General features: G+C 33.2%; 14 protein-coding genes and 1 long non-coding RNA gene across 33 annotated transcripts in view; 10 read left to right on the forward strand and 5 right to left on the reverse strand.

Annotated features, from left to right (window-relative positions):
* Positions 1 to 7854: 7854 nt before the first annotated feature.
* Positions 7855 to 14930, forward strand: LOC110670314 (phosphoenolpyruvate carboxylase, housekeeping isozyme). 4 transcript variants are annotated; one of them, XM_021832318.2, is made up of 11 exons: positions 7855 to 8025; positions 8374 to 8565; positions 9175 to 9566; positions 9766 to 9850; positions 10000 to 10222; positions 10348 to 10451; positions 10576 to 10663; positions 11074 to 11228; positions 11621 to 12619; positions 12717 to 13103; positions 14375 to 14930. In XM_021832318.2, the coding sequence occupies exons 2-11, from the start codon at positions 8398 to 8400 to the stop codon at positions 14669 to 14671; spliced, it is 2898 nt and encodes a 965-aa protein (XP_021688010.2). In that variant the 5' UTR covers positions 7855 to 8025; positions 8374 to 8397; the 3' UTR covers positions 14672 to 14930. The 4 variants fall into 4 exon arrangements, with proteins under 4 accessions (XP_021688010.2, XP_057991905.1, XP_057991906.1 ...); XM_058135922.1 differs by having other exon boundaries at positions 7910 to 7927; XM_058135923.1 differs by lacking the exon at positions 7855 to 8025 and adding an exon at positions 8078 to 8094.
* Positions 14931 to 17329: 2399 nt separating this feature from the next.
* LOC110670382 (dol-P-Man:Man(6)GlcNAc(2)-PP-Dol alpha-1,2-mannosyltransferase) lies at positions 17330 to 22283 on the forward strand. Its single transcript, XM_058137241.1, has 10 exons — positions 17330 to 17737; positions 18141 to 18228; positions 18396 to 18555; positions 18845 to 19062; positions 19645 to 19940; positions 20355 to 20469; positions 20544 to 20682; positions 21202 to 21398; positions 21490 to 21579; positions 21659 to 22283. Exons 1-10 carry the CDS (start codon positions 17463 to 17465, stop codon positions 21788 to 21790), a joined length of 1710 nt encoding a protein of 569 aa, XP_057993224.1. The 5' UTR covers positions 17330 to 17462; the 3' UTR covers positions 21791 to 22283.
* Positions 22284 to 24220: 1937 nt separating this feature from the next.
* LOC131168701 (14-3-3-like protein D) lies at positions 24221 to 36534 on the forward strand. 2 transcript variants are annotated; one of them, XM_058137243.1, is made up of 7 exons: positions 24221 to 24505; positions 24671 to 24977; positions 25079 to 25166; positions 26138 to 26247; positions 26360 to 26508; positions 36055 to 36101; positions 36213 to 36534. In XM_058137243.1, exons 1-7 carry the CDS (start codon positions 24430 to 24432, stop codon positions 36213 to 36215), a joined length of 780 nt encoding a protein of 259 aa, XP_057993226.1. In that variant the 5' UTR covers positions 24221 to 24429; the 3' UTR covers positions 36216 to 36534. The 2 variants fall into 2 exon arrangements, with proteins under 2 accessions (XP_057993226.1, XP_057993225.1); XM_058137242.1 differs by having other exon boundaries at positions 24222 to 24505; positions 36052 to 36101.
* On the forward strand, positions 26515 to 36045 carry LOC131174142 (uncharacterized). Its single transcript, XR_009144384.1, has 3 exons — positions 26515 to 33397; positions 33527 to 33642; positions 35203 to 36045. It is a non-coding gene; the product is annotated as an uncharacterized LOC131174142 (long non-coding RNA).
* Positions 36535 to 38771: 2237 nt separating the features above from the next.
* LOC110670318 (AAA-ATPase At3g50940) lies at positions 38772 to 40034 on the reverse strand. The gene has a single exon (XM_021832322.2). The coding sequence runs from the start codon at positions 40032 to 40034 to the stop codon at positions 38772 to 38774; it is 1263 nt and encodes a 420-aa protein (XP_021688014.2).
* A 276-nt stretch (positions 40035 to 40310) lies between these two features.
* On the forward strand, positions 40311 to 42525 carry LOC131174143 (AAA-ATPase At3g50940-like). The gene is made up of 2 exons (XM_058137244.1): positions 40311 to 41887; positions 41988 to 42525. Exons 1-2 carry the CDS (start codon positions 40961 to 40963, stop codon positions 42348 to 42350), a joined length of 1290 nt encoding a protein of 429 aa, XP_057993227.1. The 5' UTR covers positions 40311 to 40960; the 3' UTR covers positions 42351 to 42525.
* An 892-nt stretch (positions 42526 to 43417) lies between these two features.
* LOC131174144 (AAA-ATPase At3g50940-like) lies at positions 43418 to 45936 on the forward strand. The gene is made up of 2 exons (XM_058137245.1): positions 43418 to 44452; positions 44645 to 45936. The coding sequence occupies exons 1-2, from the start codon at positions 43532 to 43534 to the stop codon at positions 45035 to 45037; spliced, it is 1314 nt and encodes a 437-aa protein (XP_057993228.1). The 5' UTR covers positions 43418 to 43531; the 3' UTR covers positions 45038 to 45936.
* A 122-nt stretch (positions 45937 to 46058) lies between these two features.
* LOC110670360 (olee1-like protein) lies at positions 46059 to 47112 on the forward strand. The gene is made up of 2 exons (XM_021832385.2): positions 46059 to 46531; positions 46624 to 47112. Exons 1-2 carry the CDS (start codon positions 46369 to 46371, stop codon positions 46959 to 46961), a joined length of 501 nt encoding a protein of 166 aa, XP_021688077.2. The 5' UTR covers positions 46059 to 46368; the 3' UTR covers positions 46962 to 47112.
* Positions 47113 to 48944: 1832 nt separating this feature from the next.
* LOC110670359 (ubiquitin-conjugating enzyme E2 36) lies at positions 48945 to 54524 on the forward strand. Its single transcript, XM_021832384.2, has 8 exons — positions 48945 to 49120; positions 49540 to 49567; positions 49784 to 49870; positions 50282 to 50340; positions 53495 to 53536; positions 53619 to 53692; positions 54044 to 54141; positions 54287 to 54524. The coding sequence occupies exons 1-8, from the start codon at positions 49085 to 49087 to the stop codon at positions 54322 to 54324; spliced, it is 462 nt and encodes a 153-aa protein (XP_021688076.1). The 5' UTR covers positions 48945 to 49084; the 3' UTR covers positions 54325 to 54524.
* Positions 54525 to 59029: 4505 nt separating this feature from the next.
* LOC110670358 (TPR repeat-containing thioredoxin TTL1) lies at positions 59030 to 63941 on the reverse strand. The gene is made up of 7 exons (XM_021832382.2): positions 62543 to 63941; positions 61171 to 61366; positions 60885 to 61069; positions 60465 to 60798; positions 60159 to 60363; positions 59941 to 60047; positions 59030 to 59847 (listed from the first exon to the last, which is right to left on the reverse strand). Exons 1-7 carry the CDS (start codon positions 63421 to 63423, stop codon positions 59695 to 59697), a joined length of 2061 nt encoding a protein of 686 aa, XP_021688074.2. The 5' UTR covers positions 63424 to 63941; the 3' UTR covers positions 59030 to 59694.
* Positions 63942 to 74301: 10360 nt separating this feature from the next.
* On the reverse strand, positions 74302 to 79818 carry LOC110670316 (probable beta-1,3-galactosyltransferase 14). Its single transcript, XM_021832321.2, has 7 exons — positions 79131 to 79818; positions 78860 to 79012; positions 78687 to 78769; positions 78473 to 78572; positions 76180 to 76293; positions 75278 to 75420; positions 74302 to 74663 (listed from the first exon to the last, which is right to left on the reverse strand). The coding sequence occupies exons 1-7, from the start codon at positions 79490 to 79492 to the stop codon at positions 74578 to 74580; spliced, it is 1041 nt and encodes a 346-aa protein (XP_021688013.2). The 5' UTR covers positions 79493 to 79818; the 3' UTR covers positions 74302 to 74577.
* A 495-nt stretch (positions 79819 to 80313) lies between these two features.
* LOC110670315 (increased DNA methylation 1) lies at positions 80314 to 98863 on the reverse strand. The gene is made up of 9 exons (XM_058136727.1): positions 98431 to 98863; positions 94036 to 96966; positions 90956 to 91079; positions 90114 to 90196; positions 88642 to 88883; positions 87899 to 87985; positions 81764 to 81863; positions 80915 to 81116; positions 80314 to 80821 (listed from the first exon to the last, which is right to left on the reverse strand). The coding sequence occupies exons 2-9, from the start codon at positions 96790 to 96792 to the stop codon at positions 80331 to 80333; spliced, it is 4086 nt and encodes a 1361-aa protein (XP_057992710.1). The 5' UTR covers positions 96793 to 96966; positions 98431 to 98863; the 3' UTR covers positions 80314 to 80330.
* Positions 98864 to 116140: 17277 nt separating this feature from the next.
* On the forward strand, positions 116141 to 124431 carry LOC110643652 (protein DJ-1 homolog B). The gene is made up of 8 exons (XM_021796110.2): positions 116141 to 116368; positions 116464 to 116664; positions 120838 to 120987; positions 121113 to 121295; positions 122209 to 122289; positions 123123 to 123323; positions 123400 to 123540; positions 124067 to 124431. Exons 1-8 carry the CDS (start codon positions 116222 to 116224, stop codon positions 124271 to 124273), a joined length of 1311 nt encoding a protein of 436 aa, XP_021651802.2. The 5' UTR covers positions 116141 to 116221; the 3' UTR covers positions 124274 to 124431.
* Positions 124432 to 125413: 982 nt separating this feature from the next.
* On the forward strand, positions 125414 to 139673 carry LOC110670303 (GPI inositol-deacylase). 3 transcript variants are annotated; one of them, XM_058136991.1, is made up of 19 exons: positions 125414 to 125610; positions 125842 to 126205; positions 127676 to 127919; positions 128611 to 128801; positions 128885 to 129056; positions 129675 to 129812; positions 129888 to 130077; positions 131189 to 131334; positions 131805 to 131981; positions 132206 to 132316; positions 133060 to 133179; positions 133715 to 133871; positions 135604 to 135767; positions 135882 to 135968; positions 136981 to 137309; positions 137704 to 137785; positions 138084 to 138223; positions 138360 to 138579; positions 139188 to 139673. In XM_058136991.1, exons 2-19 carry the CDS (start codon positions 125910 to 125912, stop codon positions 139512 to 139514), a joined length of 3291 nt encoding a protein of 1096 aa, XP_057992974.1. In that variant the 5' UTR covers positions 125414 to 125610; positions 125842 to 125909; the 3' UTR covers positions 139515 to 139673. The 3 variants fall into 3 exon arrangements, with proteins under 3 accessions (XP_057992974.1, XP_057992973.1, XP_021687996.2); XM_058136990.1 differs by having other exon boundaries at positions 125415 to 125610; positions 138336 to 138579; XM_021832304.2 differs by lacking the exon at positions 125414 to 125610 and having other exon boundaries at positions 126063 to 126205; positions 127671 to 127919; positions 138336 to 138579.
* A 797-nt stretch (positions 139674 to 140470) lies between these two features.
* The window catches only part of LOC110670317 (uncharacterized), a 3266-nt gene continuing 2408 nt past the window's right edge, over positions 140471 to 141328 (reverse strand). For 9 of the 13 annotated variants that reach the window (XR_009144352.1, XR_009144355.1, XR_009144350.1 and 6 more), the window contains 2 exons: positions 140907 to 141281; positions 140471 to 140767 (listed from right to left, as the gene is read on the reverse strand). Coding sequence is in view for 7 of the 13 variants with exons in the window: in XM_058136992.1 (XP_057992975.1) it covers positions 140953 to 141281 (329 nt within the window). In the remaining 6 variants the exon portion in view is untranslated. Of the gene's footprint in view, positions 140768 to 140906 lie in introns of all 13 variants that reach the window. The other 4 variants (XM_058136998.1, XR_009144353.1, XR_009144349.1 and 1 more) reach the window with 4 other exon arrangements.

Raw genomic sequence — 141328 nt, forward strand, 5'->3', positions numbered from 1 at the left:
TTTTCTCTAATACTCCAATTACGGACTTTATCTAGTCTAGTATGGCCACTCATCTACCTTAACATTCTCATCTCCGCAACTCTTATTTTAGACACATATGACTCCTTCATTGCCCAACACTCACTACCATATAATATGGTCGTTCGTATGGCTGTGCGGTAAAATTTTCCTTTCAACTTATTGAGAATCTTGTGATCACATAAAACTCTTGTGGCATGTCTCCACTTCAATCATCCGCCTTTAATCCTATGGCTAATATCCTCTTCACATCCCCCATCTACTTGAAAGATTGAGCCAAGATATTTAAAGTGATTACCTTGGGGCAATACCACTCCATCCAAATTAACTCCTTTTCTATCACAAGTTCAAGTTTCACTGAACTTGCAATATATGTATTCTGTCTTCGTTCTACTTAACTTAAAGCCCTTTGACTCTAGAGTACGTCTCCAAAGCTCTAGCTTTCGATTGACTCCTTCTCGCGTCTTATCTATCAGAACCATATCATCCGTAAACATCATGCACCAAGGGATACTCTTTTGTATATGTTTCGTCAATTCATCTAGAACTAATGTAAAAAATGTAAGGGCTTACAGCTAAACATTGGTATAATCCAATTGAGATAGAAAAATCTCTTGTATCCTTTCCCACTGTGCGCACAATAGTAGTTGCTACTTCATACATATCTTTCAACACTTGTATGTACCTAATAGATACTCTCTTTTGTTTTAACACTCTCCATAAGACATCTCTTGGAATACTATAATAAACTTTCTACAAATCAATAAAAATCATATGTAGATCTTTTTTCACATCTTTACATTTCTCAATCAAACTTCTAATGAGAAAGATCGTTTTCATAGTTGAACGACCAGGCATGAATTCAAATTGATTAGGAGAGATAGAAGTGTCATGACGTAATTGATGTTTCACAACTCTCTCCTACAACTTCATAGTATGACTCTTGCGTTTAATTTCTCTATAATTTGAGTAACTCTGTATGTATCCCTTATTTTTAAAAATAGGTACTAAAATACTCTTCCTCCATTTATCAGGCATTTTCTCTGAGTTTAGAATCTTATTAAACAATTTAGTTAACCATGTCACTCCCAAATCTCCCAACACTTTCACACTTCAATTGGTATTCCATCAGGTCCACAAGTTTTACCAACTTTTATTCTCTTAAGTCTTCCTTTGCTTCTGAAGATTTAATCATTCTAGTATAATTCACATTCTTGTCTATTGCTTTATAGTCTATATTCACGCTATTACTATTTTGACTATTATTAAAGAGATCATCAAAATAATTTCTTTATGTTTCTTTAATGTTTTCATCTTTCACCAATATTTTTCCTCCTTTATTCTTAATGATTTAACTTGATTGAGACCTTGACATTTCTTTTCTCCCTTCCTCGCTAATCTATAAATATCTTTCTCCCCTTCTTTAGTTTCAAGTTTCTCAAATAACTTTTTAAATGCCTGCGTTTTTGCTTGACTAACTGTCTTTCTTGTCTCTTTCTTTGCTATCTTGTACTATTCACACTCCTCATTATTATCACACTTAGGTAATTTCTTATACCATTCTCTCTCTTCACTACCTTTTGTACTTCCTCATTCCACAACTATCTCTCTTTTGAGGGCGGTCCATGTTCTCTAGACTCTCCAAGTACTTTTGTAGCTGCTTCTTTAATTTTTGATGCCATCTGTATCCACATGCTATTGGCCTCCACATCCAGCTTCCATACTTCGGACTCGAGAAGCTCTTGAACTTCACTTGCTTTACTCCTTTGAACTTCCACTACTTTGTTCGAGCTACAATATTTCTTCTAGCATTACTTGAATTATTCCTAAACTTGACATTTAAGACCACTAATCGATGTTAACTTGTTAAAATCTATCCCGGAACGACCTTGCAATCCTTGCATAGAGCTCTATTTGTCTTCTTGGTTAAGAGAAAGTCAATTTGACTTCTATGTTTCCCACTTTTGAAAGTTACTAATATGACTCCCTTTTTATAAAGTAGGTATTTGCTAGTATTAGGTCGTACGCCATAGCAAAATTTAAGATGCTTTTCCCCTCCTTATTTTGGCTTCTAAAACCAAAACCTTCATAAACATTCTCATAACCTTGCCTATCACTTTCTACATGTCCATTCAAATCTCCACCGATAAAAACACTCTTTTCATTTGGTATGCTTTGCATTAGATCATCGATATCTTCCCAAAATCTTTGTTTACTCTCACTACCTAGTTCTATTTGTGGAGTATAAGCACTAACTACATTTATTGTTTCTACTTCTAGTACTAGCTTTATTACTATAATTCTATCTCATACTCTTTTCACAGCTATTACGGTATTTTTCATTGTCCTGTCTATGATTATGCCCACTCCGTTCTTGTTCCTATCATTTCCGGTAAACTACAATTTATATCCTAAATTATCCACTTTCTTGCTTTTCTCTCCTATCCATTTAGTCTCCTGAATGCAAGCAATATTCACCATTTTCCTTTTCAAGGTATCCACAAGCTCCATTAATTTTCCTATAAGTGATTCAACATTTTAAGTATCAACTCTGATTCTCCTGTTATCCTGTTCCTTCCTAATTGATCTCCTTCTATGATACCTTCTATTGTTCTCTATGTCTATCTTGTGTTCTGTTCTATTATTTATTCTACTATCTGTCCTATGGGCTAACTTCTTTATCCACATCCGTTCATGATGTGTGAACCCTTACTCGTTTCACACCACACTCGGGCGCTGGCATGGCGCATCATTTTTTATGAACGTTTTACACCTTTGCATATTTCTCACTACACCCGAGCTTCGATGTAATGTGTTGTAAGTAGAGGACGCTCCAACGTTTATATCATAAGAATTCATATTATGAGGTGTGACGAAATTTTACGCTGTTTGTTACCTACCGTAACCTTCCTCCTTTATACGGGCTTGGAACCGGCTAAGCACAAACTACTTAGACAGAGTTTATGAATGAACAACTCATTTGAAGTAAATTTAACACTCTCTTTATATCAATGTCTTCTGTTCCTTGAATTTTGCAAATACAATTATTATCTTGCTGCATTGTTTTCTTGAATACCATACCTTTTTTTTGGGGGAGGGGGGGAGCTGATAAATTAATTCTCTCTTTTTTATGGATGAAAATAGGATAAGATCATAAAGATTTTCTTTTTCAATCATTATTATTGTCTTTGTTTTTCCACGGTGGCCTACAGAATGGGATAGTCTTACCTCCAATAATGATGTCAAAAATAGTCATAAAATTATATTTGATTGGTTTTTCTTTGTGCTGAGTTGTAATGTTTCAACTATAGTCTTAGCAACAATCTTTGCATAAAATGTGTGAAATTTTGGTTAGGCTAACACCTAGCCTATGTTTGGGAACTTTGTTAAAGAGGAAAGGAAATAAAAGCGATGGAAAAGTTATCTTTCTCTTTTTGTTTGGATATCAGGAAGGAAAACAAGAGAGGAAAGTAGTTTGAAAGCTTTGTTAAAGAGGAAAGAAAATAAAAGAGGAAAAATAAAAGCGATAGAAAAGTTATCTTCCTTTTTTTGTTTGGATATCTGGGAGGAAAACAAGAGAGGAAAGTAGCCTATGATTGAGAATTTTGTTAAAGAGAAAAAAAAAATAATAATAAAAGAGAGAAAACAAGAGAGGGAAGTAGCTTTTTAAATGGTAAATATATATTTTACCCTTTTATTTGAAATTAAAATAAATAATTATAAGTATAAAATAATATTTTATTTATTTTTTACTCACCCTCTTTTTAAAATAGAGAGAAAATGAATATTATTTTTCACCTTTTTTATTTTTTCTCAAATTTTCATCATTCCAAACAAGATGGAAAAAATATTTGTATTTTCTTTTATAATTTTTTCTCTTCCCTTGTTTTCCTTTAATCCGAACTAGTTGAATTCCTTCTGGTGATTTTAATTATATTGTAATCTAGTAAAATATATTGAGAATGATATATATATATATATATATATTACCTTTTTTTTTAAGTGAAGGCGAGTTAGTATACAATAATTTGCCCATGACAATGACTTAGAGCCTAACATTATTTAAAAACAAAAGAAAAATCAAGCCATCAATTTCTGTACTATAAACAAGACATCGCAAGGTATTGGCTCTCATAATTCATAATTCAGAAGCCATCTTTCACACCATTAGGTCCAATCATCGTATCCACAATTTTATTACGAGATCAACAAGCATTGCGGTAAATCTCTGAGATTTGTCGTACAATATATTTTAGAAATTAAAAAAAATAAAGTTTTTCTATAATCTAATTGAAGTGAAATTAAAGTTTTAAATTGAAGAGAAATTAATCTGATTTCAGAACTCAAGAATTAGAGTAAATTTAAAAAAAAAAATTTGTTAATTATCCTTTTTATTATAATTGCAAGGGCTCTTTTATTTGTTGGCATGAGATATACGTTGCACCAATCCAGGAAAGCTCAGCTTTAAACCCCAAATATGATATTATTATTATTATTATTAATTTTTATTAAAATTTCTCATTGTGTAAGTATTCAAATAGCATTCAACAAGATTTAACATTAATTGTATTCGTCTTGACCCAATAGAAAATTCGGAATTTTCTAAAAAAAACTTTCTACAACGCCCACGGCCAAGCCGACATCAACACGACGCCCCACGTGATTTTTGCCCCCATATAAGCTGATCTGCAAGTCATCACTTTATTTCAAAATTACTTTATTAAAATCAAACAAAAACACTTTCCAGCAGAAGCATTTTGACCAATGAAAATGGCAAATCAAACATTGGACTGGTAAGTGAAATTAAAATTGAGTGAAAAAAAAAATGGTTATAATTAAACAAGCCTGTCAATAATTCATATAGCTTATCACTCACAGTCAAAAGGATACAATAAAATAATTTATATAGGCACTTATTTGATAACTTCAACAAATTTTCTTTTAATATCACGCTCAAATTATTATACGAAGTCAACCCAATGAAATGCTCAGCATTATTGTTATAGCACGAGACTTGTAGAGAATAGTTGGTATCTTCTATCTATTTTCTTTTTTTTATTAATTATAATTTATCCCATACATTTTTCTTTATTTAATAATAATAATAATAATAATGAAAATTAGTATTTAGTTGCATATCTTGAAAACCCAAATGGAATATGCTAGATCATGACAAAGACAAATGAAAAGCCATGCTAGTAGTTCAACAAGTTCAATTACCTACCTTGACAATTGCAAGTCATAGACTCAAAAGTGGTAGGTTGTCCCTCATAATAAGTCATCAAATTTAACACAATGTTTGGAAATGTTGACTCCTAAATCCTTAATAACATGCATGATTCATGTGGAATTTGGTGTTTTTTCAAATCTCCAATCTTAATTTATCCATGATTTTCAAACTAGGATATTCTCTCTTCTTTTGGTATATATATATATATTCCTTAAAAATAATAAATAAATGAGTCAAATTTATTAACCTTTTTTTAATAAATTTTATGAATATTAATTGAACATATGATTAATTTAATTCATTATTGTCTCGTTTTTCATAACTTCAAATTAAATTTTTTTTTTTTATTTATTTTGCGTATGCCCAATGGTAAAAACTTAGAAAGGTGATAAGGAGGCCTCGGCAATAAGCTCTTCTACTTATATTGCGATGACTCCAATGCATAGATAACTTATGGAGATAAAAAGGTTGAGAATGTTATAATAATATTTTTTCAATTCATTATTTTTTTAAAATAATTTAACCCAACTTCACATTAAAAATTAACTTAAAAAGAAAAGATATTATCTAAATCTCATACATAGTATAATAATTTAATATTAAAATATAATAGACTCTAATTTTATATATAAGAAATAATAGTCTAATATTATTTTAAAAGTTAATTTAGTGAAAAAAAAAATTAAAATATTATATTTAGCATAAATATTTTATCCGTTAGTTTAAAAATTTTTGAAGGTTGAGACATGCAGAGGCAGGGCAAGCCTCATGACATGACTCCATTATTTTATTTTTATTTTATTTTATTTTATTTTATTTTTAAAAATAATGAGTCAACTAAATTATATATTCAAAGACGATTTCATCACTGTGTCAAACTTAGATCGATTAAATTTAATTCAATTAAAAATTAAAAATTATATTTTTTATTAAAATTAATAGCTATAATTTTAATCGCAACAATTAATTTATAAATTTATTAAAATGATAAAATAATTTGTCCTAACTAAGAAAGCATTTTCCTTGAGCATATTCTGTTACGATTGACCGTCTAAAGAAACGGAATAAACGAGGAGGGAAGCGACTGAACCAAAACGGTAAAACAGGAGAATGGTCAAAGCTTCTCAGTCTCTCTCCACCAGACAGATAGGTACTAACAAAGAAGAGAGAGTGCGTCTGGATGTCGTTTTATACATGCCGTTGTCACTACAAATTTCGCTTAATTGCGAGATCGACGGAAAAGTCTTCATGTTCAAAGGGCTTTGACTCAGCGTGACCATTCCTTGTGTATTTATTTTTTTTTTATAAAAAATAAATTATTTATTCTCTAATTTATTATAAAAAATTATAATAATTAAGTAATAAAATATTATGTTATTAGTAAATACTGAGATTAAAATTATTAATTTTAGAATAATAAGGTTCAAAATATATAAGTTATTTTTTTAATTGTGGTAATAAAATATTGTCCTCTTAAATTTATTTTGTAATTACTCTAAAATAAAATTTTTTTTATCTTCATCACGTTATGCAAATACCCAATTGATAAAAAAATTATATTCATGTATTTTTAATATAATTTAAATTAAAATAATAACTGACAAGAATTATTCTTTATAAAATATAAATTTTTATATTTTACTCATTTAAAAATTTAAGGGTAAAAAATAAATAATATGCGGTATAAATAAATTAATAAGAAAATGTTTTATTTTGATATCTAATTTTAATTTAGTTGTTTTTTTTATTTCTTTTTAAAAATTATAAATTAATTTTAAAATCCAACAAAGTAGTGCTTATCTCAACATATTGATTTGATTTCTTCAAGAAAACTTAAAATGTAATTTAATATATGTTATTTTGAAGGTAATAATTTTAGTTTTTATAATATTATAAATAAAAATATGTAAAAGTAATAAAATTAAAAATTACTATTTAATTTTTATATTATAGCAAAATTAATGATTAAATTTTTATATTTTAAAAAACACATTAATTAATTTCTAAATTTTAATTCTATCATATATTTTTGTTTATATATGTATTTTTCTTAAATATAAGAGACTGAACTGTTTGTTTTTAAAAAATGAAAACTAAATCATTAAATTTAAGATAATTAAGAGATTAAATAATCATTAACTCTAAAATTAAATTGTATTATGTAAAAATTCCAAGGATTTTTTATTAATCCTAAAAGAAAATTAAGAACTCACTATAAAAAAAAAGAGAAAAAAGTAAAATTAGAGAAATTTTTATATTTGACATAATAAAATGCTAAAAAGGGTTTGATTTAAATTATAAATTGATAATAAATTACTGTTTAATTTAATATATAAGTTAAAAAAATTATTAAAATAAATAAAAAATAAGTATTCATTTCTTAAAATTTATTTATTTATTTCAAAAAAAAATTATATTATTCTAATAACTTTCAAAAATATTAATATTATCATAATCTTAATAATTATAATAGGCAGTTACCTATCTTTTCAATTATTTTAATAAATTAAATTATTTTTCAATATATTTTAATAAATTAAATTATTTTTCAATATATTTTAATTAAATTTTACCAAACAGTTGCTAAGCTAAACCAAACACATACATTGTGAAGCTTGTAAAGTGGAGAGATTGTCTTCCTTCTGTATTAAATTCAGCTTCTCCTCGTCTATTTATTGTGTAAGCTCTTCTCTTTCCTATCCCAACCTCATCCTCCCTCTCTCTCTGTTCTTCTCTCCACTTCGCTGCACTATCAAATCTCACTTGTCCAGATTCAGGTATTCCGTTATCCGTATATCTGCCCCTTTATCTCCATCTGGGTGTCTTCTTAGATCATCACTTTCTATGTCAGCAGATACACTCAGTTTCGTCGGTTTTTATGTTCATTCATTTTTCACTGGTTTTATGGGACTACATTTTATGCTCTCTACACGTGTCTTTTTTTGCATGGAAACCTCGTTTTACAGGCCTAATTTTAGTTGGGTCATGATCAGATTTTGTTACTATTTGAACCAATCCGTGATTTTTGCGGTCTCTTTTTTTGTGGGTTTCTTTTATTTTTCTTTATTTTTTTGGTTTATTTTGTTTCGATTTTAATCCTCTTTTCGTGTGCGTGATTCACACAGAGAGAAGCTAAAAGGTGCTGAGCAATGCAACCTCGGAATCTTGAGAAGCTGGCATCGATTGATGCACACCTTAGGCTTTTGGTTCCTGCAAAAGTGAGTGAAGATGACAAATTGGTGGAGTATGATGCTCTGCTTTTGGATCGGTTCCTTGATATTCTTCAAGATTTGCATGGAGAGGATCTCAAGGAAACGGTAAAATTCCTGAGTTTGAGCCCTTCTTTATATCTGATTTCGATCACTAATCACTGAGAATAAATCTGAGCTTATATATGTTTGTTGCCTTGAACTAAAAGTTTAATTAACAGTTGATTAGGAATGAAAAGTTCTAAATGGATTTTCTTTTTGGTATGAATTGAAGATTCGATCCAATATGATTTGAATTTTTGTTGTTTAGGGGACTTAATATTAATGGATTTGTTGGTTGAAGTGATACCCAGATCACAATTTTGTTACTTGGAGACATCATTCACTGGGAGGATCACTAAAAACCATCGCAATCTAAAATATTTTACGCTATACCACTTTGTGTAGTCACTGACTAGTGAGGGTGTTCTTTTGAATTAATTTTAAATTTGAGATATCTTGTCATTTTGGTAGGTTTGGATTGAAGATCTGCTTTTTTATGTTCTTCTTCCTGTTTTGAATGATTTAGCTTTCACATTGGAGAGATCGAGGGATGTACTGGTCATGATCCTACATCGTCTCCCTGACATAGAAATACTTGTGCATAAGTTTTGCTGGTTTTCCTGTATGAGAAATGATAATGATTTCTGCATATTTGTCAATATATAATTTGTTTAGGTTCAAGAATGCTATGAGCTTTCTGCCGAGTATGAAGGGAAGCATGATTGCCGGAAACTTGAGGAGCTTGGAAAGGTCTTGACCAGTTTGGATCCTGGGGATTCAATTGTTATTGCCAAGTCTTTCTCACACATGCTTAACTTGGCTAACTTAGCCGAAGAGGTTCAAATTGCATATAGGCGACGGAACAAGTTAAAAAAGGGAGATTTTGCTGATGAGAACTCTGCAATCACTGAATCAGACATTGAAGAAACTCTCAAGAGGCTTGTTGTTGAGCTGAAGAAGTCTCCTGAAGAAGTTTTTGATGCACTGAAGAATCAGACTGTAGATCTTGTCTTGACTGCTCATCCTACTCAATCAGTCCGTAGATCTTTGCTTCAAAAGCACGCAAGGTTTGTAATGGAATTCCGATGGTTTTGTTTTGATATTTTTGTGGTCCTGTTCTCCTCCATTTTGATTATTTCTTTGTAGCCACCATATTTAAGATTGCATTTACTCTTCATCATTAAAATATTCTTGCTTATCATAAAAAAGTTTACACTAGCATCTGGGTATTCATAGTGTCTTGTTTTGCTTGTTCTCACTGTTCAGGATACGTAATTGTTTGGCACAATTATATGCCAAAGACATTACTCCAGATGATAAGCAGGAGCTTGATGAGGCTTTACAGCGTGAGGTAAATGTCACCTACAAATTTCTTTCTTTATTGCATCAAAGTTTGTTTAGATTTATCTAAAGAAAATATGAATGTGCACATTTTAAAACTTGCTTCAACCAATAGAATGTTGGGTTATTTTCTCATTTTCCATCTCTTCTTTTCTTCAGATTCAAGCTGCATTTCGGACAGATGAGATTCGAAGGACCCCTCCAACTCCCCAAGACGAGATGAGGGCAGGAATGAGTTATTTCCATGAGACAATCTGGAAGGGTGTCCCAAGGTTCTTGCGTCGTGTTGACACGGCTTTGAAGAACATAGGGATTGATGAAAGAGTTCCCTACAATGCTCCTCTTATTCAATTTTCTTCTTGGATGGGTGGTGATCGTGATGGTGTGATCTCTCTCTGATGATGAAAGAGTTTTTCCATTTTTTTTTTTATGCATCAACATATGACTTTTAAGTGGTTAAAAATTCTTTCCCCACTGTGCTTCTCATTTTCTTGATCTGAGATGCAGGTAATCCAAGGGTTACTCCTGAGGTCACGAGGGATGTTTGCTTATTGGCTAGAATGATGGCAGCTAATCTATACTATTCCCAGATTGAGGATCTTATGTTTGAGGTACTTGATTTCTGTTTAAGCTTTGGGATATTAATTATTTATGAAGTTTCCTTTTGTTCATTTCACCTTTTTGCATTTTTGTCATTATTGTTGGGCTAATTTTCTACTCTGTTTTTTATGGTAGTTGTCCATGTGGCGATGCAGTGATGAACTTCGCGTTCGTGCAGATGAACTCCACAGATCCTCAAAGAGAGATGCAAAACATTACATAGGTAAATTGGAAAGAACCAGTTCTTATTTTGATATTTTTCTCTTCTTTACTTCTTCTTCTTCTTCTTCTTTTTCCCCCTAGAGGGATGTAATTTGTTTTTCAAAATGTTTTTGATGTGTATTTCACTTTTAAATAAGATAGGTCATAAATGTACTTTTTCTTCATGGATATACTTTTTTTTCTCCTAATTTTGGAAAAATAAATGGAAATCACATTTAACTTGCCTCAAAGATTTTAATCTACCTAAATATGCCTAAGCTACACAATGTAACCATCTATATATTAGGGTGTGGTTTCCTTGATATTTTTACATGTATTACTCTTAAGTTCCCGACTCCTGAGGAAGTCACTTTACCATGTAGTTGTTATAATTTATCGATGTGATTGCCATTTTCTTTATTCGTGGTGCAGAGTTTTGGAAACAAATCCCCCCAAGTGAACCCTATCGTGTGATTCTTGGTGACTTGAGGGATAAGCTGTATCAGACACGTGAGCGATCTCGTCAATTACTATCCCATGGGATTTCGGATATCCCAGAGGAGGGAACTTTCACTAATGTTGAGCAGGTATATAGTAGTTCTTATTTTGAAATTTATTTTTGCAGTGGTATATGATAATATTTTTGGGCTACCATTAGCGTGGTCAATGAATGGATTTTTCCTGAATTCAACATGGATCTTTTGACAATTCAATGTCAGGGCTATCAATAGCTCATGTGAAGGCCATGAGGCCAACCTCAGTTTTTTTTTTTTTTGGGGTTAAATTTCTGTTTTCTTGCTGAGTTTTCAGTTTAAATTATTTAACTTCTTGCATGGGTAGCATGACCATTAAGAGGTGCCTATTGATTTTGTTGTGAGAACATGCTAGAGTGCATCACTGAGACATAACAAGAACCATTGAATTGCCTGTTGTTATGTCACTAAGATATGGAACTGATTGGGTTTTCTATTTCGTGCAGTTCTTGGAACCTCTTGAACTGTGTTATAGATCACTCTGCTTTTGTGGTGACCGGCCAATTGCTGATGGAAGCCTCCTTGATTTCTTGAGGCAAGTTTCCACCTTCGGACTTTCACTGGTGAGGCTTGACATTAGGCAAGAATCAGACCGTCACACTGATGTCATAGATGCCATCACCAAGCACTTGGAAATTGGTTCCTATCGGGAGTGGTCTGAAGAACGCCGACAAGAGTGGCTTTTATCTGAACTCAGTGGAAAGCGCCCACTGTTTGGGCCTGATCTTCCAAAAACTGAGGAAATTGCTGATGTGTTGGACACTTTACATGTAATAGCAGAACTCCCTGCAGATAGCTTTGGTGCATACATCATTTCTATGGCAACTGCACCATCAGATGTGCTTGCCGTTGAGCTCCTGCAACGTGAATGCCATGTGAAGCAGCCATTGAGAGTGGTTCCTCTGTTTGAGAAGCTCGCAGATCTGGAGGCTGCTCCTGCTGCATTGGCTCGGCTCTTTTCAGTAGATTGGTACAGAAACCGCGTTAATGGAAAGCAAGAAGTCATGATTGGTTACTCAGATTCTGGTAAAGATGCTGGAAGACTCTCTGCGGCCTGGCAGTTATATAAGGCTCAAGAGGAGCTTATAAAGGTGGCTAAACAATTTGGTGTGAAGCTTACAATGTTCCATGGTCGTGGCGGGACTGTTGGAAGAGGAGGTGGTCCCACTCATCTTGCTATATTGTCTCAGCCACCAGAAACAATTCATGGATCACTCCGTGTTACTGTTCAAGGTGAAGTTATTGAGCAATCATTTGGAGAGGAGCACTTGTGCTTTAGAACACTGCAACGTTTCACAGCTGCCACTCTAGAGCATGGTATGCATCCCCCAGTCTTCCCAAAACCTGAATGGCGTGAGCTGATGGACGAAATGGCTGTTGTTGCGACAGAGGAATACCGCTCTATTGTCTTCAAAGAACCTCGATTTGTTGAATATTTCCGCCTTGTAAGTAAAGCATTCATCCTGTTGTTCTAGTGATGCTATTTTGAGTTGACAAGTAAGTAGTGAATAATGCTCTTCTTTGTTTATGATTTGATTGTAGGCCACACCAGAGTTGGAGTATGGTAGGATGAACATTGGAAGCCGTCCATCAAAGCGAAAGCCAAGTGGGGGTATTGAATCTCTCCGTGCAATTCCATGGATCTTTGCGTGGACGCAAACTAGATTCCATCTTCCAGTATGGCTAGGCTTTGGAGCAGCATTTAAACATGTCATTCAAAAGGACATTAAGAATCTCCATATGCTGCAAGAGATGTATAATGAATGGCCTTTCTTTAGGGTCACCATTGATTTGGTTGAAATGGTGTTTGCCAAGGGGGACCCTGGGATAGCTGCCTTGAATGACAAACTCCTTGTTTCTGAGGAGCTGTGGGCATTTGGTGAGAAGTTAAGGACCAACTATGAGGAAACCAAGCGCCTTCTACTTCAGGTAAGTTCACTAGGATGCAATAATCATTAATTATTTTTTGTCCAAATCCTGGTTGATTCCAATATATAAGTCCTTTCCTTTCAGAAATTAGAAAAAGAAAATGCCAAAATGAAGGCTTTCTCTCTTTTCTAGGTTTTGCTACTATCACTGATGCGATGCTTGATTTATTGATAGTTTTCATATAGTCAGGTCCATAATAGATTGTGAAACTTTTTTCTTCGATGGTTAGTTTCTACTGAACTTCATCATTTTATGAGCTAGGGATGGCTGGGTGGGCACCAAGCTTAAGCTTGAAAAGTTAAGGGTTTGAGCCCAGGCCTCTGAATATTAAGCCTGAGCTCAGCCTAAAATATATAATACGTATAAAAGTATATCATTTATACTTAAATTCTATATCTTTATGTTTAAAATATTATGTGATATAGAAAAAATGTTAGACATATGGTCTATTTTGTAATATAATGTAAGGTACATAACATGTTATTTAATAGATGGGTATGAATAGTGTTAGCTTTAGCAGATGGTTCTTTTTTTTGAAAAAAAAAATTCTGATGTACCAAAAAATATGTTATTTATATTTTTCTATATAAAAATTATTTCAAATAATTCTTTCCATATAAAAGTTCAGAAAAGAAATCTGGAAAGCCTGAGCCCAAAGATTTTTAAGTAGGACAAGGCTCGATATTAGACCATTGATGTTGAACTCAAGGCCTTGAAATTTTGTCAAGCTCGGTCAACCCCTGCCCACTCCTACATGCAACATTCACTAGAACAAGCGTACACCGCATTGGTTTTGTTCTGATTGATTCTCCAAGTCCAACTCTGTCATGATGAATAATGAGATCCATAATTCCATATGAATATATTTGGAAAGTTGAACTCAACTAACCTTAATCCCAATCTAGTTGGAGATAACTGCATGATTAATTTTCTTTGTTCTACTATATTTAGGTTGTCTTTAGGAAGGCCTAGCACTGCTGAACCCTTCTCCACTAATTCACCCCCACATTGTCCTAGGTCTATCCCTTATTTTCCTTCTTATGTTATGATTTGATATGCTCGATCTACAGTCTCTTTGCATTTGTTGGTCTGCAATTTACATGCAAAAACCTTTTTCTTAACTTTTTCACATCTTATCTCCATTGTGTGCATTTCCATTTTCATATTATGAATTCAAGAAGGAGGTGAAAATCATCTCTTTCTGTTTTTTCCTCCATTTTTGTTTATTTCTCCAATTTTTGTTTATTTACATATTTGTTTTTGTATTTCAGATTGCTGGACACAAGGATCTTCTTGAAGGAGACCCATACTTGAAACAAAGACTACGGTTGCGAGATTCATACATCACAACCCTCAATGTTTGCCAGGCATATACGCTGAAACGGATCAGAGATCCAAATTACAATGTGACTGTGCGGCCACACATCTCCAAGGAAATTATGGAATCAAGCAAACCAGCTGATGAACTTGTGAAACTAAACCCTACAAGTGAGTATGCACCTGGTTTGGAGGACACCCTCATTTTGACCATGAAAGGTATTGCTGCCGGAATGCAGAACACCGGTTAGAACCTATGTTGATCAGCATTTTCTTTTTCTTTTCATGGCCTTCTATATGTAGGTTTTGCCCAAAACACCGTAATTATATGTTATTGTTCGTGGATGCTGTTTAAATTATCCACCTTGAGGTTAAAATTTTGGGCAAACTTTTTCAAGTTGTATGATGTCTTTACTGTACTTGAATATTTCTTAGGGCTGCCAGTGTTTGCTGGGGCCCCACGTAAGAAGGGAACTTGAATGGAACTTTGCTTAGAATGCTTTAATTTAACACTAGTAGTCCTTGAGCCTTTTTAATGCATTTTGCAGTCCGTAGGTGAATAGATCTAAAAGAATATAGAACACTTGACATGAAGTGTAGCTCAAGGTTTGCAACTTTGTGCGCCAGAGGAACAATGTTAATGAGCTACTGATACTTTTCTGTGCCAATTTATTTTCCTGGTAATATAAGCAGGACTATAGTAATGCACTTAGTGCTGTTTTATGATGCATCATGCATAGTTCTCCTAATAAGAATTGAACTTTTTTCGTGTGAGCATCTGATGTGTGTATTGGAGCAAGTTGCCTGCGGAGAAAGTGCAGGCCGCAATGTTCCCAAGCAGTTAGAATCCGTTAGGAAGGTTTGTAGTCAAGTGTATATCGAGTAATGGTTTAGCTTGATTTGGGAATTGCAAACATAAGAACCACAGCATCTGAACGAAATGGTGCGGTAACAACTGTCTCAGTTCATACACTCCAATCCTACCTTTTCTTTATTCTGTTTCAAGTTGGTTAGTTACTTCGAGAGCCAACTGGGTGAATTGTTATTTGGAATTTTTTCGAGTATAAGTTGCAGAATTCACATATGCATTGGATACGTTCATTGTTACATAAGTAAACTTTCAATTACTCTTTTCTTGACAATATGGACATCTCTCTTTCAATTCTTGATTATTCTTTCTTCTTTTTCTCTTCCCCTATTCCAATGGTTTTTTTTTTAATTAAATTTATGGAAAAGAGTAAATTTCATTAAGCTAAAGAGCCTGAAGCTGCAATACTGATACTGAACACAGAGCTAATATCCGTTTCATTATTGCTTACTACCCCAACAGTATAACATTGAAAAAGGGAGGGTGACCCAGTCCATACAACATCTCACACTTGTAGTTGTAGGTTTTGGGAAGGATTGATGTGCACAAACGTACTTAAGATTTGCATAAAGGCTATTTCTGTTCTCCCAGTATAATATAGAGATCAATCAAAACTCACAAAGCACTAAATATTTCAAACATTTGTGGTGAATATTCATAATTTGCACTAATTTCATAAATTTAGATAAATAATTCAGAATCATATAAGATAGGAGATACTCAAACATTCATAATATTCAAACTTGGGCAATTTATTCTCTTTCTAATAATTTCCAATTCCTAATGGCCTCCCCCAGTTAGCCCATTCCAAGCATCAATAATATCATAGTCCTCCATTTCCAAACTGAAAGCAGTATCAGTTTCTCTAACTCTGGAACCATCAAAACTGAATCGTAGAGTCCCATAGAGATACCCCATACGCTCACAATAATCAAGCATTAGGTACTCGAGTGGTGTGGTCTGCCCAATCATGTAGCAAATGTCTGCTTTATTTTGCATCTGCACCCTTAGAAGTACGAAGCTCTCTTCTTCGTTTTGATAGTATAGTGTTATTAGAGTACGCTTTGTGGCTGTAAACTCCATTTGAGAATCGCAGCACCTAGGTTAGGAATCAATAAGTGGTTGCTTGCAGTGATTTTATTTGAGTGTTTAGGCGACTTGTGAACTATCCTAATCAATACATTTATTTTCTTTCAAAAGCCAATAGCCATTTTCACCCATCACGAAATCAAATTTCTGATCCTTAATAATAATAATAATAATAATAATAATAATAAATTTGTGTCTCTTCGTTCGTCTCAACTTCAATAAAATATGTTGTTAACTCGATTTTATCCAGTAAAATATTAATATTATTAAAAATTTATCCTACTTCAAATAGGGAAGTAGCTTATAATTTAAAATAAATAAAAAAATAAATATATTTTTATTAAGCAGAGGGTATGAAATTTTAATAAATAAATTAAAACTTATTAAAAATTCCATAATTTATTATTTCAACCTTTTTACATTAATAGGATAATATATCTAAAGAGATAAATATCATGTACATTCAAAATTTATGAGTTTTTTAAAAATTATTAAATTTTAATTTTTTATTAAATTTTAATATAATTTCATAAAAATTATTAAGATAAAAATATTTAATTTTATATTATAATGACTTCTATAAAATTAAATTAAATTTTAATAAATTTTATAAAAAATAAAATTTAATAATTTTTATAAAAATATTAATAAAATTAACTGGGATAATTATCCACGCATAAAATGTCAACTTTAATGTTATCAAACTTTCTAGTGAAAATACTATTTCATTCTAGAAATAACACTCATATTGGGGTTGAGTACTTAGCTTTAATTAGCCATTAATTTTCCTCCAAAGCATGATTAATAATTGAAAGAACAATAATATTTCTGTTGGATTTGATTTGTTTTGGGCACATTCTTGGTAACTTTTTTTTAAGTGTTTGTAAAATAATAAAAAGTAAGAGCTAAAATGGAAATATAAATTTTTTATTATATAAACAAAACAAAGTGCTCAAAATTTCTTCGTCACCAAGAAGGGAATCGCCCACTCTTTTCGATGCCGGCCGTCCAAGCCACTCTTCACTCTCTCAATCATTTTTGCAAACACTGAAAAAGCAGTTTTTTTCACGCCCAATAAATCCTCTATGGCTCTATCGACGCGGCAGCGCCGTCCTCTACTGTCCGATGTCACCTCATCGTCGTCGGAACCGTACACGAAGGTTAATAAACCTCGGAGATCGAATGTCGGGGATGAGGAGGATAAGGGATTAGGATGGTTCCTGCCTTTGCTTTCTTTGGGAATTTTAAGATACATGAGTGCCACTTCAAATATCATACATGACTGCGATGAAGTCTTCAACTATTGGGAGCCTCTCCATTATCTTCTCTACAAGTCTGGCTTCCAAACCTGGGAATACAGGTATTGTTATGTATTCGATAGCAATTAGCAATTGGGTTCTCGTTTGTTTCTCTCTTTTTGCACTTGGGGTAGTTCAGAGCTGGTCTTGTGTTTGATGATTCTGTTGACGCTCTGCTTGGAGGAGTTTAAGGAAGTTTTTTAAAGGTATAAGGTAACTGAATGTAAGGTGTCTGATTCCAGTACATCAATCTGCAAGTTTTAAAATCTTTAAAATTTTTAAACAAATCACTCATTAATCCATCAACTTTAAAACCCTTATCTTCCCTCCAAAAACTTCCTCCCAAACAGACTTGAAGGACTTGTTGGGTTTTGGTTCTTCTACTGTTTGATGCTGCTTAGACGTTGAATTTGCTTGATGCTTGAAAGATTTGATGCGTTGAATTTTATTTTTGTCTATCTGCAGCTCTCAGTTTGCACTTCGGTCTTATTTGTATATTAATTTCCATGAACTAGTGGGTCTACCTGCTTCCTGGTTGTATGGAGAGGAAAAAGTAAGATATCATAACCTGCCTCTGCCTTCTAGAAATCTCCTTTTGGTTTTTTTTTTTTAATTAAATTTTAAGTTTGTGCTTCCTCTTTTTTTTTTTTTTTTTTTTTTTCCCCATCTAAAAATTTGGTCGTTCAAATAAACTTAAATCATATTTTTGCTTACTCACAGGTGAGAGTATTCTATGCAGTAAGACTGTTCCTTGGTCTTATTTCTGTTGTTGCGGATGCAACTTTGGTAGTTGTCCTTTCAAGGAAGTATGGCAAACGTCTTGCTTCCTATGCGCTTGCGATGCTATGCTTAACCAGTGGTTGTTTCTTTGCTAGTACAAGTGAGTGCACCTTTTTAGTTGCATTTGTCGTATTTTCCGGAATGTGATTTTAGTTTTTTTCTCATGGTGCTCTTGCTAGCAATGCATTGTATTCAATTAGTAGCCAAGTATTGATGGTTAAGAAAATTCTTATTTCAGTTATTAGCCAATTAGCAGTAGATAATGATTTTTAATTGTTATATTCTACTCACGAGGCTGTTTGTCTTTTTCTTGCTCTTCTTCAATTTTTTTTTTAATTTTTATTTAATGGGCTTTTATGATATCTGTTCCCTTGGCGTTTGATTGCCAGGTTTTCTGCCAAGTTCATTCTCAATGTATGCCATGAGTCTCTCTTCAGGGTTATTTCTTCTTGGGAAGCCTGCTATGGCTGTTGTTGTTGCAGCTGTTGGGGTAATCCTTAGTTGGCCTTTCTCGCTCTTGGCTTTCTTGCCAATCACATTCTACTCTTTGGCTAGAAGATTCAAGCAAACATTTTTAGCCGGTGCATTCACTTCTATTGTTCTTCTGGTAAGTCTGTCATTGTTTTGATTGCCACATATCACTTTGTGGCTCAGTAAGTGGTATGCTTTTGTTTAGCAATTGGCATTTGAAGAGTTATAATGGTCTCTTATTAAGTCACTGGGACAAGTTAAAATTAGTCCTTAAAATTTGTGGTCATATCTAATAGCAACCCTTAAAGTTTAAATGCATATTTTGAGCATGTGCAAGTTTGGATTAAATTCTTACTGCTGTAATCTACAGTTAAAATTTTTCTGAGTTAAAGGTAATTTTATTTTGTTCTGTAATTTTCATTAGGATAATCTCACAATGGAGAATACATCAATTTTTTTTTTTTCATTTTTGTTGAGAAACTATTTAAAATTGTTTTTGAAAGGTTAAAAATAAAGTAATTTCAGCCATTCAATAGGTTTCCGTATTATTTTCATTAAGACCCAATTGAAATTTATAACTTTTTGTTTCTATAAGTATGTGTTTTGCATATTTTGTGTCTAATTGAACAGAAGCCCAATTGTCGGGACTAAATGGACTTTTCCCCAATTCATTTATGTTCATGTTTTTGTTACAATTTAAAGATCTGAATTCCTTCAGGTACTCTCAGTCCTTGTTGACTATCACTACTACAGAAGGTGGACATCATCCGTTTTGAATCTTTTAGTATATAATGTCTTGGGAGGTGGTGAGAGCCACTTGTATGGGATTGAAGGGCCATTATTTTATCTGAGGAATGGATTCAACAATTTTAACTTCTGTTTCATTCTCGCTTTGCTCTTCATTGGGTTTTTGCCAATTGCTAGGAGAAAGTATGGCCTGGACATGCTAATTGTTGTCTCACCTCTTTATATATGGCTAGGATTTATGTCCTTGCAACCCCACAAAGAAGAAAGGTATAGTTTATGCTTTTGTCTTGAAAGTTTTTATAGAATTATGTTTCTTTCTGAATGAAGGAATGATACGGATTTGGATGCTTTATGCTAATCTTACTGTGACATTCTGGGATGGTTATATGAATTGTTGTTAATTTTCTGTAATTAATAATGCTAGTTTAATTTGGAATTTAACAGTAATTTATTGAATAAAACCTATCAAATACAAGGATTTTGTGCCTGAGTTGAGGAGTTTCATCTTGCATAATTACATTGAAAATTCTGGTAAACTTAAGGTTCTCATTCACTTTGGTCTGTGGTCTTAGTGTCACCAAGTACATTGCATTTGTTGCCAGAAAATCTAGTGTGGTGAATGAATGCTGGCAGGAGTGGGCTATATATATATGCTGACTAAATATACGCTCATGGTTGCAGGTTCCTTTATCCAATATATCCTCTTGTTTGTGTTGCAGCATCTTCTGTCATTGAGAGCTTTCCTGATCTTTTCCGAGACAGATACAATCCTTATGACAATTCTCTGATAGTTATGGTAGGCTTCTTTTCCATTACCTATATATTCCTCCAGCTATTCTATAAGCATTAAACTTGTACTTTTGTATGCAGATAGCAAAATTTCTTAGACCTGTGGTTTTAGGCCTCATATTATGTGCATCCCATGCTCGTACATTCTCGCTTATTAATGGTTATGGTGCTCCTATTGAGGTTTACAAAATTTTGGAGCACCATGATGATACTGGAACAGGTATGAATCAAGTTCTTGCATGAGTTTCTTGCTTATATCTTCAAATTGTAGACCATTAGATTTTCTTACGGAACTAGCTGTCGCAACAATTGGTGCAGCTAGATTCATTTACTGATTTATTGTAGTTCAACATTTAAAGTGTAGAAGATTTCTTTTATTTGTTTTTCTAGTCTCAGATTGTGGATAACTGTACAGTTGTATTTGCATAGCATCAGTAACCAATGATCCCCTGCTGTACTAATAGTAGATAGTGTCATTCGATGGCATCCATACTGTATTGGATCATGGTTATAATCATCAAGTGCTATTCTTTCATTTTCAGTTGCATCCCCCTCCACACCACCACACCCCCCCCCCCCCCCCCTCTCTTCTCCCGTACACAACCTAAAATTTTTGTAGGTCAGTTTATTGTCAATTGCTTATTCATTTTTTATGTTCTTAATTTATGCAAGGTGGTAACTTATCTGGTTTATGTTCTTTCAAAGAAACACATCCTAAATTGGTTCCTATATGTTGCAGGTTCTGTGCTTTGTGTTGGAAGTGAATGGCATCGCTTTCCTTCATCATTTTTTGTTCCTGGTTATATCAGTGAAATCCGGTGGATTGATGATGGGTTTCGAGGTCTTCTTCCTTTCCCATTTAATTCTACTTTGGGTGGGACTGCAGCAGCTCCTCCATATTTTAACAATAAGAACAAGGCAGCAGATGAGCAATATGTAATTAAACTGTCCGCTAGTTATGGTATTTTAGGATTATCTCATATTTTTCTGTCACGGAGTGAATAATACACCTTAATTCAACATACAGCTCCGTGATCTTGAAACCTGTACTTTCTTGGTTGAGCTGCAGCTTGATAGACCTTACCCTTCACATGGAAGTGACTTGTCAACTTGGGAGGTATACATTTATATCCATCTCCGCTCTCTCTGTATTTTTATTTCCTTTTGTGACTTTGCTAAGACAATATGTGCTTCAGCCTATTGCAGCATATCCTTATCTAGACAGAGAGCTCTCACCTCCCATGTACAGATCATTTTTCATCCCATATCTGTGGCAAGAGAAGAATGTTTTTGGCTTGTACAAGCTGTTCAAAAGAATACCAAAATGACATGCATGCGGTTTGCTGAACAACTGCATTTCTTGTAGTTCAAAATTTTGATGCCTAAAAGCTATTAATAGCTGAAATTTGATCTCAAAACCTGAAGGAGGAAATCCCAACAGAAATCGTAGTTGTTGAATGCTTTTTTTTTTTTAAATAATTCTGGAGCAAATTTAAGTTGATTAGTGTTGTGGGTTATGGCTCTTAGGTAATGGTCCATAGATTTTGATGCACCAATATTCCGTGTGGTGCCTCTGCAAAGGCCTGCAGAAGAATGAGTCGGCCCTTGTAGTGCCCCTGCAAAGGCCAGCAGAAGGGGTTCCTTGAAATTGATTGCATTTCTATATCGTCTTGAACGGCTCCAACAATACATTTAGTTGAGTTTGAAATTGAGGCTGAGATAATTTTAATGTATATTTAGTCAAATAATGTAAAAAATGAAATAAAAATTTTATTGATAAGTTAAATTTATTAAATTAGAATATCGTTCAATTTGCTTCAATTTAACTATTTTTTGCTTTTGAGTCAAATTAATCCCTTATTGTTTTATTAAAGCTCAAATTGAACTAAAATTTATGTACGTGAAATTCACAACCTTTAGAGGTGTGTGAGTTTCTTTTTTCATTTTAATTTGTATTTTTAATTTATAATGAATTTGAATTTAAATTTTAAATAATTATATGAAATACAAAAAGTGTTTTTTTTTATATTTATAATTCTAATTAATTATAATTACAATTATTTTCATTTTTCTAATTTTATAATTATATGAAAATATAAAAATAATAATTTTATATTTTTAATTTTAGTTAATTAACACTGATTATAATTTTTTGAATTTTAATTAGTTATTTAAAAATATAAATATAATATTTTTTAAATTTTAATTATTTATAAATATAACAAATTTGGTTTTCATTTTCAATTTTAATTTTATAAATTTAATTTATTATATGAGTATATAAAAATAGCATTTTTTATTTTTAATTGTAATTAATTATTTTTAAAATAATATTTTATTACTAAAGTAAAAAAAAAAATATTAAATATTTGTTTATATGGTGTGTGTACCACACTTTCATATGGCTAGACTATTTTAAACTTTAATGAAAACTTTAAAGGCTCAAAAGTAAAAAATGAGTTAATTGAACCCAGCCAATTAAGTATGGAGTAAAGTGAACCGTTATTCCTTACAGAATTTGGCTATGGTGGGGTTTTGTTTTGGTTCTTTCTTTTCCTATTTAAAGTGGTCAGTGGTTGAATTGTGGGTGGGGATGGCAATGAGTCTGATTTTTGTGAGTATTTAATTTGATTTAATTCTAATAAGACGAATTTGTATATTATATAATTGAATTTATGACGAATTTAAATTTTACATGTTGACTATTTGTTATACGAATTTGTTTATATAAATATTTAATTAAATATAAAATATATATTTTTATAATAATATTTATAATTTTTTATACATTTTATTTTATATAAAATAAAATTTAAATATTTTTTTAAAATTATTAAAATTTTAAAATATAAATTATTAATCAACATAATTTTTTTTATGTAAAATATTAATTAAAATATGTAATATTAAACGGATTTAAATTTTTTTGGGTAATAATAATTAGGTTTAGGACAAATTCAAATAATTGATAATAAATTTTAATCGGATTTGAGACAGATTCAAATTATTATAATATTAATCGAATTTAAATTCAAGTAAAGTGATTTTCGTGGGCATCCTACCTATTGTCATCCTTAGTTGTGGGGTGCCCTTTCTGTCTTCTAATGGTTCTCTATAGTGAAATTTCAGCAAAAGGTTCCATTTTCTTCCTCATTGTATTTTTGAGTCTTCGGCTAGGAATCCCTATGCTGTTTAGTTCAATTTTGTACTTATAGATTTGGTTCTATTGTTTGGTTTGGGCTTCGATTGAAACCCCTTATAATTTCTCAAATTTTAATAAAATTTTAAATTTTATGTTATATATATAATTTTTAAATTAATACATTTATTTATTAATAATTAAAATTTATTTTACTTTTAAAGAAAATAAGATCATAAATATTTAATATTTATTCTTAATTAAATTTAATTATAAGATTTCAAATTTAAATCTTAATTAACTTATTTATAGATTATTTTATTTTAAATAAAGTAAATGACTTCCGGTAAAAAATTAATTTTCATAAAATTTTTATTTTTATTTCATAAATTTATTTTATTTTATAAAAAATATATTAAGTTAACAAAAAAGATAATGATATATACTTTTAACTAATATATATATATATAATATTAGTTTATGCTCTTTAATTTATATATTAAAAATATATTAATTTTATTTATTGAAATACGTAATGATATGTTTTTATAATTTAACTATTATGAGATTTTTAAATAAAATTCAAGTGAAAAATGGTGAATGTGGCCAAATATAAACTACCTTCATTCAACGGCACAGTCAACAGAGCAGACAGTGAGCTTGAAATCCGAATGAGTACCCGACACACTGAATCAGAAACGACGTGGCACTCATTGACCGGAGCGTGACACCGTCTCACGTTCACATTATCACGCAGACCTTCCAACTTCCTTCTTTTTCTCGTCACCTAGAACAATACTTGCTCTTGCAGACCCAGAACAGATCACCATGGATTCTTCTTCTAAAGATCGCCAGTATTTCGTCTACGTCGCCAAGCTAGCCGAGCAAGCCGAGCGCTACGATGGTCTCTCTCTAGATCTGTGGCTTGTGTGCTCAATTTTGCAATTTTTTTTGCTGAATTTATGGATGCAAATCGATTTAATTTCTCTGGATTTAACTTTCGAATGATTTTAGTATTAATTTCTTTGGATTTAGCTGTTGAGTGATTTTGGGCTGTGTTGTAATGTAGAAATGGTGGAGGCGATGAAGAAAGTCGCGAAGCTTGATGTTGAATTGACTGTCGAGGAGAGGAACTTACTGTCTGTTGGTTACAAGAATGTGGTTGGCGCACGGCGGGCGTCCTGGAGGATCTTGTCGTCCATCGAGCTGAAGGAGGAATCGAAAGGGAATGAGGGAAATGTGAAGAGGATTAAGGAGTACAGGCACAAGGTGGAGTCGGAGTTGTCCACCATTTGCAGTGATATTATAACTCTCATCGATGAGCATCTCATACCGTCTTCTATTGCTGGGGAATCTAATGTGTTTTACTACAAGATGTGAGGGGTGGTTTTTTTTTTTTTTTGAATTTGTTTATGTTGATGCTGTGATTTTAATAGTGAATTAGGAATTTTATTGGTGGGTTTTGGATTTGGCGTAGGAAAGGTGATTATTATCGGTATCGAGCAGAGTTCAAGACTGGTAATGAGAAGAAAGAGGCAGCTGATCAGTCACTTAAGGCATACCAGGTATGTACTAATCCTTTTCTTTTCCAGGTTTTGTTACTGGGTCTGATTAAATTTTAGGACTTGCACGGTTTGCTAGCTGTTTTGAGCTTCTTTTTTCTTCTAGTTAATGCATTGATGTGCTTGAGTTAAACTTCTTGATTGTTTAGTAGCTAAGCAGTTTATATTAATGAAAGCAATGGGTTCCACTCATTTTTCCGGACTGATTCAGTGACTGTAAATTGTTCTATATGAACTTTGAATTGCTGGGAAAAGTGAAAATTTCTAGTTTGATTGCTTTTGTATTTTTTTTGGAAAACTCATTTTACTTACGTTCATTATTGGGTTGACGGAGGGGGCAAGAGTAAATAAAAGACTTCTGTATTACAACCATTTTGTCCTCGTCTAAGTAAATAAATCATTTACTTACATTCTTTATCGGGTTGGTGGAGGGGGCAATGGAGAAATGAACTTTTGTCTTTGTAGGTTTACTCTGACTATGAAGTCTAGAAAGGTGTAGTAGAAATTAACTGTTTTCATTGAGTATTATGATTGTTAACCTCTTCAGTTGGAAGTACGTTTAATTATATTGTGGATCATCAATGGTGTATGTCTCTCCTTTGGCAAGACGTGCTCAATCTAAATATTTGTTAATTAGTTTCTTGTTTGACTTGGGATTCTTAACTACACTCCAATCTGATATAGCCATGGAAAGAAAAACTAAATCAATAGAAAAAGGAGAGAATGTCAAAGTTTTAACTCCTTTTCGGAGATGTAGTTTTATGGATTTTGTAGTTTGGTTCTGGAAGGTGAAGGGACATTGTGACTTTTGTGTGGTGTATCTTTCTGTTTCATACTTTCTTTGTTTCTTCGTAAGTGCATTCTTGTTAGTGAATAAGGTTCATTATAAAATTTGTACTTCATATTTATTTTGGTTTTTGCAGAATAAGGTTCATTATACAATTTGTACTTCATATTTATTTTGGTTTTTGCAGACTGCTTCAACCACTGCAGGGAGTGATTTACCTCCCACCCATCCCATTCGATTGGGTTTAGCTCTTAACTTCTCTGTCTTCTATTATGAGGTTCTGAACTCACCTGAAAGGTATGCTGAATATAACATGCTTATATTATATGAGTGAAATGCTTGTGCTCACAGATTCTTTTATTTGATAAGCAACATACGTGGATTTTTATTTGATGTTTTTGTCTGTCAGGGCCTGCCACCTGGCAAAGCAAGCTTTTGATGAAGCTATATCAGAGTTGGATACCCTAAGTGAAGAATCTTACAAGGATAGCACTTTGATCATGCAGCTATTGAGGGACAACCTCACTTTGTGGACGTCTGACATTCCAGAGGATGGAGGTATTTTATGGACTTGATGCTTTAAATATTCCTGGGGCTATAGCTTTAACTTTATTTGTCCAGCAATCTTTTGGATCCTTCCTCAATTAATTGAAGTCAATATTCTAGCAAAGTTTCATTCACCTTTTTGCTTTATAATAATTTACCAGTGAAAAGGAAATTGCAGGTATTTGCTATTATTTTAGTTCTGCATTTTTATGAGGATTTGTTTTCATGATTTCCTTTTTTTGCCTTGGGGGAGCAAGCTGAATTGAGTGTTGACAGTAAAGAGTTCTGAATGTTTTAAGTCTTGTTAATGATAAATTGAGTGTACAATATATACTGGCTATAAGATAATGATAAGTATGAAATGTACAAGCTAAGGACTGGTACAAGAGATGGATAAAGATCAATATGAAATTGGTTAACAGATTGGGATAAACATTCTCTCTCTATTTCGCCCCTGCAATTTGAGTGTTGAACTGGTCGAATTGTTAATCTTGCCTGAATATCAGCATGTCTGGAGCTCGGTAAAGCTTTTTGAGGATATCTGCAAGTTGGTCACGGGATGAAACAAATTTAACTTGAAGCTCTTTCTTAGTGACTTTATCCCGAACAAAGTGGAACTCCACTTCTACATTTTTCGTTCTGGCATGGAAGATTGGGTTTGCAGATAGATAGGTAGCACCAATATTGTTACACCACAGCACAGGAGTAGATATAAAAGGCATGGCAATTTCTCGAAGAAGAGATTCTAACCAATTTAATTCAGTTGTAGCAGCCCCAATTGCCTTGTATTCAGCTTCCATGGAGGATTTAGCCACAGTTCTTTGATTTTTGGAGTTCCATGAAATATGGTTTTGGAGCCAAGGAAGATGGAATGCCCAGATGTAGATTTACGGTCAGTACTGTCACTTGCCCAATATGCATCTCTATAAGTGATTTAACTTATGGACATGATTCGGCTTTTCTGGATCCTGGAATCCGGGTGGTGGTTCCATAAAAACATTGTCTTCTAAGTCACCATGAAGAAAAGCGTTCGAGACATCTAATTGACAAATGTCCCAATCTTTGGAGATTGCAATTGAAAAAATGAGCCTAATTGTTGCTGGTTTAACAACAGGGGAAAAGGTTTCTGTGAAATCCAGCCCTGGCCGCTCTTGATAACCCTTTGCCATAAGATGTGCTTTATAGCGCTCAACTAACCCATTGGATCGCTGTTTAATTCAAAAAACTCACTTACATCCAACCACATTCTAAGCAGTAGAACGAGGTACTAATGTCCACATCCCTATCTGAATCAAAGCATTGACTTCGTCCATCATGGCCGCACGCCATGTCGAATCTCATACTGCTTGTGAATGGCAAGTAGGAACACTGAGTTGATATGATGAAATGGTTGCCAAAAATTTCTTGGGCTTTAAGTTGCCCGTCTGAGATTTGGTCACCATTTTGTGAAGGCATTCAGGTTGAGGTTCGATGCAGGTGTAGGTGGTTCATGCGAAGTAGGGAAATTTGGGTCTAAGTCTGTGGAGTTGGTGACTACTAGATGAATACCTTTATTGGTTGGTGGAATTGATTTTGCAATGGGAGATCTGGTGAGAGCAAGCATTATTGAGTGTGTTTGGTGTGATTGGTAGTAGGGCAATATGGTGAGGAAAAAGAGACGTGGTTAGAATTGAAGCATGTGAGTGGAATACTTCGTGGGCTTGGAGTGGATGATGGATGTGGGCCTAACAAACCTTGCCATGTGTGATTTGGAGCATTATTGGGACAATGGTCTAGTATCAATGGGTGTGTGGGTGAAGTAGTGACAGGACCTTGCAAAATCAAACTTGGATTCCGTAGTGCCAAATTATCATTCTGGAGAAGTGGAAAATCCTGTTCAAAGAAAAGAACATGACGTGAAATGTAAATTTTGCCAGTTAAAAATTCCAAGCATTGATAACCTTTATTAGATTTGTTGTAACCCAAAAATACACATTTACTAGAGTGTGGGAATAGTTTATGTTTGGAGTATGGTTTTAACCAAGGATAGTAAAGGGATTCAAAAAACATAAAGTTCAGTGTAATCAGGCGGTGTTTTGAAAAGAATTTTATATGTGTTTTAGGACTAATTTTGATTGAAGGGATTCTATTGATTGTGTTAAACACTTGTTTGAAATGCATAAGTCTAATATTGTAGTGGAACATTTGCATGGTGTAACATGGTCCTACCTGTCTCAAAGATATGACTGTGTTTGCATTTTGCACAACTATTTTGTTTAGGTGTGTGCGGACATGAGATTCTTTGAGTGATGCCATTATCTCGTAAATAATTGGTTAAGGCTTGAAATTGCCCATCACGATCTGCTTGGAATTGTTTAATTGGCAAACCAAAATGTTTTTTGACAAGAGTGTAGAATTGGATAAAAACAGTGAGTACATCAGATTTATGTTTCAAAAAATAAGTCTAATTATACTTACTGTAGTGATAAAAAAAAAAAAGGCACATAATATTGAAAACCATTAACAGATTCGACAGGAGCAGGGCCCCAAACGTTAGAACAAATTAACTCAAAAGGTTGATTAACACTGGAATAAGAAACAGAAAATTTATGCATCTTGCTGATATTGCATGCATGACACGGACTGGAAGACTTGAATTTATTACAAGAAAGTTTATTATGACTAACTAAACAAGAATTAGCATGGCCCAGATGGGCATGCAATGTGGCCAAAGGTGCAACAAGAGCTTCTAGACGAAGAGAAGTAGAAATCTGAAGAGGTATCCTTCACAAGAAAACAATCAGGGTAAAACTCAACAGATGCATTATTATTTGTAGTAAACGAATGAATAGAAAGAAGATTTTGATGGAAAGAAAGAGAGCAAAGAATATTGTTCAATTGAAATGTCAAATTGTGAGCATGAGTAGTAGATGAACCAACATGAGAAATAGGAAGTGTTTTACCATTGCCTATCACAATTTCATTAGTTCCATGATAAGGAGCAAAGGATGTAAGATTTCTATTGTCAGCCGTCATTTGGAAATTAGTGTTGGAATCCAAATTCCAATTCTGGGCAGGTGTAGTATTGGTGGAAGCAAAGCTGAAAACTGGCCTTGTAGAGTTAGACCGGCGTGGTGTTGGGCATTGCTTGGCAAGATAGCCATTGCCATTGCAGTTGTGGCAAATGATATGACTGGGAACACGGGCGTTGATAGAAGTGTAGGACTGATTGTGGCAACCTCAACCTCTGTTGGAATGTCCTCCTTTAGTTGACTAATTGGAGGGACGTGCGGCATAATGTGCAGTTGGAGTAACAGATGATTCCATAGATAAATTTTTCATTTTTAGTTGGGCTTCCCCACTCAAGAGCAAAGCATAAAGGTCATTATAAGAGATGGGCATATGTTAAAGATTAGATCTGAATTAATCTCTGAAATAGAGATTAAAGCAGAATTTTAGAAGATTGGGTGAGAAGAGAATAGAGATTGGATGAGAATAGAGTAGAAAAATATTGAAGAAGAGAGAAAATATTTCTGTTATTGATTCTTGAATGCATGAATACAGGAAAAGACTTCCCTTTTATACAAGAGAAGTGTAACTGCTTGTATCTGCAAAACTTTTTTTGGAGTCACTATCACTGTATCATCCTGGAAAAGAGGTAGATCTTGAACAATCATAGTATTGTCGCCAACCTTTTTCTTTGATAACGAAACATGGAACACAGGATGTACAGTGGAATTAGGGAGTAGTTTCAGTTTGTAAGCCACAATACCAACTTTAGCTTCCACCTGAAAAGGCCCATAATACCTTGCTGCCAGCTTGAAGTTTTTCCTTAAGGCTATAGAACTCTGCTTGTAGGGTTGTAATTTAAGATACACCCAATCCCCCACTTCAAAAATTCTTTCAGACCTCTTTTTATTAGCATATTGCTTCATTCTATTCTGCGCTGCTAGCAAGTTATCTCTAATAAGCTGAGACATATGCTGTCTATCTTGCACAAAATCAGTCACTGCACCTACTGAAGCATTCTCAAGAGGCAGAAAAGTCAATGGAGCTGGCTTGTAACCATATAAAGCTTCAAATGGAGACAGTTTCAAGGCACTATGATAGCTAGTGTTATACCACCATTCAGCTAAAGGAAGCCATTTAACCCATGAATGAGGTGCTTGATAACAAAGACACCTCAAATACCCTTCCATACTCTGATTTAATCTCTCAGATTGGCCATCTGACTGAGGGTGATAGGCTGTACTATAAGCAAGCTTAGTCCCCATCATTTTAAACAAATCTTTCCAGAATAAACTTGTAAAAATCTTGTCTCTATCAGTGATAATAGAAACAGGAAGGCCATGGAGCTTAAAAATAGTATCTAAAAACAATTTAGCAACAGTTGAAGCTGTGAAAGGATGTTGTAATGGAATGAAGTGCCCATACTTTGTAAATCTACAAATCATCACCAGAATAGTATCCTTGCCTTGAGATTTTGGTAGTTGCTCCACAAAATCCATTGTAACATGCTGCCATGCCTGAGTTGGAATAGGTAAAGGTTGTAAAGGCCCTGGAGAGGCACATGTTTCTGTTTTACACTGAGCACAAGTATCACAGCTTTTAATCCAGTCCACCATTGATTTCAACATACCAGGCCAGTAAAAATGTCTGCTCAACCTCACAAAAGTAGCATTAATTCCAGAATGACCACCTAGGTGAGAATTATGGTAAATAACTAACAAATGCTCTCTCAAATTACCATTGCTGCCCACATACAACCTATCCTTATGGAATAACAATCCATTTTTATAGGAATAACCAGAGTGGCCTTGCTCATCTATTGACAAATGAGAGATGAATTCAGCAGCTTTGACATCCCCTTCATAGCTATGAATCAATTGTGCCATCCAAGTAGGCTGCAATGAAGAGTGTAAAGCATAAAGTTGACCATCCACAGTAGGTTTCCTTGATAAGGCATCAGCAGCTTTGTTTTCAACCCCCTTTCTATATGTAATTTTATATTGCAGCCCCAATAATTTTAAAACACCCTTCAATTGCAAATTAGTGTGCAACCTTTGCTCCAATAAATGTTTGATACTCTCATGGTCAGTCTTAATAAAGAATGGCCCTTGCTCTAGGTAATGTCTCCATTTAGAGACAGCAAAGGTAATGGCTAGCAACTCTCTCTCATAGACTGACAGTGATTTAGTTCTTGGGCCAAAAGCCTTAGAGATAAAGGCTATAGGATGTCCATTCTGCTGTAAAACTGCCCCCATACCTGTCCCACTAGCATCAGTTTCAACAATGAAAGGTTTATTGAAATCTGGAAGTGCTAGAACTGGAGCTTGAGACATGGCTATTCTGAGATGATCAAATGCTCTTTGAGCTGTCTCACCCCACTGAAAAGCATCTTTCTTAAGGATGTCAGTGAGTGGTTTACTAATAATACCATAGTGTTGAACAAATTTTCTGTAATACCCAGTTAATCCCAAAAAACTCCTCAACTCTTTGATTGAAGTTGGTATTGGCCAAGACAAAACAGCTTTAATCTTGGTAGGGTCTGTTGCTACCCCTTCCCCTGATATAATATGGCCTAAATAATCAATTTCAGCCTTGCCAAATGAACATTTACTTAGTTTTGCAAACAATTGTTGCTGTTGCAAAACTTGAAAGACTAATTTCAAATGGTGTAAATGTTGTTCCCAAGATGAGCTATAGATCAAAATATCATAAAAAAACACTAATATAAACTTCCTCAAATAAGGCTGGAAGATGTGGTTCATGAGTGCTTGAAATGTTGCAGGGGCATTTGTTAGCCCAAAGGGCATGACAGTAAATTCATAATGCCCATGATGTGTTCTAAAAGCTATTTTGTGAATATCAGAAGGAGTCATCCTAATCTGATGGTATCCAGCTTTTAAATCAATCTTAGAAAAAATTGAAGCACCATGAAGCTCATCTAGAAGATCATCTATAATAGGAATTGGGAACTTGTCTTTAATAGTAAGATCATTCAACTTCCTGTAGTCAATGCAAAATCTCCAAGAGCCATCTCTCTTCTTGACAAGTAGTACTGGAGAAGAATATGGACTGGTGTTAGGTTGAATGACCTCATTTTGTAACATTTCATCCACAAGTTTCTCTATTTCTGTCTTCTGAAAATGTGGGTACCCATAAGGCGTGATATTGACAGGTAATGCTGAAGGTACCAAGGGAATTGAATGGTTGTGACTTCTGAAAGGTGGCAGGCCTTTTGGATCCTCAAAAATCGCATGATACTCATCCAATAATGACTGCAATTCAACTGAATAAGGACTTGAGGGTGCTGCAGTACCTTGAAATGCAACAGAATTACTTGAGAATGCTACAGTATTTGGAATTACTAAAGAATGTGACTCAGAAACTTGTATGCAAAACAAGGGAGTTTGAAAATCCTTCCCCTGCTTGTGTAAAAGCTGTTGACAACTCATACAATTCAGTAACTTACAGTGAGAACCCAAATCACCAATTCCCTGTAAAGTTACTGACTTCCCATCCTTCTTAAAACTGATTTTTGAATTCTGAAAATCAAACAGAATGGGATTACATGTTTTCATTCAGTTAACTCCCAAAATCATATCAAAACTTCCCATTTCCAACAACCTCAAGTCAAAATTGAAAGAGTATTGCTGAATCTTCCAGCTAAATGCAGGGCACACACTATTGCTTGCAATTTTTCTGCCATCTGCTACTGTAACAGATATTGCAGGGACTTTCACCAATGGAATCTTCAATTCACTTGCTACTTTGGCATCCAAAAAACTGTGAGTACTACCACTGTCTACAAGAATCAGTAGCTCCCTATTTTGATGCATTCCAATGACCCTTATAGTTTCAGCTTCTTGAATTCCCTCAATAGCATGGACTGACAGAGTTACTGCCCCTGCACTATCAGGTATATCCCCTTCCATTACATCATGCCATTCCTCCTCTCCTTCCTCTAGTCCTTGCAATTGAAAAACTTCTCCTTCTTTTTCAGACATTTGCAAGGACATTAATGTTTTTTGCTTGCATTGATGGCCAGGGAAATATTTTTCTCCACATTTAAAGCAAGGTTTGGGCTGTCTGATGGAGTTAGAAGCATTGGAGCTGGTAAAATTGGGTTTAATAGCTGGTTGGTTGACAGAAGATTGACTAGTGGTAGGTAAAGTTTTCTGTGCAGACTGATTTTGATTGGTGAAATTAGGCTGTTTCAGATGGAAATTTTGGTCTGCATTAGGTGGTTTAGGGGCATAAGGATATTGTTGAGAATTTTGAACAGTTCTGTGAGTAGTAGGTAATGAAGATAGAGAGTTATTAGGTCTATAATTGCTTTGGTAAGGTCTGGAATAGGCATTAGGTTTTCTGGTATTATTCAAAAGCTGCTCTTGCAATCTTGCAGTTTCAATAGCTTGCGAAAGAGTTGTTGGTTTGAACATTTTGACCATAGGTCGAATATCATCCCTCAATCCACTTACAAAGCTGGACAGAAAATAGGTTTCTCCTAAATGAGGCATTTCCCTTTCCAATCTAATTCTAATGTCTTCAAATTTGTCCTGATACTCCTCAAGAGTACCTTCTTGTCTCATTCTCATAAATTCTTCAATTATATCCCCCAATCCTTCATCTCCAAATCTACCACACAACTCCTTTTAAAAATCTTCCCAAGAATGTCCTCCATCCCCTGGTACCACGAATCAGCCCTATCCACCAAAAATAAACTTGCTATTCCCACCTTTTGATCCTTAGGAATATCATACACTTCAAAGTATTTAATACATTTCCTAAGCCAAACCCTAGGTTCTTTACCATCAAAAGTAATCAACTTAACTTTGGGCAAAAATCTGGACATACCTTCAACTTCAGTTGTAGATCCAGCACTATTAGCCCCTCTCTGACCTGTAGTAATGTTCTCCCTTGGCACAGGAAGTATTCCCCTTCCTCCAAGAGTAGCCATAGAAGTACCAGCCTCCTCATTGCCTCCATGCTGGTTTCCTTTGGCCTTCTCAGCCAAATTTGCACCAAACAAGGATCGGAACTCCTCCAGGATAATTTTCCTGGTATCAATTGCAGATTGCTTGATTTCCTCCCTCAATTCTATTGCAGATTGCTTGATTTCCCCACGCAATTCCTCCTTATTTTTCTTAAAATCCTCCTGTAAAACCCTAACTTGTTCCTCCAACTCTGAAACCCTAGATTCTTGAGTAACTGTTCCAGATCTAGTCATCTTGCGACACTTCAGATCTGAAATTGGCTGGTTCCCTCACGCTACAAGCTCTGATACCAAATTGTTAAAGATCAGATCTGAATTAATCTCTGAAATAGAGATTAAAGCAGAATTTTAGAAGATTGGGTGAGAAGAGAATAGAGATTGGATGAGAAGAGAGTAGAAAAATATTGAAGAAGAGAGAAAATATTTCTGTTATTGATTCTTGAATGAATGAATACAGGAAAAGACTTCCCTTTTATACAAGAGAAGTGTAACTGCTTGTACAACAAAGTAGTGTAACTGCCTCTAACAAACAGCAGAAAAGTCAATTACTAAAGTATCTTTTCCCTCCAAAAATCTCAGCTACCCAACTCTCACTACTTATTACTATTCTTCTTCCTCTTCCTATAATATGTAACAGCATATTGTGTGCTTCAATGGCATGAACAAATGGTCTGCAAGTGGAATCCAATCCTTCTAAAATTCATTAACCAAATTTTCCTCTGTAATAGGACATTGAACAACTGCTTGATGATCAAAGATTGACTTGGCTCTTTTCATATGGTCCTCCACAGAAGTTGTGCCCTTCTTAAGGTGTTTTAACTGCTTACAGAGCTGCATTACTTGTGTTCTTTAACCTGTAGAAAAAATGGCCTTAAGCTTTTGCCTGGCATCCTGCTGTGGAAGAGGTGATAACTCGGGTCTGGAGATTTTCAGAGATGGAACAGAACATCCAGCTTAGGACCAATTGGTCTTGACGGTACCAAGCTTCATATGCTGGATTGGGAGTGTTGTCAGCTAGGAGAGCTGGTGGTGGTGTGGTAGTCAAAGCAATATGAGAAGCGAGATTATATCCATTGTGAATGGGAAGAAGCTGAGATTTCCACAGGAGATAGTTTGAGGAATTCAATTTGATTGGTAAAATGCTGATTGACGTAGGGAATAGAAAAAGAGATTGGGGAAGTGGATGAGCTGGAGATCAATGCTTGAGAGGAGTCGATTTTCGAAAAACAACTGGCTGTGGAGCTGATTTGGCTTTGATATCATAAAGAGTTCTGAATGTTTCAAGTCTTGTTAATGATAAATTGAATGTACAATATATACTGGTCACAAGATAATGATAAGTATGAAATTTACAAGCTAAGGATTGGCGCAACAGATAGATAAAGATCAATATGAAATTGGTTAATAGATTGGGATAAACATTATCTCTCTGTTAGACAGCCCATTGGGTGTTATGCTAATGTAGTGTTTAAATGGATTTGGCGAATTCTTTAATGCTTGTTTTCTTCCCATCAAGTGCTTGTGCAATTTCATTTCCTAGAATACGTTATATTTTTCATTTTTACTTCATTTGGCAGAAGACCAGAGAATGGAAAGCTCTGGCAAAGTTGGAGGCGAAGATGCGGAGGTGGGTCATTCATCTTTTTTATATGTTCAATTATTTTTAGATGCAAGCCATAAAACGAATATTTTTTTTAGACACTCACTTTTTGGAACGTGGATTTTTTAATTTTTGCAGTGAAGCTGATGGAACCTTGTAATTCTTCAATGTGTGGAAGTGAGAAGGATGATTTCCCCTCAGCTTTGTATTATTGTTGTTTGAGAGAGGTTTCGAGATTCTTTTCTGGTGTACCTTATTGTTTTCTGCTGGTGTTAATTTGTTTCAATCGTGTATACATTAGCAGGAAGATTTGGGTTATCATAGAGGTGGTCTATGATTTGTTTTCTCTTCATAATTTCATTTACGTTACTTGGAAATGAAAAAGAAAAAGGTGCTCATCTTTTCAAAGAACAATAAGTGAGATGTTCAAAAGAAGAAAAATAAAATTATGATTTGTTTCTGTTGTCTGTTGAATTCAACTCCAAATGGAATTAGGAAATTAGGAAGATTGAAAAAAATATATATGAAGAGAGTATCTTTGTGCTTGGATTGATTGCGTTGTTCCATGTAAAATCCTGGTGATAGATGACGAGAATGGCTGTACCTTGTCAACGATGGACGCAAGGAAAAGAAAAAGACACCAAGCAAGAAAGGCTTTGTGGATTCTTACTATTAAGCCTTATTTGGGCATGAGAAACTTTACTCCCTGTTCCGAAAGTGGGTTTTAGGAATGGTTAAGTTTTTACGGGTATTGATTCGATTATTGATTCGACTGAATACGAATTTGAATAATATATAATCAAATTTGAATTGGGTTTTGATTTAAAATTTAATATTTATAATGGTTTCAGATTGAATAGTTTGAATTTCAAACATTGTGTATTCGTTATCGAATTTATTTATATAAATATTTAATTAAATATAAAATATATATTTTTATAATAATATTTATAAATTTTTTTATATTTTATTTTATATAAAATAAAATTAAAATATTTTATAAAATTATTAAAGATTTACTATATAAATTATTAAAAAAATATTTTTATGTAAATTTTTAATTAAAATATATAAAATTAAATGAATTTATATTTTTTAAATAAAAATAATTGAATTTAAAATAAATTTAAATAATTAAAAATAAATTTTAATATGCGTTAAAATTTAGAAAATAGCAGGAATCTGCACGTTACCATCCCTAGCGGGTTTCCCTTCTGAATAGGATTTTGCATAAAATAATATTTGTGTGCGCTTTTTTGTGGTAAATTTAGTGCTATTAAAGAGGGTCTGTTCCACGCCTAGTGTTTGTTTTTCTTGCCTAGGGTTTAGCTCTTTGTTGTCTTGAAACCAAGAAGTTTGCTTCGGGAACAACGAGTTGAAGAACTTGTTAGCGGGCGTGGTACCTTTTAAGGACATTCTTAGTCTGTAACAATTTGTTTTAAAGGAAGTTTTTGGAGGTGAGGTTGAGTTTTTGAAGTATTATTTAGTTGGGGAGAAAGGTAATTTTCTTATATAAGATAAGGTTTTCCATTAGCTTATCATCCAAGTATATTAATGGCTTCACTCCATCAAACACACTGTTAATGGCCAAATGAATCAAAGAGCTCTACCTCGTTGCCCAATTGTTCTCTCCTTAGTTCAGATCCTACTCGTTACCATGATTTTGGTTTTGTGCTTTCAATGTTTTTGGAGTTCTTCTTAGCTACCTTGTCATCCTATGGATGCGTATATGGAGGCGATCTTTCTTCTCATGACAGTAGGTTTCCAGAATTAGGGTTTTGATTAGGCCTCCATCCTCTTGCTTGTTTTAGGTTGAGTTTGCCTATTGGGGTCCTTTTTCTTAGGGCTTTGGTTTTTAACTAGGGTGAGTTGTTTGGGGTTTGCGTGCTTCAGACTTTTTCTTGCGCAATGAATATGTATCTTTTGTAAAAAAAAAATCTTCATAACAATAACAATGAAGTCAGTCCTTTTATTATGGGTTACTTGAGGCATACTTTCTTTCTTTTTTCCGCCTAACAGCTTATATGAGAGAAAATTTTTTAAGGTAATTGATGAATCTTTAAAGTCCAATACTTGTTTGAGAGAGATTTTTTAAAAGAAGTAAGGTTTTAAGAGGGAACGTTCATTTTTTTTAATCCATCAAATTAGTGGGGTGAGAGATTGTGCTATCTTATCTTTCATTGATATCTTACCTTTCTATGTAAAGCCCTTACTCCATACAAACACACCGAAAAGTTCTAGAAAAATATTATTAATAGGAATTTCCTAATCCTTCCTGGTGGAACTTAGTGTTTGCTTTCGTGTTTATGACTGTAGAATAATTTGTTTGATTTAATTATTGAACTTCCCTTGCGTTTACAATTTATTACCCAATTTATAGATATTTTAATGAATTAATTCATATGAAATCCAACAAAATCTGCTGGAATGTATTCCTAAACTTGAGTTATAATGACAAATAATATAATATAATACTGCAGAGGTTAATTTTCAAGTACGCATACAAAAGTGTGAAGGAGACTTTAGCAGACATTTTAATGGAAGCTGTTGCTTCTTTTGTTGATCTGGGCTTTCCATTTGCATCCTTTGAAGGTGACTCACTTGCAGGAGGTTAATCGGCTCCATGAAAGGAATGAATAATGAAGATGTGCCTGTATATTGATGAAGCAACGTTGTATTTTACTATCACTCACCCCATTAAATTTTCATGCAATTTTCTGCAGCTAAGTTCTCCAGTTGCTTCTCCTGAAGGAACTTGGTAAGGCGAACTAAGAAATCAGTATTGTCAGAACTCCTTGTTAGCTCTTCTACAACTTCTGCAGGTGTGACTTTGACCTTCTCCAATAGCTGTTCAATCTCTTTGGGAGGCTTGCAAAAGATAACACTATAATACATGTAGACTAATTCATTAAATGTAGAAATGGTACAATATGACATTGGAATCTGCATATCAATGCGACCAGGAATTAATAATTCTGGGGCGATCCTTTCTCTGTGATTGGTTGTGAAAATGATGATCAATTCATTGCCTCGAGGCAACCAAAGTCCATCAATAAGCCTTAGCACCTTCAAGAGTTGAGCTTGTTTTTGAGCTTCAATTCTAGGTTCAGCTTCTGTCTCTTGGTATCCTGGCTTGATCGGAGAATCAATATCCTTGATGACAAGTACGGAACGGGTGATATAGTGAAGCAATAAGTCCCTTATATCGTCACCTTTCTGGAAATACGATAGATCTACCTGGTATATGTTGTAGTTTAAGTGATTAGCTATGGCAGCAATCAAGCTGGACTTGCCTGTCCCTGGAGGACCATGTATCAGGTATGTGCGTTTCCAAGCTTTCCCAATTCTTTTGTAGTATTCTTTTGAATTCATGAATGTGTTCAAATCATCCAATACTGCTTGCTTAAGCTCTGCATCCATTGCAATGGTGGAAAAGGTCATTGGATGATGAAACTCTGTTGATGAAGTCCATGTCAAACCTTGAAGCATGTTGATCTTTCTTATCTCATTTTCTTCTTTAATGGCTTCTGCTTGCTGCAGAATGTATGGCAGGTATGAATTCAGCACCTTCTCTTTGTGCTTCTGGTTAAAAGTTAGCTGGTAGCATCGTAATTCTTTAAAAATCAATTTCCACTTTACTTCTATATCGTCAAAAACATCACAAGTTTCTTCATCTTTGTCCATGGTGATTGCTAGTTTTTTCTCACCCTCTTGCTTGCTTGCTTTTAGATGTCCAACCGAAGCTATCAATTTCGTACCCAGATAAGTATCAACAGCCATAAACAATTCTTGAAAGTAGAATTCTTCAATAACAAAAGTGATTTGAGAAGAGAAATGATGAGAAAGACCATGGAGATTAGAGCACACGTAACTGTGGATTTGAGAACGAATGGATGGAATTAGCATTGCTGAAGCAGCAAAAGAGGCTACCACGGAGAGAACTGTTTTTGTATTGGTCATTTTCTGGGAGGAATTCTGCAATTGGCAAGGGCTTTTGAAGAGGGATTTTGCGTAACAGTGAAAGTGATGCCTACACACAAGAAGAAAAAGGATGGGCAAAGTTTTCTACTCTCTCCTAATGCCTTGACTAGGCTTTATAATGCATAAAGCCAAGAAAATTCTGTAAATTTCTGTTATATCAAACTTGAGATTGATCCTAGCTTGTACTTCAGGTTTATGTTCAAAAACAGAACCAGATTAGCCAGTGGAAACAATTAATCCGGAAACCAACCTAATTACTGACATATAGTGTCTGTTTAACATTAATATTTAAACTGTTGTTGAGAAAAATATTATCTAAAAATTTTATGATGAAACAGATAAATCTGTGAACTTGAATAGTATTGAAGTTTTAAGTGGACTAGTCAAAGTCTTTATTTATTTATTTATTTATTTTGTGGGAACTTGTCAAAGTCTTTGATAGACTAGTCATTGCAGTCTATGTAGGAAAAATCTCAATTTAGTGGACCTTGAAAATTTTCCTTAATTCCACCATTCTTTTATATGACTTGGTCAAACATTGGAAATGGTGGTTTACCTACCGATTTTATTAGAGACGTGAAGGAGAAAAAAGTTCATTTTGCACATTAATTTGGTGTTAGACTTCAACTAAGGACAGCTCAAAATGGTTTCTTTTTAATGCTTAGGCAATAAATTTATTAAAAAGAAAAGTCTAGCAAAGACCATTTTTTATGGAAATATTCATATTCTGAAATCAGAATTATCTTTAATCCTCTTGGGCTAATGTGGAAAATTTATGTTATGTTGGCACATAATTAAGTTGTAGATGAATTTGTCAAAACAATAAAATTCTGCTAGCCTCTCTTCTACTTGTCTTTCTCTCAGATTCATAAGTTTGGCCATAGCAAAGCCCCAATCCTGGAAAAATGTTCTCCAGTCTAAACACCCAAATTACAGCAAAAGGTTTCAACAGAGTAGCTTCTGTTGCTGCTTCTGCAATGCTTATTGTTCCAAGCATTTATAGAATTCAAAAATACTTTTTTTCCAGCCTTTCTGAAGAACAAACTATAGTTATAGAGGATGATCAAGAGTGGGGTTCACTAAACGAAGAATTTCGGGCTGTTGATATCTATTTGGGCACCATAGTGTCCTATTCCTTTGAGAGATTAAGAGTGATGAAGGACAGGGATATGAGGAAACTAGTATGTAGCTTGGATATAAATCAAGAGATAGTTGATGTTTTTCAAAATGCGCGAGTCAAGTGGAGGTTGAAATTTAGACATGTGGAAGCAACTGATCATAGGAGAGAACACTTTATAAGATTCTATGAGTTAAGTTTTCAGAAGAAACATCAGGAAACTGTGTTGAATTCTTACATGCCATACATTTCAGAGCGATCAAAGGCTATTAGAGAAGAATGCAAGGCAATAACGCTCTATCAGGTAGGCTCAGAATATACCGTCGATTTCGATCACCCAATAACGTTTGAGACCCTTGCAATGGATTCAGAGATCAAAGCAACGGTGTTAAATGATTTGAACACCTTCAGGAATGTTGGCAAGGCGAAGGAATGTTACAGAAGTAATGGAAAAGCATGGAAACGTGGTTACTTGTTATATGGTCCTCCTGGCACAGGCAAGTCAAGCTTGATAGCAGCTATGGCTAATCACTTGAAGTATGACATCTATGACTTTGATTTATCAGGAGTAGAAAATAATCCTGGTGAATATTTGTGGTCAATGGTTCGTAACAGTTCAAGCAAATCTATGCTTGTGTTCGAAGATATTGACAGTAGTATCAAGCTACAAAACCCAGAATCAGAGGATCAACCAGGACGAAGTGGTCATTATATGGTTAGTATCATTTTACTTGGATGTCCATGGATCGAACACTGACGTATTTTTCTGAACCTACTTTTCTGACCCCTAATTTCTACTCTTATTGCTTTATCAGGAAACACTCTTGACACTTCTCAATGAGGCTTGGTCATGCTGTGGTGATGGACAAATCATTGTCCTGACAACCACTCAAAAGGAAATGCTTGAACCTCAGCTACTGAAGCCTGGTCTAATTGACTTGCCGATTCATATGTCATATTGTACCATTTCTGCATTTAACCAATTGGCGTTCAATCATTTTGGAATTCGACATCACAGACTCTTTGAAGATATTGAAGGGCTTATACAGAAGGTTGAAATCACCCTGGCAGAAGTTGCAGTAGAACTCATGAAGAGTAGGGATGCTGAAGTTTCCCTCCATGGCCTAGTCAGATTGCTTCACAAGAAGCTAGCTGAAAAGGAAAATTTGCAAAAGTGAGTGACAAGCAAGATCAATAAAGAGGACGTTACAAAATAAATTATATATATTTTCTTTAGTAATTTTCTATTTCCCTGAATACGTAACAAAATTTATCAGTTTTTTAATTGAGGAGGCCCATTGAATGGTAGCACAATACGAGGACTTAATAAAGATAGCCCTTCCCATTTCATAACTCTGAACTGTAGTGCTCAAAACTCCCATCATATTAACATATAAAAGGACTCAAATCCAAAATTTTTCACTCCAGGCCCTTTAAAAGGTATGAAAAGATATCAATTAAACTAGATTTAATTAACTAATAAAATATATCAATTAAAAAAAAAATAGATTACCAAGTTGTCATCGTTAGACCAAATAATAAAATTTGTGTTTTTAGTGAACTAATGTGGGTTTTCCAGTCCAAAGGGAGAAATATGCAAGAATTTAAAGAATGAGCATGGCAATTGGCAAAACACTAGCCAAACCAACCCGCAAAGATCATCATACATCAATTGTGGAAGTTCTCCAGGAGGATCATCACAACATGATGAAATGTTATTATTATAGTTTATAGTTTGTTCGCCAATTTAGAAACTTGGCTTCACCATAACTGAATTCGGGCAAAGGGAGTTTTTTTTTTTTTTTTAATCAAATTCACTGGAGATCTACCTTAAAAAGGCTTGGAGTTAAAATATATTATTACTTGAGGTCTATTTGTTTTGATATTGTATCGGGTTGGGTGTAATCACTGATGAGTTGGTATGCTCATTGAATAAGTCCAAACTTAGGGCAAGAACCTAGAAAAAATCTCTCTCCCTGTTTCTCTTTTTTGTTAAAGAACCTTTTCATCTTTCCATAATTTGGCAGCCAAGTAAATATTCCTTTGAACTCTTCTGTGAAGAAAAGTCCTATGTGACAAAACATCAAAACCCCAAAAAGAAAAACACACCCTCCATGCAACTACTTTTCCAAGTCAAATTAGAAGACCAGTCATGGTGGAATTAGTCTTTGCATAATTTTCTAAGTTGGCGCTGGCATTGACATCAGAAGCAAAAAAAAAAAGGTTGCCAAACCTTTAATGCTTTTTCTTCCTAGAAATTCCATTTGCAATTTAAGCGACAGATATGCAAAATCCTTCTCCAAGAACTGTATTATCCTCATAATCTGATATCAGAACCTCCTTTCTCAAGTTCTTGAAAATGTTGTCCCTCCAAAATGGACAAAATACAAAAAATTTTCTCATCACAATATCCACCCTCGCTGCTTCCACAGTTCTTGTTCACAGCATTTCCAAAATTTTCATGCCTTACAGAATCCGAAGATTCATCTTCCCCAATCTCCATAGCCTTTCCTGTCATCCCTTCTCCTCTCAATTAAACACTATAGTTATAGAAGAATATAAAGAGCATCACCTTAACCAAATGTTTCAGGCTGTTAATGCCTATTTGACCTTCATAGTGAACACATCAAATGGCAGAGAGAACCAAGCTGAGCAAGCCATTGGTAAAGATCAGGAAATACCTGATGTTTTTCAAAATGTACAGGTAAGTTGGAAATTGGTTTTTACAAAGATTGGATCCTTCGACAATAGGATTCAATATGCAACTGCTGAATCCGAAATAAGATCCTTTGAGCTAACTTTTCATGAGAAGCACAGAGAGACAATGCTGAATTCATACTTACATTACATTTTGGAGCATAGAGAAGCGAGAAAGATTCAAAAGTTTCAGCTGTCTTGTTATCGTCCCTTGAACTGGCAGCCTGATGACACATTTGATCACTCAATGACATTCAAGACCCTTGTATTGGATTCAGAGCTTAAGAAAGCAGTGTGGGACGATTTCAACACCTTCGTGAATGCCAAGGAGTTCTATGGAAGGATTGGGAAAGCATGGAAACGGAATTACTTGTTAAATGGTCCTCCTGGCTCTGGCAAATCAAGCTTGATTGCAGCCATGGCTAATCACTTAAACTATGACATCTACGAGCTAGATCTGGCAGTTTTTCCATCCGATTTTAATTATAACTTTTTCGTGGATAGAATCCCTAATCGATCTGTACTTGTGATAAAGAATGTTGATTGCAGAATTGAGCAACCAGAGAACCCTGATCAAAATGAGGTGAGTCCAAATTTACTGTAACGCATAGACAAAAACCAACATTGCATTTGGTTGCCAGAATCGCTCAGGAAAGTAGCCTGGATGTAATTAAAAACCCAGTGTTTGGCTTGGAAATTGATGTTACGTTCCCGAGTCGCTTTCCTATGCAATTTTTTACTCAAATATAATGAATTTGGATCTACTGTTTAACAGGAAATGCTACTCCATTGCACGGATGGACTTTGGTCATGCTGTGGCAATGAACGTATCATAATTTTCACTGCGACTCACAAAGAAACGGTTAGTCCAGCTCTATTAAGGCCTGGTCGCATCGACATGAACATCCACATGCCGTATTGTAGCATCTCTACATTCAAGCAATTAGCCTTCCATTATCTTGAAATTCAACATCACGAGCTTTTTCGAGAGATTGAAGGGCTCCTAGAGGAAGCTGAAGTGACCCGGGAAGAAATCTTAGGAGAGCTGAAGAAGAATAGTGATGTGGGAGTTTCTTTCCAAGGTCTTGTTGAATTCCTTCATAGAAAGAAATTGAAGATGGATGAGGCTGAAACTAGCACGAGAGTAGATGCCAAAGAATGGAATTAGCTGGGAGAGAGAAGAAAACCATTAATACGGTGACTTAATTATATGTTGAATTTCATCAATAGGCCATTGTTTGTGGGTGGCCTAAAATGGCTTTTGTGTAGGCCATTATTAGGCATTAGATTTGTTGGTTGATCAATGGGTTTTCACACTAAGACAGCGCAAATTAGGTTGCCCTTTGCCAAATCCAAACATTTTTATGAGCCTATAATGATTTCTCTGCTATTAAGCTCCAGAGGAGAGTAATAAATTTTTAATTATTTATTAAAAAAAAAACTTGGACGCATATTACAGTTAACATACATTATAATGCAAGGAATTAAGTTTTTTTTAAAACTTATGTATTTGCAATTTATTTTAATATGTTATTTATATATTTTAGTTTTGCAATAATTATGTAATAATATTATTTTAATATATGTATTTTCTTTTTGTAACTGGTCCAACCGTTACTCCAATCGGAGTCCTCTCCACTCATGGACATGATTCAAGCTTAATTTCCAAAATCACAAATAATTTTCTTTCCTTCTTCAGCACAGATGAATTCTACAGTTTCCAGGCATCCACCAGGTCCATGGCCCATCTAAGAGAGAGAGACTTGTAAACATGTTGATTAGCATGTCTTTTACCATCTCTTCTTGTCATGAGAGATTGAACAATAGAGCTCTTGTACCTTATCCCTACCACTGTGCCCACGAAATCTTGTCCAAGATTCGACTGATGAGTATGAATCTCCCCAAGTCTCACACTCTCCCAAAGTCTGCAAGGAACTGTATCGAGGTTGACAATGATGATGGGATGAAGGATTTGACAGGGATTCAAATTGAAGGGTGGAGATGGTAGGGAGAGCCATGCTACAGCAAAGGAATTCTGGATTGAATTTTTCAAGGTTGATTTTGTTATTATTGTTTAATTATTGTCATTATTATTAATTGTATTTATATATTTATATAATATATTCATTTTTTAATTTTTAGTGGAATGACACATAAATACTAATGTTAGATTTTTTTTTAATCACATCAACGCTTTGATGAACATTATTAATTAATTTTACCATTTAATTGCTAAACAGCATACACATAATTAGGAAACCAGAAACAACTACTTGCCAAATGAATGAAGTAAATAATAGAATTGAACGGGTATATCTCTTCCTATTTTTAACCTTACAATGAAAATTTCGAATACCTGCCACACAAAATAAATAAATAAATAAAAACAGATTTACTTAATCCTTGTCTCTATAAATGGAACGTTCTTGCCTGCATATATAATTCATCCACCATTACGATTAACTTGATCAAACAGTTGTAATAAGTAACTCCAATAAAATGGAAAGGATCTGCACATTCACTGCCATCATTGCCTCGGCTCTTTGCTTCTCCTCCTTCCTCAATTTCGCCTTGGCTTCCACCGGCTTATATGTTGAAGGCAGAGTCTACTGTGACACTTGCCGGGTCGAGTTCGAGACCAAGATAAGCGAGTTGATTTCAGGTAAACCAAATACAACGATGGTATTCTAAAATTTTTCTGATCTGCAATCGCCACTAACAGTACTTATTTTTTCGAATGTTTGACACATGCAGGTGCTACGGTGAAGCTGGAGTGCAAGAACCGTGAAAACAGCACATTGACATATGCGGTGGAGGGTGTGACTGATGTGAAAGGTGTTTACAGGCTACCCGTGGAGGGTGATCATGAGGAAGATATCTGTGAGGTGAGGTTGATCAAGAGCGGAATGGCAGACTGCACTGAGCCATTCAAGAGTGCAGATCGTGCCAGAATCCTCCTCACCAAGAACGTTGGGGTCGTGCAGCCGAACCGCTATGCTAATCCTCTTGGGTTCATGAAGAAGGAAGCTTACCCTGAATGTCGAAATGTTCTCAAGGATATGGGCTTCGTTCCTCTTGATGTTGAAGTTTAAACGATGAATTGAGTTATTGGGCATATATAACAACCTGCCATACTATCTACCATTTTAGATCTCTCTAATTTTTGTTTTTTTAATTGCGTAATTTAATTACTTTCAGTGTTCAATATTAGTGCAGGAAATTACTGGATTTTAATTTAATATATATGGCATTATTTTGTTGTCTTTCTCCTTTACATTAATGTTCTGTAAAATGATATGCTGATTTTTGTCTAAATCATGCTTAGACCTCTTCTCATCATTATTTTTTTAGTCATTTAATTATATGAAAATTAATTTGTTAGTTGATAATTGCTAACATGCATGTTTGGACTCGATCTATTATAAATTTAAAATACAAGTACGTAAAATTGATGTATTTATTAAATGCATAATAAATTGAATCTACGGAAAACAATCCATACTTTAAAAATTTGATCTCCATGTAAAAATTATATACTGAATGAAAAAGACTTCAACGAATATAAAAATATAGATAAATATTACATTACAAAGCAATCTTATTAATTAACTATTTACATTAAAATTTACATAATTCATCAACTTCTCTACACACTTATTAATTATTATATACACAGTTCTCTCCCTCACAAAAAAGTAAGTATTCCTTATAATATAAAAAGTAAATCTCACATAATTATAAAAAGGTAATATATAAATCAAACGCACCTAATAATTTTTTCTAATTTAGAGATTACTTTGAAACAAAGTTTGCATGGACCAAACTCACTCTGGCGTCCAACCCACGCAAACACCAAAAATTATTCAATACAATTAAGTTGATTTTTTTTTTAATGCAATTATTGATATAATAAATCTCACATAAGTCCTCTTTTATATATAGGCATGTGATAATAATAACACGATTCCTTCTTAATAAATGCGTCAGAATTTGAAACACCTAAAAATAGCATATAACACCACGCTATATATAAAAATAAATTTAACTTTTTTTTTATAATATATATATATATATATATATAAAGATCAACACACACCCTTTAAAACATGCTCAATTATATACTTTGTACACACATTTATAAATAATGAAAGATTCGAAGGACCCATATAAATCTCATTATGAAAATGTATTTAATTATGGCATCACCTCCTCAACTCAACCTCCCTTTAAATTCACGCATTTAATTATTAATTTCTTTATTTAAAATTTGAAATTGAAATTTTATCTATTAATTTTAAGTACATTGTTTGAGTTTTATTTAAAATGAAATTAAATCCATATTGCAATTTTAACAAATTTAAGCAAACCAGATATATGCCTCTTCCGAGAAATTAACAATATTATATTCTACTAAAATGTATAATATATTGTTTAATACTACAAAATAAAAATAATATTATTTCTAAGAAGTATATATATAATTTTAAAAAATAAAAATAATGAATTGTTTTTTAATACAATAATTTAATGCAATATATGCTTAGCTAGATGATAAATTAATTATGAGCATATATATGGCTTGAAAAGAAAAATCTCATGCATGGCAGTTAGAAGATGTGATTCCCAATTAGTTGAATAAGTGAATATTCAACTAATAAGAATCTTGCATTTCCCAAGTGGTTAAAACATGAAATAAATTATATAGAAATATAAGATTATCATGTTGCATGACGAGGTCATCATAATTTTTATTGAGATTTTAACTTATAAATTCATTTACAATATCATTTATAAATTCACAAATATGTATAAATTATATACAAGTTTCATATTTTAAATTTAATAAATCGTATTAATTTAGTTTTCATTTATAAATTTTATTAAATTTTTAGAATTTCATAATTAATTTCAAGAAATTAATAATATAAATTTACAAATAAATTTATACTAAACTATTTCTAAATTTAATTAAAACATTAAAAATAATAGGAATAGCCATTAAATGAGAAAAGATGGAACTTAAAAAAAAAAAAAAAGAAATTATCAAAATTCTTTGGGCTATAAAGGCCAATGGCCAGTTGTCCACCCGAAAGCACCAGCAAGCAAGCCCGTAAAATAGTTGTTGTAGAGGTTAGTGAGAGAAAGAAATCTCTCTCGTTCTCTCTCTCTCTCTAAAGCCCTTGAAGTAGCGTTCTCTTCAATCGACCACCAGCAAATGGCGAACAGTAATCTTCCCCGAAGAATCATTAAGGTTTGTCTATCGATCTCTCTTTCCTCTTCATGATCTCACTCTCAATATCTCTGGTCGGTCAGTTTCTGTTTGATTCCCGAGAAAGCAGAAGAATGAGGAGTCGAAACCTCCATCTCTTAATTCTCTTATCGTTTTTTACCTTTCATTTGTTTATGGAGTGATGAAGAAACTTGGAGAGACTGAACCGCGTGTTCAAATTATTATGGTTAATTGTCTGAACATGTGAATCTGAGTTATAAATGAAGTTATGCTGTTTCTCAATTTTGCTTGCTTGCTGTGTTTCTCTGGGTTTAAACATGGATTTTAGGTTTTTGTTGATTTTTCAGGACTTGATTAATCTGAATTTTATGTTTGTGTTTGATTTAACTGTCTGATTTGTTTGATAATTTTTCAACACGTTTTTTATTGTGATCTAACAGGAAACTCAACGTCTCCTCAGTGAACCAGGTTAGCCGTTGACTCTGTTTCTTTGCTATCTTTTGGTAATATTTTGTGTTAATTTGGGTTTTTGAACCAATAATTTGGATGAAAAATGGGTGAGTTATAGGCTTAGTTCGAGTGGGATTTTAGGTTATAATGCAATTGTTCCTTGTGTGCATGAGTGTTGAATTTTCAGTGAATTTAGGGGTTTCAGTTTGTTAATTTTGCTATTCATGGATGCAGCACCGGGAATAAGTGCTTCACCATCAGAGGATAATATGCGATATTTTAATGTTATGATTCTTGGCCCCACACAGTCTCCATATGAAGGTATCATTTGTGCTAATATTTGGGAGCAATGGAATTTTTTTGGATGCTTATTTTCTGTTTTGAATTAGACTTGCAAAAGCAAATCCTATTCAATACATAAATATGTTTTTGAAGCTTTGAAACATTTGTTGTTCGGTAAAAAGAAAATGATCTCTTAGAAAATGAGTTTCTGTTATCTTTCTTAGCTTCAATTACTTATTCAATTCCTGCAAAGTAGAGAAAAATAGCTAGGGGAACCAGGTATCTAGCTGATTGGTCCCTCCAATGCTATAATTATCGTGCATATGGCTGTAACTTATCTTTCTTTGTACATTTTTTTTTTCGGAATCTAGTAATGAGTGTAAAAAATTCTAATTTTCTTTTTTTTATCATTTTTTATGTAATGTGTAATATGGTTGAAATTTTGTTTAGGTGGGGTTTTCAAACTGGAATTATTTTTGCCCGAAGAATATCCAATGGCTGCACCAAAGGTATTGTAATTATGGGTACTCCTTCCATTGCTTCTAGGAAATGAATCACTTATTTCATATTGGCTGTTGAATCACAAATGGTTGAGGTGTTTTACCAGAGTAAAATACATCCTTTCGTATCTTTGAAGTTCATTTGTGTTGGTCCTTTTGTCCAAACATTGAATTTATTTGTAATTTGATATGTAATAATAATATTGTTACTCCTGTGCTTCATATAGTTTGATGCCTTTAGTTTCCCTCCTCCTTGGATCCAATTTTTTGTAAAATTCTAAATAGTTGGTTGTGAATATAGTAATGTTAAGGATAATTCAGGATACTCAGACGTGCTTTGACAAGATCAATTAGACATTTAGGGTTGGGTTTTGGCAATTAGCATTGGGAAGCATCATTTTTAGGCTTAACAAAGATTGCAGGTGAAGGATGTACTGGTTCATCATGTCTTTTCTTCCTTATCTATTTAATAATAAAAAATTGATCGTTAAATGCAAGGGTGGTAACGGTTAGATTATGTTTAGGGATGATTGGTTTCCTATAATGAGTGAGTGCTTAAACTATACTAACTCATTTTGTGGGCATAAAACCTTTGCCAAACCCAACCCATAGAAGAATTCTCAACCCTAAGCTGGCTTATCTATTTTATTTGTTATGAATATCTAATTATTATTGCATTAATAAATTAAAATAATTAATCTATTTCTCCATTAGCAGCAAGTGAAAAGAGATTAACAAGCATGCCTTCAAAACCATTGTCAAAAATAAGATTCAACCAACTCCAGATGGAAACTGTCAAATTGATCCACTTATTCTTGTTTGAATATGTTGCTACCATTGACAACATTAAGTTCTTGTCATGACTAACTAGCCATTCAAGTTTGTTTGGTTCCATTCCTTTCCTTCTGCTTTTATATCCTGTTTGATTCTATAGTAAACCATTGGACCTAAATATGTAAATTTGAACGTTTCCTGTTTTTAAATGTATTCAAAATCATTAGCCTGAATGTGACCCACGTATCTCAACATATTGAAAGCTTGAATGAGAAGTAGGAATGGGCTAGGCCGGGAAGGTTTGGCTATTCCCATCCATGACCCTTAGTTATTAAGGGCAGGTGGCACAAGCATCCGCATTTAAAGTATTATACTTTTTATAATTTCATAAATTATTAAATACTGTGTGCATTTGTTAAATTTTCTACGCTATTAGTTACTATTTGAGAAAGAAATATGAGTATTAATTTTTTGTCTTCAATGTTCAAACATGTATATGTTTCTCATTAATAATGATAGTTTGTCATATTTGTAATTGTAGCAGGTACGAAATCATAATTATGATGTAGATTTTCTTTTAAGATTGGATTTTTTTTTTCTTTTTTGGGTTTTGTTTTTGGTGGTGGGGGGGGGGGGGGGGTGGTGGTGGGGGTGTAGGGATTGAGTGGCCTAAATTCTTCCCTGTCGCCCTACCTTTAATGAGGTGGGATTTCTATTAGTTCAAAGCGAGGCGGATGATATCCTATGGGACGATATGAAGTTTCCATATCTAACTATAACCCCTAAATTTTACATATATATATATATATATATATATAAGATATTATACTTTTTATAATTTCATAAATTATTAAATATTGTGTGCATTTGTTAAATTTTCTACGCTATTAGTTACTATTTGAGAAAGAAATATGAGTATTAATTTTTTGTCTTCAATGTTCAAACATGTATATGTTTCTCATTAATAATGATAGTTTGTCATATTTGTAATTGTAGCAGGTACGAAATCATAATTATGATGTAGATTTTCTTTTAAGATTGGATTTTTTTTTTCTTTTTTGGGTTTTGTTTTTGGTGGGGGGTGTGGTGGTGGGGGTGTAGGGATTGAGTGGCCTAAATTCTTCCCTGTCGCCCTACCTTTAATGAGGTGGGATTTCTATTAGTTCAAAGCGAGGCGGATGATATCCTATGGGACGATATGAAGTTTCCATATCTAACTATAACCCCTAAATTTTATATATATATATATAAGATTTGAGAGTTGAAGGGGTGTGGTTAACTTGGGATTGGGTGGCGTAAATTCTTACCTATTGTTGCCTTACCTTTAATGAGGTGGGAATTTTCTATTAGTTCAAGGCGAGGCGGATGATATCCTGACACAAACTTATGAACTCATTTATTTTACATATTAATTTCATTATACATATTATATCTTGAACTTACAATAAACCGAGTAAAAATAAAAATTTCCTATTCTAAGTAAATGTTAGGTATCTTAAAGAAGTTTGTCCGCTTGTCAGCTTTGATTAATGGAAAATTATATAATACATCAATTATTCCATGTAAGTTAACTTACATGAAATGTCAAATCAATGGTGAATATACATATATGTATTGTGGGTTCTAAAAAATTGTAACCGTAATTTTTTTTTAAATTTTAATAACTAAATTTGTATATTTATCAATCTCTTATTATTCTATTATTCCATGTAATATAATGTGCAATACATAGTATAGCCGCTTCGATATGAAGTTTCCATATCTAACTATAACCCTTAAAATTGAATTGGACTGGTTAGCATATTGATTCTCGTTTTGCTTCCTTTGGTTGGTAGGATTGAGACAAGTTGTGCCTTTAAAATTTGGGATTACTGCCTGTTCGCAGGGACATTTTATTTTTTTCAATGTTGTGGAAATACAATAATGCAAGAGTTGGTTATAATAACCATACTTACATGGAGAAATTTTTGCAATATTGTGGAAATAGCTTAACTGTAGTTATCCATGAATTGATTGGGATAATTGAAAGCATTATAATGTTCAGGCAAAATTATGTTTTTAATAACATTTTTCATTAATCATTCATATTATCTGTCCAATGTCTTCTGCAATATCCAATGTGACTGACTTGGTTATTGGTGTACTTCTTGAATTCACCTTGATTTAAAATAATCAAAGTTTCCCGATCTTCATATACCTGCACATCCTAAAAATGGTGTATTTTTTTAATTGGGTGTATTTCATTATATGCTGCATTCCTTCACAAATCACAAGTGAGCTCCATGTTTGGTTACTTCTAAAGGTCTTTTCATATTTCAGTTCTTCCAGTGCTATTGTTTTTTGTAATTTTCAAACCTTTTTTCTACCTCATTATTTTTCTCTCTTACAGGTTCGATTTCTTACCAAAATTTACCATCCTAATATTGACAAGGTGGGCTTTGCTTCTTCTGTTTTTCTCTCTATGTTTTAGTTCCGTTGTTTCATGTCTCAGAGGAAGTAAATTTTTGATGTAGCTTGGAAGGATATGCCTTGATATTCTGAAAGACAAATGGAGCCCTGCTCTTCAGATACGAACTGTACTTTTGAGGTACTATGAGATGTGATTTTTTGTTGATTTGCTACTTGTTGGAATATTTTCAATCATGAACGGTGAACCTTGTGATGTCCAGCATTCATGGCTTGACTGATGGATCTGGCGTCCTAGGAGTATTTACACAGGTTGTGTAAATATTTAACATGTGAAAAATATCTCTGTTGCTGCCCCTTTTTATCTTTCAAAATAAAAATGATTCTCTGGTGGTGGAGATTTGATTAAAATTTTTTGAAGAATCAATTAAGAAACAACTCCAAATGTTCTAGGATAATTTGAGTGGAGTTTACAATTGTGCATATATGACAAATGAGATGGATATAATATTGACCTTTTCTCTTTTAATAGTATCCAAGCACTTCTTAGTGCTCCAAACCCTGATGACCCTCTTTCTGAGAACATTGCAAAGCATTGGAAAACTAATGAGGCTGAAGCTGTTGAAACAGGTGATGTTTCTAGCAACTTTGTACCAGTTTCTACATTTTTTTTTCGTTTGAGTAAAGCTTATTATAGGTAATATTGATGTGCCAATACAGTTTTAATCCTTGTTTTTCATGTTATTGATTTTGTTCTCTGAATTGAACACTGCAGCAAAGGAATGGACCCGTTTGTATGCAAGTGGTGCATGATAGTGTGGTGGAAACTTTCCTTCAAATGACGTTGGTGTGATATATGCTATTAACTGTTAATCAAAATTTCAAGATTTGATGTTTGAACAAGTTATAATTTAATATTTTTCAAAGCTTCCAGGTACTGCCTATTAAATTGTCCTCTGATGTTGGAAGCATCGTCTTTGAACTTGTATGATAAGGAACGCTGTTCATCTCTCTCTCTCGCTCTCTCTGCATTTTTGCATGCATAAGTAAATCCTTACGCAGATTCAAGGATTCCAACCTTGAACTCATATAGAAGGAATGAAATCAATTTTGAATTAGACTCCAACGATATAATAGCTGCAATAGTCTATACGCATAGAATCAAAGGACCGATCCAATGAAATCCGTACACGAGCCATTTAACCCATTATTAAGGGGGAGATTTACAATTTGTCTCTGTATTTTGCCATGATTTACAGGTCAGTCCTTGCATTTTTATAAACTCATTAAAACGTCTTTGTACTTTGTCTTTATTAAATAAATGGTTCTTCTGTCTATTTTCCATCCTTTTTTTCATCTAAAAGGAAATAATTTTTTAAAATTTCATTTTGCCCTCAATAATGTGAAATGATAATTATATCTTTGTAGACAAATGAATTAAATAACCCCTGCCCCCAATTTTCGAATCCCTAACCCTTCTTCACTGTCTGTTCTAACTCACAAGTTCTTTGTCCCACGAGGAGAATTTGTCTTTTTTACAATAAAAAACTTCATTCTTTATCCAAAAATTTTTCATCACCCAACTGTCGTAGTGCACTCAAGGATAATTTTGCACAAAAGGAAGTGATTTTGAATTTAGTATTGACAGGGTGTAGTGTGTGGCCGGGCATTTCAATTGGTTTTCTGGCAAGCATCATAGTTTCTGTGAGAATTTTTTTTATACCTATTTCTAGAAAATAACTCTTTCGTCCCTATATTTTCATTTTCATAATTATTAAGTCCTTATATTTAATTTTTTACCAATCTTATAGCCTCTGCCTTTTCATTTCAATGGGAAAGGGTTAGGGAATTGAAAATTGGGGAAAAGGATTTTTTTTAATTCATTTGTCTATAAGGGCATAATTGTCATGTCGCGTTATTGATGACAAAATGGGATTTTAAAAATTCTCTCCTTTTAGACAGAGAGGAAGATGGAAAATAGACAGAAAGACCATTTAGTTAATAAAGGCAATGTATAGAGACGTTTTAATGAGTTTTTGAAAATGCAAGGACCGACTTATAAATAATGGCAAAGTATAGGGACGAAATTGTAAATCTCCCTTCTTAAAATCCTAATTTACCGATGCGAAGTCAGCCGCGCCTTGACAGAAAATGAAGCCCTGAATTACAGAGAAAACCTGTACCATCCTCAACAAAACAAGGATTTTACAAATTGTAACTACCATCTTTTTCAGGACCACCGATGGCTGCATAACGTCCCCGATGCCATCCTAAACAACCAGCTACAACGCACTAATGATGTTGCCGTTTAGGCATTGAGCAATGAATGTCTCAATTACTGCTATGCATGTAAACCTTAAATTTTATTTTTATAGGAATACAGAATTCATGATCTTAGTCAAATTATTGTTAGCTATTCGAATTCTACTTGAAAAATATTAGAAATTGATTAAAATTTAATCGTGTTAAGTTTAAATACAAGTAGTTGAAATATTTCCGTGAGTCAACGTTTGGTTACCATAATATTCTGTTCAGGTGATTCGAGAGCCTGATTAAGATTATTTAAAATTATACTTTTATTTCTACATATAATTTAAAAAAAAAATCTTTCATTTGAGTTTAATCAAATTTATTTAAGATTTTAAATTTTTAATTACAGTTATTAAGTCAGAGTTTCAATATTTTGAATATCTTATTAAATCGAGTTTGAATTTTAAAAATTAAATTATATCAAATTAAACTGAATTTCATAATTTGAGTGGAGTTGACGCCTTATTAACTCAATTCAGCTCCCCCTGTTGGGATTTGGAAAGAGCTCATTTATGAATTCAATGTGCAATTCGGAAATCTCTTTTTGGCTAAAAACTTTCTTCCTCGTCTTCTTGTTACTATAATTCTGCCTCTTCAACCTCTGTTGCTTCTTCTTCTTCTTCTTCTTTTATGAGTTACTCTCCTTGATCGTCATCTTTTTCTTCTTCTAGAAGTTTCTCTACTTGCAGTTCTTCTATGAGTCGTCTTCTTCTACAAAAGTTTCTCTCCTTGAACTTTGCTTTTTGCTTGCAGCTCTTCATTCTTCCTTTTTCTATAAGATCTACATAAGAAATTCATCATCTATAAGATATTTATCCAAATTAATTTCCAGCTCATCTTCATCTTCATCTGCATCTGCTAGAGCTTCCTCTTCTGCATCTTCGATTTTAACCTGGATTCTCTCATAAGGAATTTGGGCTTTTGTGATTGAAGTGGGCTTCGTTCGGAGCTCCGGATACATGTGGATCCTCCAAGAGAACAAAGTGGAGCACAAGTTACGCAAGCTTGTGAGCTATTAACACCGAACCGTGAAGCCATGCAGACAAACAGTACGGTACCTATCCATTACATTGCTGAAGGACACCACCTCTTTCAATGGTCATGATCACCTAATCTTAATCTAATCCACACTTGATCTCTTTTGTGGGCTCCCAAAAAAATATTTTAATTTGCCCCGTACTAACTGTACTGAGAAGAGTACCGTAGGCACCCACCATTTTGTGGATCAACTTTCACTTCACTTTCTTGTCTTTTCCTTCTTTTTTGATTATTTATTAATTTTTTTATTTTCCCCTTTTACATTTCCCTTTTCTGTTTTCTTTAATTTTTTTTAATTATCAACGTCGGCAATCATTTCTTGTCGGTGCTCATGATCTTTCACGTGCTCTCACGCGCTTTTCAGAATTGTGAATCTACCGCCACGTTCTTTCTTTCTTTCTTTTTCAATTATTAATTTTATCAAATGCGTTGGATTAATCGTCCAGTGAAATTCAGTTATTTTTGCCATTTTATTTGTAATTATTATTATTATATTCATTAATTAATATAATACATTAATAATAATCCATAAAATTAAACAATAACGCAACAACAATCCAAATAATTATATTAATTGCAAATTCATATCAAATTTTTACTAGAATTAAAAAGATTAATTTGTTATCTTAGTTATTTGTATTATATTTTAGACATTTCTTCTTTTCAAAATAGTGTGATTTTCACCTCTTCTTACTTACACAATATTATAAATTGTAATTTCTTTTTTTTTTTTTTCAGAAATTCTTCTGACAATTTAAATTTTCAATTAATGGCCGACATCATAAATAAGTGACATTTGTGTATAAAAAAAAAAAAAAAGAAAAAAGGCAACTAGTTTTTCACTCAATTCTTATTTTCCTATCATTCAAACTAGAAAAAAAAATGGCAATGTAGTTTCTAAAAATAACGTTAAAATTCAAAAATAAATAAAAACTTTAATATTTAAACTAAAACACTTTTTTTTTTAACAATTTCTGTTCTCTTAAGAGAGTGGAGAAATCTTTAAAAACAAAAGCTAAGTTCATTAATAATTAAAACTTTCGAATTTGTTTCTTTTTTTTTAAACAAAAAAAAAATCCTAAGCAAGTATGATATTGAACTTTGACTCCATATTAACCACAATAAAATGCAGTCATTTAGGATTATAAAGTGAAATTTGAAAGCACAATGTAGTTTTTTGTTACTCAGAAACCCAAATGTTAACATTGGTACGGCAATTTCTGAAAAAAGAATGTACAATTGCAGCTTACTGCTAGATTAGCTTTTTAATTAAAAATGGATAATTACTGTCTCTTGTTTGTCCTCTACCCCCACTAATATTTTACGTTCTAAAATTCCACATGTACTTTTTCAAAAAATATAAATTAAAGTAAATAATCATTTAAATTAACTCGTCATCAACTTTCCCGACTACAACATTAACCGTCTTCCCCTTCAGATAAAATGTTATTACTATATTAATAAATTAAAAAAAAAAAAAAAGGAATTAGGTTCATTTTCGTTTCAACAGATGAGACACGTGGCTATCAGCTAACGGGGAGTCCACCACACAGGGACGGTTACCGGCGCAAATTAGCACCAACCCACCGCACTTTTTGGACTTTATCATGGTTCTAGTGGTGGGGAATGCGCACAGCTAAAATTGCATATAACTTAAATGCCCAATCACCTTCCCCTACCCCTAACCCCACATTTTGCTCCCTAACAAATCACAACATCAAAAATTTTAGAGACAATATGTTTAATTCAGTACTAATCTCATCATTCATGAAAATACAGATATGCTTTTGTAGATAAGTTCATCCGCATTTATTATGAATTGATGAGTACGATCTTGTAAAATCTACCTCATCTCCTAACAAAACCAAATTTCAATTTAATATGAATCACTTTGTCATGCAAAAAAAAAATCAAAAACTGAAATAAGGCTAACAGTAAATTGAATTGATGTTTATTATGGGAATGTATACAAGGAGATAATGCCACTAAACCATATATATCAGAGGGTATTGAAGAGGCCAATCCTCTTGTAAACAGCAATGAATTTTTAGCAACTACCCAGGTCTATTCCTTCTAAAAGAAAGACCTAACCCTCACTTGTAAACTCATTTTGTACTTTTCTATTCTATTAAATGACCAATAAAATATAACAATAACGAAATGCAGATAATGAACTGAAAAAATGGGGATTTTTTTTATTGATCAAATAAAATTTGGGAGAGGAAAGAAACAGTAATATTAATAACAACATATTTATCCTTGTTTCACTAACCCTCCCATAAGTACCCACCACCCATCCTATCTCCTTCCAGCCTTCGAATTCTTTCTGTATATATCACATATATACACGTACAAGATCCTCTTCTACCAGCCTGCCACTCTCTCTCTAAAACAACTAGGGAGCCACCCTAATCAATTGTACATCTCTTCTATTTTTTTTCCCCCTTTGTCCTTTTTTTTCCCTTTTCCCTGTGAATCAAAGAGGGTATACAAGAACAGGCTGGCCTACAAGAAAATGAAAAAAAAAAAAAAATAGTGCCAAAGTGCATACAAAAAGTAATGGGAGGAAGCACATGGAACCAGAGAGTAATGAGGAATGAATGAATAAATTAAAACGGCTAAAGGAGAACTAAACTATCTCTCTGGGTTCCTCTGGCAATGGCCTCTAATGGATTATTATGTAGCTCTGGTTTATGTGACAGGTATCTGGTAAATCCTTACACGGTGAGAGGAAAGACTGGTGGGCAGTAAATAGTTCCCATCAAATAGGGCTTTAGCTTACCAAGAAGAAAATGTGAGACTGAGAGAATAGCGGTACACATGGAGCCATGAGTTTTAAAAGCTGTAATGCCTCACCGAGTGTTCTAACATATCATGACTTGGGCAAACAATCTCCTTCACTCGACTACCATTCTTGTATATCTTGAATGTTGGTACGATCCTCACATTTTCAGCATTTGCAACTGCTGGGTTGTTTTCAATATCCACCTGTAACAAACACCACTACATGTATATAAGAAAAATACATTGTTTCCTTATTTTCTCAGTTCAAAGCCTAGAGCTAATGACTTCGTCATTTACCTTGAGAAAATTTATGGATGGATAGCGGCCACATAGTGTATCCACAAATGGAGATATTTGTTTGCAGTGCAAATTAGAGGATGATTTGAAATGAACTACCGACACACCTGTGACACAGGACTTCAATTTTGTAAATTTGAAGGATGAAAAAAATAATGGAAGCAGTTTAAGAAGGTGAAAAACAAGAACAATGACTGCTTAAAATGTAGCAGGCTTACCAGGCAAAGATATTGCAGCTCTGAACTGCTCAAATCCCAATACTTCTTCCACTTCACCACCAAACTTCATATTATACACTTCTTCTCCACGTGATTTCTTCAACGCAACTTGAGCGTGAAATAGAGATTCAGCGACTTCATTGTCATTTGGAAGTTCCCTCCTCAGAACTTCATAATCCCTCACTGCAGCAGCCCACCTTTCTAGCTGTTTATAGCAGTACATTGATTTTTTTTTTTTTAGAATAAATTATAAATATATATACATGTAGGAGACAAAATTAAAAGATAATGCCACCAGAATTATACCTTACTATTTGAGGCAGCCCTTCGAAGAAGGGCTTTTGCATAATTAGGTTGTATACGCAATGCTTGGTTGCAGTCATCGATAGACCTCTCCCACAGTCCAAGCTTAAACCAACACGCTGCTCTGTTGCAATAGAGAACAGAGTTTGAAGGATCAAGCCTGAGGCCTTCCCCATATGCTGAGCAAGCTTCAGTGTATCTCTCAGATTTGAAGAGTTCATTGCCACGGGCACGAGCTCTTGCCACCAATCTCACATTGTGAAGCAGCACTGCAATTTCAACATTTCGTGGATCAATCTGTCCAGCTTTCTCAGCAACTGTAAGTGCATTCTCAAACCTGCAAGACATCCATCATCCATTCTCAATCACTGAAAAATCCTCTACCATCTTAGTTCTGATAATGCTTTGGATATCTGAACTCACCTTCCCATGGCCATCTCAATCTGTGCTTGAACTAAGAAAGTGTAAGCTTCAGAAAGCATCCCAAAAAACCGGCTCTGTGAGCAAGAGTTGCTATATGGTTCTAATTTTGGAATATTTGAAAGGCATGCTTCAGCATCTTCAAGTTGGTGGAGCTTCAAATGCGCTTCAGCTCTACACATAAAGAGCTGTAAATTCAAATTGGAGCAGTTAAGTCAGCTGGTCATTTATTTTCTACATTAATGTAGCCAATTTTGAATACAAAATTCACAGATACTACTGCTTTTACCTGAGGAGAATAGTCAGCTCCAGCAGCAATAGCAGCTTCGCCTTCCCTTAACGCATTTTTCCAATCATTAACCTTTCGGGCATCTGAACATTTGTTTAGATGCTTCTCTACTAACTGCAACTTCTGCAATTCAGAAGGATCTGGATGATACCCAGGAAAGTATAGATGCCTCCTGGCATTCTCAACCTGTCCTAACCTGCAATAAGATCAGAGTTAAAATAAGTGCAGCTCAAACAAAATATGCGCCAAACTCTCTGCAACATAATGCAGGAGAAACAAATGGAAAATTACATTCACCAGAAATTACAAAAAGGACCTATGCAAATATATCAGCAAAGGATTGCGAAGATGGAGACAAATTCATCAAAAGATGGAAATAGAACCATTGAATCTACAAGACACCAAATATGCCCATGTGCAGGGTCCACGGCCCTAAAGCTGCTCAAAATGGTACATGATGCCATAAAACACCCAAATTGCAAAAAGCATGAAATAATAAAATCCTAATACCATTAAGAATTTTTTCTGAAATAACCTGGTAACCAAATCAAGCAAACATTCGTATTCAAAGTCATCAATGAAAAGTAAGGCAAGAAGTAAAAACTCTCAGAAACGCTATAAAAACATGGGAATTTTGAGAATTAATGCAAATCAAGACTAAAGAAATGAAAACATTACTAAAAATCAGATAGCGTAGCACAATAATTCACAAAAAGTTAGCGGGCAAGGCAAACAAAAAAATGTCAACACTCAACATCCATAACAAACAAACACATGTAAATGTGTCAACAGAAGAAGCAGATTTTGCTTTTCAAAGAAAGAAGAACCATTGTGACCAACAAGGATAAAAGAACACAAAACAATGAACCAAAATCTAAGTCACCAAAGCATCAAGCAAACATTATCAGGATTCATACACTTAAAAATCCAGACAAAAAACACAAACTGTTCACTAAAAATCTAGATAATGAACTCCTACAAATCAATCGATTAATGAAACACACATCCTAACTGATCAATATGTAGACATTACCAAATGCTTGCAAATTCCCAAAAAAAGATAATTAAGCAAATATAACAACACAGGAAACAGAAAAGAGAAAAACTTCATTCTAACATATTACAATCCAAACCAATGCAGGTGAAACATCATAAAAAAAATTCCCCAAAAAATTAATCAAATTGCAAAATCCACAAAAAAAGACCCCTCGAAATTTGATTTACAAATCTAACAACCAACAAAGGTTATCTATCCAATCAATGCAGATCAAATCTAACACCGAAACTCAGAAAAAACCCCCAACTCTAAATCCCAAAATTCCTAATACAAAAAACACCAGAAACTCACAACAAAGCTCCATCCACAACTCACCTAATGAACAAAGACCCCAACCTCTGGTGTGCCCTCCAATAATTAGGATCCAACCTCACTGCCTCCTCACACTCCCTCACCGCCTCCGCCACTCTCCCCAAACCCATCAAAGCCGCCGCCCGGTTACTTCTGTAAGCTGCATTTCCAGGCGCTAGAGCAATGGCCCTGCCATACAACACTAATGCATCCTCAAAATGGCCTTTTTTATACATTTCATTCCCGGCCCTCTTCACCTCCTCCGGATCCACACTGCCCATCCTTGGGCCACCAACATTTCCACGGACAGTACTAGCACTGGTACCCACCGAATGTCCCGCATCCAAATTACTGCATTTCGTCCCACCACCCCGCATTATGCTTCCATGCCCGTAATTTCCAGTTCCCGATCCCAAAACGTCCGTCTTGGAACTCCGATTGCTCATTGCCATGCCTGTCTTCAAGATCCTTCCAGAGGGACAGATGTTCCCGGTGGGAAGTACATTAACAGGTGCAGGAGAGTTCACCGAGCTCTGACTTCCGCCACCAGAGTATATTACAGGGTCGGATCTGGAGGTACCCTGTTTGGGATTTCTGACAGACCTTGTGGGACTAGTTTCACAGGAGTTGGAAAACTCCCCAGAATGATTGGATTTGAGACCTTGGTTGTGCACATTTCGACTGCCGGATACGGATCCAGAGGAGCTAGAACTGGAGCTGGTTGTTGTAGTCGTAGTGGTGGCGGTAGTGTTGAGCCCACGAGTTCGGAGAGGAGAAACGGGAGAACCCAGATCGAGCTCACGGAAATCAGGCTTGTTGGCTTCGAGAGAACAAAGAGAGTCGCGGAGCTGATCGGATAACGAGTCGAGCCCCAGGTCCCCAATGGGCTTTCCAGAATGCGACATTTTCTTAGTAACGAAACAAAATCGAAGCTCAAAGTCAATTGTATGGGTCTCTCTCCCTCTCTGTCTCTCAACCTCTGATATCCCCTTCCACGGAAGTTCTCAAAGCACTATTCTAATTGATGTTAGCAATGACCGTGAATGCGAATAGAAAAACAAAGCAAGCAAAACCGAGTGGTAAACGAGCGATATAAACAACACAAACCCAGAAATGCCTCTGAAGAAGACATCACACAGAGAAAGAAAGAAAGAAAGAAAGGGAAGGAGATGGGGATCTCGTGATACAAAAGGAAGAAGCAAAGAATGAATGTGAGGGTTGAGGGAGGGAGGGAAAGAAGGGAGAGAAAGGAAATAAGAGAAAGGAAAGAGCGTCAAGTTTACAGAGGAGAGAGAGAGGGAGGAGAGGAAGAAGAGGAAAGAAAGAGCTTTTATTTTCCTTTCTTTGCCTTCACCTGCTGCTTCACGAGACAGGTTTCTCTCTCTCTCTCTCTCTCTATCTGTCCAAGTACTATATTTTCTTCTCGTCTTTTGCATTCTTTTGTAGTTTGGCCTCTCTCTCTTTCTCACCCATTTCCTTATTTACCCTCTCTAATTCGCTTTATTTCTTGTTTTTACATGATAGTTTTGCTTATTAGTAGTCCCCCACTCTCATTTTCGAGGAATTTGGATTACACTCTCTCCTTGTTCCCTTTTCCTTTTTTTTTTTTTAATTTAAATTTTATTTTTAGCAAAATTTTAAGTTCATGAATCTATTTCTTTTAGAAGAAAGTTCATGCATCGACTTTATTAATGACAAATATTAATTTTATTAACTGTCATTTAGTGATATAAATTCTACATTATATTTTTTATTTACTTAATAATAATAACTTTATTGTTAAATCACTAATATTGTGATTGAATTGTAATTTTCATATGAATGTGATCTTTTTAAAGCATTTTATTTTTTTATTTCCTTTTACAATGTAGCAGGAAAATGTAAATAATAACTAAAAAGAATAATATTACAATAATTATAAATAAATAAATAAAACGATAATATGATTTTCCAGAACCGGCCAGAAACGGCTCGTGGGCAGAGAAAAATAATATAATTTTTGTTCTTGAAAATTTTCTTGAATGGACTATACAGAGAGAGTGCGCAGGTTATGCCCCTTGTGCCTGCTAGCACATGTTAGACTCCACCCGTACATTAATGTTGTGCTGCACCCTCATTAAAACGAGCAACTCATTTCCAAACAATCCTTGTTATCCGATACGTGTCATCCCCTGCTGGCTCCTGGCTCCACTTTGAGTAGGCCACGTTATGAACATAACGATCCATCAAGCACTGTCAAGAAGCCCTCGACCGTCCGATCCCGGCAGTAACTATGTGTTCTGGGACCCCATGAGCAAAATGGCGTGAGTAGCGACAGGAGAGACAGTTTCTATTTTCTGATAAAAATAAATTAATTTTTTACATATAATTTTCTTGTTGCTATTTATCCTAGATTCCTGTGCCTTCCAGTAGATTTTTCACTTTCTTACGCAAGCCAGCAGCTAACGCAAGATTTAAACAACGTCTTAACCGTAAAATTACCAAAACCCTAACCCGATGTGCATTTATTTACTTAATTGCCACTGCGGTTATTACCATTAATTACGGAGGCGAGGGGATATGACAGCGTAGTAAAAAAGAAGTAATATGCAGGGGTGTTTTGGTAAAAGCGGAAAGGAATGGAGACAGAAGTAGCTGGCCACGTGCAGTGGAGAGTGGCGTGCCAGCTGGCCCATTCAGAGCGGACCATGCCAGTAACAGTGGCATCCAGCTAAGCGAAATAAACGGCGAAGTGGATAACGGCGTGAGATGGGATTCTAAGAATATTCCTACAAACGGAAATGTTAGTGTTGGAGTGGAGGCTTAACCGGAGGGGAAATGGATGGTGACAGCAGAGAGGAAGACCGTCCTGCGATGGCAGAGGAAACGAATGATGACCGGGCGATCTTATTCATGCCAGGTAAGCATACGCCTAGTGCCCCCGCTGAGCGAGGAAGGAGGGAGGGAGGATACGGTGTTGTATAGTGTATAATTCGTATGATGTGTTTACCGTGCCTAGTTTGCCACGTGGGATTGGCAACTGAAACTCTGTTTCTTATGATTTCTCCAAAATTAAAATCTAAAAAAAAAAATATTACAAATTTATATAAAAGGAAAAAAATATGATAAAAGTTAGAAAATTTTATTTAAATATTGATTAATATTTAAAAAAACATGAAGAAATTGCATTTTCCTTAGCATAATTACTTGAGATTGCCAATTTTTTTTTATAGAGATTTCTATTTTTATGTCTGACTTTCATATTTAGTGTTATAATTTATATAATAAATTAAGTATCATTATTGACATTCATTATATAAATATATTTTCAGAAAATTCCATTATCACCTATTTAAATTACTTGATAAATATAATATTAAAATAATTTCAGTAATTAATTATTAATAATTTAAAATTATAATTATAAAATTAAAAAAAAATTATAATTTTAATTATATATTTTTTTAACCATTAATCAATGTGTATAAATTAATAATTTGTAAAGAAAGAAAAAAATCTCGAGATTCATGATGCGGTAATTAATTGTTCCACAGAATCCTTTTATATTGCATACATATCTATCTATTCAAATACTAGTACATATCATAGGATAATAAATGGTAAATCAGGCAAATAGAATCAAAGAATAAAAAATTGCAGAAATCAATCATAATTAATGGATGAAAATAGGTTATTTAAGGAAATTTACATCCATTGGTTTCTTCAATTCTTGCTTCTTGCTTACATTTGGTATCTAATCCAATTTTATATATTGTATAATATATAGTTTTGTAAGCTTACAATAAGATCAAGTATGATTTACGTCATGATTCCCTGTTGGCCCCAAATAACTTGTCTTAATATATGTTCTTAATATACTGATCTTTGTACAAAGAAACATATCCTAAATTATCCTAATGATTCAATGCATTTACATATTTGATTTAATCATAAGGGTTTTTAGCCTTTTGATTACTATTTTTCATTTGATTTTTAGTACTTGAAAAATTTTATAAATTTTTTTTTTTATAATTACCAATTATAATTAATTAAAATATCCATTAATTTAATTAAAAAAAAAATGCTTCTCCTGTCTAAAGATGAGTAGATTTGTTAATGTTTTCAAACCCAACAAAAGAAGAGAATCATGTATTTTTAGAGCATTACCATCTCTTCTGGGGAAGGTTCATTGGACTAATGCCCAAAGATGTATCCTCATAGGGCATTGTATAATCTTCATATGATTAAATTATATTATTATTAGCTTCTTGTTTTCCTCAATACTGTGTGGATTTTGGAGTCAAATGGGGAAATTCCTATTCTATTTTTGAATGAGGTGTGTGTATCTATGTATGGAGAATCAATTGCATGGTAGAAAATTTATGAGTGAAAAAGGAAAAAAAAAAATCATAATGCTTATTAGGTGCTGTGTTGGCCACATTTTTTGTGACAATTGGCACCACCCCAAAAGAGTGGACAACTTTGTTAGTGCTACATATTATAGCTTATTATCTTGCACTTTAAGACTACCTAAAGCAACTCTCCTTAGATTCCAACATTTTCCAAAGTGGCACTCACCATGAGTTGGGTGGACAATGTCTTTCTTTTTTTTTTTTTTTAAATCTTAATTTTAATTAATAATAATCATTTAATTCAATAAGAAATTGCAGCTTGAAACTTCAAGTATTCTAACTTTGATGGATTTTTAAATAGTTTAAAAATTAAAATTTAAAAAAAATTAAAATTTTAGGAAGTGATAATTAGAAATTTTCATTAACTTATTTTTTAACTTTGTCCATTATCGATTCAATTCACAAATAACACATTTCGTAAAATATATATATATTTTTTATAAGAGAATAAATTAATAATTATTATATAAAATTAATATCAATATTAAGAGTAATTAAGGTAGAATAATTTGGCAGTTTTTGTTTTTTAGTGATAATGGACAAAATTTTTCATCATCTTATTTTGGCCTGGCTTAATTGAAAGGTCAATTTCAAGTCTTCTTTTCAAACTCACTGTTTTTCTTTTAATCTGATGTTCTAATTTTCGGGATTCTCTGACTTTTTATGGCGCCACCATTTCCTTTCAAATTTCAATCCACTCCAAATTTTGACTGTATTCTCCTCAAAACGGACTTTTGTTGGAATTTACTGTGTATCAGGTGGAGATTTTTATTTAACCAATTCTATATTATTATTATTATTATTAATTTTTTAACTAAAACCCCATTAGACCAAGTTATAATTAATCTCTGTTAGCCATAAAAGGCACAAATAAAAGAGGGAGATTTGTGCAGAGGCTATTAATATATTTTGTAGTATGATAAATTATTATTTTTAATATATTAATTATTTTTATTAAATTATTATATAATTATGACAATATATTTATAAGATATGATAAAATTTAAAATTTACAGATAGTAATTCTTGAAAACTTCTCTTAAAAATTTTTTATATGAATATGTTTTAAAAATGCTGAAAGAGAATAAGAATAAAATATAATTAGTATATATGATTTGAATAACTCATTTAAATTTATAAATAATGAAAAGTTATAATATATTTTATAGACATGCACATTTATCTATTTCCCATATATATGACTATTTATTTTAAATAGGTGTATCTTCTAACATACGTAACTATATTTGTTTATTAATAGATACATTTGTTATGACGTCTATTTTAATAGTTATAATTGTTTATATGTAATAGATATGTATGTTTATTAATAAATATATCTACTTATTAACAAATATATCTATTCGTAATTTATTTATGAAAATTAAAATAAAATAATTATTTTATTTTATATACATACGTGTCAAGTATTATCATAGAATAATATATATTTATTTAAAATATATAATTATTTATATTTCATTATTTTTACTTCTTTTCTTTGTTAAAATATGAAAATTATTTATTTATTTATTTATTATCTAACATATAAGCTAATGATAACAATTTGTTCATTGATTGATTTTCTATTTTTAAGCCTTTCCCATGCTTAGGATATATGAAAAAAAAAAAGCATGAGGATTGAAATTCTAGCAAATTAAAATGCATATGCAATTGCCACCAAAATAATCGTTTTAGTAATCTCATTTGGCAAGCAAGTTGGAAAAAGGACCACACCTCTTGATGAATCTGGTTGACCAAACCTTACATAATAAAATTTCTTTAATTATTGTCAATTCCTGACAAGAAAAATAATATAATGTTAAAAAAAAATTTATTAAGCAGACCGAACTGGGTTTGGACAAAACTTTTAGGCCCAGCCCAATTTAATTAAACCAAAAATAAAATATTATTAGTTCATGTTTAATTAAACAAAAAATAAAAAAACAAAGACCCAATTGTATACCTATAACGCTCCTAATATTCATCCAAATCCACTTCTAATTGACCAGCCAGCCTTGCGTAAAACCCACTAATCTCAGTTGCCCACAGATTAAGAAGCAAACCTAGTCCAATAATAATATGCAAAAATAAATAAAAATAGCATTGGTATTGTATACCAAAAGTGGGTGTTTTTCAATTTCCAATGTCCTGAGTTATGGCCACGAGAGAGACATATAGATAGAAAGGCCGCTGCAACATTAGAACGTCTCGAACTTTGTATTCTCAGTTGGTGTAAGAGTACGGACGTGTATGCATATGCTTAAAAAAATTATATTAGTTTATTTTTTAACTGCTGCTTTTGCAGACTTCTATAATCATGGGGTTTCAGTATACAACTATCTTCAGCACACGAGGGAGATGGGGAAGCAAAGCATTGGGTTTTTGAAGGAGGTAAAAGGGTCAATCGATAGCACCTTGTATGTATATAACAAAATGCATACAGAAGCATCTACTGATCTCTATCTACATCCTATACATACATTAGTGGATAAAATGCTTTTGTCATTGAGCTGAAAAAGCACACGTGATAGTCACATGGTCATGTATGGAAAGAAAGACCATTATTTATTTATTTTTTCTTTTGGGCAGTGTTGATTCCTTTTCGAAAGCTTTTCTATACGTCTTTTGTAGTGATAGCATTAGCCCATGCACATTTCCCTTCATCATCTTCTACCCTCATCTCTCTATCTCAGAAACCCAATTTCCAGGATGCGAACATATTACAGGGCATATGAACTGAAAGAAAGGATAGTGGGTATTTGGAATGTCTGGATGTAAGGAACCTCAAATGGCGAAAGAGTACGGATTAGATAAACTTTAAGGGAAAATTTCAGACACCAATAATCATGGGTGTGGCAGTCCCATTTGATAAAACAATCAAGGGTGCTTTTGTTTTGCAAAGAAAGAAAGAGACACCATCCTTTTAGGCTTTCATGCCCCATTAATTAGGACATGTCACAAATTCAACTAGCTAAGCATTTGTCATGTCCCTACACTATATTGGGTCCATATCCTTGTGATTTCTCACTAAAGTCATCAAACCTAAATAAGAGGCCAGGAAGGTCCCTTTTGATGGCTATCTAGCATTATGAAAATGATATTTAGATGTCCAGCTGTTATAAATTATTCAGTAGGACCAAATTGTGTGTTTTCTCTTTCAAATTTTCAATTTCCCCAATTATATAAACATACTATAGAATATATATATTGCATTGAATCAGTTTCATTGATATAATATTAATGATTTTATTTTTCTCACAAAATTGTAAAAATTTGTCAACTAGAATCACATGCAGAGGTGACATAAAATGTTGAATGTCTACTCAATGGGCACATTGGATTCCCCTTTTAGGAGGCACAAAGAGAAAGAATAAATATAATACAAAGAGATGAGGAGAGGGTTGTTTTGTCCTTCATTCAATTTGATCCAGTGATTGATCTCTGGTGTCTCATCAATGAGTTTCAGTTGAATAACATTGAAATTGAAATTAATCACTTATCGTAGGGTAGAAAGTAGTAGATCAATGCCCAAGCCAGTCTCATCTGTCTTGTGCATCACATGATGATGGATACAGTAGTCATCGAAGGGAATGGGGCAACTGCAAAGGCACGTGATGCCCATCTGATGAGGAAAGCCAACACCATCATATCGGTGACTCGTTTTTATATTAGACTCTAAACATAATTAAATTTGTAATTTTAAGATTAATTTAATTTTATTAATAATTAATAAAATATATTTGTAATGGTTGGTCATTGGTTGTCTAATTTGGAAGGTTATGTTTGATTCATTGATTATAGATTTGGTCAAATTCTATAAAATATATATATATTTTTTAAATATTTTTTAAAGAAAAACATAAATATTTCATTTGTGATGATAAAGATATTTTTTTTTAGATTTTAAAAATTATTAAAATGTTTTTTGAACGATTATTATTATTTTTTTTAGTTTTATTTAATTATGTTAATAGAATATTAAAATTTACAACCCAATGGAATCAGACAATGATTATTTTAACATGTAAATAAAATTTTATATTTTTAGATAAGCTTCACTTGTTTGAATATTAATAATAAGTTTGCTTCCACAGTCAATAATATATAATTTTTAATTCCAACACTCCAAAAGATTCATAAAAAAATTCATATAATAATAATAATAATAATAATAATAATAATAATAATTAAAATTTTTATAAATTTATTACCATAATTTTCAAATAAAAAAATTACAATATATAGTAATGTACATGGTAATATAATATTAGTATTTACTATAATCTCATACTAACAAATATGATTAATAGACACACTTATGACATTAATCTTATTATAATTTTTTTGTGATTTTTTTTTAAATTATATACACAAAAATATTAAATAATAGTGGTAAATTTTAAATATAAATGAGTTAATTAAGTATATATGGACATTAAACAATAACTATAAATTTAATATATAATTGGTGCATTATGATAGGGCATTTAATTATAATATAAATAAAATAATAATTAACCTATCATATAGTTATATTGAACATATATTAATTAATTTAATTTTTTTTCTATTTTAAAAGTGGGTGTTTATGAAATTAATCTACATTGCAGTTGCCAAATTAGCCAATTAAAAAGATTATTCACGGAGAGAAAGGAAGGAAGCTGCCTCCCACTATGCAGTCCAATTCATTGTGCATCCATTCAATAATAATAATAATAATAATAATAATAATAATAATAATAATAATAATAATATAAAAAAAAAAAAAATCTTCATCAGCAACATCCTTATCCCATACTATATGATTGGGGTAAATGAAATGATTTTCTTCAAATTGGGTATATGATTGCAATGCCAAAAAGTTTCACATGTAGAGGCCCATATGGTCTTTAGTTCCCTTGAATCAAAATTCTTATCATTGCTCATTATGTAATATATATGTATTTTTTTATTTAAAAAAAAAGAATATATTTATTTAATTAATTTTAATAATATTTTCATTTAACTTTAAAAATAATAACATTAGTTTAATTGTATCTTATGTATACAATTGAAACACAAAATCAACAATCAAAACTTCACTTAAACTGCACTCTTTTGAGCTCTAATAACCTTTGAGTGTAAATTAATTAAATAAATTTTCTTTAAATAGGTTAAGGTTGTGAACATAATTTGTGTAAGTTTTTTCCTTTAATTGTTATTTTTTATATGTTGAAATCTGTATTTCTCTATTTGAGATATGTGATGCTATCAAATTTGGCACCTTTCTTATGCATTAAAGAAGGTTAACCTTAGCCCTAATTCTTCCCTCTTCACATGTGCCCTACCCCCCAAATTAGGGTAAATATAATTATTTCACATTTAAATCTTCAAAATTTTAAAATTGAGATCCATAAGTAGAAGAATTATACATATACAGTGGCATGTGAGACAACCCATAATAAGAAAATTTTAGATAAAATATCTCTATATTCATACAAGTTAATAGTACCAAATCTTGAAAACCTTTTAATAACAAGTAGTGTCTCATGCTTTGTATGGGATGCCATGCCACCATTTGCAATTAACTTATCAACATATATAGAAATTCATTTGACATAAGAAGGTGATTTGGAAGACATTAAAATTACATTAAATTTTCTTCAAATTGAAAAGTTTATGAGTTTAATATATTATTGAAGAATAATTACTTAATTGATATGATTGAAAAGGAAATAATGATTTAATAAAAAAAAAACTCAAAATTAGCATTTTTAATAATAATAATGAAAATGGGGATCACTTAACATGAAAGAAAATGGAGATGAAAGGGAGAGAGCATGCACATGGGTGGATAGATGATAGGAAGAAAGAAATTGAATGGCTTTTGCAGGATTGGTGTGGTGATGGGCTCTTGCAATTGCTCAAAATTATGTTAGTCATTTTCAAGGAACTATTTTCTTTTTTAATTTTTTTTAAAAAGATATCAATCATTTAGAGAACTGAAAATGGTTAGGGTTTGAGGTAGGCAGAAGAACAGAATAGCAGAAACCAGCAGGGCATCTTTCAAGAATCACATGGCAGACACCAGTAGTAAATTATTAGGTGGATAAGCTATTAAGCACATGGCAAACACACCTCAATGGCAGCAATTTATCATGGGATTTAAGGCCTCCTGCACACAAGAAAAAGATAGCCACAGAGAGGGAAAAAATAAATAAATAAATAAAAGAAATAAAGAAAATATCCCTTCTAAAATTTACGATAAAGAAAAAAAAAAATAATTAGCATAGCCAGATAGGTCAAAGAGAGGCACCAGGGTGTCACCTATTCATATCCTAAGAATAGACTTTCTTGGTCTAGGGAAAAAATGATCAATTAAAACATTTCCCAAAGAATCTAGATTGAAAAAGTTATAATAGTTGTAATTACCTTTAATTTAATAATTTTAAAATTATTTTGAAGATTATAAAATTTTAAGAAGATTTTTTTTTCTAAAACAATCAATCTTTAGTGAATTGGCATGAATTTCACCATATAATTAATTTTAAAAAAAGAAAAAACAAAATTATACAAACAAAATACTGCTGTATTGCTAGTAGATATTTTATTTAATATAATTATTTACACTTTTTTTTTTAATTTAATGAGAATCAAGATCTTTCCATCCAATAAACCATCCATACACTAAGTAATTCTACAGTTTCATTAATAGGCTTTATAGTTGCCTAGCTCAGTCCAGTTCAAGAACCATCTGATTGATTTTCTCAGTAGAACATCCCTAAGCTCAGAAGGCACCCAACTCAAGAGTACAAGAGTTGTCAATAAGCTCCAGGGGCATTTAGACCTCCAGGAGATGTCATATCAAGAAACAGTTGTTGAATTTTATTCGTGATCATTGAATTTTCACTTATTTCACCATGCTCACTAAACTTCATTTTGTATCAACAAAATCACTTCATTTTGATTTTGTTTTTAACTCTTAATAAAGTCAATTGCTAGATTTTGATAGAATTTCATCCACATTTTTAATAGGATAACCATGTCAATTTTTTTCTAATATTAATTCTACAAACAAAACTAAGCTATTTCCTAGTCGGCACAAAAGGTTGGGCTTTTTTTTTTTTTTAAAAAAAAAAATGTTTGACAGTAGCTACCTGACAAACAGAATCAAAGTAATAGATATTGAACTTTAGTGAATCTACCAGTGACCACAATTAAAGCTGAGCCCAAGAGCAGTGCAACTTTCCGGACCTCCAAGTTCAAAAAGGGGGGTGGGGGGAACCTGTAAACATTATAAAGCCAAAGAACTAATTTTGACATTCACCCTTCAAATTTGCCATTTGGTATGCCACATACAACCAGCTCCATGATCTTTACCACCATGTTAAAATGCACTAAACACAACTGGAAGCCAAAATTTTATGTAGCGTATATTTGATAAGGGTTGTAAGTTTACATGTATAATCACTCTCATCAATTCTCTTACAAATTCTAAAAATCCACTATAAAATTAAGAAGGTTTGGAAAATTCTGTTTTTTCTTATCTACATTGGAAAAATGATTACAAGAAAGAATAAAAATGTAAATGTGTAGAAGAGGCAAAATTGAATGGACTAAATGTTTCTTCTATCCATCACATTTGTAAGAAAAATGTCAAAAAAGGGAAAAAAAAAAAAAAAAACACTAATCATCAGATTCCATGGTTGGGCTATTTGAGCAGCTATCCTTCTGATGGAGCTCTAGTAATTTGGCTTCTGGATCACAAAGTCCTGCATAAAGAGAGACTTAGAACACCATGTTTGTTGCTCTGTGTGGAAATATTCAACAAAACTGGTTTTCAAAAAATATTAATTGATGCCAATAATTTTTATGAATGCGGAAAACTAGTCCCTACCAGATTTGGAGCAGTAACAAACTTGTACATTCCAGTTCACGTAATGAAAAACTGAGACATCATTTTAATAAAGTATCATGATTGTTTGGTTAATGCAGTTGAACGAGGTTCTCACATAAAGTCTCTGCTAATGAACTCTTGCATTTCAAAATTAAATTCTCATCTACTTCCCCATGGACGTTTCTCTCCAAACCCCCACCCAGGCCTATTAACAGTGAGATCTCATTGAAATGAAATTATAACTTAATCTGTCCTAATTTCTATATTTTCTGTTCTGGTTATAAAAAAAACCATTCACAGTTTAAAACATTGAATTGTTTCATTTGTTGTTTATAGACGAAAATCTGAAACACCTATTCCGATTGTTTCAGCATGTGAAATACAATTAAATCACAGGAGTGCATATGATCAGGCAACCGAACTATGGAAGAAGTTTAAACCAGATATTGTTCAGTTTCTTTATACAGTGACATGGTTTAAGACACGAACCTGAACACTTAGGAATATCCCACACAGCAATAGATGATGGTGTACACTCAGGTTCACATAGTGCTCGATTATCCTCATGATTAACATTCATAGCAAGCATCCATGCACCAATTGTAACATCCTCATTGCTGAACATCCGAAAACTGGTATTTCAAAGGAAAAAAGAGATGTCATAACGAAGGCAAAATATTGACACAATCTGCGATACCAAGAAGCTCATTTTCTTGTGCTATGATTGCCTTTCCACACAATGGATGGCAATGTTGCAAAAACTAATTATCAATTGAAGCAGGGATGGATCCAAGGTTGGAACTTTGGGAGGAATAAAATGTCGAATTCAATGTACTTTCCAGCAACCAAAAAGACTTGAATCCACAGCAAAAAGATTTAGAGTCCATAGTATAGGAGGTTAAGGGTTTGAATCCTAACAATCCCATTTAATAGTTTCTGAATTATATGAAAAAAAGAGTACCAATTCTTTTAAGTTATCAAAAATTAAAGTCTAACACGTATAAGTGTAACTCTTGACTTACTTTGGTTGAAAACAAATAGATACTTTAGAATGAGGGCAGACAAAATAAATTCAGCTCCCAATATTTTTTAATACTGCTCCCTTTATGCCTTTATGCTAAAAATTATATCCCTATTTAAGAAGAATTTAATGGTAGTGGAACAATAATTATCATATGATTTCAAATTTTCAACAAGCTTCCTTCAAGGTTGGCAGAGTACCAAAGACCTCAATAAATTAGAAATTCATTGCTACTACCTCAATGGGATTTAGATTTAAAAATGGATTTTGATGAATGTAAATGATAGGAAAAAATGAAAAAGGAAAAGCTTCACGAACTAATAAGTAAAGAGTTACTAGAAATAGCCACAAAGGGTATAAGTTAACTTGCCTGTCATTTCTAAGAGCAACTAAACTTGCAACAACATCAGCTGAAAGAGCATATATTGGACCATAAGCATGGAGAAAGTACTCCTTCCCAAGCAAATAGGAGAGTGGTTCATACCTGCATGAATCAAAATGAGTTGTGATTATTTCATAGCTATGAATGCATATGAAAAACTCATTCTTTTGTGACTATTAATTTTTTGGCATTAATGTGATAATCTAAGAAACATTAAATGTGTATAAATTTAGGTGCAATTAAGGCTGATATTAGAGGAGATATGCATTTGGCCAGATTTACTTGCTCAAATAATAAAATGGACCATTTTACCAATAAACAATACTACTCCTACCCTTTTCTCATTCTATTACATTCTTCCTTTTCCTATACAAAAACTCAGTTTCTTTACTTGCTATCTCTACCAACATAAATATCTTAACTTGGGAAGTAAATCTGATAAAGAACCATCATTTTTTTCCCTTGCAATTTCTTGGCAGCCAAATAAGCCTCTATTTTTTTTTTCTTCCATTTTCTCAATTGTGAGTGCATGTAAAGTAAATAAGTGGAAAGTGTCGTCATATATTAGTGGACATTGGCATTTCAATTAGAAACAGATGGAAAAGGATATATGGAATTTGTGCATAGGAAAAGGAGAGAGAAGATAATAAAGAAAGATAGGTAGGAAGTGAGAAGATGAACAGAGTGAAGTGATGAGGGTGTATTATTGTTTATTGGGGGTAAAATGGTCGACTTCAGTATTTACAGCAAGTTTCAGCCAAAAAACCAGAAAAAGCAAAACTAATAAAGTAACAACCTCCAATTGCATTGAACACTTGTTAAAGAAACTTATGGATTGAAGATTCTTTAACAATTCATTTCTACAAACTTCCTCTCAACACTTCCCATCAAATGCACGATAGTTGCCAAGTTTTTCATAAAACTCAATAACTCATTTTAGGATACAATTCAAGTGTAGAATTTTTTAGCATACACTCTAAATCTTTCACTTTTTTAAGAAAATTGTAAGTCTTATTTCTACACGTGAAGCTCTTTCAACATTACAAATACAAAATCCAAAAAAAGGAAGAAGAAAATAAAACAAAATAAAGATGTAAGTTATTGATGTGAATAATTGCATCCTGGAGATCTATTCGGTATAGTTTCCAATGCCTAATTATAATAAGAATAAAATAAACTGTACTAAAACCAAAAGATACTCTCGATGTAACTGTCAGTAGTCCAATCTTGCTGATAAATGTCAAAATAATTCAAAATTCAAGATGCCAAACACCATAATAAAGACAGAAAAATGACCCCGTCCTGGACATATTTGAAATTCAAAAAATGAACCTTCCAACATGATATGAAACAAGATCATAGCAAATCTTAAAAAAAAAGGGCCTTCCCCTTTTTCTTCCTAACAAAACCCTTGATTCAAATCAACTTAAATCCTACCAACTTTGTGGGTAAATAAACTGTTCCTTGAATATGCCAACAAGCCTATTTGAAATACTCAATTTAACTGATAATGCGAAAACAGAGGACTATGAGTTTCACAGCTCTACTAGCATATTACATATATATTAGAAGATAATGCATTGTTCATCCATATTGCTGAACCAGATTGTTGGGTTAATCCTGTTAACAATTGCAGAGTAAAAAAACAAAAAGCCCTTAGAAGCAACCTTGCCTTAAAAAGGTGAATGGTCAGAGAGAATCAGTTACAAATAGGACATTGAACAACAAAGGCTAAGTAGAACTTGCATAAAGAGGTCCGACGACCATCCAAAAGTTCTTTACTTGAGAGACAAATTTCCAAGGGCTCACTTAGTAGGCATTAACTAAATCCTTTGCAAGCTCAATCAGTCAATCTGTTGAATGCCATGCTTGCTCATAATCACTTTATGACGAAGAGTTTCTAGTTCTGAGGAAAATTGCCACAACCCTTTCCTCAGTAGAATGCCATACTTTGCATGCTCACTTCTTGGATGCCAAATTAGCAAGGTTTAAAGACAACTTTAAACTTTGGCTTATAACAGATATCCCAACTCATTAAATGGTCTCTTTACCCTCCTTGGTCTTGAATCAAAGAAATCGTTCACGGTCTTCTCAAGTCCCCTTAATACCGCAACATAAATCCTCCATATAAACTCATATAGTACTTCAGTTTATGATATACCAAGTTAATTACAATACTGAAAAGAAAAATGGGAATAATGATCCCTAGGAATACTAAGTCTAGGAGCAGTAAAGGGATAATTCATGGCATACAACTAAAACAGAAAGGAAAGGGACTGACCATTTGAGCTTTGGATCAGTAAAAACAGGCCCTTTCTTCATGCATCCAAGGTAAGTTTGAGAGTGAGTACGCTCTTTTGCCAAGAGTATGGAGAGACGATCTAAAAATCAATGAAAAGGCGGTAATGTGATTTTATTGAATTGTAAAGGAAAGATCTAATCAACAATTTTTGTGAATATTAATGAACACAAATGAATTCCAGAAATCCACTCACCTGGCCTCAGGTATATGTCATCGTCTGCTTTAACGTAAAACTCGGAATCAAAAAGCGCATAGGCAGCTTTAAAGAAAGCTAAACTGCAGTTGAAAATCAGATTAGCACTCAATTCTCCAAAATGCCAGACTTAATGGAACAAGACAAGTAAACTTCCGTTAATCAGCACTAACGTTTTATAGGGGAGCTTACTATACTGTTCCTCAATGTCCAAAAGCAAGAAATCATCATATTCTGCAACTTCCTTCTTGAGTTTTACCATCTTTGATTTATCATTAGTTCTACCAATAACAAACCTGAACGCCAAACCAGTAGATTCCTCCAACCTGCAAGCCAAATTATTCAAGTGACCAAAATGAAATCTTGATAAAAATCCAGTTCAAGCATCTAAACTAAGAATTCATATGCCAAAATTCACCCAGTAACTATAAAGTACAAACATACCGTTGAAGGCCCTGGCGATCGGACGGCATCCAGGTCTTCCTCAAGGAGCGCCTTCTACCATCAGAGGCGAATCCAGTTTGAATCCCGACAAACCCCATAACCTTGTGCCTCTTCTTCTTCTCAGAATTGAAACCAGAGCCATCGTTATTGGTATAAGCATTAGAATTGGTGTCCCAGAGTACCCGAACCGATCGGAGCTCAGTTATGGAGTGGGAGCAAAGGTAACCAGAAGGGGCGGTGAGTCCGAAGATGAAACCGGAGATGCCAATGAAGAGGCAGGAGAGCATGAGGAAGAGGGATCTGCGGGAAGCAAAGGACGGCGAGGATAAGCGAGAGTGAAGGAATTTGGGAGAAGAAGGCATGGCTAGAAATGACACTGAATTGGGTTTGGAGAGCTTATCTTAGATTTTAGCTTATGAACAAGAAAGGATCAATAAGAGAGAGACCATAAATTGATAAAACTCACACCTGAAAATCGACTTGCAAAGGAGGGTGTCTTAATGATGTGGGATCCTAACAAATGGGTTGTTGAAGATTCAGATCTTGATGTGACCTGACATTCAAAATTCTTTTCTTGCGATTCTTTTTCTACCAAATGCTATTGCCTATGCTACGTTATCTGTGTTCTTAGATGGGCTGGTCCTGCCTAGGACATAAATGATCATCATTTATCTCTCTCTCTCTCTCTCTCTCTCTCTCTCTCGTCCCAGTAACTATACAAACCAAAGCTTAAATACAAACGTAGAAATAATTTTTTTTTTTAATGAACATTCTTGAAATGTTGATCATATCTTCTATGGGTAGCCAAAAGAATACTTAATATAATTAATTTTCTAATAGTTTCTCAAAAAAAGATTATTTAATATTTTTAAAAAATTTCTTAGAAAGAACTTGAATTAAATAGTAAATAAAATTTCTAAAGAGTGAATGTAGATGTAGTGCCTAAAAATCAGATATATAAAAGATTTAAACCCTAAATGATAAAATTAACCAACTATCATGTAGCTAATTAAGCTCGTAAATGCAACAAAAAGCTTATTCACTCCTTTCTTCACATCTTTCTGAGATAATTCTGATTCATTTTTTCACTCTCCCTGTATTTTTTTAAATGCCCGTCCTCAATCCCCCGTAAATGTGTGTGTGTGTGTACATGCACTCAGGCACAGCAAGCAACAAACACGACTTTCAAAATTTACAAATTTATTTCTTCCCATTTATCTCAAAAACCTGATGTAGCTTTCCGTCCAAAGAAGGCTCATCATTTACAGATTGAACATTACAAGCCAATTCAGCCTGGTTTCTTCCTACTTCGCAGGATAGCTTTGAAAATTGTTCCTGCAAATTACTATCTTGGCTTTCCACTACTATCAATTTCTCTTCCTCCAATTTAGCAGCATCTTCATTTGAGTAATAATTTCCGTCAGAAGGCTCAATAGACTCGACAGGAGGCTCTTCATCAGAATAAACACCTAATTTAGTCGGTTCATTTCTCACCGAGGGTGATGCATGCCCTGGTCCTTTAACAGCATCAGCAGTTTCCCTTCCACCACTAAATACTGATTCTTGCAAATTCTGGATCTCAGCCAGTTTGGCATCCATTTTGACAGTATCTTCATGGACAAAGCGGTTTCTATCAAATTGCTCTAAGGACTCATCAATGCCATGCTCACCCACAAGACAAGTAACAAATTCTGTTTCAAAAAGAAATTACATTGATTTTTCAGAAAATTTAAGATGATCATGAACGATGACCTGGCTTCTTTAGAAAAGGGAAGAGCACAAACCCGATTGTGTATCTGCCTTGTTTGTTCTATGCAATTGTTTTTTTAGCAATATTGTTCCTGGGAACACCATCAAGTTTGTCTTGTTCAGACTTTGCTTTTCATCATTACTCACAGGTGTGAAGCCAAAACCCTCTGTCCATGTCTCCACCAAATCTGGAATGGCAGATATAACAAGCTTTTCCACCTTGAAAGATATCAGCATCTGAGGCCAAAATTGGGATAAAAGGAAATATTAAGTCACAGAAAGCCATCACATAAAAGCAATTTGAAACTCAAGACGAATCCAATATAAGCAAGCTGTAAGTGCTTAAAAGCAACAAAATTATGGGTGTGCATCCTGAAGCAACCACAAGGTAAGCTGCAAGTTATAAAGTGAGCTTAACCCACCAGAAATTTCTGGAGACGGAAACAGGGTAAATACAATGAAACAACAACTCACTATTGAAGAGAGAGAAAGGACAAGGAGAGGGAAATTGTCTTGAGTACTTTACAATGCAATGTTGATCGACAATTTCACTAATCCTGAAGTGTAACTAAATTCTGCTTAAGGCTCAAGAAATCTGAAATGACATGGATTGAGACAACGGGGATATCACAGCCCATTATTTATGAAGAATGGGACCAACGATAAAGCCAATGGCAAAACAAGTACAGTGGACTGTGGAGTCAACCCATAAAGTTCAAAGTTAAAAGTTTTGCTGATACCAAATTGCTTTACTAAAGTCCAATTAAGAATAACTAATAAGAAGCTACAGAAAAAAATATTTGGTACTATCCTGCAAAATTAAGCACCAAGTCAATCAATACAGTAAGGCAAAATCTAATTATAGTTTTAGCATTAACTTATACCTCCTCAATAGCATTCATAAGGCGTCGACACATTCCATGACGACGGTAATTACTACAAGTGGCAATAAGAGGCATCTCAGCTACAGTTGCTCCATGTACCCTTCAAAAAAAAAAAATCAACTGTGAGATAAAGATGCAGATAAAAGCAAATGCAGGAGAAAGAGCGGACTCATAATGAATGAATCAAACATAAAGTTCCCAAGGGGACTAACAAGTAAAATGTTAAAAAATTTCTCGAAAGTTCCTTTGCATAAGAAAAAGGGTGGAAAAGTGAACAGGCATGGTTCAGAAAATCTATTCATACATTTACAAATAATAATTAAACCCAAACTAACCCTAAATCCCAAACTAGTTAGGATTGGTTATATGGATCTTTTTTTCGTTATTTAGCTCTATTTGAAACCAATTCTGCATTAATATCCAAAAATTATAAATCTTTTAATACTAAATTCCTCCATGTCCTTTTAGCTCTCCATCTTTCTCTTCTCACTGCTTCCATCACTAACTTATCACAATTTTGTACTAGGGCATTACTCTATGTTGTACATGACCAACCTATTTAAATCGACCCTCTTTCTCATTTTATCCAATGTTTTCTACATTCTGGTGGATGTGGTCATTCAAATTTTATCTATTATCGTGTTACCAGACTTCTATCTTACTATCTGCATTAATAATAATTGAACCAAAATGAAAAAATTTATATATATTTCAGTTCGGTTGATTTATTCTATTTTGGGATTTTTAGCTTTTACATTTCAGCCTAAAAATAAGAGGGTATTATGGATTGGGCATTTGGGCTTCAATTTTGATAAAAATGTATCTCCATATACTGAAATATATTAAATAAATATTTATAAAATATAATTAGTTATTTCAGTTTTAAAGGTGAAAACCCAAAGGAACCTAAACTTACTGAACTATTTAATTTTGAAAACCGAACCAAATAAACCAAAAGTCATTAGTTCAGCTCGGTAATCAATTTAAACCAAATAATGCTCATCAGTCAACGCCATAATTGTTGACAAGAACAGTTTTATGCATACACAAATAGAAGAATAAAGAGAAGGAAAGATGATACATATAATTGGTCAGATTATCATGCCAGTGGTGATTTAGGCAGGGTACTGTGTCAGCTAATTGCGATCAGAGTTGGTGGAGCCACTGTTTGATGGGTTATGCAGATAGAGATAGTAATAGCTAAATTGGAGGGTGGTAAAGTAGTGCAAAACAATGGTAGGGCTGTGTTCTGGGAAATGGTGATGGTAGATTCAAGGCTGATTGAATGGAGACCAGTGTTTTACCATGGGTGCCTTGCAGGTGGTTTGGTGGGGGGATTGCAGCGTTAATGATGCATTGAATGTGGTAATGAATAATTTTCTTTGTCGTGATAATTTGGGAAGGATGAAGGCAGCAGAAAGAGATGGTGGTGCTACTCGTAATGGTGGTAGAGGGGATAGCAGAAGCTAGGGATAGGTTAGTGGCAAAACGGCGTCGTTTTGCATGTGCAGGCAGGTCCGAAACAACGTATAAAAGCAAAGCAAGAGGCACTTTTTCTCAAATAAAATTAATTGCACTATTAACCTTTAACATCCTTTTCCAATAAAAGTTTAGAATTCTTCGGCAATAAAATAATTAACTCTATAAATTTATTACATGGACCTTTATAGGCTGATTGTGTGTATTTATTCTTTATTTGCCTCTAAGCAACACTTAGAATTGAAATAATTTTGTTGCAGTTCTACAACATTGAAGGAGTCAAATGTACATAAATTGTTAACCTGAATGAAAATATAAATTCAATAATTTGAGGATAGAAAAGGAAGGAAATTTTTAAGAGTTTTGTTTTGGTCTCTCACATTTATACTTTAAACTATAGTTGCCTATGATCAACTAAGTAGAGTTCAGTATGTACGATATTCATCTTCTGGATATCATTTCAGGGAGAAAGGTTTGGGATTCTAATTTTCTTTTCTTTCTTTTGTTTTTTGAAGATGAATCATGAAAAGTTGACATATGGGTATATATATATATATACAACTTCAGTATTAATAGTTGCACGCATGGTAACATACAATAGCATTGACAATACTGCTATAGTAACTACATTAGCACCAGGAAATAAATTAACTCACCGCCTAATAAGCCAGTACTGCAACTTCCTTATTAAATAATTAGCTGAAATAGTAACACATGTATAATTTGCAATAATTGCAGAAATGAAGTTCTAAAGAAATAATTTTCATGGTAGCTAATTTTGCATCACTACACACACATTAGACTAGCCAAACAACTTCTATGGAATTCTAATAAAAGAAAGCAACAAAACCACATAAACACAACATATATTACGCATCAAATGATGATTGACTACAGAAACAACACAATGCTAAAGACAATGCCGAAGCATCCAACAAAAAAACTTGGGGTCATTGGTTGCAAGACTTAAACATAGCACAAAGAAATATTATCTCTCATATTGGATACTCCTATAGAGAATTTTGACATAGCCTATATACCATGTGGGTGGGCCTCTCCATTTGGTAGTTTTTAGGATGGTTGATGCTTTATTATCTTAGAGCCATATTTATGATTTCAAGAGTTGCGTATAACCTATTTGTCTCTCATTTCAGTTCATTTCTTCAATTTTTGTCAGCATTATGCATAGAGAGCGAATAAGTCTGCAATATTGATTATCTCAAAGGGTTGTAGCCTCTTCCTCCTCCTTGTCTGTGTCTATGGCAAAGGGTAGTGGTTTGGTTTGTTAGGGGTCTTATTAGGTACTCTATTTGACAATTGACGCCAAAATTTACATGCCACTTATATTGGGAATCGTTCCTACCAATTATCAATAGTCTATATAAAAGTGAAAACACTCCATAAATGACGTTAAAGTAATTAACAATAACTATTTCAACATAAGCCTACCAAGAGAGCTTTGTTGAAAAGAGTAAAAGATTTTATATCTATGCCTTCTTATACATCAGTGGTTTGACAATGTGCCAACTTGTTAGTTCACACTCGACCTTATCCCCCATTACCTTCAAAGAAATCATTTTGGAATTCTTATCTTCTGATTCTTGAACAAGTTACGGGAAATAGAATTGTGAAGTAAACAGAAAGTGGGAACTAGGAAGGATACTGTGAAGTTTCATGTGGTATTCTACGGAAGTATTATGCCCATAATAGGGATTTGATTTTACTAATATACTTTCAAAATTAGGAATGCTTTTCTAACCTAAAAACGCGATTCTAGGCTTCATGTGGTTCAATTTTTTGCTTTTTGAAAAGCATTGTCTAGCAAATTTTGGTTTTACTATAAAGCAAAACTAATAATAAAAAGGCATGCTTCATAAATATGTAAATTTCAATTCAAAGAAATAAGAAAATAGCAATTGTAAAAGGGAGAGAGAGAGACAGAGAGAGAGAGAGTTTTCATCACACAAAGTATTTTTTGCTATCTAACCAAAAATTGCTGTTTTGCTTTTAAGAAAGGGGGAAAAAACACTAAGTTAACCAAACAGTGTCTTAATTTATTCAAGAAAGCTTCCTGGAGTTACTTTCTAAGCAAGCAATAATTATAAATTCAATAAGAGCACATTAAACTATTAAAACAGCCCTTAAATGACCCAAAAAATAAAAAGGCATAACCTTTTCATAAATTTTTAATTTTAGCCACTCCTTTTAATTTTTTTCAAATATATTAAGATAAGAACTAGTTTTTACCATAAAAGTTAGTATGGAACTCCACAACTCACTAAAGCATGCATATTTCACACTCCCATGAGTTTTCATGGCAAAAACAACAACATTATCTTAATATATTTGTGAAATTAAAAGGATTGGCTAAACTTGGTAATTTGCAAAAAGTTATTGGTTTTTTGGTCATTTGGTATCAATTCTCTTTATTAAAGGGGTGCCTCAGGCTCAAGGCTCATCAGGTTCCAAGCCTAACGCCTTATGCGCATAAGCGTTCGCTTCGTTCCAGGCGCAAGGCTTTAGAAAGGCATACCTTCCTTATTTCCACCTTTGGCGAGCACTTCCATTCGCAAAAAGCACTACCAGTTAGCATGAAATTTGCCAATCTACCAAAATCCTATATTGACACATTAGGAAGTTTTCGGAATTTGTATCGCTGGTGATAACTGGTCGTCAATATCTCATAAACAAGCACGCCTAAGATTGCAAATCTTTCATATTTCCATTTTCAATACTACCGCTCTCTTATTATCTTTTCAAAAATATATATATATATTACATCCACACCTATTTCAAGATCTATGCCAAAGGAAAAAGAAAAAACACCATCCACTAACTTGAGAACTAATACTCCTTTAATTCTCAGAGTTGAGGAAGATGATGGAGCTATTGATTTTGAAAATGAGTATCAAGATGATAAAAGTGTAGAAGAAGATGAATATTGTGATGCTACTCTTAATGACGATTGAAGAGTAGTTATTTTATGATGGCTAGACTTTAGTTTTGAGACATTAAAAGATTATTCAAGTTTTAATACATTAGTGTCTTAAAACTTTTAGTAGTTTATGTTTATTTTATTTGGGATTGTAAAATTATTATTACTTGAATGCTTATTACTTACTATTATTTTTAGTTTTATGTTATTTGAAGTTTGTTGGAATATTTTCACTTATTTAATTTTTACGGATTTTTTTTTATTTTTGCACCTTACCTCACTTAGTTGTGCGCTTGCACCTTGAGCCTAGGTTGCAAGACCCTTTAGCGCCTTAGTATGCCTTAAGGCTTTAATAACTATAGTATTAATTTGAATTGAATTGCTAAAATTGAAATCAATAATAAAAGTAGGAGATATAATTGATAAAATTAAAAGGAATGACTAAAATTAAAATTTGTGAAGAAGTTTTGGCTTTTCTTAGTCATTTGGCCTTAAAATATCATAGAATTTGCAAAACCCCAAATCATCCTTGATCTTTTTTATGATTGCCATGACCCCATAACATTTGCCATTTCTTTTCACTTTTAAGCTATTTAGAACGGAAATGGAAATGTGGACATAGGGAAACGGCATTTTCAAAAATATAAGAAACGCAGACGTGGAGAAACACGTAAATACAAGATAATATATATATATATTAAGTGCAATCGTGAAAGAATATATATAGTCAAACTAAAATCAGAACCCCATAAAAAGGCACCTAAATTCAGGATATATAGTGGAGTTCAATAATGATTTGCCTTGTACATGAAACCCCATCAAGCTTCTTTCTAAATCAATCAAGCTTTTTTTCATGTACAAAAGAGGATAATTAAACAAATGGTTACCTAATGAGTTTCTAGCCTCACATGACTTATTTGCAACCTAAGTATCGCAGAAAGAAGTGTTAGTAGGAACTGTCCAACCCGTAATGTCTCCAACTCTATATGTGGTTGTGCCGTCGATGATCTAGCCACTGGGCCGACAAGGTGAATTCTTCTTCATCTTTTGTGCGATGCAGTTCTTCTTCTATTTGCGATGGATCTTGCATTTTTAACCTATATATATATATATGTTTTAAGAAACACTTTTCTCAAGATGAAATGCGTGTCCAACTTTCGCAATTTACGGACACGGCCTCAACATGTTTCTTGGTTGTGTCCCAAAGTTTCTGACATAGAAACGTTTCCAAAACGGGAAAAAGTTTGAACATGCCATTTTCATGCTTCAGAGCTTTTAAGTAAATGAGAAACCCAAGCTTTCTCATTTTCAGCCAATCATCCAACTAACCTAGAAATTGTCTCTTCATTGTTCTCCTGAAATTCCATCGAGTTGCTTCTAAGCCATTCTTCAACCTTACTAGTAGACCTATTATATTTTGGTGATTCTTGGATGAAGAGCTGTAAACCATCTTCTTCTACCATCCTAAAACCTAAAATAAAAAATTCCCTAACCCTAACCCATGTGCCATTATGAAAGAGGATATATCAAAAAGTTTAGCCATTAATTACGGATAAAACCATTCAACTTAATTTCTGGAAATATTTTCAGTGTCAAATTAAAAACCATATTGGTATAACAAGTATTACTTAAAACTAAGCACAATTATTAGAGACAATGTATCTTCAAGATTAGAATCAAATTATGGTACGTCCTACAGGTAGATAAACATTCAATACTACCTGATGCATGCTACAGACAAAAGTATATCATCTTTCTCCAAGACCACAGTATAGAAGCCATGAAAATTTAGACGAGCAAATTCAGACCTGAAGAGCATGAGCAAATAGAAGCAATTAATAACAACATAAAAATTTGCATTAAGATTATTTTCTCTAGATCAAGGTCATAAAAATAAATAAATAAATAAATAGAACACAGAGACATCAAAATTAATCGATAATAAACGGTCCATACTTCTAAAAACTGAAAACTAAGTTATAGACTGAATCTCCTAATTAAAAATCAGTATAACCACAACTGCATTATCATTAGTATTTTTATCTTGCAACTTTAAATATAGTCCTTCTTTAGGATATGCAATTAATTTCCTGCTACTGCATAATCTTCTCAGGGAGGAAGGCAAGTAATGAAGCCAAGAAAGGGGATTCATGTGTACAGTTAATACAGGATGCTTCATCTTGACTACAAAGGATGGCTACTGTCCTTTCAACCAAAATACCCCTCTTCCTGATGCAGAAAAAACAGCTTTAAGACTCGACTTCCAAATTGAGTATTTCCTTTCTGACCATCCAATAGATGATGCTTCATCACCTTCTCAACAAGAAAGCATTAAGGCCTCTTTGGCATGTTCTCAAAATAGTATCTTAAGCCGAAGGAAAATACAAGAAATATCATACACATATATGATTCAAGTGAAGACAACTGAGAAAACAGTAAGGATTTCGAAAGCCAAAGAACTCACCCCCAATTGTATAAAACATGAGGTATCATGTCTATGCCTGTTCTTGGGTCTACCATAGATTGAAAGCATTCCTCCATAATAGTAAGAGCAACAGCTAACTTTGAGTTCCATTCTGCCTTTAGGGCGAATCGTTGAGCAGAATGAACCTTTTGGTCTTCATGAATGCATCTAAGAAGTGTCCAACAAAAGCCATCTGCAATAGGATTACTGATTCCTACGTGAGAATGAAGACCTGAGTAAACCTGCATACATAAGTGAGTCAAGTTTTAGAGTGACATATAAACATGCATAATTAATGTCCATTCAGAATCAGAAGCCACAACTTAACCTACCAACTTAAGGCAAGATTATGATCGATAAAACCAAGTAACATAAACTGGTTTTATGCAGATGTTATTCTCTTGGTGGTAGTCAATCTATTTCAATCATCCTCAGGGTAATAAATCTTATTTTTAGGTCAAATTACAGCAAATCTCTCCCTTAATCAGGGAAAAAAATCTCCAACTTTATAATTTATCATGAGCAGAACCAAAATAAAAGGAAAGGGCATCTTGGATTGATTCTGCTGGACATGGACATTTCACACCCAAAATAATTTTAATTCAACCAAAACCCAATATGCCTGTAGAATGTACTTCATATATAAAGATATAACAGAATATTACTAAAAGACCCTAAAAAAAGAATAGTATTAATTATTTTAAGTTTCCTATTCCTGGAAAACCTAGAAAAGAATAAAAGGTGCAAGTATGAACTCACCAAGATAGGCATAGATCACAATTAAGACTCAGGCTACACCCAATGGTGCAGGGCTTTTTTTTAAAAAAAAAATAAAAAAATAAAAAGAAAGAAAGGATAGGAAGAAATCTTGACTTTCTTCAGATCTTCCTTGTTCAGCTAGACATCAGAATCTTTTCTTATGATCTCAAAAAGACAATTTTCTTTTAATAATAATAAACTTCTGAAACATAAAGAAAAAAAGAAAACAGTGCACAACACTATAATTAAATAAATTAATTATGATGACAAGGTTATTTTTGAGTCACCATTCTAAGGAGCAAAATTGAAGCTGAGCAACTATTATAAAGAGGAATAGAATTGTAGAAACAACCAAATGCAAGGAAGCTTATAAGGATGGTTCTTTCCATGGATTAATAGATCCAACTGCCTCAATTTCATTGCAAAAAGCAATCAATAAATCTTCCCAATCCATATATATAAGATTTCCAAGAATAAGTGCTCAAACTTCTCAGAACATATTAGCAATACAAGAGAAAAGTCTCCAACCTGACTAACTCATCTTTAAAAACAATAAAGATGATGATGTCCATGACAACAATAATTTAATAAGAAAAATAAAATAAATAATCATATAAAAGAAAAAGGGAAAAACTCCAGAAGCTCCATGGACATAAAAGGAATTCATTCACACTTTTACAACTTAGCTAACTTTGAAAACTGAGCTAATGTACCTCTCGGCAACTTTCACCACAAAGCCAAGTATCAGAAGCCACTTGTTCATATATATTTTTCCTTTTCCAGCATGTTTCATGATCTGTAAAATTAAGAATTACCAGGTGAATTAGAAAACCAAACTGACAGGAAAGGATCACAGATTACAGAAATTGAATACCCTGAACTCCATGGTACCATCATGAACCACTACACAAGAAATCAATTATAGGCAAAGATGTGGAGAAGCTTCAAGTGACTTTCATATGAACATAATAACACAGAATCAGGAATAACTGCTCGCTCAAATGAGTAATGCTAGACAAGCTTATGTAGCATCAACCTATCAATGCAAATAGCTCTTCATTTAATGAATACTTTTGGAAAAATTACATATTTGTAGGTATAGAAAACTAATGGATACTGGCATCAAAAGAAGAAACAATTTTTTGGGGTACAACGGAAAATTAAAGCAGAAACGATTTAAAACCTAAATTTTCCAAAAAGAACAAAGCCTAAGTTTTACAAAGATTGCAAGAACTCCATGATCCAAAAGCCTAAGCAATATATAAGTTTCATGTTTAAATTAGGGCTCAAATCAATATCAACTTTCACTTGTATATACTGATTCAATATCTACATGCCGCCACATTCCTTGGAGAAACTTTCAACTCCTTAGAAATATAAGCTCAAAATAAAGTCCAGTCCATAGTTTAACATGCACATTCTGAATCAAAGATTTCAAGTTATCTTCAGGCTTTATAAACAATTCTATATTCAAGCAAAACAATCTAGCTACAAAAAATAGAAAAATAATCCAGCTGCAGACAGCAGAGATGGCCTTGGAGAGCTGGGACATTACATTTGTGCTCGCACTGTGAACATTTCAATACGCCAAAAGAATTAGAATCCTCTTTATCATTAACCAAATCCCCACATATCCAACAGGTGCAGTTTGGGCAATACCAGCTGCCTTCAGGGAGCTCCTGAAGTAAAAAAACAAAATAGTTTATTAGTTCTGGTATCTTAAACAACATAAGCCCTTAATCACTTAATTTCGCTCACGATCACAGAAAATAGGAGCCAAACTATGCAGTAAATGCTGAGAACATAGGAACAATAACTTGAAATTTTTTCATTCTCAATTGATATAAAGGGCATTCCCCAAAGCGAAAGAAAACATTCAACATAGCGGTAGGAAGTTATATATGTACAAGTGTACATGAAATGTAAACTCAAATTAACATAAGTGTAGGAGAAAATTGCACTCAGGTCCCAGATCTTTGAAGTCAATTTCATTTTGAAACCAAGCTATAAATTTTTGCATAGCCTTGACCTTATGAACTGTTGCAATATAATGTTTCCATTAGCTTGACCATTTCCTTCTCTCTTCTATGAGTAAAATAAGTTTTTGGTTCAGTTTTGCAAACCATTAAAGAAAAAATTCAGCCTCAGATCTAAAGCTTCTCTTTACAATTCCAATACAAAACTAAACCATTTCATGTACTTTGTATGTCAAATTAAAATTATTCTATAGGCAAATAAAATCCTGATTCTCAATTTTTTTTTTCAAATAAAAGATGGATTGAGTGACATTATAAAAGAAAATTCAGCAGCTGGTTAAGTTCCAACAATTTCTAAAAATCACGGTTGAGAAAATGTAATAATTATAATTTAAGAATTAAAATGCAAACAACCTCAGAGCTCAGGGACTTGAGTACAATAATGCAGTTAGTAATTATAACAATAGCAACCAACAATGATAATTATGATAAAAACAACAAAAATAACTATGCAAAAAATAATAATGACAGATCAGATAACACAAAAGAAAATTCTTTGTGAAGAAACTACCTAAGCATATAAAACAAAAACTAACAAATCTCACATACTTTATTCAATTTCTGAAGCACAGAACAGGACAAAACCATAACTATGTGTCATAAGTGAGGACGAAACCAAAGAAACCGAGGAAAAAATAGATATAGAATCCAGATTGCACAGAACTGTTCAATACAGGATCATCCCCAAACTCTTATATTCCAAAAAGCTCAAGTTTTCATGCGAAGTATCAACGATTTAATAATTTATCTTACTAAAATACGCATGAAGTATTTTAAATATCATAATGCAAAAAGTAAAACATTATAGCATAAAATCTGAAATTTCTGCATCTTTTACCCATTGCAGTAGGGTTATGTACTGTTACCTTCTTCTCCCAATTGAGGAAATAACACAAACTGCCTAATTGCGTTTTAAATTTCAATAATATTTAAATTTCATGCATAAAAGATGCATTATCTATCATGAATGAACTCCTTTTTTCCATTAAACATCAGATAAAACTAATATTTTAAGAGTGCTTTTATTATACAACATTATTATTTAAAATTTTCATAAGAAATAAACATTTTTTAATTATTTGTTAGAATAAAATTTATCATATTGGAATTTGAAGGAACTTATTATTTATTCATATATTTTAATATATTTTAGTTTGCTTGTAGTTTTTAATAAAAATAGGTACCTACATATAATCATATATATTGATTCAACATCAGTTCAACCACACAAATGAACCTGTAACACACCCTCTTATCGTTACTTGTTCAAATACCATAACATATAAAATTGATTATTATGTCTACATTACAAAAATGGAAAAATAAAATCATAAATTTTAAAAGTAATCACAAAATAATCAGTCATGATGCATGAGGTTAGAGGTTCAAACCATAACAATAGTGATTTCCATGATGGCCCAAAAAAATTGTTAAACAAAATATTTCTTATACAAATACCCATAACACTTTTATTTAAAAATATAAAGGGTAAATTCTAGCCTAAATAAGATTTCAAAAGAAAGCACACAAGTATCGTTTTATAAAGAGACCCAAACAAGAGTTAGGGTTTGTAAAAGAAGAGTGAAAATTGTTATGAACTGTATCTTGCAATAATTGATGCAAGTATCAGTCAAGGATATGAGAGAGATTTTATGAGTGTGATGAAACAGGGAAAAAAAATCTTTTTAGTGCTTGTCCGTGACGATTGTTGGCTTCATGCCCAAGTTAAAATTGCTTCACACCAATGTTAAGGTTGCTTTACACAATTTTAAAGTCTTACAAAGTAGCTTCTGTTCCAATTAACTGCAAGAGATCACATGGTTAAGCAATCGAGCACTGTGCCCATTTTCCAAAATCTCCGGTCCAACAAAAACATTCCAAATAGGAAACTGAAAAGATTAACTACCAGAAAATAACCAATAAAAATAAAAAATGAAAAATGATTCAGTGAAACTCACAATTACCAAAATACCCTTGACTCAAAAACTAATTCTATAACTTTTCCCTAACCTAAATAAAGTTCTTCAACTTCTAGATTTGACATTCCTACTGTATCTAATTGACAGCATCAATAACTCTATAAATATCAATATCTGCCGATAAAATACAAAAAATAGAAGGGGAAAAAGAAAGAAAGAAGGGTGTGAACAATCATTCAGATTATGCCTCTCTTTCTCTCTCCCTCCCTCTCTCTCAAACAGCTAGCTCTGCAAATTTGAGCCCAACCCAGTTGTCAACAATCACCTCCCTCAATGCATTCTGAAACCTCCTTATTTGATTTTTGAACTCAGGGACCAAAAATTTGCAATCTACTTGGTAACTTTACATATTTAGGCAAGCAAATCAATGAACTCAACCTCAACATTATGCAGTTGTTACGATATCAGTGTTTCCTAGGCCATATCAAGGACCATTTATAGCTGATATTGAAATTTGCAATGATAAAAACAACAAATATCCAGATGCAACTAAATCATCATGTTGGCATGCTGTAAACTGGAGATGTAAATTTAAAAGCAGAGGGGAGAAAAAATAAAAGCAATTATGAAACTATGTAAAGAAAAGCAGAATAAACCATGTAAACTAGGAAAAGACAAACCTCTGTAGACAAGCAGGCCTGATGAAAGGTAGATGGACAGTTATCACAGCATATCAACTCACCACCATCACCACATAGGCCACATGAATCATCATTTTGATCATCATCATCAGCTCGCACCACTTGAGTTCTCTTTTTCCTAGTCTTGTATTCAGCTGACCATGCTTGCAGCTGACATAGAGTAAAAGGCTTACCAGATTCCATGAAAAGATTTAAACATGGACGACTCAGCTGGAAGCCAGCATGTTTCTTAAATTGAGAAACCGAAAGCACTGTATTGCAGCACTTACAGATGATGCCATCCTTTGTAACCAGACCATCTTTAATTACAGCATCATCCTTGGGGTTCCGATACTGAATCACATCATTGACAAATATAACCCTATTATGGACCAACCATGACAACACTGTTCTAGTTCCCCCTATTGACCACTTGCCATCATTGTATTGCTTCCCCACTTTGCTTAGATTTCTAGGGAGTAAACTGCAGCCACCTTTCTGATTCTTGAGCTTTATCTGAGCTCTTGATTTGAAGGCCTTCCTTTTATAAGTAGATTTGGTAGCACCTGAGCTGAAATCTTTGTTTTTAATAATGGCAGACACCAAGAGATCATCATCCTTAAGTAGGCATCTAGTTGGCCTCTTTTGTCCTCTTTTACAAGCATCAAGATTATGATGCATCTTCTTTAATTTTGATCCTTTTCCATCAGCCTGACGTAGGCAAGTACCAACAGGTGACAACTTCTTGCAGCTTGTTTTAATTCCTGAATTGGCAACAAGGTTTTCCTTCACTTCTTTTGGAACCAATTGGTTGCCATCTGTATGAATATGGTTGCTTTGGTATAAAGTTGTTCTGATCTCAGATATCTTTCTTGACTTCCTGCGCGTCTTCCTTTTCACAACAACAGTTTTATCCTTGGTTTTAAAACTTGAAGCTTGAATGCACTGTCCATCCTCATAACTGAGCTCAGTTTTCTGTGCAACATCCAAATTTACAGATTGAGTATAAGTTGGTTCATCTTGGCCATTAGAAAAATCCAAGTGACCACTTCGATCATCGACATCAACCAAACTGCTATCTTGATGAGGGGAAGCAGATTCAGATCCCCCCAGCACGTTAGCATTTCCATCAGTAACAGAGGCATCACATTGGCAACCAGACAACTGGACACAAGTGCTTTCTGATCCACAAGGTGGCAAGGAAGTCATATCCAGACAGCTTACTTTGTCCTTGCACATTCTGAAAGACTGATTTCCCATCCCACTGGCAACATCAACTGAACACGTTTCTTCTCTCTCAACTACATAAATAGATTGATTTTCATGACCTTTCACAAATCCATTTGTCTGTTCACCATATTTTGAGAAACTTATGTCCCCAGATTGCTGAATACAGGCATGCTGGTTTCCTTCCCAAATTGTTGATGCATTTTGAGTGGCAAGAGAAGAATCACTATGCCAAGAGTGCACATTTCCCCCGGCATACTGGTGTAGTGCACTATCATCATTCATCAAGGCCATAACAGTATCACCTTTCCCAGCTTTAACAGTATCTCCCTTTCTCAGCAAACCAACCTTCCTATCAATGAACACAACATTAACAAAGGGATCTAAAAGACTCCACTGATGAGCCAACGCATTACCAACATCAGTTTGATCTATTTCTTTCTCAATATTCAACAATACTTCTGAGAGATCAGACCAAAACTGAGTGATATTAGTCCATTCCTTAAAATTTTCTTCCTGCGCCAATTTGTATCCATCTGCATATAAAATTTGACCACACAACCTCCAAACTTTAGGAAACTCACGAAACATTCTCCCACTAGGAGAACGATAAACAGTCTCCGAGTATTTCCGACTAGGTCTCTTACGCTTTCCAATAAACCAGCCCGCCGCCAAAAGTATGCGAACAATATGGCTCTGGAGAAAAGGACGAGGATCCTTCTTAGAATCAGTCTTCAAGTAATTGGATACACCCAATCCTGGTGAATCCAATTCCTTCAATCTTTCCTCAGCACGAATAGGAGAGCCAGACTTCTCTATAATTGCCGCAGAAGGTTTTGCATGAAAAAGCCTGGTGGCAAAGCTCTCTTGGGAAACAGGTGAAGCAACAGCTTTACAAATAACCACCTCCTTGCCAGCATTTCCATCAGCATTTGGCAATCTGCACTTCAAGACATCCTTATCGCATACATCACCAACTCTGTCCAATTTAATTTGTTGCTTTGACAGATAGCAACTAGACACAGCATCCTGACTGGATGATTCAACTATATATAACACTGTTGTTTGACCAGCCAAATCTCTATTTACAGCAGGCACACCATCAACAATTTCTTTAGGTACCACAGTTGAAGTGAGAATTTTTACTGTATCTGGTTCAGTGCCGGATGGACCATCAACTGAAAACTTCATCCGCTTGATACTCATATTCTGGTCATCCCTATCTAATCTTTCTTGAAAACAACATGATGCAGAAGCTCCTCCAGAATTCTCATTCATTTCAGAATCATCCACTAGTGAACTCTTGGAGGAACATTGGCTTGTCAGGGCTGAGTTTTCACTGTTAGAACATAATGATGTGTCAGCAATCTTACTGTTTTCGCACTCAAAATTAATCAACCCGCTAACCTGACTCCTTTTACTTGTGCCCCCAGTATCTTTTCCAAAGAAAACTTCTGCAAAAATACATTTCTCATGTTGTGAACCCCCAAAGCCATCATTACTCAAATCCTCAATTGTTGAGCTGAGCATTACTACAAACTGACTAGAGTCCCACAGTCTCTATCCTTTGCTATGCAAATAACTTCAAAGTTCAAACACAAGATAAGCCTATCACAATAGAAACTAGATCTCCAAAATGACATGCAACAACTTCATAGGGTGCTAGATATATTCACAAGTAATCACATCCATTAATGATATACCCTGGAAATAGAAAAACGAAAGGCAGAAACAGTAAGTAGGGTGCCAAAACTCTGCAACTTAATAGCCAAAATATAATGTCAATTACGTAGTTGAACTATTATCTAACCAATAAATTTATATTGGCTCACTATATTCAGTGACTAACCAAAAAACTCTGCAGTAAAAAAGAAGTAATAACAGTTTTTAAATTAACAGTTTTGCAAGCTAATAAGAGTTCTACAATGACACTATTATCTTTAGGAAAAAACTAAAGATGCAAAGAAATTATTAGTTTTGCAAATGCACCTAAATAAACATATCAGTGCAGTAAAATAAGTTTTATTTTTTTTTATCATAAACAGCAAAATTGGGACATGTATCCTGAAAAACAAATCTTCTCCACTGATGGAATTGGTTGGGAATCATTCCTTCGTTGTGTCAGGGTGATTTTATAAGAGTATAAAAGCCACTCCTTCAGCTATATAACAGACCAAACTAACTAGTAAAGGGAATAAATGAAACTATAAAATACATAAATAAATGAATTAAACAGAACGCAAAAGAAGAGTCCAATTTAGTAAATGCTATAACAAATTCCAAGGAAAATATAAACAGCATTTCCAACTAGATGATAAAGCTAACCAGCTTGGTACCACTGCTGTTTTCAGGTTTTTCATTTCTTAAAAACTGAAAACGTTTCACTATTTTTCATTGACTATTTTCTTAACACAGTTACCTTTTCCTAATATTTAAAAATATCATGCTTCATATCGTTTTGAGCAGTTGAAAACCAAAACTGTCCACATCAACATTAAAACTGAAAAAAGGAAAAAGAAGGCCTAATTTTCCACGATTCAACCCAATCGATTTTGATCTGAATTCTCAAAAATCAAAATCCACAATAAGAAAACAGCCCTGCGAGGACCCAAAATTAAAAATTCTCAACCTTATTTATGGGTCAAAACAGAATAGAAATATTTCCTTCACAAATAGTTCCCTAAAACCACACAAATTAGCATGAGTAGCGGCTCAGATACAGCCGCCAATTAACATCACAGTTGGAGTCGCTGAAAAACACCACCCACCACCATCGCATTTTTCTAATACTATCAGCTGTAAATCCACATCAATTTCATTGAAAGGAAACCCAGTACCACGAAGCCACAAACCAATCTTGTATAACAATCAAATTTCACGGATACTTCAATCTAGGATATCAGAATTGGACATGCACGGGGAAAATGAATTTTAGAAGAAGATCTGAAAATAGTAGAGACAATGGTGGTTCTGGTAGCAAATTAAGTGAGGACTGGGACAAGTGAGGAAAGGAAGAGGAAGAAGAAAGAAGAAATGATGGAACAGAAACCTAGAAATTGCTGTTTCCCGTGTTCTGCAATCACTTGCAGACAATTTTCACATTTCAATCAAATAGTTCCAAAACAAAATCTCAAAAAACAAAGCAAAATAAGAAGAAGAATAGCCCACCATGACAATGCATATTATAATAAACATTGGAAGAGGATCAGAGCTCAGCAATCAGATACAATTTAGGGTACGAAAGCTGAAAAAATTGAATGGGCTTTGCTCAAAAGTGAGAGAGAAAACTAAAAGGCGGGTTTTGTTCAGCCTCATCAAGGTTAACAAAGCACTATAGAAAAGAGAGAGAGATAGAGAGAGAAGCGTGGGTTTGGCTTTGGAGAACCCGAATAGTGCTCTTTCTGGTACAACAGATGGCAAGTACCTCTTCTATCTCTCTCTTCAAAACTACCATGTGAGTGTATGTCATGTTATGTGTACGCTTTGTATAGTTTCTCTCTCTCTCCTCTTCCCTTCTCTTGCTGTGCTTTTGACTCTTTGCGGCTTATTTTTTAAAATTTCTTATATTTTTGCTTCTCCTGAATTTGAATTTTATGATGAAGATGAACATGTTTTCGCTGTGCCTCAGCCCTCATTGTCTGTGTTTTCCATTTCGGGGTTGTTTTTAGACAGACAGGAGTTGTACTTACCATACCTGCTGCAATCACTTTATTAATTTTTATTTAAAATTTTTGACCACCATGTTTTGTTTAATGAGTAAAATGAAAGCTTTTTTCTTTTTAATCAATCATTATCGGATAATGCTCAATTTCATTATACACATTTTAAAAAATATCTGAATAAAAATTAATTTTAATACTTATATATATAATTAATAAACTTTAATTTGACAATAATAAAATCGTCTTTATGATAAAAAAAATAAAAAAATTCTGTACCTATAATATGAAAAATGCTAGCCATAATCTTCATTAACAATTATTTTTAATACTTATTATAATATTAATTTATATTATTTAATGTTCAATTGAAAAAATAAAACATTAAAATAAAAATAAAATTTAAAGACTACTCTCATTTTTTCTTTAAATTAAGAGAAAAATAGAAGATCAATATTAAAATTTATAAATATATTCCTATATTTGCCAGTTTTTTTCAAAAAAATTAGGGTTAAAAATAAAATTATAATTTCATTATTTAAAAAAAAAACTTTATTTTTACCTTTATTTTTTCTGTATCCAAACAAAACAAGAAAAATAAAATATATTTTTCTCCTTCATCATTGCCTTTTTCTATTTTCCTTTTTTTTTTTTCTCAAATCTAAATTTTCTCCTTCATGGTGAATTCCAAGCTAATGCTAACCTTAACACTAGAACTTGACAAACTTAAGAAAATAACTAAACTTTTCCTCTTTTCCTTTTTCCCTTTTTTTTTTTTAATTAAATTTCCCTAACCCACTTGTAAGCTAGTGGCCACCAATAATTATTTACACCAATAATTATCTCTCCCCCTCTATCATACATTATTTTTTATATTGTGTTTTTTAATAATTTTCTTTTTTAAATGGATTCTCATATTTATTTTTAATAGATTTTTTTTTCTTTATAGTGATTGTTTATTATCTCTCTATGTTATGGAATTATTAAATATGATGTAATGTGATGTTTATATTTTGTTTCTTAATAGTAAATTAAAATTTAATAATTATCATATTAGGCACATAAAAAGATTTGAAGTCAAATAATAATTAATAACTATCTAGTGAAAATTTTAAATATTATGTTAATATAATTAGACATTTTAAAAATAATAATTATTACTTTTTATAATTTTTGTTTTAAATTTATTTTTTGAAAACTGTGGTAATTAATGTGAATTTTTGTATTTCTTATTTTCTAAAAAAAAATTTGAAATGTGAGAAAAATAAATTAAAGATCTTTGCAACTAAATTAATATCCAGTGCAATGATGTCATTAAAATACCCATCTGTTGGCTTATCTAATATAGAATTAGGATTCCATAAGTTCTTTTTTTTTTTTTTTTTTTAAGATTGCCCACTTGCTTTCTTCATATGTTTTGAGGCATAATAATAATAATAATAATAATAATAATAATAATAATAATAATAATAAATCATCCACTTTAGTTCATGAATTTGTTGTAATTGAAACTTGTTGAACGAATTGCAAATGAATTGAGCTCGAGAATCGGTTTGGTTTGCTTTTTTTTTTTTTTAATGGGTATATATATATATTCATTTAATACATCTATTAGTATATAAAAATGTAATGTTAATAATAAATTATAAAAAAACTATATTAAATGAGTGTATATTATATTTAATGAACCGTAAATTATAATTTAATATGAATCTTAATGGATAAATTTGCACCATTAAAAGATTATTTTTCTTTTTAAATAATTCAATCTCCAACATAATTATTATACTCAATAAACAAGCTGAATTGAAACTCATTAATACTCTCTCATTCAAGACTTATGAATGAATTTATTTATAAATTCGTGAGCTTGCTCACTAAACATACTCCTGAACTATTTTTAATTATAAATTTTTAATCATTCAGTTCCTCGTCACTCTATGATATGGGTTGGAGTTCTCTGCTCCCTGGTGAGTTAGGCTGCTTTGTAGGGCCGTTTTCCTCAGATGAACAGGTTTTTTTTTGTGGTTTAGTAACTCTCGGAGATATTACTGATGTTATCAGTTGACATAAAACAGCACTACCTACCACCCAAATATCTATTGTTTGGCCCTGTTATCACTGTGTAGTATGGTCTGAGTTGTTCGTGTTTTGTGCGATTGGCTTGTTTTGAGAATACTCTTCTTCTCCCCGTTGCTTCAACCTTCCTTCCATGCGGTTCTGGTATTGTCGCTTGTGAGGCCATGAACACCATCCGCCTCGTTCTTACCAGTGGCATTGCTTTATTTCAGTGGGGTTCAACGGTTTCAGGTTGAAGGTTTCGGCTCTATTTCTCTTTGTTTTGGGCATGCACCAATGTTGTTGGAGTTGGATAGCATGGTACAGTCTTTCGGCCTTGAGTCCATCTTTATAGTTCTCTTTACAACGCATTAATGAATTTCTTCTTATTATTTTTTTTAAGAAAAGTCGATCGTCACTAATAATTGAGCATAACTTCTAAAACAAGTAAGTTCTAAGTGCGTGCCTTCAATTGCTTGCCACTTCCTCAACCAGATCAGGTTGCGAAACGTTACGGGAAAAAAGTAAACGTAGCTAAATTCTAAAGCATGGGCCAGCACATCAAAATCCTGTTGTGACGAGGACAATGAGAAAAAAAAATTATTTATTAAGAAACAAGGAGAGAAGTGGAGAAAATATAACTGCCTATTTGAGAGTGCAGTTTTAATTTACTTATTTATTTATTATTTTAAATATTATTAAAAATTCAATTTATTAAAATTCAGTTTAACTGTTAAAAAATTATAATTAACTTATGTTAATTTTAACTTTAGAAGAATTTTGATTAACTAATATATTTAAAATAACATTATTATTTATTTTAACATCTCAAATAATAATGTCATATTAAGATGAAAGAATAAGAATAAGATAAAAATAAATTTGTTCATTTTAGTATTCAATTAGACAATTTTATTTATTTTGATATTTGATTTAAAAAAAAAAAAGAAAAGAAAACTTGCTATTAAGCCAATGGATTATGGACCAACACTCACCACAAAAAAAACAGGCCATCCGTCGCAGATGGGCTAGTTTCCATCGCAAAATATTTTAACTACTAATTTATGACGAATAAGTTTTCGTCGCTAAAATACTCGTCAGAAAATTTTACGACCAAAATTTCTAACCGTCGCTAATATTTAGCAACGGACTAATATAAATGAGACTGAATTATTTTTAGTTGCTAGTGTCGTCAGAAAAATGCCATTGTAAATTCGTCACAAATCTGTATTTAATTTTGTCACTAAATCCATCGCTAAAGTTATATAGTCCGTCGATAATGCATAAATAATTTTTAAATTTTTAAATAATTTTAAAATTTCGTCGCTAATTCACTGCAAATCTATCAAAAAAGTAACATTATTTATTATTAAATTTATTATTTTTTAATTATTCTATTATTTCTATAGAATAAATTAATAAAAAAATCCATAAATAAATACGATATATTAATTATGATTTTCTTAATCAGCATAATTAAAATGCATATATTAATAAAGTTATAAAATAATCCATACAAAGTAGCTAATATTAACAAAATGTAAGTTAAAATACAATCATATTCAAAAAAAGTACTATTAATATTCTACACATAATAATATCTTTAAATGGAAACATAAATAGCATAGTCAATTATCTAGATTATCCTATGGATTTATGGAGTCTGAAGTGGTTGGATGTGAAGATGTTGCAAACTGAGTACCACCTGTGGTCTTTAACTCCTTTCGCACCTGATCAAGTATTTCAGCCATCATCTCTGTCCTCATTTGTGATGCTTTTTCATCTATAAGTTACTGAATTTCCTCTTGTGTTATCGCAGGCTGAGAAGATGACCCAAGATAAGCAGATGTGCATGATTGGGAGGTAAATGATCCACTTGTTTGAGATTTTGCAGAAGACCCAAAACCATACACCGTTCCTTTATTAAAGCCTCCAGATACTTCTATCCACTTATCCATATCAAATATTGGCGGGGATTCAGAATTAGAGCCATATTTCTCCACAATTGCACTTGCATAATCTTCCTAAACAAATGAAATACAGTAATATATTGTTAAATGAATAGCCAACACATATAACCTTACATTGTAGTCCAATGCAACTTAATGGCAATGAAATTAAATTGGGAAAATATTGTGGTAAAATTAATATTTTTAAAGAAACTTACATCGACCCATTGTGATTTGCCATCAATGAATACACCATCAGTACCCTTTTTGGTGTGAGTTTGTAACACCCTTCACCCGTCTACAGTGTAGTCGAGCGAAACATGTCACACTCGGTGCCGGAGCACCCTATCTTATCTTACTTTATTATTTTAGTAATTTTGAATTTATTTAATTTAATATCAATTATTTTTCTATGGAAAAATCAGCGAAATTTCCCATATTTTATTTCTATTTGGCGCATTTCATTATTCACCTGCTTGAAAATTCAACAATATTTTCACAATAAAATCTTATTCATACTAATCATAATTATCTCATCAATTCGAATATCCTCTATATAATTCAATTTCATATTCATTTCCATTCATTCTCAACTCATTTATGATAATTTTCAATTATCATTAATTTACATGATATACAATTTAATTACATATGAAATAATCAATTAAATTTACTTCACATAAATATTACTTACAAATTCTTAATTTACATTACAACATACAAATTACAACATATAAAATATTTATAGCATACAAAATACATAAAGTGATATACATGGGCCCTAGCTACATTCATTGCTGAGGAGGTGACAACCTTTGACACTCTGCAGATCTGGACTCCCAAAATTCCCAGTCAAATGTCCATTGGGTTTTAGCTTCAGTACCTGTACGAAGGAAATAATTCCATCACGCTAAGCATTGCTGCTCAGTGGTGCAACAATATAACAAGAAATAATGTATACAAATAAAAAATAATTGGAGCATATGTTCTATACTCATGAATTTTACTGGGTTCATATGAAATTTGCCATATAGTATATTTTTCGTCATTTATGTTGCTATCTAGAATCTCTTCTATCATAAGTTTACAATAATCATTTATATAATGTACAAATAAATCTAAATATTTAGTTTATGTTTATATTATTATGGAGGATGCATTTATAATAATTACTTACGTTATGCTTATTTTGCTATTCTTTCATTTACTCTCTTAATATTTTTCTATGTGTTGTGGATCATTTCGTAATAATTAAATTCTTAATACTAGTTTAATATCTTTCGGATTTTTCTCACAGATTTATTTAGTTTTTAATATTTTTAACTTATTTCAATAAATTTTTTTCTACCCAGGTAACCTATGACAGGCTGACTAAACTGGATAACGGGTCGTTGGCCGACATCGCGAGCCTCGTGATCATACCATGGGACGCAGAACGTCAACCACGTATGCAGTTAGTATGGCTAAAAAGCCATGATAACACATAATCGAGCATAAAAGCTATAAGTGCGGGCATAAAGCCATGAATATAAGCATAAAGCCTTTTGCAGTACTGCTAAAACAATACCCTATTGGCATACCAATCTATCTAATCTGACACACATGTCTAGGCTATACAAGGGCACATAATATCATTAAATATTAATATATTGTGTTTTATGACTTCATTATTTCATGACAAATTCTATAATTTATACATTCATCATAATATTTATACATTCCTTACATCATTCGTATTGATCACAATTCACAACAATGGTATTCATGTACCATTGTACTCAAGACATTCTTCCTTTCTCTCATAAAAAAAACTAATGTTCCATTCATATTTTCATGTGATTCATTTATTCATTACAATATTTATATGAATTCATAACTCATACAAGGTGTTATTATCTTATTTGTAATGGAAACATAAGTCCTAATGTAAACCTCATCCCATTTATACTCAACAATCCATCTAGGTTAATTTCATTTCATATTCAAGTGGTATCACTTATGTAACTATATACACACATAACTTAAATGTTCATTAAGTCATTTATTGAATTAATATTTCTATTCCAAGTAATCCATGAACATTTCATGGATTCCAAATTTCACTTTAATTTCTCTACTAATTTGGGCTTATAATTTTCAGGTCTTTTTATATTACTAGTCACATTACTATTAACTCAAATTATTGACTTTTTAATACATAATAAATTTATTGAACCTAAGTTTACCAAGATACCATATTTTGCATTCTAAAATTGTTGGTATTGATTGCCAATACCATTTCAAAGCTTAGTATTGGTTACTTTACAATTTTCAGATTTCAAGCACTAAGTTTAATGTTCTATTAGTCATTTGTACAGTAAGAATTTGATAAAATTGTCTTCATGAAAGTTGTTCCTTATTGTGTATAGTTACATTTCTTTTTTTGAATTATTCCATTTAGAGTTTTGTAACTCAAGTTATGTCCTAAAAGCCATAACTAGCCGAATTGCAATTTTCCAAATTTTTTGGACAAAATCAATTCTGCAGTTTTTGCACACTGATTATATGTCAGTTTTTAGGCATGTTATGGTCAAAATTTGGGTTTATTTTCTTTATAAAAGTTGTAGGGCTATATCGCATCTTTCTACTGGTAAAATTTCAGATCAATTAAACTTTTCTACACTGAGTTATGAACATTTGAACAAACACTGTTTGTTTGGTTATTTTCCAGGGACAACATGTTGATCACCCGAATTAGGGTAATTTTTAGGTTAACTTGGTTTGGTTTTCTAGGCAGAGTTTCTTCACCAATGTTGTGTCATTATGTGTCTAGTTTTATGTCCAATTGGTCTTGCACCAATTGAACCTATACAACTCTAGTTATAGCTACCCAAACTTGTTGGACTCACACCTAGTCTTGCAAGTCACTAAGGGCAGCATGCTTAAGCTCAACTCCATTATCCTTACTCACTTCAATTCCTCCTCACACACATTCAAATGGTCACTAATTGACCATTACAATGCTAATATACCATTACATAAGTAAAACTCTAATTTTTCACAAACTCTAATTTTCAAAGTGTCCATTTCATGCTATCCATGCCATCTAACACATTCAACACACATAATTCAACATCTAACTCAAGTTTTCTCATCACAAACCACTTCTAAAAAATTCAATTCATACAAATCAACAAATCTCATCCTTTTCCCATGGCTGCCGATTTTCATACATACTTCAATATAACAAAGTTTGTTCAATTTACAACATGTAAATTCTCATCTAATTTGTCTTCCTAACAAAAATTAAAAGAGGAAGTAAGATAGCACTAACCTCTTTTTAACCGCTTTCATGGCTTGTTAAAACTTTGAATTTTCTTCACTTTATATAATCAGAAATGTTACTCCTGATGAGTGATCAATTCTTTTATGGCGCAGGTGTAGGGTTTTGGGTGAAACTTAGGAAAATCAAACTCACTGAAGGAAATGGAGGAATTAATGGATGGCCGGCTACTTAAGGGAGAGAAAATGAGAAGATGAGCTGAAATTTTATGTATTTATCTCTAATTTAATCTATTAAATAAATTTGTTAAATGGTGATTGGTGGAAATAATTTAAATGACATCATCATGATGTCATAATTTCAATTTTCTTTATTTTTATTTTCTTTTCTTTTCTACTCATTTCCAATTCAATTTTTAGCAATATTTATTCATATTTTAGATTATAATAATTATTTACTTAGCTGAGTTAAGTCACAAAATCATTCTAAAGATTTAAATGACTAAAATGCCATCCGTTTTACTTTATTAAGCCAAAATCGTTCTGTGCACTAATCGAAATTTTTCTAAACCTTGGTATTCTAATGCCATAGAAATCTCAATGACTTTTCTGAGTCTCAAAAATTACTTATAAATTTTCTCCCAAGTTTAGCTCTTCTAATACGTACACTGAACTTCCCATCGTTACCCATCACTAGACACCTACCATTTAACTTGGTTGTATTTTATTTCTAAAATTTTTCCTAAATTTTTCTTATTAATATTTGAGTTATTTATGATTCATCACTCTAGTCTAAATATTTTTCGAGACGTTTTAGCTGTCCAGACCGACACCGGTCACCGGAACAGTAGAATGTACGGAATAGCTAAAGTGAGGCTGTTACAGAGTTGCTCAAAATACTTCAATCTTATTTGGTGGCCTACCTAACTTCTTTGTCTACAAAATAAAAATTATCATATTGTGTAATCAACAAGATACACACTAAACAATTTTACAACCAACAAAATGCATAACTATAAATAAAAAATAACTTAAATTAAAAAATTATACCAATCGATCCTCATGATAATATTGTGAATAGCAATACATATTGTTATGATATTATGGAAGATAAAGAAGATGGCACATTAAAAAATTATACCAATGGAAGATAAAGAAGATGGCACAGTTGAAAGGAAAGGAAAAGAAACCCAAATCATGATAATATTGTGATCTTCCCAAGTTGACTAAACTAATTGAAATAATTGTATTCCTATTCAATATCATCATTAAAGGCATGATTAAGAGTCAAAATGAGACCACAAGTCACCTTTTAAAATAACAAAAAACAAATCATATTCATGGGTGAATTGGGATGCAGGAGAATATAAGGTTAACTCATGCAAATCCTATATAACAATTCTCAAAGTATACGTATAAAGGGAGAATAAGAGTTTTTTCTATAAAAAAAATTATAAGAAAAAGAAAAGAAAAAATCATCATAAAGAGGCACAAAGTCCTCTAAATGATGCAATATTTATGTTGTTGAACTGCAAGCAAAAAAAGAACATAACTTCTTAAGAAAAGAACATAACTTCTTAAGAGATAAACATGAATTCTTCATATAAATGCACGTAATTATTATATTGCAAAATAAGCTTGTAACACCCCCGTTTACATAGTCTGGTAGATTTCATTGTTCGCGGACCTGTCATCTGATACCATGAGATTAGAGCTATAATACATACAATTTGAGAAGCCATAAACACAAATAATTAGTAATGTTTAATTAGTTAACTATAAATAAGAAAAAACAGAATATAAGAAGTTAAACGAAATGAGAGTCACAACATGAGTGACTCCCCTAGAATGATCGCGGTCATTTTAAACTCAAATTTCGAATCGTAAAGTGACGCCGCGTCCTTAAGACCCTTATGGACACAAAGTGAAAAGAGAAAATCACTTAAAAAGAATTGTTAAGCCGTCAAATAATTAGGTCGAGAAATTTAGTTAAATATGAAATTATTTGCCAACCGATGAATCTGGCGAGGCAATTTGGTCAGCTTGACTTCGAGAACCTAATTCGACTTAATCACAACAAATCTGAGAAAATTTCCTGTAATCAGAATTAAATTAAAGAACCTAATAGAAAAGATGGGAAAAGTCAAAGTGATAACATCATGAATGACGCTATAAACAAATTAATTAAATTATTTCTTTAAAAATGGATTTTTGGTCTTCAAAAGTGATAAGGATAAAAAGAAAACAAAAGAAAAAAAATAGAATTGTCTTCTTCTTCCTTCCATTCGCCCCACCCTCCTCTCATCTCTATGGAGGTCCACCATTAAAGCTGCCTTCAAGCTTTTAAACATACATTTGATCTTACCTTACCCCAAATACACCCATAAAAACTTTTTTTATTCACTTGACAAGGAGATTGATCATCAAAGAAAGAAGGAAAGAGGAGAGAAACTAGAGAATTTAAATTCAAGTGAGGTAAGCACATTAATTTGTAAGTTTGAAATTTAGTAGTTGTGTTTATAGCTTGAATTACTTGTAATATGTTTAAAATGAAAAGAAATTAATTGTGGGAGGATTAAAGCAAAATTCATCCAGCTAGGGTTTTGATGTGTGTGCATGAATTTGATGGACTTAAAGGTGTGTATGAGTTTGATAGAGTTAAAAAAGCATGTATATAGCCATTGAATTGGTTAAATGCATGAAATTGATGAGTTAGGGTTTTGAATGCTAGGATTTGGAACCAAATTTTGGAGAAATGCATAAATGATGACTTTGACCAATTGTGAACTGAAAAATGGTCAATAATGACCAAAGGAGATGTGTGGGAATTGTTAGAATGGGAGTCAAATTCGTAGGTTAAATGGTCATGCTGCTGGCAGCATGACCAAACCAACTTTGAAGGACCAAAATGGAAATTTTACAAGTCCAATTGATATGCCACCAATTGGGGATGAAAATAGACATAAAATGGCACAATTTTCATCTAGGAACCATGTCCAAAAACTGACCAAAACCTAGTGAACAAATTGACCAAAGTTGAGTAAGAGCAGTCTGCCACTGCACAAACTGACCAAATGATAACTGTTCATTTGGTCATAACTCGAGCTAGGAAGGTCAAAATGACCTGAAATTTTACCAGTAATTAGATAAGATATAGATCTAAAACTTTCATGAAGAACACTAACCCAAATTATGCCATTAACCTAATCAAATGATTGAGCAAATTTGAGTTACTGAACCTGCAAAACTGCAGATTTCCATTTGAACAGTAAAGTTCCAATGTCTATAACTCTCTCTAGAAAACTCCGATTTAGGAGATTCTTGAACTGATGGAAACCTAAGACATAGTAGAACATTTCGTATGAAGGAAATTAGACCAAATTATGGACTTAACTTGATCAAATTATTGAATGAAGTTGGACTAAAAATCGCGTAACCTAAATTGCAGCATGAACAGTCCACGTAAACAGTAATTGTATTTTGGCTATAACTTGAGCTAAAAAACTCCAATTGGGGTGATCCAAAAATGAGAATACACTTAAGACAATAAGAAGCATTTTCTATGAATGAAGTTTTGCCAAATTCCAACAGTAAAAGGGCCAATGGAACAGTGCAACTTGGAGCACCAAAATTGAAAATTTGACAATTTGGCCAAAAGGATTTAAGCTTTGAGAAAATGACCAAAACCAACAAATTTAATGACCAAAATATGGTATGTGGGTGAAGTTGGAGTTCCCATACCTATTAAGCCTTAGAAAGTCAACTATTTGACTTGAATAGTAATCCGAAACACAAAATTTCAAGAACGTCGAAATTAGCACGTTAGAGCTAGGTATAAGTGAAGTTAAATTTATTTTTGGATTTATGTTAAATTATGGCACTGAAACACTATAAAATTGTGTATTTCAGTGGAAAAGAATACCGGGACAGAACCCGAGGAGTCGAGTTAAGGCCAAAAGGCGACTCATTTGAGGTTTGTGTACAACATCTTCATGCTTTAAAATTCATTGATACAGTGAACGAAATATGTATTTTACTTTTGATTTGGAATTGTTAAAAGTTTATTTGTGACATTAATTATGATGTTTTGATTAAACTGTGAAAGTTATTGTGTATATTTGAAATAGCAATGTTTAGCAAATTGTTAAGATAAGTTTTGAAACCACAGTATCATGACCATATATTTGAACACCTCACTAACACGATTAGTGGGGGTAATTAGTTTCGAATTTTGATTCCTTCTCTGGAGAAGTGTTGAGGTGTGCCAGTAGAAGAGGATGTGAATGGATATCCATATATTTGAGCTAGCGAGCCTTGTGATGTGATTTCTCTTTAGCCTCTGGCTATTGAGATTCTATTTGTTTCAAATGGCATGATTTAACTGTGGGTTTTATGAAATGTGTTTTGATACTTCGAAATGAACGTGGTTTGCATTAAAATCTCATAATTCATGTTTTGTGTTTAATGCTCATGTTTAGTCAAATTTTTGAATAAATGTGATTTTATTTTTGCATAAAGATTATTTTAGTATGTTGTGCACTCGAGTCCTAGTACTCGATAGCTTTATTGTTGTCGTGAATCTGAGAGGCGAGAGGAGTGACAGGAAATGCTAAAGATTGAGGATCATTCAACCTAAAGTCTTGGTATAATTTATACCCTAATTGTAAATATTTTTTGATGTATATATTGCACATAAATGTATGGACATTTAAAAATGGGTCTTGAGCAGTTGTATAAAATTTATATAAAGTTGTAATATATATATTGTAGTTTGAAATTCTCTTAATATAAATTTTGTAATGATCTATTTAAATTGTTTTGTTTCTAATGAAATATGAATGGAACTATTTTATTTAATTTGAATGAAATGGATTGTTAGTATTTTGATGATCATTGGATACTGGATTTGAAATTGAAAGTTGATAAATGTGTTGAGAAATTGTTTGAGATTGAGTTTGAAATTGAAGCAGTTGTTGAGAAAATTTTTAGAAGTGCTTTTTACAGGTATTTGAAGAACTGTTTTCTCAAAATACAAAGGGAACTCTGTCAAAATTTTTATAAAATTTGCGGAAAAATAAAATGGGCTAAAATTTTCAACTAGCTTTCAACTTAATTACATGTTTAAAATACTTATTAGAAATGCTCACCACTTATTAAAAATAAGAAAATTGTTTTAAAATCCCTTGTAGGATACTTAATGAGTTATTGATAGGTGAAGTTCGGTAGTTCATTAGGTATTCTACGGGATCATGTTATGCCTTACAGAGGGGTTAGGTGTGAGAAAGCTGCAATTTGAACATAATGCACCCAGATGGCACCAGTGTGAACAGGGCCACGTCCAGAAATTAAAAGACATTCATTGAAGTATTGTGGCACAGAGAGGCCCATGAAGGGAGAAAAGCCAAGGATAAACTTTGTCCTGAAGCTATTCAAGTTGCAAAACTGCCAAGACCAGCTGAACCTGCTCGCAATACAGTTAATTTAATTTGTATCTCTCAAGAGTGATTAAACAATAGGACAACAGAGCATGCAAGCCCATAATATGTTACAGTAGTCGCTGATTCTTCTTTTAATGTTTTTAGCATTAAATTTCTCAACTAATCAACTTGTTCCTCAATTAAATTATGCTGATGATACCACATTGATTATCGAGTTAATTATGTGATATTGATCAGATATGATTAGCAATACATAGAAAGTGCACAAAAGCCTATATAAAATACAAAACCTTAATGAAATATTGATCTATTAAAATAAACATTACACTAAATAAACTCTACAAACAAAACTTTAGGTTAACAGAAATCTAAACCAACAAGAAATGCTGTGACTAGAAGACCATAGACCACGTCTGACATCATAAATGAAGAATATATTTACTTTTTGTTTCTAAAAAAAGTCATTAAATTAGGTTACATCACATAGTTTGTGTTATGAAAACTGTATTGATAATAAGAATGGACACACGTAAGGTACAAGTTTTATACCACTAGGATTAAAGAGACTCCTATATAATATTAGGAAAAAAAAAAAGAAAACTTTTCAACTTGTAAGTTCTAAACAATTGATGACGTAGCAAGAAAAAGAAAAATTAATCAATAATCATATGCATTTCTTACTGTGAAGGGAATGCATTCTATTTGATTTTTCTCAAGAACAATGATTTTTAATAGTCTTAAAGGTTCAAATCTATCAACTTGAGATCATTAGGAAATGATTAACAAGAGAGAAATTTAGAAACATATGCATCAAGAAAGAAAACTAAATCAATTTGAAAGAGTTTTCAAAATACAACATTTTGGAGGGTTAGACAACTCTGAGTTGACTCCAGTTAAATTATTTAGATTCTTCATAACCTGAACCTGCCCAACCATTGCCCGTAAAACACTAGTGTCAGCATAGTACAAATGAGCACCTCATGGCATAGTTCCAATCTCTAGATATAATTTCTCCTTATTATAAAGTCTAGGGCTAATTATACAATACACCAGGAGTACTAAACAAAATTTTCCTCAAAATAAAATTCATAAAGTTAAAAGAAATAGAAAATTCACCAAAAGTTCAGAACTTATGCAGTCGGAATCAAGATCTGAAGATTCAGCAACCATCTTACAGGGAAGAAGTGAAAACAAGTCTTAATATGCATCAAATCCCTCATAACACTTGTCAAAATTTATCAAAACTCATTTCTCTTGTAAAATAAAGTTTCAAACTACTAATTAAACATCAGTTGGCCCCTTGATAATTGGTTGGCCACAGAATAGATTTCAGCAATATTATTGACTATGATGTGAGGAAGAGATACGTACACACGTATGCGAAGAGGATGCAGTACAGAGCTGCCATGATTAGCAAAGGTATGGAAGCGAGAAGAGCCCCAAATTTTCCTATTAGAGATGGATCATGATGCCATAGAGCAACCAATGAGTGAACAAACTATAAACATTTTGTTTATAAGAGATTTTTTTGTAAAAAATTATAAGAAAAAGAAAAGAAAAAATCATCATAAAGAGGCACAAAGTCCTCCAAATTAAAATCAAATTACTTACTTGTTGAGCGCTGAAACCAGAAGCAGGAACTTGAGAACGACAGTTGGGCTTTGTGCACAATCGATAACGGTGACCTACGACAGCAACGGCGGTGGTGGATTGTCACAAACGGAAAGAGGGAGCAAATCCTTATTACCGAGAAGGAGAGAGGAAGAGCCGTTTTGAAAGAAAGAGGATAAAAAGTGACTGTCAACATTAGTGATTTAAGTATTAAAATCCAAAATTTCTGACAAATTTCTAACGGAAATATTGTCCGTCACAAATTTCGTTCATAATCCGTCACTAATTAGTTTAATATACGTCACTATTCTCTTATTTTGATACTGTCACTAATCTGTTGAAAGTTTGTCGCTAAAAGAAATTTTTTGACAGATTTATTTTTGTCGCAAATTCCGTCTTTAAAACAACTATTCTTTTGTGGTGACTCAATTGAACCCTTAAAGATTATTTAAGCCCAATTAACCTAATTTAACTTTTATTTTAATTGAACTCTTTTTTAATGATCTTCCTTAAACTTCTCGCTAATTAAAGTATTATATTTTTAAAAATAAAAAATTTATCAACCGTTAAAAAAATTTATTCTTTTAGCTCAATGAATTAAAATTAAAAAAATCAACTAAAAAGCTAAGTAAATGCGTCTCTATTTTGTAGTTGCGATCGCAAATCACTCATCATTAAATTTGAGAGCCATGAAAAAAAAAATATTTTTAATAATTATTTCTTTTAAAACTTTCTGATTGGCGCATTTAAAAAACTATTTTTCTCAATATCAAATTCAATAACAATTCTAAACTGTATCTTTGTAATTTACGCTAACATCTCGAACTCCTATGAAAAATTCCCCGCCACCATGGCCACTGCTATTTAGCATTCCGTTGAGCTCAACAAACCAGTGGCAATTCTCATTCAGAAACTCACATTCAAAACAAGAATAAGGACCCATGATAAAGGAGGATTGCCTGCGATTCATTTATGCCACTGAAGAATAGAGCATCGAAGAAGAAAGACCACAAACTCAAAATTCAATCAATTAAAAACAAACGAACAAGCTCAAAGCATCTTCTTTTTTTTTTTTTTTTTTTTAAGGATAAAAGTCAAGCAAAATTGAAACGAAACCAAGAGGAAAAATGAAATAGAATGCTACAAAGAGCTTAGAATCGTGGTCTATTGCTGTAACCTTAGGATGAAGGAAACATAAAAAGAAGAAAATAATTGAGAGGCCGAGAGAGTAGAGCATAGCAAATCAGGGAGGGAGAGCGAGAAATTAAGAGGGAAGAAGATAAATTTTCTTCAGAAATGATTGGTTGGAAGAGACGAAGAAAATACAACCAACCACAGATACCAAAAAAAAAAAAAAAAGAAAAGAGATGAGCCGAAGTAAAAAAACGGAAAAAGGAAGAAGAAACAAAGACAGTTCCTTCAGTCTTATGAATGATAATATTTTTAACAATTTAACAATAAAAAATAATTTTTATTATTTTATGAATTTCACGTATGCTAGTTAACAAAAAATTAAGGTATTTTATATATAAAAAAAAAGACACAATTGAGTTAAAATAAAAATTAAAAAGTTCATATTTTTTTCCTTTCATTCATATTTTTCTCAAATTTGATTTATCATTTAAGTAATCACTGGTGAGTCATCGGTTATAATTATTTCTTTCTTTTTATATTTTTTTATAATAACTTTTAAATTTATATTTATTTAAAATAAATTTTAAATATATTTTATATCATCATTAATGATAAATTTTAGATGAATAAATTATAATATTTGTCATTATTAATAATTATAAAATTTTTGTGGTATTTCTTTTTTATTTTAATGAAATTACGTGTTTTTCATTTAATATATATATATATTATAAGAGAATGGTATTTTGCTATCTAAACATTCTTGGCTTAGTGAGAGATTTATACTTTAAAGTTGTCTCATTTCCATAAAAGAATTATAGAGTTCAAAAATGGTGCCAACTTGCATATCGTGGCAGAACTTGATTGAAGTATTTAAGGAGGCTAAATAAAATTATAAAACAATTTATTAATTATTATTTTCATTTATACAATTAAAAATATATTTTCTATCTAGAAATAGTTAAAATGTGTTATATAAAATATTATCATTCTAAATTATAACACTTAAAAATAATAATAAATTCACTAATTATTTTATTTAATCTATTTAATTTGTTAATTTATTAAAAAATTAGTAAAATATATTTTATAATAAAATAAAAACAAATAAAATAAAAATATCTTTATTTTAAATGAAAAACGATTGATGAATCTTGTTAATTGAATTTATAATTATTAATAAGGAAATTTATTTATATTCTATAAATATTTATTTTTAACATATTTAAAAATTTTTAATTAAAAAAACAAAAAGGTAAGGGAAACTATGGGCTTTGAGGGCACGACCTGGCGACTCGTAGCTTTGCTTCTGTTTGGCTATTACTTAATTTATATATTTTGTTAATGATATTAAAAATTTTAAAATCCTGCATATTACTTTTCATATAAATAATTAGTGTTATTTATAAAAAAATATAATATATTTATTTATATTTTGTTAACTACATTTTTAATTAATAAAATATTTTTCTTTTTTTATAAAAAAATTAAAAGATCTAATTCAATTTAAATTTTTTTAAATGCTTAATTAAGTTTTGAATTATAGTTGGAAAGCTTGTCAGTACTAAAAAAATTAAAATAATAAGGCTCTATGCGATTTTTTTTTTTAATTTAAAAACATTAATATCATTTTCCAAACGCATATGCCAAAAACACAAAAAGTTCTATAACGCACACTCCAAACAGGCCTGATGGATAGAAGCTTAACAGCCGGCGTGGTAATATCACAGCCACACATCTCAATTACCATAGCAGCGTCTCCGCACTGAAGCAGCAGCACCGAGCCACGAACAACGCGGATCTCTCTGGAAAATAGAAAAAAATAATAATAATAAATGAAAAGCTAAAAATGGTATTGTTACGCCAACCTATTCCTCACTCTCTTCTTCACTTACTCCACTGCTCTTACCCTTTCTCTTCCAAGCTACCTTCTCTCAAGACTCGCTTATCCTTCCCTGTCAAAGCAACTACTGTAATGGCTTCCTCTGCTAAGAAGGTAATCAAGGGAACAAGTTGACCTTCAATTCGTCCAAAAGGACGACGACTTCTCCAAATTTTTTATGCTGATTTTTTTGTGTGGTGTTTTGTTAGGTTTTGGTGCCGATTGCCAATGGAACGGAGCCGATGGAGGCCGTGATAACTATCGATGTACTAAGAAGAGCCGGCGCGGATGTCATCGTAGCTTCTGTCGAGAAGCAGCTACGAGTTGAAGCTGGTCACGGCGTCAGGATCGTCGCCGATGCTCTCATTTCTGATTGCTCCGGCGCCGTTTATGATCTCATCACTCTCCCTGTAACTCTCTTTTTGTCTTGTTTTTAAATACTCACGCATATGCGTATTTATTCGTCTCTGAAACTGTGAATTCGTTATTGTGGCTGCTACTCGTTAAGCTAAATGGATTTGGGGGTTTTGTAGTTAACTGTTAAAGTGTAAAACGGCTTGTCAGTGATGTTCTAATTTTTATTTTTATTTTTATTTTTGAATTTGTAGAATCTCTAATTGGCAGTGATTTATATTGTTGGCGAGCCGTAGAAGTTTAATAGTTAACTCTTTAATGGGAGTTTGTGGTGGTTGCTAGACTGTTTGTGGTGGATGAGAAAACTAAAGCAATCAAAATGCCCTTTTTTCCTCTGGTATATTTATGGGAGTACACAGGTAGTTTCTAGTGAAACTTTAAGGTGGTTTTGTTGAAGGTTAAATTCAATTTTGGAGGTGCCAATCGATTCAATAGGTGTTACTTGTCAAATATGCTTATTAAGAAAGCAAATAATGAATGGTCATTTATATTGATGCCTAGTATATTCTATGATATCCCCAGTTTTCTTTCACAAGCTTTTGCAGAAATGCACTGTAAAATTCATCCAGAAGTTAGGAATATGAAATTGATTATCTCCTTCATTATGCTGAATGAATATTTTTCCAACATCTATCTGCACTGTAAAATGCTTCCAGGAGTTAGAAATTTGAAATTGATTCTTTCTTATAATACCGAACGCATATTGTACTCAACTCAACTAAGCTTTTTTCTAAAAAATATGGAGTCGGCTTTATAGATTCGTTTTCTCCACTTTAAACGATTTTGGGTTAAATCCTCATAAATATGTAATACTTCTAGGTCATGTTGTATTAGTCTCCTCCAAGTTAATTTAGGTCTACCTCTTTTTTTCTTTCTATCCTCTAACCTAATGTGCTCACTTGTCTAACTGGAGCCTCCGTATGTCTACGCTTCACATGACCAAACCACCTCAATCTCCCTTCTCTCAACTTATTCTCAATTGGCACCACTCCTACCTTTTCTCTAATACTCTTATTACAGACTTTATCTAGTCTAGTATGACCACTAATTCACCTTAACATTCTTATCTCTGCAACTCTTATCTTAAACGCATACGACTCCTTCAGTGCCTAACACTCACTGCCATAAAACACAGCCGGTCGTATGGCTGTACGGTAAAATTTTCCATTCAACTCATTGGAAATTTTGCAATCACATAAAACTTCTGTGGCACGTCTCTACTTCAACCACCTGGCTTTAATCCTATGACTAACATCCTCCTGACATCCCGTATCTACTTGAAGGATTGAGTCGAGATATTTAAAGTGATTACTTTGGGACAGTACCACTTCATCCAAACTAACTCATTCACTATCACCAGTTTGGCCTTCACTGAACCTGCAATGCATGTATTCTGTTTTCGTTCTACTTAACTTAAAACACTTTGACTCTAGAGTACTTCTCCAAAACTCTAATTTTCTATTTACTCATTGCGTTTCATCTATCATAACAATATCATCTGCAAATATCATGCACCAATGAATACTCTCTTGTATATATTTTGTCAATTCATCTAAAACTAATGTAAAAAGGTAAGAGCTTATAGCTGATCATTTGTGTAATCCGATTGAGATCGGAAAATCTCTTGTGTTCCCTGCCACTGTGCGCACAATAGTAGTTGCTCCTTCATACATATATTTGAACATTTGTATGTACTTAATAGATACCCTCTTTTGTTCTAATACATTCCATAAGACATCTCTTGGAACACTATCATAAGCCTTCTCCAAATCAATAAAAACCATGTGTAGATCTTTCTTCACATCTCTATATTTTCCATCTCTACATTTTCCATCATGCTTCTAATGAGAAAGATCGCTTGCATAGTTGAACGACCGGGCATGAAGCCAAATTGATTGAAAGAGATAGAAATATCATGATGTAGTCGATGCTCCACAACTCTCTCCTACAACTTCATAGTATGGTTCTTGAGTTTAATTCCCCTATAGTTTGAGCAACTCTATATGTCTTCCTTATTTTTAAAAATAGGTACTAAAATATTCCTTCTCCATTCATCAGGCATTTTCTTTGAGTTTAGAATCTTATTAAATAATTTAGTTAACAATGCCATTCCCATATCTCCCAAACACTTCCACACTTCAATTGGTATTCCATCGGGTCCACAGGTTTTACTCACTTTCATTCTCTTAAGTGCTTCGTTTACTTTTAAAGATCTAATCCTTCTAGTATAATTCACATTCTTTTCTATTATATTCACGCTATTACCATTTTGACTATTATTAAAGAGATCATTAAAATAATTTCTCCATCTTTCTTTAATGTCCTCATCTTTCACTAACACTTTTATTTCTTTATCCTTAATGCACCTAGCTTGATTGAGATCTTGACATTTCCTTTCTCTCGTCATTGCTAATCAATAAATATCTTTCTCCCATTCTTTAGTTCAAAATTTCTCATATAACTTTTCAAAGGCCTGTGCTCTTGCTTGACTAACTGCCTTTTCTGCCTTTTTCTTTGTTATCTTGTACTGTTCATATGTCTCATTATTATCACATTTAGGTAATTTCTTATACCATTCTCTTTTTTTCTTCACTGCCTTTTGTACTTCCTCATTCCACCACCATCTCTCTTTTGAGGGTGGTCTATGTCTTTTAGACTCTCCAAGTACTTTTCTAGCTACTTCTCTAATCTTTGATGCCATCTGTATCCACACATCATTGGCCTCCATATCCATCTTCCATGCTTCGGACTCGAGAAGCTCATTTTTAAACTTCGCTTGCTTTATTCCTTTGAACTCTCACCACTTTGTTCGAGCTACACTATTTCTTCTGAACTTACTTGAATTGTTCCTAAACTTGACATCCAAGACCACTAACCGATGTTGACTTGTTAAAGTCTCTCTTGGAATGACCTTGCAATCCTTGCGTAGAGCTCTATTTGTCTTCCTAGTTAAGAGGAAGTCGATTTGGCTTCTATGTTGCCCACTTTTGAAAGTTACTAAATGTAACTCTCTTTTTATAAAGTAGGTATTTGCTAGTATTAGGTCGTATGTCATAGCAAAATCCAGGATGTTTTTTCCCTCCTCATTTCGCCTATCAAAACCAAAACCTCCATGAACATTTTCATAACCTTGCCTATCACTTCCTACATGTCCATTTAAATCTCCACCAATGAAAACATTCTCTTCATTCGGTATGCTTTGTATTAAATCATTCATATCTTCCCAAAACTTTTGTTTACTCTCACTATCTAGTCCTATTTGTGGGGCATAGGCACTAACGACATTTATTGTTTTTTCTTCTAATACTAGCTTTACTAGTATAATTCTATCTCCTACTATTTTCACAGCTATTACAGCGTCTTTCAATGTCCTGTCTATGATTATGCTCACTCCGTTCTTGTTTCTCTCCTTTCCGGTAAACCACAGTTTGTACCCTGAATTACCCACTTCCTTGCTTTTCTCTACTACCCATTTAGTCTCCTGAATGCAAGCAATATTCACACTTCTCCTTTCCAAGGTATCCATAAGTTTCATTAATTTTCCTGTCAGTGATCCAACATTTCAAGTACCAACTCTGATCCTCCTCCTATCCTGTTCCTTCCTAATTGGTCTCTTTCTATGATATCTTCTATTGTTTTCTATGTCTATCTTGTATTCTATTTCACTATCTGTTCTACTATCTGTCCTATGAATTAACTTCTTTACTCACACCCGTCCATGATGTAGGAACCCTTGCTCACTTAACACCACACTCGGGCGCCGGCATAGTGCGTCGCTTTTGGTGAACGCTTTACACCCTTGCATATTTCTCACTATATCCGGGCTCTGATGCAGCGCGTCGTAAGTGGAGGATGCTCTAATGTTTATATCATTTGAATCCATATCATAAGGTGTGACGAAATTTTTACGCTGGTTGTCACCTACAGCAAACCTCCTCATTTATCCGGGTTTGGGATCGGCTAAGCGCAATCTGCTTAGGCGGAATTCGAACGCATATTGTACATTGTGGTAAATTTATTATGATATTGGACATTGATATTCACTAGTTTTTTTTTGGTTTCCTGGCTTTAGCATTCTTCCTTAACTAGTTATACTACTGCTGCATGTTTCTCATTTGTGCCAGCTGTATTTCTCTAATATTAACCAGAGGTTTGCTGTATATATGTAGGGGGGCCTGCCAGGTGCTACAAACCTTAAAAATTCTGCTGCTTTGGAAAGCATGGTGAAGAAACAGGCTGCAGATGGGCGGCTTTATGCAGCAGTTTGTGCTTCTCCTGCAGTGGCACTTGGCTCATGGGGGCTGCTAAAGGGATTGAAAGTAAGCATAAGTAGTCATTTGACACCATTGTCTCTAAACAATTAACATTATATATGCAATCAGTTTTTCTGCTGTTGTTGATGATAATGGCATTTAAAATAGTTATGGATTATCCATTTTGACAGGCAACTTGTTACCCATCATTTATGGAGCAGCTGCAATCTTGTGCAACAGCTGTCGAATCACGAGTGCAGCAGGATGGCATAGTTGTCACAAGTCGTGGACCTGGCACTACCATGGAGTTTGCTGTTGCACTAGTTGAGCAATTGTATGGGAAAGAAAAGGCGAATGAAGTTTCTGGCCCTCTGGTGTCTACTTTTGCCTCAAATTTTTTCTTATTTACTTGATTAAATCAGCTTAAGCTACATGGATGAACCTTGTTTGCCCTTTTGCTTCCCTTGCATTATTCCAAATTGTAACCCTGAGCATTATCTTAAACCATTGGATCTGTTTAGGATTGATTGAGTGCAGCATATCTAGAAGCCTTTAAATCTATTCTGTATTTGAAATGTTATGCTGGTTTCACAGGAATAACTTTTTTTTTTTTTTTGGGGGGGTCTAAAATCATTCAGGTTGAGGTTAAAATGTGGATGAGATGGCTGGGTATAGACGTTCTCTCAATAATTGGATACTCAAACATGAGTACCTATCTTTGTAGTGTGGTAAAATTTAGTGTCGGTTTAATCATCCTTTAAAAAGTTATTTAGCGATTGGGAGATGCAAAGCTAAAAACACAGAACACACTAGCAAGGATTTTTCAACCATTATCATGATTCACTTGTCATTTGATTAACAATTTTGAGATGGGCTTCTGTGATTTTTAGTTTTGTCGTGATTTTGGTGAGAGTAGCATGACTTGGATACTTAATTTTTGTGATTGATTTTACTTGCATTGTCAAAGATTAGTGCTATTCCTGGAATTTACGTAGTTCTTCACTTGTTTGGTTTCTCAGTGTACCTGGGTTATCTAGCAACACACACACATTATTTTCTGCTTTCTTATGATTAATTTTTAACCTAAATCTGGTAAACATTATTACTGTGGGACAGGAATACATGAAAGTTTAATGACTTAAAATTTGGGAAAATGATTTCAGTGCTATAGAACATGTAACTTGAATTTCTTCTTATGCAGCTTTAAGTATTACCTTATGCAGTAACATGATTTAGGTCAAGGATTTTTCATCATTGAGCGTATAATTACTGTTATATTGTATGTAGGTGATGCGTACCAACCATGGGGATGAATATATCATAAAGGAGCTAAATCCAGTGAAGTGGACATTTGACAATATTCCTCAGGTGAGATCCATATGTATAAGTTTTTTCCTTGCATAGCATCAGCCCAGCAATCCCACTAAAATTTTGTGGTTTTCTTCATTATTTTCTCTCAAATTGATTTATTTTTCCTTTGTCACTCGTGTATGTGATTAGAAGATCTTTAAAATGAAAAAGATCAAGCATGTCACTAGGCTTTATTGATGTGTAAGAGGAAACGTCCAAGACCATGTAATTGAAGCCTGTTATGGATCCAACATCCACCTTTTTACACATTGTTTGGAAAAACTTGAGAGAGGATGGAAAATAACCAAGTAAACTAAGTAGGAGAAGAAAGATAATTCATTTTTCCTTTTGTTTGGATAGATGAAAAATAAAAAGAAGTGAAAGAAAAATAAACTAATTTTTCATTGTTTGGGAAGAAAATAGAGCGAAAAGAAAATAATTATATTTAGACAAATTTACCATTGTACCTCTATCTTAGAAATCTGAATTAATAATTTAGGACTATATATGTAACTTTACAACTTACAACACATTTTCGACTTGATTTTCTTATTTTCTCTCCAAATTGTACAGAAAATAACTAGAGGAAAATATAGCTTATTTTCCTTCCACGTTTTATTTTTCCTGCTCTCTCCAAACACAAAATAGTAGCTATATCCCTTTATTTTCTTTCCTCCCCCTTTTCCACACATCCAAGCATAGTGTTGATTGCATATCATTAAATCCAATCTTCCACCCTTTGGTGTTTCCTAAATTGTGATATCACCAATTATGTGCTATGGCATTACTTTTGTTTGTTGCTTAATGTTTTTGTGTTGTATTGTTTGTAATTGTTTCTGCTTTCCCTTCAGATTCTTGTGCCTATTGCTAATGGTACAGAGGAAATGGAAGCTATTATGATCATTGATATTCTACGACGAGCTAAAGCAAATGTTGTGGTGGCCTCTGTTGAGGACAAGCTGGAAATTTTGGCTTCTCGTAAAGTTAAACTGGAGGCAGATATGCTCCTTGATGAGGCTGCTAAGCTTTCTTATGACCTAATTGTCTTACCAGTAAGTATAGATTCTTTATATTTTAGTTCTTTTTCTACCAAGGTGACCAACTTAATTTCATTATGCCTATTCACAGGGTGGGTTGGGTGGTGCCCAAAAATTTGCAGTCTCTGAAAAACTGGTAGATACGCTAAAGAAGCAGAGGGAATCAAATAGACCATATGGGGCAATATGTGCATCTCCAGCTTTAGTATTGGAGCCTCATGGCTTGCTCAAGGTATCATCTTTATGAAGATAAATTTAGTTTTGGCGTCTGTAGCATCTTTTTAAATATATTGTATTATAAGCATGTGCGACTTCATTATGGTTATAGAAGTGGATTAAGGGCCTCTTTGGTTTGAATTTTTTTGTTGTGTTTTATATTGTTTAAAATTGATAAGATAATAATTGGTTAGCATAAATTAATACAAGGCTGAATGAAACATGAGCCAAATCAGTTACAGTGCGTACTTCATAGTACAAGAAAGAGGTCAGGGGTTGCAACGCTGACATTCCCTTCCCCCTTTAAGAAATTCTGATGTACCAAAAGGGAATATTTTAAACCAAATATGCTATCCCTATATATCATACAACAGATTCTTAATGAATTAATTAATTAATTACAAATTGCATAGAGTTTGTTTCCCTTTATGAGCTGTATGGCCAGAGTTCATCTGTTTGCGGTAACATATATTTATACTTCTAGTTGAATTCTCTTCTTACGGTGCTATCATGTTGAGAAATATAGTTCTGCTTTGGTGTAGGGTAAAAAAGCCACAGCTTTTCCTGCGATGTGTGACAAGCTGTCAGATAAGAGTGAAACCGAAAACAGGGTTGTGGTTGATGGCAACCTCATAACTAGTAGAGGGCCTGGAACTTCAATGGAGTTTGCCTTGGCAATAGTGGAGAAGCTGTTTGGACGCCCGAAAGCACTGGAGCTTGCAAAGACGATGCTTTTTACACACCCATAGAGCTTGTATCTGTGTGCCCTCTCGTGTTATGTGGAACATATTAATGCTATAGAGAGAAACATGAGAGAACTGAACTCGAATTCGATATGAATTCAGGTTGCGGTTGTATTGTGTATAACTTTGTGTTCATATATAAATGAGTTTTGAAGACTGCAAAATGATTTAGAGCCCCCTTTTGGCAATGCAGAAACTCTTAAAAGAAAAATCGTCGGAGGGGTAAGGAGATAGCAGCCTTTCAAGGATAAGTTGAGCCCGGGATTTTGTTTTGAGATTCTGTGTACAAAAGCAAATGGTAGTGTGAATTTGCGGTTTAGTGTTACTATTATGAGAAATCAGTCCAAAAGAAAAAAAAATGTTGGATACGAGTCCAATAAGCTCTTATAACTCTTCAGAAGAATCAGAAAATGTATAAATTTTTTAATATATAAACTAGAAAATATATAAATTTTTTAAATATACGAATATATAAACTAGAGAAACCATAAATTATTTAAAGTTTATAAAAAAACATAAAATTATTAATAATATCAAATTTGAAGGGGCAAGAATTCACAGGATGTAAAATTTATTATTATGGATTATAAAATTTACTATTTTTTAATTTAATGATATTGATTTTTTTTATTTGAAGACAGATTTATTAAAAAATATAATTTGTTTAGGTGATAATTAATAATTTGTTTGATTTGAATAATAAAATAATTTCTTTTTGATACTTGAATTATTTTTTTTTAAATTATGTAAATAGAAAATTTTATAAAAAATATGTAGATAGAGAGTTTTATAGATGGTTTTGTAGATTTTTTTTTCTTAAAAAATGCAAGAATCCGATTTAATAAAATCTATAAAAGTTATAAGAAATTATGTACCTCCAATGTACATACAATATTTTAAGGATTAAAACTTTTAAATATTCCTAAAAAATAAAATTTTAATAAAAAACAACTGATAATATCCCTTATTTTTCTAAAATCCGCATAAATTGTTACTTGAATTTGTTAAATCTAAGGGAATTCTTATTTATACTTGAAAATCTAAATCTAATTATATTATATAAGTTTCCTTTTTAAAAAATAGTTTTTTAAATTTAACATTCACGTTAATAATTTTTGCGGGACAATAACATAAATAAATAACGTTATTCTTTTTTAAGGTAGCAGCCTAGCAGGATCATGGTTTTTCAGTGTTCAATTACCCTTCGATGCGAAGGTAGCTTCTCTCCAGAAGAAGCTTCAAGTTAACGCTGCTTACGGCGTCAGGGTCCTCGCCGCCGACACTCTCATTTCTGATTGCTTTGACACCGTTTACGATCTCATTGCTCTTCTGTTAACTCTCAGGCATGCTCTAATTTTCGATGCTCTCACTTTGTTTTCCCTCACAAGTTTTTGCTGAAAAGCTACAACCGTTTGATTTGTATGTGCATTGCAAAATGCATCTATAAGTTTGATATCTGAAGTTTCTTGGACTAGTTTTCAAGCTTATTCAACTTATTTTTTTCTCTGTCAATGGGTTTCTGTAGTTCGAACCCTAATTGCTATTTATTTGTCTTTTTTTTTTTTTGGATGAAGATCTTGAGTCGCTAGGAAAGATATGCAAAGTGAATTAGAAGTGGTGATATAGAAGATTGATCTGGAAAATGCAAGGTTTCAGAGCCAAGCTTAGATTGGCAATTCTTGTTATAATAACCATATGGATCGGTCTACTAGCTTTGTATGGTTTGCTAAAGCCTATTTCTAATGGTTGCATAATGACGTATATGTATCCTACATATATTCCAATTTCTACAAATGATGGCGGGTCATCTGCAAAGTATGGATTGTACTTGTACCATGAAGGCTGGAAAAAGATTGATTTCAATGAGCATCTAAAACAACTCAGTGGTGTTCCAGTTCTTTTTATTCCTGGCAATGGCGGTAGCTACAAGCAGGCAAGGTCTTCCATTTCTTTATTTATTTTACTTTAATATGATTTTTTTTGGCATGTTGAATTTTTTAAATCATGTTAGCCATTAGGAATGTTTTACTGATGCACATTGAGTTTAATGTTGTACAATGCAATGCAAGCTCGAACATAGTTATACTCAACTCAACTTAATTAAGCCTTTATCTAAAAAATTTAAAGTCGGCTATATGGATTCTCTTTCTCCACTCTAAGCTATTTTGGGATTTTGGGTTAAATTCTCGGAAATGTATAATACTTCTAAGTCATGTTGTATTACTCTCATCCAAGTCAGTTTATGTCTACCCCCACTTTTCTTTCTATCCTCTAATGTGCTCTGCTTGTCTAACTGGAGCCTCTGTATGTCTACGCTTCACATGACCAAACCACCTCAATCTCACTTCTCTCAACTTATCCTCAATTGACACCACTCCTACCTTTTTCTCTAATACTCTCGTTACGGACTTTATCTAGTCTAGTTATAGATTTTTTTTAAATTAATTTCCAGTACTATTTATATGTAAGATAATATGTATTGCAAAGGAAGTGAAAAATACAACTTTATAAAAATTGCAAAGTAAAAAATTTTTTAAAAATTTGTTATTTAAGCAATGTCTCTTTCCATGATGTCTTGTTGAATACAAATCCCATTTGCCCTTTATGTTTTTGTATTGCTTGTCAACAAAATAGAAGGTTTCTGTTGCATACTTTATTCCAAGAGGTTGTGTCGTTTAATATTTTATTGAGATTTTAAATTGTGAAGTTCCTTCTCCTGCCTACCATTCCCCTGGTAAGTGGTAAGTGATAAGTGATATGCATTTTGAACAAGCTGCTTGCTTCAAATGCTTGATGGAAGCAGCCAAGCAGGGTTGGTGAGTGGCAGTAGTTGTTTTGACTTTCACTAGTGGGTTGCATGTTGGTCATATACATCTGTGCGGATTGAGGTAGATGTGGTCATTTAGGTGGTTCTTGGGTTCTGTACTTCTGTGGGGTTTTTCTTGTTGCGTCTAAAAATTGTGGCTTTCAGCATAAGTTTTTTACTTTCTAGTCTAAAATCTGGTTCTGGTCATTGGAAGTTATGGAAGCAGGTTACTATCTTGTTTATTGTATGATCTATCATATACTCTCGCCTCTCACTTTACCCATTGTTGCTAAATGCTAAGTTTTTCAGCTACTCAAATTCGTAAGATTCTATAGAAATGATGTAGTTACAATGGCAGGTTATTATCCAGTTTGAGTAGTTGTGTAAAACCAAGAAAGAAATAAAGAAAGTGGAAGCTTATGTTCATTCTTTTTGGCATTCTTTGAATGTATTATTATTCGTTCAAACAAGAATCTGATATGATTATTATACTATGCAATGTATTTGAAATTTGTTTTATGCATTGCACATTTGTGGGTGTATATTCTTGCACTCAGATCTTTGTTTATCATATTGGTTCTGATGTCTTCCTTACAGGTAAGATCCTTGGCAGCTGAATCTGATAGGGCATACCAAGGAGGCCCCCTTGAGCAGACATTTTATCAAGAGGCCTACCTGTCTTCTGAGGAGGGAGTGGCTGATGCAAGTGGAGCTGGGTTTCATTTACCTAATCATTATGCTAGCAGGCTGGACTGGTTTGCTGTAGACCTTGAAGGTGAACATTCAGCAATGGATGGTCGAATACTTGAAGAACATACAGAATATGTTGTATATGCCATTCACAAGGTACTGATTTTATTTTATATTTGCATTATTAGCTTCAAAAGTCTGGACAACTGAAATGATAATGCCAATCAATATTAAATGGTTAAGATGTTTACTTTTTAGTACATGAAAATTTCCTATTGAACATGTTTTAATGTTTGAATTTAAGATTTTTTTTTGGAAGCTAAAGTGGCATATATCCTGTAGATATATGTAAAATATGTTTCCCCCTTTCAGATTTAGCAGTGAAATTTGTTAGAGTGTGTTTCTACCTAACCTAAAGTTTTGTCTAACCCTTATGCTTGTGAAGGTTTAAATTTCTTTTCATATCTTTCAACCAAATCCTTGCTGCATGGGTTTGGCCTTTGGATCTGGAGCCCTATATGATTATTAAGTGCTAATTCAGTAAATTCCATTAATTCCTTGATCATCATTTTTTGGAGGGCATGGAATTAGGTTCTCCTTCTAGTTTCTTCTTTTCCATAATTTATTGAACTTCCATCAAATTGAACCTTAATTTTGCATGACAACACTGCAGATTTTTGCCTTCAGCTGGTGATAGATTTAAGTTCTCTTGAACTTATTTAAGCTTATTATTATTATTATTTTTATTATCATTTATTTTTTTTAGTAAGTGATGGCCTATAATTGTTTGTTCAATGTTCATATATTTAGTTTTCTGCAATTGGTTATTCTGTGGTCTTGCCTGCAGATTTTGGATCAATACAGAGAATCTCGTGATGCTCGAGAGAGAGAAGGTGCTGTAATCTCTGGTAGTTTGCCAAAAAGTGTGATATTGGTTGGTCATTCTATGGGTGGTTTTGTTGCTAGAGCTGCAATTATCCACCCTCATTTAAGGAAGTTGGCTGTTGAGACTATTCTTACACTTTCAACCCCTCATCAGTGAGCTTTGCTGCCTTTTAATTGTCTTTGGTTGTTGATTGCGCAAGTTGATATGTTTCTTATGAGACTCACACTTTATCCAGATCACCTCCTGTGGCGTTGCAGCCATCATTGGGTCATTATTTTAAACGTGTAAACCAGGAATGGCGAAAGAGATATGAGGTCCAAACAACTAGGACAGGACGTTATGTGTCAGATCCATTGCTATCTCATGTTGTTGTTGTCTCCATCTCTGGTGGTTATAATGATTACCAGGTTTATTTAAATATTTATTTTGGTGTGAATATTATTGAGCCTTTTTTCCTTTTGAGTAATTGCTATGGTACATGGTGGGTTCTTTTAATATTGTATACTTGTATTAAAAAATGATGCTTTCTGAGTTTATTATTCCCTTGAATGTATAGTGTCATGCATAGTGAATTGGAAGATTTGGTGTGAAAGTATTATCTGTATGGTCAATCCTGTTTTACATATAGCAATCAGCATAACATTGGCTATTTTTTCCCTTTTACTGCTAGTCTTAGAGCATCCAATCTAAAAGCTTGAGCAAATGGGTGCGGGCCTATAATTCATATAAAATTACACAGTCCTTAATATGCTTCCTGATTAATGATTATCACTGTAATTACAGACTTACAGTTATCTGTTTATTTGTTATTTATTATTGTAGCACAGCCATCAATAGCTGAAGTTCTCTTGTTAATGGCCTGAAACATTGAAGTTCTACTCAATATCAGTAGAATGTGTAATTAAATTGATCTGTTGAAATGGGCATTTCTACTGTTTGCAATCTAAACTCATATGAGAATGCTGGAAATATATGTTGATGTGTTCTTATCCGTTCACTAAAACTTTATATATATCTTTTTACAGGTTCGATCAAAATTAGAGTCCCTGGAAGATATTGTGCCTTCCACTCATGGCTTTATGATAAGTAGTACAGGCATGAGAAATGTCTGGTTGTCGATGGAACATCAGGCTATTTTATGGTGTAATCAATTAGTTGTGCAAGTGAGTAGATCACCTCTTCTAGAACCCAAATTTAGGACCACTGGGAGCTGTTCTTAATGTGCATATTCTTTGTAGGTATCACATACTCTCCTTAGTTTGATAGATTCCAGAACAGGTCAGCCATTCCCTGAAACTCAAAAGAGATTAACGGTGTTTTCAAGAATGCTCCGTAGTGGGATACCACGGACTTTCAATTGGATGAGGCAATCACACTCATCTCATCAGTCAACTCATGCCACCATTAAGGATATAAAAAATGCACTTGGTAATTATCAATCTTTGTTATATGCTTATATTGGATGAAGACTGTTAACTGTTTTGAAAGTTTAAGGTTTATTTTTTGTAATTCTGAAAGTGAATTTGCTGAAAAAAAAAATCACTTGTAAATTACTTTCTGATCTTACAAAAGCATGTGAGGCATCTATATGTGTGGTGCAATATCGGAAATGGAGAAATGGAGTTGGTAAATTATTTCTAAAAGTAATGTAGAAAATAAAGTTTAGCAAACTGAAAGAGGCTAGACTAGATTGTTTAGATGAATTTTATTTTCTCATTCCTATTTCAAAAATAAAGAGAAAAAAAATTGTTCCGTGCAAAATTTTTAATACAATAATAAGTAGAGGCTTAATTAAAAAGAAAAAAAAAAAAGAAATTACTACACTCATGTTGGGGGGAGAGAGAGAGAGCTTTCAAAATCAGGAACTTGATTTATTTCTGATGCTAGTGCAGTAGTAAGGTGAGTGGCACTACCTTCACATTGAGCTGTCATCAGTAGATCAGAGATGCCTCTAACTCTACTTATTTTGCCTACTCCAAATGTCTATTCTCTTATTATAAATCTGTTCTCTTATTATAAATGTAAAATAAGGACAAGCAAGTTGCTTTCTGGGATCTTGAAGCATAGCTATCATCATAGGAGCTGCTTTTTATAGATGAAGGCAAAAGGGCTGGAGAAATAAAACTTCTTATCAGCCATATTTTTGAATATTCATTATTAGAAATTGTTTACATGACATACTTTGCAGAAGGAAGCAATTAATCATAGATGAGATGACTGAATTTAAAAATTCCTGGAGTTCTGATTGGTCAACTCGTCATTCCCTAATGCTATTTGACCTTTAGAAGATGATTGAGTGGTTTGATAACTATCATTTAAAATATAGTTCACAGACCAAATAAACCCAGATTTTATCATTAGTTTCAAACAATTATAGCGTTACAGTTTTGAACGTCATTGCTAGCACAAAAAATTAAAGAAAGTTTTATTCATCTATCACGGAATTCTTTTTTGAATTTCATGTTATTCGCATGTTTATTTTGTTGACAAATTACAGCTTTAAAGCAAAACAATTATATGTTATATATTACATTTGCAGGTTCTCAAGTATTTCCTTCATCCCATTGTCCAAGCAATGTTCACTGGAATGATGATGGTCTTGAGAAGGATCTATACATCCAGACTACTACTATGACTGTTTTGGCAATGGATGGGAGGAGGCGGTGGTTGGATATACAGAAATTGGTTAGTTTTGCCAAAGTTTCTCAGTAGTTGTTGTGAAAAGTTTAACTAATGCTGTTTATCTTTGATCTTGTATGTGGTAATATGTTTAGATTGTTGATTCTTGAGAGTTCACTTAGACCTTTTATTTCCTTGTTTCCTGCATCTGTCTTCCAGCCTTGCATTTAACGCTTCTCCCAAATTTAAATATTTTTTGAATTGAATTTTGTGTATAAACTGTTGAAACTTGTTTTGGGCCAATTTTTGACTGCCTTCCTCTTGATCAATAATCTCCTAAAACTCATTGCAGTTCTAGTTTTTGTTATTCAAGCTGAATCATGCTTCTATCTTTATGCATTTAAAGATCTCAAGATCAGTATTTGCAGTTGTTGATTTTCCCCCTTAAAATATTTTGTTCATATTTTTCCTTTATTTTCTAAATTCATGAACCCACACAAATGGAAAGTTGCTTAGAGTTTAACTTTTGTCCATAGGGTTCAAATGGAAAAAGCCATTTCATCTTTGTGACAAATCTTGCTCCATGTTTTGGGGTAAGACTTCATCTTTGGCCTGAAAAGGCAAAACTGACTTCAGACTTGGCTGCAAGTAAACGGGTTGTAGAAGTAACATCAAAGTTGGTGAAGATTCCTTCACGTCCAGCACCAAGACAGGTATTAAATACTTATTATTTTCTGGTAGGAAAATTTTATATTACTGGATCAGATGCTGCCTATTATTCTATATGCTTCTTTATTTCTTGTTCCTTGTAATGGTGAATCTTACAGTTTGTTAGTAAGTGGAGATTTAATGTTTTCTGCCTTCATAGATTGGTTGGTTAAACAATTGTCGAGTGATAGACTTACTGTATTTTCTGAATTTTCTGCTTGTTTATCAGATGGAACCTGGTAGTCAGACTGAGCAAGCACCTCCATCTGCTGTACTTTGTTTGAGTCCAGAGGAGATGCAGGGTTTCAGATTCCTGACTATCTCTGTTGCTCCTCGTCCGGTATTATTTTCCTTCATTCTTTTTCATGATCTTTCCTTTTTCTAAACATTAGTGGAATCTGCCTAAGATAGGTTTCTTGTATTATTTTAGTTGTCTGCTTTAATCTTTTACTTATCTCATGGGTTACCCTCTGTAGGCATGTATTCTGAAACTATGCAATTTTTTACACTGTCGATGACAGTAAATATAACGTAGGAGGATCGTATATGTATTTGGAGCTGCAAATAAATTGCAAAAGCTCAGGCTTTCAAGCTTCCAAAGTGAATAAAATTGGCTACACATTATTTTCTGGCTTGTCTACCTAACCTGAGCTGGCCAGAGTTTGGCTTGAGTGGGCCTTTGACCAGGCTTATCAAGCATCTATGTAATTTTGCATTAGCTTTGAATACTACTGTTTCTAAAGTTTGCATCTTCACCCATATGTGTGCTTGCTGTATAATATCCAGTAACATGTAAATGACCTATCCTTTATTTTTTCCTGCAATGATGCAATTAGCATGTGAATCATATGCCGTGGTTTTGCCAATTTGCTATTTCCCTATTAGCAAATTAGTCACTGGAAATTTTTATTAGGCTACTTATCATTTTTACACAGTAAACTAAGGAATATTTGTATTACGCTTTTTGGCACAGCATTTATTTTTATTTTTATATTTTTTCCCTTGAATTGTGCAGCTACTCCCGTCTGATGATATACTTTGAAATGTTGTGAATAATTGACATGTGTGAGTTTTTTATGCCAGACCATTTCAGGCAGACCTCCACCAGCAGCTTCCATGGCAGTTGGGCAGTTTTTTAACCCAGAGGATGGGGAGAGAGATTTATCTGCTCAATTGATGCTTCTATCTACGTATTCACAAAAGGTTAATGCTTTCATGATATGGCTGAAGTACTTCAAAGGTTTTAAATTGTAGAATCTTATCACTGTTTGGGAGCAATAGGATGGGAAAAGTGGAGGGGAGGAAAATAAAGAGGAAAGAAAATGGAGACATGAGTTTGATTTCAATCCTTTTGGTTGGAGTGAATAGAAAAATGCAAGGAATAAAAAGTGGAACAATACATTTTTTATCAATAGTGAAATGAAGTTGTGCCCTCTATTTTTCTTAAGAAGAAATTTTATTAGGGCAATTGAATCGAGTAATGTCACTTGAATCCTGAATATGGGAGAAAAATTTGGTGGGCCCCATGGGTGAATCTTCTTACCTCGTTTCCCTCCCCCAACTTTCATTCTCTCTCAAACAAGGGAAAGTACAAATATTTTCAAAATATTCCTCCATTAATTTCCTTTCTTCTCGCTTTCCCTCCTTCCCAAATATACTGTTATCTATAAACTGGGTTAATTTAGTTTTGGCCATGACAGTAGGTTTTTGACTAGTACATGTCGTTTGTTTTGCACAGGAAATATTTTTGAAAGAGGATCATCCCCTTGCTTTCAATTTATCATTTTCTGTTAGCTTAGGCCTTTTGCCTGTTACTTTATCTCTGAAGACTATGGGCTGTGGAATAAAAAGGTCTGGACTTCTTGCTGAAGAGGCTGGATACATGGAAAACAGTAGTAAGGAATTTATGTTTTTCTACACCTAATCTTTTAATTTTCCCTAGGCTATGTGAAATCTTTTGATTGTCCTGTGTGCATCATTCTAAATTTGGGCATGGCTACAATACAATTGTGTCAATGCAGACAATGATAAACTGTGTGAGCATGCATGTGTACACTTACTATATGTAGGATAGAATGACGGGAGAGAAAAAAAGGCAAAAAAGCCTGAATTGGCTCCTGAACTGATGCCCGGTAGTCAATTTTCTTCCTAAATTTTGATTGGAATCAATTGGGTCCTTCAACTTTGCAATTTTGACTAATTAAGTCCAATACCTAATGCTGCTAGTTTGCTCCATTAAATTGAATTGGTAAACTTCGAAACTGTCTATGGGACCCAATCTCTCTCTCCATGCTCTCCTCTCCTTCCTCATTCTCTCTCTCTCTCTCTCTCTCTCCACCTGTCAAAATCCCCTCTTCTCAACCTTACTTGCAATAATTTTGGAGTTCCAAGGCTTGGGTAAATACCTTGTTTGTCGGCACTAACTTATTGCTTCAATGGAACAGAACATGAAAACTTGTAAATTGTGGTTTGTAGTTGGGCCAAGTGATTTCTTCTCATTCTATTCTTTTTGGTTTTCAAGAGAGTCACCAAAATTCATTGCAAAGAAATCAAATGAGCGACTGCAAAAGGGTTAATGGTGGCCAGAGCAGCATTCTGCAATGTCCATAAAGTTGACAATGGTGTGTTGTTTAAGAAATGAGCATATAAACACTCATTGTTTAAACCCATACATTGTCAACCAGATGTTTGAGAACATAAAATGACTTATTTATTTATTTTTTTTATCATAGATGGACAAAATTTGGGGACAGGTTTTGTTGCTGATATTCATCGTGTCTTTGAAATATAAATGACCTGCCATATGGTTCACTTTGACACTTTTGAAAGACCTATTGTTCACCGAGGACAGCTGGATATTTGTTCAAAAGCAATGGCTGAATGCATGAAACGATAATCCTGAGAAATTAATGATCACTTGACCATGGCTCTAAAGAAGATGATGTAATTTACTGTTAGAGAGAGATTGAGGGAGGAGAAGAGATTGGTCCCACCAGTATGAATTTAATGAAGCAAACTAACAAATTTAACTATTGGACTTAAATAACCAAAATTTATCGAATCCAATCAAAATTTGTGGGTGAAATTGACTATTTATTATAAGTTCAAGGGTCAATTTGGGTTTTTCGCTAAAAAAAAAAGCAATAGCTAATATATGACAAATTATGCATGGAAAAGATGTCCTGTTGAAAATTTTTAATTAATTAAATCATGGTAGATATTATTCTGACTTTTCCAGTAGCTGATTCATTAGTTATCATAGATCTCCATGCTTCTTAAATCTCTCAAATTGGTTTCTCTGGAGAATGAATTGTGCTTAATTTTAAACTTTGTAAACTCAGTCATAATACATTTCTTTTCCTTTTTCTTTGATACTCTTTTGAATGCCATGCACTGAGTTGAACCCTTCTGGAATTTGTAAAATTTTTTTACTTGAAAAAGATCTTTATATTTGATTGGATTTTATAGGATAACTCAGCTTTTATTGTTGAATTTGAAGTCAACTTGAAATTTCTTTAGCAAAGTTTCTAGATCCTTTAATTTGTCTTATTTCACTTATCCCTTACAATTTCCTTAATGATCAAAATATTTTCTTTTTCTGCTAAGCCAGTTTTCTTTGAAATTTAGGGCTTTGCAAATTGCGGTGTTTCCCACCTGTAGCACTTGCATGGGATCCTACATCAGGTATTCACATGTTTCCTAATTTGCATGGTGAAACCATTATTGTTGATTCCTCACCAGCTCTGTGGAGTTCTACCCAGGGATCTGAAAGAACCACTGTTCTGTTACTGGTATGAAGTTTTTAAACAAGTTTCTTTTTCTTTTTAATTTTATCACTATTGATTTTAGTCTTATTTACTTTAATTGTTATTATTACATGTTATTGTGCCTGAATCTTTCTGCAGGTTGATCCTCATTGTTCGTATAAAATGAGCATTGCTGTTTCTGAAACGGCAGCTGCCAGCCGGTTTTTGCTTTTGTATAGTTCACAGGTGATTTTGTAGTCCTGATGTGGATGCATATTCTGTAAATAATTGCATTTGTTGTGTGTGTTTTATGCTAATTTTGGAAACTTTCATGTTTTCTTGCAGTTTCTTCTTGTCACATTTGCTATATTTTTTGTCTTTTCTTTGAATTAAGTCTTGTTTGTGTGATTCCTTGAATGCAACTACATTTGGATTTTACATGATTTATTGGGTGTGATTCACATTTTCAAGTAGAAGATAAATGTCAAATTGTGGTGTAATATTGGCCAGCTTGATGTTGCAACGATATTGCTTTGCCTTTTACATCACTATATAAATGTCACTCAAATGTATCTATTTTCAGAGGAGGCATATGGTGTTTGGGTATATAATTCTTAGTCCACCTCCACCTGAAAGAGAGACTGAGGAATATTAGTCCAAAGAAGAAAAATAAAAGGGTGGGGGACTTCAGGTGACGAAGTCATGTTAATCAATATACATTAATTTCATTATCAAGAAACAAATTATTTGTATTTTATTGTAGTATCAATTGGAAGTTATTCAATTTTAAGTTGGATTGAGAAACACCTCTAGTTTAGACTTTTGAGCTGTTGTACTAAATAGATGTGACAGGACCAAGAAACTAATATCTTCAAAAGGAACTCACTGTTGTGAAATTACTTCAAAAGCATTAATGAAGAACTGCTTCAATGGCTGAATGCATCTTTTTCCTCTTGTTGCTTGTCAGTTCATCAAGATGTATTTTCTGAAATACATTGAGAGATTACATACGCAGATATATATATATATATATATTCCCAGTTTTTTTTTCTTGGGGGGGAGGGGGGGGGGGGTGTGTTCTTTCATGTAGTGTTTTTTTTTTTTTTAATACATCTTTACTAAATGAGATTGAGTAGTGATTTGTCCTATCAGATGCAATATCTACATGGATGGTTATTGTTATGCTTTTTGCTGGTTGTATAAAAAATCCCTGGTGAAAAAACTAATCTCTATCATGTTGTGGAACTTTTACATGCAGATAGTTGGTTTCTCCGTTGCGGTTATCTTTTTTGCTCTAATGCGACAGGCACATGCGTGGGATCTTGATCTGCCTATGCCTTCAATGCTGACAGCTGTGGAATCAAATTTGAGAATGCCATTATCTTTCTTGCTTCTAGGAATCATACCCATTTTGTTTTCCTTGTTCGTTTCCTTGCTAATGTCTCAACCCCTTCCTCCTTTTGCAAGCTTCATCACTGTTTCAATTATTTGCTATTTTTTTGCAAATGGGTCCATAATTATACTGATCATTGTTTCCCAACTGATCTTCTATGCGGCTGCCATCATACATGTTTTCATCAAGACAAGGTAAGCTAGCCCTTTTTTTGTTTGATGCTATGTAAATAATGGAATTATGGGATGATGTGCTTATTAATGTTGTAGTGATATTTTCTAGAAAAAAAAAGGTAGGTAATATTCTCTGATTTTTGTGAAAAGAGTTGTTCCATGCCTTTTTGGGGAATAGATGATGAGCCACTAACAGATATTTTCTCAATTAAATTTATTAAATTTTCACAATCACTTTACAGCAACTCTACCATGAGAGTTTTTTGCTAGCCTTTAGTGACAGATTCTATTGATTGAAATTGATAATGATGAAATGTTTACAGAAATCTGACTGATGGAAGCCATATTGCCTTCTTGTATTTTTAATCTTGAAGTACTGCTTGATCTACTGAATGACAGAGTTGATACTTTGTAGGTGGCAAGGATGGGAAGGAAATTTTTGCTTAGGATTTCTTCATTGGTTTATTAATCTTTCCTCCAGTTTCTTTTCATTAAAGGTAAGCTCTTATCTCTGATACAAATTCTGTAATCAGAATTGAGCAGCAGTCCCTTGGAAAGACTTACACTGGTTCCTGGGCTTCACTCCTCTAAGGATAGGCCACTAGGGAGAGATTACTCGGGTAAAAAGGCCCGTAGAAATGTGACCCTTTGGGTGGTCCATTTTGATTGATATTTCTATGTTTTCTTTCTGGGACCAAAACCTCTTTCTGTACTCGTCTTTCTTTTTCTCTAGTTTATGAGAGCTCGGATTGATTCTTTGCCTTGTTTGCTAAATCTAATTTATTGATAAAGCAGGTTGTAAGGGTTCTAAGATTCAATCCATTGCTTGTAACTGCGCTGACTGCAATTACGTTGGGATGCTTTGTTCATCCAGCTTTGGGTTTATTCATACTTCTCTTGTCTCATGCTTGGTGCTGTCATAATGCATTGTGCAGGTGCTTTTGAATCCTAAACTTCCATATTCCTTTTTTTTTTTTAGCATCTGCTTTTTTGTCAATGCTTTTGGTAGATACAAATCCTAAGAACCGTTCCATGTTTTTGTAACAGTTTTTTGACGGCTTCCTTTCGCAGCCATGCACAGAGAAAGGAACTGTATGATTGTAAAGACAGAGGAAATGAAGGGTCTCAGGAATTTGAATTCAAAGTGGAAGAGAACAGTTCTAGTAGTCCTAACCCTTCAAAAAGTTTTGGTGAAACACAATTGGAGATCTTCCATCACCGACATGGCTTGTTGGTCTTGCATCTTCTTGCAGCAATGATGTTTGTCCCCTCTCTTGCGGCTTGGTTGCAGGTATGAATGATACATCCATTTACTTGTATGGGATTGAAGTACTGCACTGCATCACTTTTGGAGATCTTAATGTGTCTCAATTGATCTTCAAATTTGCTTTGTTGGAATGCCACAAGCCAAATTAATTCCTAAGCCTTTTCATTGACATGGGACATGATTTATTGCTGCTATAATTTGCTTTAGTTTTCCAACTATGGAAATCAATTAATAGTTAACCTATCATAAACACAATCGTGATGTGCTTTCTTTCGCTGGTTTTGGGCTGGGAACTAACAATTCTTTCACATGGTATGAGTGCTGTATTTCCAATGGGATAAATCCTTGTTCTGCTGGTCAGCCATGCTGTTTGTTTCTTTTTTGCTTTCAATGAAAAATTATCTACATAGTGCACATTACAAAATTTTTGACACTGCTGATGGATTAATCACCAAGTTTGCTGTTGCTCATTCATTTATTTTTTGTGACCATGATTGTACAATATCAAAGCTATGGGATTATCCTTGTTTTATTTTGATACCAATGCACCAAACCTCTTGAACATTTCTTGACCATGTAGGCCCTTAATGCATCCAGTTGAATGCCTTCATGTTGGTTCTGTATGATTGCAGAGAATAGGATTGGGTCATAGCTTTCCGTGGTTCCTGGATTCAGCTCTTTGCATTGGTGTAATACTTCATGGTATCTTCAATTCAAAACCAGAGAGCAATTCTCTATTTTCCTTCCCAGCCATACTGGGGAAGAAAGTGAGATTGGATTTTGTCTACCTGCTTGCTGGCTATTTTTCCTATCTCTGTGGTTTGGGCTTGGAGCCATACAAAGTATTTTATGCGATGGCTGCAGTAGGGTTTCTATCCTTTGCTTTGAGGACGTTACAAAGCAGGAGGGAGAAGGGAGAACTGCATTTTGGGAGAAAAAAGCATTCTCATAAACATTAAGTGAGCATCTTCTGGAAGCCATACATAAATAGATTCAGAAGGTGGTTGTATGATCATTATCATGTCTTCACAAAGACCCCCATCGCTGAATATTTGGATTCCACTTTATTTGCAGGCAAGCAATGTGATCTTCTACCATGGCTGAAAGATGTGGTTTGGGTGGGGTGGTGGTGGTGTTGCGGGGTGAAGGATGTGGGAGGTTTTGGCGGGAACGGTGGAAATTTGTTGTTATGTTGTTAACTAACAAGGCAATTTTTTATGTAGTAGTGCATTTTTTGTATATCAGCTGCTTCTTGAGATTGGCGAAAACTTTAACAAATCATAACATTAATTTTTTTGGTTGAAGGATTTAAGAAATGTGAATCTGCTTTTATTCCCCTTCCAATTAGATGCTCAAAATTCATGTTCATTAGTCCACAAAATGGCTTCTCAGAAAAGGATTTGAAATTGGCTGTTCACTTCCAGGCACCAGTTTCAAAGGAGGGTTTCGGTTTTCATAAATAAGATGACCTCTCCTCTATCTCTCTATTTGATATCCTCTCTTCCATCGCGAAGTGCGGCATTAGTGGCGTATTCCCGGCGGATTAACAACAAACAGCACCTCAGCTTGGGATTGCCTAATAATTCGGGGGACAAAAAAGATCAGCTTGTGTTTGGAGTAGGGATGAAAATGTGTAAGATATTGGTAAAAATTACCATATCCAAACTGCTCAAACGGGAATGTGATTAATATTGTCAATCTCATTATTTAAATTTGTCTTAAATTTGAATAAAATTTATTCTAAATCATATAAATTCATTTTAAACTCAATTATTAATATCTAAATAATAGTTAACCCGTTTAATTTTATATGATTTAATTAATAATATATAAGGTATATATATTTAATAATAAATTATAATTTAAATATTTAATAATTTTATAAAATATTTAATAAATATTATTATAAAAAATATTTTATAATTAATTCATTAATTATATAAATAAATTTAAATAATAAACACCTAACATGTAAAATCAAAACACAATTCAGTATCCCTAGTTTGGTGTGTTTCCTTTCCTAGCCTTTCTTCTTCATTATGATAATTTGTTGCACGGTGAAAACACTCGAATCTATTCAGTTTTGGTTATTCGTAAGTTCAGCTGCATGTACAACTGTGACATAAATGTTCTCCGATACTTTCTCAGGCGTCTCTTTGGTCGCATAAATTTGAAGTCGCAGGTGTAGATTTCTCCACAGCTTGCTTCATGCCTAGCATTGTTCAATATTGTAATTTCAGGAGCCAATCTCATTTTAGAATCAATATTTATAAATCACATTAAAGCAAATCAAAAATAGAAAATTACAATCTTTAAGTTCGCCATGCATAAAGGGTCTAATGGTACCCTACCTTGGGAACAACGTTGTCCAAAACCTGAGCAAAATCTATCCCATCTTCACCAACTTTTGGTCTGCAACTTGAGCAGCCCAATGCGCTTTGAAATCACATAAAGAACAGCACAAGAGACCACAAAAAATCCTACAGTAGGTATCATTCTGTCAAAATATAACTCAATATCAGTTGTAAAAAAAGATATATAGAAATCAAAAGGATAGAAAAAGCCCCTTTTTTCTTCTATACTTGTCAAGAACATCCTGATATTGCATTTTGAGAGTAGATTTTGGGTCCGCATGAACAATGAATGGTGGCCTTTGTATTCACTTTCAGCCTTCCTTAATACCCCCGTTGATTCCCCAGCAAAACCACCATAAAATAAGAGTTTCTCTGGAGTATGAACCATTCTTAGACAGCAAACACAACGTAACAGTCAT

Source organism: Hevea brasiliensis, chromosome 15 (assembly GCF_030052815.1).
Source record: "Hevea brasiliensis isolate MT/VB/25A 57/8 chromosome 15, ASM3005281v1, whole genome shotgun sequence".
Taxonomy (NCBI): Eukaryota; Viridiplantae; Streptophyta; class Magnoliopsida; order Malpighiales; family Euphorbiaceae; genus Hevea; species Hevea brasiliensis.

Excerpts from the sequence above, each read along its gene's own strand:
- LOC110670314 (XM_021832318.2), top strand. The coding sequence starts at position 8,398 with ATGCAACCTCGGAATCTTGAGAAGCTGGCATCGATTGATGCACACCTT. Across the intron at positions 8,566-9,174 it reads GAGAGGATCTCAAGGAAACG|GTTCAAGAATGCTATGAGCT; the intron begins GTAAAATTCCTG and ends TAATTTGTTTAG. Across the intron at positions 11,229-11,620 it reads CTTTCACTAATGTTGAGCAG|TTCTTGGAACCTCTTGAACT; the intron begins GTATATAGTAGT and ends TATTTCGTGCAG.
- LOC110670382 (XM_058137241.1), top strand. The coding sequence starts at position 17,463 with ATGGCTCTATCGACGCGGCAGCGCCGTCCTCTACTGTCCGATGTCACC. Across the intron at positions 20,470-20,543 it reads ACAATTCTCTGATAGTTATG|ATAGCAAAATTTCTTAGACC; the intron begins GTAGGCTTCTTT and ends TTTTGTATGCAG. Across the intron at positions 20,683-21,201 it reads CCATGATGATACTGGAACAG|GTTCTGTGCTTTGTGTTGGA; the intron begins GTATGAATCAAG and ends TATATGTTGCAG.
- LOC131168701 (XM_058137242.1), top strand. The coding sequence starts at position 24,430 with ATGGATTCTTCTTCTAAAGATCGCCAGTATTTCGTCTACGTCGCCAAG. Across the intron at positions 25,167-26,137 it reads AGTCACTTAAGGCATACCAG|ACTGCTTCAACCACTGCAGG; the intron begins GTATGTACTAAT and ends TGGTTTTTGCAG. Across the intron at positions 26,509-36,051 it reads TGACATTCCAGAGGATGGAG|AAGACCAGAGAATGGAAAGC; the intron begins GTATTTTATGGA and ends TTCATTTGGCAG.
- LOC110670318 (XM_021832322.2), bottom strand. The coding sequence starts at position 40,034 with ATGACCAATACAAAAACAGTTCTCTCCGTGGTAGCCTCTTTTGCTGCT.
- LOC131174143 (XM_058137244.1), top strand. The coding sequence starts at position 40,961 with ATGTTCTCCAGTCTAAACACCCAAATTACAGCAAAAGGTTTCAACAGA. Across the intron at positions 41,888-41,987 it reads GACGAAGTGGTCATTATATG|GAAACACTCTTGACACTTCT; the intron begins GTTAGTATCATT and ends TTGCTTTATCAG.
- LOC131174144 (XM_058137245.1), top strand. The coding sequence starts at position 43,532 with ATGTTGTCCCTCCAAAATGGACAAAATACAAAAAATTTTCTCATCACA. Across the intron at positions 44,453-44,644 it reads AGAACCCTGATCAAAATGAG|GAAATGCTACTCCATTGCAC; the intron begins GTGAGTCCAAAT and ends ACTGTTTAACAG.
- LOC110670360 (XM_021832385.2), top strand. The coding sequence starts at position 46,369 with ATGGAAAGGATCTGCACATTCACTGCCATCATTGCCTCGGCTCTTTGC. Across the intron at positions 46,532-46,623 it reads GATAAGCGAGTTGATTTCAG|GTGCTACGGTGAAGCTGGAG; the intron begins GTAAACCAAATA and ends TGACACATGCAG.
- LOC110670359 (XM_021832384.2), top strand. The coding sequence starts at position 49,085 with ATGGCGAACAGTAATCTTCCCCGAAGAATCATTAAG. Across the intron at positions 49,121-49,539 it reads TTCCCCGAAGAATCATTAAG|GAAACTCAACGTCTCCTCAG; the intron begins GTTTGTCTATCG and ends GTGATCTAACAG. Across the intron at positions 54,142-54,286 it reads GGCTGAAGCTGTTGAAACAG|CAAAGGAATGGACCCGTTTG; the intron begins GTGATGTTTCTA and ends TGAACACTGCAG.
- LOC110670358 (XM_021832382.2), bottom strand. The coding sequence starts at position 63,423 with ATGTCGCATTCTGGAAAGCCCATTGGGGACCTGGGGCTCGACTCGTTA. Across the intron at positions 61,070-61,170 it reads GAGCTGACTATTCTCCTCAG|CTCTTTATGTGTAGAGCTGA; the intron begins GTAAAAGCAGTA and ends TTGAATTTACAG. Across the intron at positions 60,799-60,884 it reads ATTGAGATGGCCATGGGAAG|GTTTGAGAATGCACTTACAG; the intron begins GTGAGTTCAGAT and ends GATGTCTTGCAG.
- LOC110670316 (XM_021832321.2), bottom strand. The coding sequence starts at position 79,492 with ATGCCTTCTTCTCCCAAATTCCTTCACTCTCGCTTATCCTCGCCGTCC. Across the intron at positions 78,573-78,686 it reads TGACATATACCTGAGGCCAG|ATCGTCTCTCCATACTCTTG; the intron begins GTGAGTGGATTT and ends ATTGATTTTTAG. Across the intron at positions 74,664-75,277 it reads GGATATTCCTAAGTGTTCAG|GACTTTGTGATCCAGAAGCC; the intron begins GTTCGTGTCTTA and ends CTCTTTATGCAG.
- LOC110670315 (XM_058136727.1), bottom strand. The coding sequence starts at position 96,792 with ATGCTCAGCTCAACAATTGAGGATTTGAGTAATGATGGCTTTGGGGGT. Across the intron at positions 81,117-81,763 it reads TTATGAATGCTATTGAGGAG|ATGCTGATATCTTTCAAGGT; the intron begins GTATAAGTTAAT and ends TTTTGGCCTCAG. Across the intron at positions 80,822-80,914 it reads CAAGGCAGATACACAATCGG|AATTTGTTACTTGTCTTGTG; the intron begins GTTTGTGCTCTT and ends TTTTTGAAACAG.
- LOC110643652 (XM_021796110.2), top strand. The coding sequence starts at position 116,222 with ATGGTATTGTTACGCCAACCTATTCCTCACTCTCTTCTTCACTTACTC. Across the intron at positions 120,988-121,112 it reads GGCTGCTAAAGGGATTGAAA|GCAACTTGTTACCCATCATT; the intron begins GTAAGCATAAGT and ends CCATTTTGACAG. Across the intron at positions 123,324-123,399 it reads ATGACCTAATTGTCTTACCA|GGTGGGTTGGGTGGTGCCCA; the intron begins GTAAGTATAGAT and ends GCCTATTCACAG.
- LOC110670303 (XM_058136990.1), top strand. The coding sequence starts at position 125,910 with ATGCAAGGTTTCAGAGCCAAGCTTAGATTGGCAATTCTTGTTATAATA. Across the intron at positions 129,057-129,674 it reads GTGGTTATAATGATTACCAG|GTTCGATCAAAATTAGAGTC; the intron begins GTTTATTTAAAT and ends ATCTTTTTACAG. Across the intron at positions 133,180-133,714 it reads TATCTACGTATTCACAAAAG|GAAATATTTTTGAAAGAGGA; the intron begins GTTAATGCTTTC and ends TGTTTTGCACAG.